Here is a 144179-nt window from a genome sequence, read left to right as displayed (position 1 = left end):
GGAGACTAAGGAGTAGCTCTACATCTTCAGGTGCATCTAGTAGCACTACAGGTAAAGACAAAGGAAAGAATAAAGTGTCAGATGGCATTGATGCAGTTCTTGATGGAGACTCCAGTGGCTCAGAGAGCTTGGATGATGAGCTTGGCATTCCTTCAGTGAGGACTCCACGTGTGCAGAGAGCATGCATCAATGCAAAGACTCCATTGAGTGATCCAGTGGTACGCAGGTCTAGTAGGGTCAGATACCCTATTAAAAGATTTATTTTTGAAGGTTATGCAGCTCACCATTATGCTTATATGGTGAAACTAGTTGAGGATGTTGAGCCCACTTGTTTTGAGGATGCTGTTGGTCATACTCATTGGGATGCAGCAATGGATGAGGAGATGACTGCATTAGAGGCCAATAAGACTTGGGATCTAGTATCATTGCCGAAAGGCAAGAAAGATATTGGATGTAAGTGGGTTTATAAGATTAAGCACAATGCAGATGGTTCTATTAGTAGGTATAAAGCTAGGCTGGTTGCAAAAGGCTATGCCCAGACATATGGCATAGATTATGAAGAAATCTTCAGTCCAGTTGCTAGGATGGCAACTGTCAGATGTGTGATTGCTTTGGTAGCAGCCAAAGGTTGGAGGTTGCAGCAAATGGATGTGAAGAATGCCTTCTTGTATGGTGATTTGCAGGAAGAAGTGCATATGGATCAACCAGTAGGTTATGAAGATTTAAAGCATCCCACGTATGTGTGCAGGTTGAAGAAGGCGCTCTATGGGCTCAAGCAAGCACCTAGAGCATGGTCTGACAAGATCAGAGAGTATCTTGTGAATATTGGCTTCTATGTTTCTGATGCTGATCACTCACTTTATGTGAGAAAAGGAGATGTAGGTTTGGTCATCATAGTCATCTATGTGGATGACTTGATTATTACAAGTGATAGTGATAGTGGGATTGCTGAAGTCAAGGATTTTTTGAAGAAGAAGTTTGAGATGAAGGATTTAGGTGAGCTAAGATACTTCCTTGGCATTGAGGTGATCAGATGAAATGATGGTATATGGCTCTCCCAAAGACAGTATGGCTTGGATATGTTGTCCAAGTATGGTATGACAGCATGAAAACCACTTTTAGTCCCATTGGAGCAGAATATAAAGTTGAGTGCTGATGTTGGGGATGAGATAGAAGACCCTACTATGTTCAGGAGGATAGTGGGGAGTTTGATCTACATGACCATTACAAGGCCAGACTTGAGCTATGCTATTGGTCTTGTGAGTCAGTTTATGTAAGTATTTAGAAAGTCACATTTGGATGCAGTCAGACGTATATTGAGATATGTGAAGTCCACATTACATTATGGACTTTTTTATGAGGCAAGTACAGATGTATAGGTGTTTGGATACATACATGCAGATTGGGCTGGTAGTATGTTTGATAGAAGATCTACCAGCGGATACATGTTCTCTCTTGGTAGTGCAACAATTGCTTGGAGCAGCAAAAAGCAATCTACAGTTTCTTTGTCGAGTACAGAGGTTGAGTATAGAGGTGCTGCTGTTGCAGCATGTGAGGTAGTATGGCTGCAAAAGTTATTGGCTAATTTAGATGTGCAGGTGGAAGGTGCAGTTGTCATTTATTGTGACAACATGAGCAGTATACAGTTGGCTAGGAACCCTATGTTCCATGTGAGGACAAAACATATTGAGGTACACTACCACTTTGTGAGAGAGAAGGTACTAGTAGGTGAGATTGACTTCGTGTATGTCAGCACACAGGATCAGATAGCTGACATCTTCACTAAGGCATAGGGTACAGAGAAGCTTCAAAAGTTTCGAAGCTTACTTGGAGTTGTAGAGATGCAGTTGAGCTTGAGGGGGAGTGTTGAGATGACAAGCTCAACACATGCGGACATTGATGATAGACCGCCTCGTTAGATGGGTCCACACATCTACACTTAGCACCTTGGTAGTCATTATGACTCTCACATAGCCACTGACTCATTACTTATTATATTTAGGTTGTTACACCTATTTACAGCTGGCATAGTTATAGCGCCAGTCGACTAGTGTAGTCGGTTATGCATTGTTTGACTTAGTAGGCCACTTTCCTTTATGTTGTATCTTATCTATACTTTGTGTACATTGTAAAGTGTGTGGAAGAAGAAGAAGAAACTAGCAAGAAAACGTTTTGGCCTCCACCTCTCTTCTTGTCTCTTGAGTGAGCTTCTCCTTGTGCATTCTGTGTGTGTTTGGCGCAGCATCTTGAGCAAGTCCCCCCATCACGCGATTCTTGACAACAAGAAGTAAACCAGACCAGTAGAAGGCTGCTGAAAATCCACCACAGCCAGAGCTTGATATGGGAGATGCCCCTCAAGCAAAGAAGACAGAAGGAAAAAGAAAAAGCAAACATCCCAGCTACAAGTTGCAGTCTAACATAGACACCGCAACGGATCTTAAGCGGATCCTAGAAGAAAGGATTCTTGGAAGTAGAATTGAATTGCAAAACGAGTATTTCATGATGTAATAATTGATGTAATTAAATGAAAAAGACAATATGTTGGTGAGGAAACTGAAGAATTGTGCATGCTTTTTTGCAGGCACTTCATGTGTATTTGCAGGATGAAGAGAAGTTGAAAACTCAAGGGATTCGATTGGAGGCAATCAAAGAATTGATTACAGCCATAGAAGCCAAAGATGAAGACATCTATGAAGCAGAAACTAAAGAAGCTATTATGGTGGGGACTTCTCAATCTAAAGTGCAGCCCATGCTTAAGAAAGAATATCTTCTTCACAATATGCAAGAAGAAAGTGATGCTCACTTTATTCCTAGTAGTCACTACTCCCGTACCCATTGGGCAAGGGCGACCACACTGAAACCATTGTTAAGATTGGAGAAAAAGAGACTCCATGCATTGCCCTTATAGACCATGGCTCGGAGATTAATGTCATGTCAAGAAGTCTCTACGAGAATGGCGGATGGCCCATTGATGTGGACCCAGGATAGCACATGAAAGCAGCCAATAACTCCTCTGGTGATCTTTATGTAGCATGCCCTTATGTACAAGTTACTATTGGTAATGTAAAAGATGAATTTCATTTCTTTGTTCAAGATTCCTGCAGCTATCCTATCATTCTTGGACAACCTTTTATTTCTGAGTCTCGTTTAGAGACAAAGGCCCTTGATGATGGTTCATCATATGCTCGGATAAAAAGTAAGGATAATGACAAAGCTGTCCAATTCTTGACTGTATGTGTAAATCATCACCGGATTAGAGATCGATTGAGAGATCATCTTGTTCCTCCTAATTCCCGAGAATTTAAGGGTTTTCGGGTAGCACTGCTATAAGTGGAGGCTATGGCAGTGGATCATGTCATAAAAAATTGCCTCCACATATAAAGGAGGCAAGGCCAAAAGCTGACTTGCAGGTTTTTACGGCCAATAGTGTGGGCTGTTATAAACAGTTTTTAGCCATGAATAAGGCTGAAAGAAAGCATTTATGTCATGTGGAACAAGAACTGAAGCAAATTGATGTTCTGCCTAAAGATGAAGAAATTTCAGGGCTATTTTATGGGCTGATTTATAATGATACAATGGCTGAAATATATGCAGTTGTTCATGCAGAAAATCAAGCTGAAAATCAGTCCATACAGGTATGCACATTGGATATGTATGACATAATTCAAGAATTTGCAAATCATAAAGATTTTGGATAGCCAAACAAGGATGAGGTAAGAGTAGAAACAAAATATAAGATAGTTGATAAAAAGGTCAAGCCGATGGCTACTCCTCTACCACCCGAAAGCGAAGGACTGGCAGAAAGGGTATCCAAACAGCCAAGCCTTCGTGATCCCAAAGATATTGGTCATCACTTCACATCAGAAAGTCTACAAGAGCTGAAAATTGGTGAAGACTCTTTTCTCTTGCCAGCTGAAAAGCAAATCTTCATGCAGATGTTAAAGAATCATGGCAAAGCTTTTTCATTTCAGCCACATGAAATTGGCTGTGTGGATCCAAGCGTTGTGGCACCAATGGTGATTTTTACGGTCCCACACATTCCTTGGAATCTTAAACCAATTCCGGCACCAAGGGCTCATTTGCCTAAGTTATTGGAGCTTCTAAATGAAAAGATAAAAATGTAAATATTGGAGCCATCTTCAGCTCCATATTCCAACCAATGGTTTACCGTGCCTAAGAAGAATGGATCTTTGCGATTCATTCAAGATTTACAGCCTGTCAATAAAGTCACTATTAGAAATGTTGGTTCGGGACCAATTGTTGATGAATTTGCTGAAGCTTTTGCAAGTAGAGCAATTTATTCCATGGGAGATTTATATTTAGGCTATCACCAATTTCAGTTTGCTTTGGAAAACCGAGACATTACCACAATGAAGATGCCTCTTGGCTTAGTCCGCATGTGTACTCTACCTCAAGGGGCTACGAATTCGGTAGCTCACATGATGAATGCCATGCATAAAGTGTTGAGAGATTATATTCCTCAATTAACCCTTCCTTTCCTTGATGATGTACCAATCAAAGGATGTGAAGTTCATGAGAAGAATGAAGAACTCAATGAACTTGGATGTCGCAAGTTTGTTTCTGATCATATTAATGATTGTGCTCAAATCTTGTCTAAATTAGAAGAAGTTCATCTTACTCTTTCAGGTGCTAAATCTATTTTTGGAGTTGAAGAAGTTCTTGTGGTAGGGCATATGTGTGGTCCATATGGCCGAAAGCCTTCTCCATCCAAGATTGATGCTATCAGCAAAATGCAGGAAATATGTACAAATGTTTCGGAGGTGAGAAGATTTTTTGGTGCATGTGTCTTATACCTTATTTGGATCCCACATTTTGCTCATGTTGCTGAAAAATCTTTATCAACTGTTAAGAAAAGCCCAAAGGTTTATATGGGAAAAAGAACATACTCATGCTATTCGAAAACTGAAGAAATTACTGATTTCAGCCCCCACCTTAAAGAGGGCTAATTATTCTAATGGACAGCTTATTATACTCACAGTGGACACAAGTCCTATTGGAATAGGATGGGCAGTCGGTCAAGACGACCTTGAAGGCAACAGATATGCAATTCGCTTTGGAGCAAAGGTTCTTAATGAACGACAAAGAAGGTATGCTCAAATCAAAAGAGAACTTTCGGGAGTAGTAACTGCATTGAAATGTGACCGGGAGTATTTCATGGGCACACATGTAATAGTTGAAACAGATTGCCTTCCACTCTTGGGCATGATTGCCAACTGTTCCACTCCCGACATAGCTATGCTAAGATGGATAGCCTATATTAAATCCTTAAATCCTGATTTCAAACATATTGCAGGAAGAGATAATCCAGTTGTTGACATGCTTTTGCGTGCCAGATATAAGGATAAAGAAGAAATGATGGATGAGGAAGAATCAGAGTCTATATTTGCTAAAAATGATGTTGTAAATGCAGGTTCAGATCTAAAAATAGCAAGTACAGCTGTACCTAATGATGGCTCAGCTATAAAAAATGCAGGTACAATATTAATTATAGCAAGTACAACAGATTCAGCTGCTAGAACAAATTTTACATCAGCAAAGAAGGAAGAAACAACCAAAGAAGGATAGTGGGCAGCTGATAGACAGCATGCTCAATGTTTTGTTATGGTTTGTTCACACTTTAAAGAAGAATATTATGCAGATGATTGGCTAAAAATTGGCCAATTTTTTAGCACTATGACAAAGAAGGAAGATTGGACTAATGAAGAGTTCAAGAGAATCAAGAGAAAAGCTTATGACTTTTTTCTTAAAGATGGATACCTTTAGAGGCATGCGAAAAAGAAAGGAAGGGCACATGTTCGTGTCTTAGGAGACAAAAAGACTCAAAGACAGGTCACACAAGAATTTCATGAAAACCTATTGGCTGGTCATAGAGGCATATGGGGCACTTTTGCCAAAATAAAAGAAAACTTTTGGTGGCAAAACATGTATAAAGACATTGAGCATTTTGTTGAATCTTGTCATGTTTGTCAAATGTACTCTATGGTAAAGCATAGAGATGGGCTTCAGCCTACCTTTCCTTTATCCATTCACTATAGATGGGTTATTGATTTAGTAACCATGCCTACAGGAATTAGGAATATGAGATATCTAGTACTTGCTAGAGAAGATCTCACAAATCAAGTGGAAGGAAAAGCCTTGACAACAAAGTCTACTCAAGCTGTTTGTAGATTTTTACTTGAAGAAGTATTTTGAAGGTATGGCTGTGTTGCCAAAGTAACTGCTGATAGAGGAGAATTGGATGCTGATAAGGCTCGCCATTTCTTTGCTCAATTGGGAATCAAGCTATCTCTTACATCAGCCTACAACCCTGAAGGCAATGGTAAGAGCGAAAGAGGTCATCAACCAATTCTTAAAGCTTTGGCAAAATCTTGCAAAGGAAATATGAGGGAATGGCCTAGAATGCTACCATTCACATTATGGGCCGATAGAACTACCCATAGTGCAATAACAGGTTATATGCTAGCTGAACTAATATATGGACAGCCACCTATTATGCCTATTGAGGAGTCCATTGTCACATGGAGTATCCTACCTTGGGATGAAGGCATGAATATAGAAGATTTGCTGACTTTGCACATAAGCCAACTTGAAATAAGGCCAGAAGATGTCAAGACAGCCATTGAAAGGCTGAAAACAGCAAGATTAAAGAATAAAAAGAGGTTTGATAAGCATCATCGACTCCGTCCAAGAGCTATTCAAGAGAATGATTGGGTGCTTGTCTATGATAGCAGCTTGGACAATCAATATAGTGCTCATAGAAAGTTAGCCAAATGATGGTTTGGACCATATGTAGTAAAAGTAGTACATGATAATGCTACTTACTCTTTGGCTGAAATGGATGGAACCATGGTAAAAGTACCAATAGCCGAGAAACGTATCAAGCTCTTCAAACGAAGAGAATCTTCAACTTATGAGCTTGATGACTTGGATATGAGCCATCTACTTGAAGACAAGCAGGAAGAAAAAGACTTAGAGGATGAGGATGAAGATATATCAGAAGAAGACCCTCCTTAAACCTGTAATGTTATGAAATGGCACATGCCGGAGGATGTGCAGGTTAGGAGGGGGTGAATGTCAAAGAGTTTATTGTTCATAATATAAATCATGGGATTCTTATGAACACAGAAGAACTTTACTAGGATTTATATGAGGAATTTGAATACATAATTCAGTCATTGTTACCCAACAACCAACTTAGTTACATAAGTTCTATTGTAGTTAGTATACAATTTTCAGTTGTAACATGTATATTGATAAAAAAATAAGTCTATGGGAACCTACAACTTGGTCAGTTGGAAGTAATTGACAGTCTGTAGGATAAATCACATTGATTCAAGTGGAAAATATGGTTAGAAATCATGAAAAATGCCAAAAGTCCACTAGGTTCATGGGGGACCTGAAGTAATGAACCAAAGTGACCTGTAAGTGACCTAAGTAGGTCAAAAAGTAAAGTGGAGCTGAGCAGGATGCAGCCCGCATTTTTTGACGCAAAATGCAGGCCTGCACAACCTGCAGCATCTGGAGAAAACTGGGAGCTATGGTGCATGCTTTGGAGCATGTAAATTGAACATAAACTAGAGCTGAAGATGAAGATACAAACAAGGAAGGTGAGAGCTCCTCTTACCCGTCTATTTGGTCTGACGAAAATGCATGGTATGACAGTCTATAAAAGGGAAAAATCTGAGAGAAAAGTATTCAGCCTGCTCTTATGTACGTCTTCTCTCATTTTATTTACCTCATTCATGGTCCAATGAAGCCCGACTTGTACCCACCAAGTACTTGAGTGACTTTGGGGCAAGCAAAGGCGAGGATTTTGAAGGTGTATGGGCTGTTATGGGCTGAAAAAACCAGTCATAAACAAGGCAGCCCACTGTTCTTGTCCATTTTGATGAACAAACAAGTGATTCATGTGATTGAAATAGAAGAAATTGACCTCTTAATATCAGGAATTTACCCATTAATGATTAGAAGAGCTTATTCATGAGTTTATGTACACTTTTTGAGCTTGATTATGGGCTGGAATTTTCTAATTTAAAATAGGGCTGAAGTTAAAATTATGCTCCATCAATGCATTTCATGTACTATTGGTCCATGTCTTGAATGTACTTGAGTCTACCATCAAAATACTAGTTTCTTGGAGTTGTAATCCGTCTATGTACATGAGCTAAAAGCCATTTGAGCTTGCATTTGGTATATGCATTTGGATTAAAAATATGAGAATATCCTTTTATGTAATGGCTTATTTTTCCAAATGCATTTGATGTAATCAAGATAGTGACATTCATTCCATTCATGTATACTAAATACACAGAAAAAGCTTGATATCTTCTTCTTCAACTAAGTCATTTCTAAAACCCGAATCTTGTCAAACTCCATTCTTTTTCCCTTCTCTAAACCTTGAATCCCATACTCTTCTTCTGCTCTGAGCCCTGCTGGTAGACCTTCAACCCCTAACACAACGACAGTGGGAGGATGAATTCGTTGCAATCGACATCAACAAGAAGGTGCCGCCGTTGTATTGCGTTGATTTCAAAGAAGTCAAGGTTTTTTAAATTAAAGTTTAAGTTTTTTAAGCTTACTAAAGCTTAAAGCTTAAAGAGTACTACCTTTAAATTTTCCTCCTAGTGGGGGACGTTTGCACTGAGATCTTCTCCAAACCAAGCCCAAACTTGTTTTCAACCTCCCTGCAAGTCTCTGTTCACACCCGTGCTGTGATAGAGATAATTTTCAGCAAAAGATCGCTATACGCAGTCTACATGGGCAAAGTATTCATTGAAGAAGGATTTCACCAATTTCCATACTCGCAAAAAGGAGAAAGATCACAAAAAAAGTCATTAAAAAAAGAAACAAGCCTTGTAAACCCAACTTTCAGCTACACTCATCCCACTAACAAGATTTCGAGTGTGTGTGGTTGTTTGAGATTCTGCAAGATGACCGATCAAAATATGGAAGATTTTATGGCCGAAGGTGATTTATTGGAACCAACGATGGAGCAAAAACTGGACCTAATTATGATGCAGCTTCAAGACAAATGAAGAGCACGTCAAGCTTTGCAAGCTCAACTGGCCACTCTTCAACGATCTACTGTTGAACAAGATGGACTGCAACCCCAAGATGTTATACGACGTACGATCGATGCGACACTCGAAGCACAATCTATCCGGAAAGAAGCGAAGATAAGTAAAAGAAATTTTAAAATTTGTACTTTTAATGGACTATGTGATGGAAATACTATTCTCGCTTTTATTAGTCAGTTTGATGATTATTTTCATGAAGAACAGTATGCCAAAAAAGACAAACTCAAGTGTGTCACTAATCATTTAGTGGACAGAGCATCACTATGGTAGACTGTTGTCCACAAAAGTATTGATAGTCCTACTACTTGGGAGGCTTTTCAAAAGAATTTTTTGCAGAATTTTCTTCCACCTCAATTCCATGAAAAAGCAATCAAATAGTGGGATGTTCTGCAACAAAGAGATCGTCAGTCTATTTCACAATATACCGAGCATTTTTGGAATGCATTATTGCAACCTTGAATGCTTGAAGATGTACCTGAGGCGATCCATAAGCGCAAGTTTATGTCTGGTTTGCTTGGTCACTTCTATGTGGAGGTGAACATGTTCAAGCCAATGAATCTCAAGGATGCGATTTCTTTGGCCCATGGTGTTGAAGACAAAATTCAAGGACGAGAGAAGAAACCACAACAATTTCCAACTAATGGTAAATTCGGTACAAAGCTATTCAATTTTAACTTTATCAATGTTTGCACGTGTTAAGCTTGCCATCTTAACACTCCCCCTCAAGCTCAACTCTATCTCTGCAACTCCAAGTAAGCTTCGAAACTTTCAAAGCTTCTGTACACCCAATGCCTTTGTGAAAATGTCAGCTACCTGATCATGTGTGCTAACATATACCAAGTCAATCTCTCCTACAAGTACCTTCTCTCTCACAAAGTGGTAGTGCACCTCAATGTGTTTTGTCATAGCATGGAACACTGGATTCCTAGTAGCTAACTGTATGATGCTCATGTTGTCACAATGAATGACAACTAGACCATCTCCCTGCACATCCAAATCACCTAATAACTTTTGTAGCCATAGCACCTCACATGCTGCCATAGCAACACTATACTCAACCTCTGTACTTGATAAAGAAACTATAGGTTGTTTTTTGCTGCTCCATGTAACTACTGCACTACCAAGGGAAAATATGAATCCACTAGTAGATCTTTTGTCTGACATGCTACCAACCCAATTTGCATCTGTGTATCCAAAGACATGTACATCCTTACCTGCTTAATAAAAAAGTCCATAATGTAAGGTGGACTTCACCTACTTCAATATACATCTAACTGCATCCAAATGAGACTTTATAGGCATCTGCATAAACTGACTAACAAGACCAACAACATAGCTTAATTCTGGCCTTGTGATAGTCATGTAAATCAAACTCCCTACTATCCTCCTGAACAGAGAGGGTCTTCTATCTCATCCCCAATGTCGGCACTCAACTTCACATTTTTCTCCAATGGTACTGAAAGAGGCTTACATGTTGTCATACCATATTTGGATAACATATCCAAGCCATACTGCCTTTGGGATAGCCATATACCATCATCATATCTGATCACCTCAATACCAACAAAGTATCTTAGCTCACCCAAATCCTTCATCTCAAACTTCTTCTTCAAGAAGTCCTTAACTTCAACAATCCCATTGTCACTATCACCTGCAATAATCAAGTCATCCACATAGATGACTATGATGACCAAACCTGCATCTCCCTTTCGCACATAAAGTGAGTGATCAGCATCATAAATACAAAATATGATATTGACAATGTCAAGAATCGCGTGGTGGGGGGAGTTTCTCAAGATGATGCGCCGAACACACACAGAATGCACAAGGAGAAGCTCACTCAAGAGACAAGAAGAGAGATGGAGGCCAAAACGTTTTCTTGCTTATTTCTTCTTCTTCTTCCACACACTTTACAATGTACACAAAGTATAGATAAGATACAACATAAAAGGAAAGTGGCCTACTAAGTCAAACAATGCATAACCGATTACACTAGTCGACTGGCGCTATAACTATGCCAACTGTAAATAGGTGTAACAACCTGAATATAATAAGTAATGAGTCAGTGGCCATGTGAGAGTCATAATGACCACCGACATGCTAAGTGTAGACGTGTGGACCCATCTAACCAGGCGGTCCATCATCAATGTCCGCATGTGTTGAGCTTGTCATCTCAACAGACAAGATACTCTCCAATCTTGTTAGACCATGCTATAGGTGCTTGCTTGAGCCCATAGAGCACCTTCTTTAACCTGCACACATATGTGGGATGCTCTAAATCCTCATAACTTGCTGGCTGCTCCATGTACACTTCTTCTTATAATTCACCATGCAAGAAGGCATTCTTAACATCCATTTGCCGTAGACTCCAACCTTTGGCTGATACCAAGGCAATGACACACCCAATAGTTGCCATCCTAGCAACTGGACTGAATGTCTCTTCATAATCTATGCCATATGTTTGAGCATAGCCTTTTGCAACCAACTTAGCCTTATACCTTCTTAACTGAACCATCTGCATTATGCTTGACTTTGTAAACCCACTTACAGCCAATAGCTTTCTTACTCTTAGGTAAGGGTACCAAATCCCAAGTCTTATTGGCTTCTAATGCAACCATCTCCTCATCCATGGCTGCATTCCAATGAGCATGACCAAAAACATCCTCAAAACAAGTGGCCTCAATATCCTCAACTAGGTTCACTATATAAGCATAATGGTGAGCTGCATAACCTTCAAAGCCAAATCTTTTAACAAGGTATTTGACCCTACTAGACATGCGTACCACTAGATCACTCAATGGAGCCTTTACATTACTATGAGCTATCTGTACACCTGGTGTCCTGACTGAAGGAATACCAAGCTCATCATCCAAACTCTTTGAACCACTAGAATCTCCACCAAATCCCAAATTACTGGTAGATGCATCATTACCATTTAGCACTTTCTTCTTTCCTTTGTCCTTCCCTGCAACACTTATAGATCCACCTGAAGATGTGGGACTAGTCCTTAGTCTCCTAGACCAAGGGCTCACTGTAGGTATAGTACCAGATGATGTTTCTGATCCACTAAGACTTCGCGATTCTTGTTTTTCTTTTTGCACATAGCTACTCTAATCATTATCATCATCTAATACATCACGAGCAGGTGTATACCAGCTGCCTATCTCATCAAAGATAACATCCCTACTCACTCTGAACTCACATGTGACAGGGTTATAACAACGATACCATTTCTGCTCTAAAGAGTATCCAATAAGCATATATTTTTCTGCCTTTGGATCAAGCTTCTTCTGTAGCTCATCTAGCATATGAACATATGCAACACATCCAAATACCTTCAAGTGCAACACATCGGGCTTTTTACCAGTAAAGCATTCTTTAGGAGTCATCCCATGAACTACAGCTGTGGGAGTTTTGTTCATAATATAGACAACAGTATGGACAGCCTCAGACCAAAAATGTTTAGGTATATTCTTTTCAGCCATTAATGCTCGTGCAACTTCTATAATATGCCTATTTTTTCTTTCTGCAACCCCATTTTGCTGTGGGGTATACCTACAACAAGTAAATTGCCTCTTTATCCCATGACTCCTCAAGAAGCCACTAAACTCATTAGAGAGGTACTCTCCCCCTCCATCTGATCTCAAGCACTTTACTTTTAAGCTGCTTATGTTTCAATAGCTCCCTTAAAAGATTTGAAGTGCTCAAACACATCACTATTTTCCTTCATGAAGTATACCCATAATTTCCTTGAACAGCCATCAATAAATGTGACAAAGTATTTGTTGCCACCAAGAGATACATTCTGTGTAGGCCCCCAAACATCTCTATGCACTACATCAAGTATTTTTCTACTCACTTCTCTGTCATGCGAGAAGGGTTGTCTTGCCTACTTACCAAACTGGCATGCTTCACAAACTTTATGTAATTCTGCAACTCTAAAAGAAGGCAACCTTGTAACCAATCCTCTGGACTGCATTAATTTCAACCTTTGCACATTTGCATGTCCAATACATTTATGCCATATTTCAATATCTGCAACTACTCCTTTTCCTTTAGCATACATAGCAACATCCATTGCAGGAATTCCAACATCTAAAGTGAACATGCGGCCAACTCTACTTCCTTTTGCGACCAACTTGCACCTATCATTAAAGTCTTCTACAAAACAACCTTTTGCATTGAATCGGACCTGCAACCCCTATTCTACCATTTGGCCAAAAAACACTAGATTCTTTGTGATTGATGGCACATGTAATACATCTGTCAGACTCTTTGTCTGGCCATCATACAAGGACAAGGGAACCTTTCTAACGTGTAAAATTGGGTGGCATGAATCATCACCCGTGAATCATCACCCATCTGCACATAAGCTAGATTTTGTAAGTCCTGCATCTCTCCAAACCATTCAACATGACTGGTCATATGATTAGATACACGTGAATTGACATACCATATATCATCATGTGTCCCCTTTCCTGTAACTGCATTCATCATATGCTGCATAACAAACAAGCGCTCTTTTTTGTCTTCATTCTGTTGTGAAGACGATGTATAGTTTCCATGCAGCAATTTACCACTACGAATATGATCCTTCTTAGCATAACAATTGGTTGCAATATGACCTGTTTTGCCACAATAATGGCAAACAATAGTAGAATTTCCAGAACCTCTATTCTGCCATCCACCTCTTCCTCTAAAGCTCCTCCTACCTCTAAAGTTACCTCTTTGCATCTAGAAACCTACATTTCACCAAACTGTTGATTGAACCTGTTTTGCTGGTTATCACCAGCATGTCCCAAACCATGGCCTATTGAAGAGAATCTACCACGCCCACTTCCTAAACTTGAGTAAAATGCTTGAACCTATTCACCATTTTTTTCAGATGAGTCACCCTACATATTGATCTCTTCGGTAATCATGAGAGAGATCAGCTCATCAAAATCTGGAAATGGCTTCCGTACGTATAATGAAGTAACAAATGATTTCCATGGCTTCTCATTGTTAAGGCCACTCAAAGTGGATGAAACCAAATCGTCATCATCAGGCATTCCATCAATCGCTGCTAAAGCATTTGCAATGCTCCTCACCTTCAACACATACTCATTGACAGAAATTTTCCATTTCTTCAAGGCATTCAACTCTTGCTTGAGTTGAATTTTTTTTGCCTTTGTATTTACTGAAAACATGTTCTCAAAAATTGTCCAAGCTGCATGTGAAGTTTCTACATTCCTGATATGTCTCAACATTGTATCATCAATGACTGCAAACAACTAGTACATTACCTTTTTGTCTTTCGCATTCCATTCTTTCCATGCTTTTAATTCATTTTTAGACAGAGGGATACCCAGCACTGGTTCCTTTTCTTCACCTGAAACAAACTCATAAAGGCCCTTTCCAATGAGAAAGTTTGTCACACGGAACTTCCATGAAGGGTAGTTGTTCTTGTCGAGCTTCTCAATAATGGGATTTCCATTGTTCTCTACCATTTTTACAAAAAATGATACAACACAGCAAGCTAATCTTCTACAGCCTTTCACAACTAGTGCACAACAATACACCAAGCAATCTTTTTCACTGATTGCTCAATAGTACATGTAATCTGCAACTTGTTTATAGATGAACCTTATGCTTGCTTTCTGGAAAACACCTCAAAAATTACAGATTCAAAATATGTAACATGTGCATCCACTTTTGATCAATACAACTGAAATCACAATGTACCCTGAAACTATTATCTGCAACCTTGCAGCTCCAAAACGGGGCTGAAATGGCCTCAAATGCCCAAAATAACTACAGGAAATTTTGAAAGGGCCTATCTATAGAATATACTATGCTTTGCTCGCACACCAAATCTCACAACAATCTGAGATTTTCACTCTACCTTGCTTTCGGTGCCTCCACAAGCACTATCCAAGAGAGAGAGTGGAAGAATGGGAGAGCTTCTTACCCGTTGCTTGCTTGCTCAAACCTTGCTTCTTCTCCTTCACTTCAGCCTTCAAAATTAGCCTCTCTCAGTGGTGTGGCTTTGATACCATGTCAAGAATTGAGTGGTGAGGGGACTTGCTTGAGCTGCTGTGCCAAACATACACTGTATACATAAGAGGAAGCTCACTTAAGAACACAATAAGAGAGATGGAGGCCAAAAAGTTTTCTTGTTGATTTTTTCTTCTTCTTTCACACACTATACAATGTACACAAACTATAGATAAGATACAACATAAAGGAAAGTGGCCTTCTAAGTCAAACAATGCATAACCGACTCCACTAATCAACTGGTGTTATATCTTTGCCAGCTGTAGGTAGGTGTAACAAAATAAATATAATAAGTGATAAGTCAGTGGCCATGTGAGTATCATAATGACCACCAACATGCTAAGTGTAGATATGTGGACTCATCTAGCTAGGCGGTCCATCATCAATGTCTGCACGTATTGAGCTTGCCATCTCAACAGGATTCCGTGAGGTTTTGCAGTGGATTCCTTAAAAAAATATTTATTTGTCATGGCTCATACACAATGTGGATTCCTTGTGCGAGAAGTTAATGGGGACGCCTGTCCTTTTTGGACATTATATTAATGTAATGTGCACCTGGGTGACTCCACAGTAGGTGATTCTACAAAACACATATTTAAATTAATGGACATTTATGAGTTTAGATTGCACTCGTATTAAATTAAGATTAGAATGGAGTTCCAACCTATTTATTTATTTTGTAGCTGAAGACTACTAGGCATTCAATTTTGTCGATTTAATTTTATTATTTTCTAACAATTGTGAATGCTTCAATTGATGTCTAGAGCAGGCCGCAGTGGCATTGGGAAGCACTCGGTGATAGCATGTATTAAAATTACCTAGAAGAAATCATCATTTTTTATGGGCACATGTCTTATCATTAAAGGCGTGGCATGAATATTTATTTAGACGCGCTTATTTATTGAAGCGCTTGAAAAATATTTATTATTTTGTATGCGCATGGGCACACTGTTTAGATATTTCATTATTGGACATTGTGTTTGTGCACAACCCGACTCTTGGACCACCTAACCGCTTTATTCTTTATTTGGGCAAAAGCAAACACAAAAGCTAAATCATGCTTATTTGTAAAATTGGGCTATTTTTGAGCTTTGAGATGAATAAATTTATAAATACATGCCTTGTGGAGCGCTCACACAAGGCATGGGGGGAGATTGTACCCAATTGGTCTTTTTGCCTCATGTCGTGCAAGTCTATTCTCTTGATTTTTGAGCTTAAAGTAGAGTTCTTTTTTCTTGGGGACCTTTCGGTGCTTGCTACGTATGCATCCAACATCCGATTTGTGCACCAGGTTTAGGGTTGACTTTGCTTGTACTAGGGTCATTTTTCTGAGCATATTTCAATTTTTGACCCCTAGTTACTACCCTAACATTGCTAGGAGGCAAACTCTCACTGATTTGACAGAGTTTCAACCAAACTTACCCCAATGGGCATTTCCTTCAGTGCGGCTTTACCCCTTTGTAAAATTTTCTTAGGGCCCTCTCCTTTAGTATTCTCGTTATTCACATGATGGTTCATGAGCCCAAGTTGTTGACTACCTTGCTAAAGAAAACTAACCCTACTCCAATAGGTAGTGGCTAAGTGACTAGACTTTTCGCATATATCACATTCGACATTAGGACAAGAGGGAAATGTTGCCTACTATACCACTTACAACAGAATAGTGATGGGCCCCCCTCACCGAGCTTTCTAGTACCCATCAAGTTTTGTTGATACTTTAAGAAATTAACATTTACGACGATTTGGCAATATTGCTCAATGATCATATCCATTTAATGTTTCATCATATATTTTACTTCCTCTACAATGTTTGATGTAGAGGACTCATAACTGGTGGCTTCAGGAGCCACCCTTTCACTAAGTTGCATAACTTGTAAAGGGGTTGCTACTTGTATGGACCCTTGGTTTACAAAAGGAGCTCTTTGGTTAACTACTGGCTTAATGACATTTGGGGGAGCTAGCAACAAAGGCACATTTTGTATCATTCTTCCTCCACCATTCGGGTTGGTTATAGGGTGTAATAAACCCCCCCCTTTGCGTGTTCCATAGAAACCCCCTTATTTTCCATTAAAATTAAGGAAAAAAAAATCTCCTTCCCCCTGTCAATGCCAAACAGGTGGCAGTGGGGAAGACGAGAAGATAACAATGATGATGATGATGAGGGGGGAGGCCATGTGGCCTACTACCCCACGTGGCCACCTCGCCCAATCTGGGCCACCTGGGGGGTTGAGAACCCCCACCGCCATGCATCTGTGAGTGGTGGGTGGAGTGAGGGACCACCATCACTCCATACTACATCCCCTCCCGCATTATAAAATCCCCCCCATGGCAAGAGAGGAGAAAGCTTCGGCACACTACTAAGAGAGAGAGAGAGAGAGAGAGAGAGAAGAGGTTCTAGAAAGTTCTTTTTTCCCCCTCCTTAGAGGGAGTCCACACACCTCTCCTTTTCCTCTTTCTCGTGAGCTTATTTCTCCCATTTGCCCCTTTATTTGAGCAAGAGGCTGCTGAAGTTCCTACAGGGGTTGCCCCTAAAAGAAAAGAAGATCGAGAATGGCCCCCACAAGCGAAGAATGTCACGTGTGGGTGGCAATCCCACAACCCATAATGAAACTTCAGGCAAGGGTATCATCGATGATACGACTACGGTACCAGATATAAGAAATGCATTTCCTAATTGTCAGATGCTTGCTTTGATTTCTGCATGAGATACATTAGGTTCCGTACTACGTCACATGAGAATAGGTCATTGAAAGGGATAATTTCCATCTTTATAATTATAGGATGCACACTCATGTGCAAGAGTTAAATTTATGAAAAAGAAAATCATACTCATCCATGTATGATGAACACATTGTTGAGAATCAGCAATCACACTCAAACAGCCTCTTTGTATGGAGTCTCAGGGTCAAGGACATGCAGGCTAACTTATCCCATATGCACAATGGTGCCTACTGCAGTTTCCTACTTTCCTTTAAAGCATTGTACTTGCTTCCTTTCTTAATGCAATGATAGTACTCTTTTCATTTCAGTAAAGTGTCAATGTCATTTACAAAGAAGTCCATCAAACATCCTTCATAAAACGAATGAAATGAGTGCTTACGCATAGAAACTCGGTTTTGGAGACGCGTATTTAATGGTTGGGAGGCCGATGATGCTCATTTATGGCCGTTGATGCTCTCTCAAACTCTGATCTACAATCTACTCCGCTCTGGTACCATTATTCCATTAGCCTCTCGCATCCAACTCCTTCCCTTTCTTCCATAAATTCATGCGTATCTCAAGAGGAGAGAGAAGGGAGGAGAGAGAAATATTAGATTTTAATCTTCCTCATCAGGTAGCCATTTCTTGCTTTGAAGCCGGCAATAAGGAGCAAGAAAATTGAGAAGAGCATTGCCAATCTATGGTTAGTGGCTTCTTTGTAGCCCTCCATTGCCCCCTCCAAAAATTGTCGCTGATGCTAGGAGGAATATTCCACGGCAGATTCCGTGCCATGGTGGATTCCGTAAGGTTTTATTACCGGGGCTCATACACAAAGTGGATTCTTTGTGTGAGAAGTCAATGGGGACGCCTATCCTTTTCGGGTGTTTTGTTAATTTTATGTGTACATGGGTGATTCCATAACTGGTGATTCCGCAAAATACATATTTTAATTAATAAACGTTTATGAGTTTAGAGTGCGCACTCATGATAAATTAAGGTTAGGATTGATTTTTAACCAATTTATTTATGTAGTTGAAGACTGCTAGGTATTCACTTTTTTCGGTTTAATTGCATTATTTTACTAATGATTGTGAATGCTTTAGTTGATGTGTAGAGATAGCAGCGGTGGCAGTGGAAATCATTGGAGGATAGTGTGTATTCAAATTTATCGTCAATATTTTGATGGGCGCATACCTTAGGCATGGCACCTATATTTGTTCACGCTTATTTATCAAGGCGCTTGATATTTATTTATTATTTTTGTATGCGCATGGGCACACGATTTAGATATTTGTATTGGACATTGTATTTGGGTACCGCCTGACTTCTTGGACGCCCATTAGCTTTAATTCTCTATTTGGCACAAAAGCAAACTTAAAATCCAAAAGCGTGCTATTTTGTAATTTGGGCTATTTTTTGAGCTTGAAGATGATTAATATATAAAATACATGCTTTGTGGAGTGCTCACACAAGGCATGGGGGGAGATTGCACCCAATTGGTCTCTTGTTCATGTCGTGCAAGCTTTCTACATTGATTTGTATGCAAAAAGTAGAGTTCTTTTGTTCTTGGGGACCTTCTCATGCTCACTACGCGCGCTTACGACATCCGATCTGTGCACCAGTGGTATCAGAGCGAAGCTGAGATCGAGAGCTTCCAATCGCTTACCATCTTGCACGAAGATGGAGCTCCTCGAACGATCGAGCTCTACAGTCAGTTTCATCGCGAACGGTCGATACGAGTGTTTTCCTGGCGGTCAAGAACCCCCTTCTGCACTCTCTGATCGTGAAGGACCAGCCTGAGGAGGCGGAGGACCACGTAGACATCTCCTTCTACAAGTTGTTTACACATAGACTGATAGATAAGACTCCATAGCTTAAAAGCTTAAAAGCTTCATTTCAAAAGCTTAAAAGCTTAATAGTAAGCTTTAAGAAAGCTTAAGCCCCAGAATTTGACGATTTGTGGCCGCGGCATCTTGACGTCAGAAACGACGGCGAAAAATGCCCCCCTCCTAAAATCGAATTCGTTGACAGTCAGATTTCTTAAGCTTAATCACACAAGCTTTAAAATTCCTAACTCTACCAAGTCCTCCAAGATTACTTACTTCTCCAAGTTCTACAAGTCACAGAAGTCACTACAGACTTACTCCCATAAAGGTTGTTCACACGCAGAAGCACAGAAAGCGTTTATTGCTCTCTGGAAGACCCTATTCCTATTTGCAGACTTGCTGAACCAGTTTCAGCAAATGTAGAAGGTTATACACAGGTCATACGAAGATTATACGCCATTTTTACGAAGATAATGAATACCGCAACCACAAAAGACAAAGATTACAAAAGCCAAACAAAAATATATAAGCCTTGTATACTCGACTTTGAGCTATGCTCATTCCGCTAATCAGATTTCGAGAGTGTGAGGTCTTTTGGATTTTACAGGATGACGGAACAAAACATGGACGATTTAATGGCTAAAGGTGATTTACCCGAACCAACGATGGAACAAAAATTGGATTTGATTATGATGCAGCGTTTTTGGAATGCCCTACTGCAATTACGCATGCTCGAAGATGTACCTGAAGCGACTCACAAATGCAAGTTTATGTCCAGCTTACTTGGACATTACTATGCTGAAGTCAATATGTTCAAGCCAACAACCCTTGAAGATGCAATTTCCTTGGCTCATGACACTAAAGACAAGATTTGCGGAAGAGACAAGCGACCACAACAATTGCAAAATAATGGTAACTATGGTTCCAAACAATTCAATTCAAATTTTTGAAGATTCAATCAAAGTCATTTTCTTCCATCTTCATTCCGTAAGTCTTGGACACCACCTGCTTTGCCATCAAACACCAATCCAAACCCTAAGCCATCCTCATAGCCAAATTCCAATATTCTTAAACTTCCTGCCATTACCAACAATGTATCTAAAGCCAAACCTATAGTTTGTTACAAATGCCAACAACCTGGACATCTAGCAGCCAATTGTCAATCGAAAAAGCCACTTGTCCATATCAATTATCTTGGAGCAATGGAAGAAGAAGAACGTGAGGAAATGCCTAACTTTACGGAAGATGATGACGACATTGGTACTACTTCGAATACTTTGCCAGGTATGCCAACTCCACATTCTTTGTTGACAATGAAATGTTTTATGCATGGTAAAGAAAAGATTATTTTACATGATGATGGTAGCATACATGACTTTATTTCTGCAAAGTTAGTGAAAGAATTGAATTTACAAACTATTTCTACACATTATCGCATTAAAGCTGCATTCCTAGGAGGGACAAGATATAATGGAACACAAGAAGTGCATAATTTAGAAATTAAAATTGGTGAATATACTGAACGAAGAAATTTCCTAGTTGTACCTTTGCAGTCTAGTGACATTATCTTAGGTATGCCTTGGCGTCATCAGTATAATCCCGACATAGATTATTCTACGCATTCAATTAAAATTTATTTTCAAGGAAAACCAATCACATTGCATGGTATGCACGCTTCTAATAATTTCCCACTGCTTACTCATACTCAAGCTAAACGTGCATGATGTAAAAGTAGCAAATCTTATTTAATATGGGTGAATGAACTTCAAGCTAAAGAAAAACAAATGCATCCTAGGCATACACAATTTCTTGCTTAATTTAAAGATTTTTTTGCTGATGATTTACCACCTGGACTACCACCTTCACGACCTGAAGATCACAAAATAGATTTAATTCCTGGTACAAAACCACTATGTAAAGCACCATATAGACATAACCAAATTGAACAATAAGAAATTTAAAATCAAATAGAAGAATTGCTAAACAGAGGATTAATTAGACCTAGTAGTTCTCCATTTGGGCCCTCATTGATATATCCGTGTTAGTGGATGCAGTAGCACGACTGTGAAGTCATCTTGTCCAAGGACTAATAGTAAATAAACCATCTCCTATTGGGCTACTCATAGACATACTAGCTGAAGGATAATTTTGAGCATAAATAGGGCTCGTTGGTCCATCAGAGACCACTGCATTCAGATTACCATACCATGAGGCCAGCTCATCAAAAACTGCATCCCTGCTAATCAAGGTTTCCCAAGTGGATGGATCATAGCATTTACAAGCCTTTCTCTCTTGTGCATAGCCAAGAAAAACACTTTTGACAGCTTTCGGGTCTAACTTCTTTCTCTTTTCATCAGGCACATGTATGTAGGCAATGCAACCAAATACTTTTAGGTGACTAATGTCTGGCTTGTGCCCATACAATTTCTCATACGGAGTCAAATCATGAGTCCCATCTATAGGTGTTCGATTCAATACATAAACTACAGTAACCACTGCTTCAGCCCAATAAACATTTGGTAAATTCTTTTCATTAGGCATTGCCCTTGGTAGCTTCCATAAACACCCGATTTTATCTATTTTTCACACCATTCTTCTAAGTGTGTAACTGCATGTGAGCTGCCTTTTTATGCCATATTTAGCAAGATACATGTCAAACTCTCTAGATGCATATTCTTCACCTCCATCAGATCTCAAACATGAGATATAACATCCAAGTTCATTTTCAATATGCTTTTTAAACTCCTTAAAGACATCAAGCACCTCATCCTTGTGCTTCAGAATATATGGCCATGTGTACTGAAATCATCAATGAATGATACATAATACCCAGCACCACCAAAAGACGCATTATACATAATGAATGATACATAATACATGATACATCCAAATGTATCAAGTGCAAATGCCGAGAATTGTGTCTGGCATGTTTCATGAATGGAAATCTTGCTTGTTTCCCAAATTGACAAGCAGAGCATACATGTCCAAGATCAGTATACTTGAACTTTGGCAAGCCAAGTACAACCCCTTTCTGCTACATAATTTTCAATTTTTGTACATTAACATGACCGATGCATTTGTGCCGGATTTCTACATTCCGAACTACTCCACTATCATGGGCAAAGATGGTTGCCTTCAATACCGGGATAGATGCATCCAAGGTAAACATTCTACCATCTCTCTTACATTTGGAAATCAATTTACAACCATTGCCATATTCTTTAATAAAACAACCATCCTTGTTGAATTTGATTGGCAGATTCTATTCTGTCATCTGTCCAACTGACAGTAAATTCTTGGTAATAGAAGGTATATGCAGTACATCATGTAGGCTCTTCTTTCTGCCATCAGGCATGAGCAACGGAACCACACCTGTATGTTGAATATCATGCTGTGTATCATCACCAGTACATACAAATCCATGAGACCCTGCTATAACTCATCAAACCATTCACCATGAGGAATCATATGATTGGATGCTCCTCCTGATTCTATGAGCCACTTCTCATCTTTTCCTTGCTTAGGTGTATTCTTATATACATGTTGTATAGCAAACAGTCTATCTCCCTAGTCATCCTGAGTACCACTAGAAGATTCATAATGTCCATGTTGCCTACCTTTTACCTTCATATTAGCTTGCTTTTTATGGCAATCCTTCACAATATGCCTATATCTTCCGCAATAATGACAGTCTTTATCCCTATTAGACTGCTCATGCGACTGCCAAAAACCACCTCTTCCTCTAGGTGATCTCCCCCTGCCTCTAAAGGCTCCAGATCCGATCCTCATTGTCCTTGCATATTTGAGCTATACGAAGCATTTTGTTGATGTTTTCCATATGTGTTTTGAGTGTCTCCTCAACCTCGAAAAGCTCCATGAGATCTAGCACCTCTAGTTCACTGACTAAAGTAAAAGACAGTGTCTTTGCCCTGAGATGTGCTTGAACCCATATTAAAGCCAAGCTTTCTTTCTTCATGTAGCAGTAGTGCAAATAACTCATCCCAATAAGGGGGTTCTATTCTCAAAGAAATAGACGTATCAAATACCTTATACTCCTTAATGTCACTGCAATCATATCATCCTCTAAAACACGAGATCCAATAGTAGCCACTTGGTCAACTATGGTCTTTATTTCAGTTGTGTATGCTTGAATGCTCCTGCCATTCCTAGACATGTTGTTGAATTACTACTTCGGTTGTATCTTCCTTGGATGCATGACATTACCATAATTCTTCCTGAGTGCATCCCAAGCATCCTTCACGGAATAGCAATTGGTAATCTACATAACCATCGCATTAGAAATGCACAAAGAAAACCAATATTGCAGTACTTTACTCGCTCCTTCTGACCACTGTCAGTGAGCTCTCTAATGTTTTTGTGTCGGATTCTGTTCAAGCAATTCAGGTTCAGATTTAGCCCCTCTACATAAATCTTGATAGCCTCTGCCAATCAAGAAATTTTGCATCATAAACTTCCATAAAGCGAAGTTTTTACTATCAAGCTTCTCTCCCACAATTTGAGTGATATTGTCAGCGGCTTGAGCATTTGCCATATTTGCAACTAAGGTATTCAATGCTATATGAAATCTGTAAGTGCTTGAATCCTTACAGTTCAAGAAATGACTTTTTGCAATTCAAAAACAATTTTCCTATAGTTCAAGAATGGTTTTCTTACAGTTCAGGAGCATTTTAGGAACAGTTTTCCCGCAGTTCAAGAACAGTCTTCCTGACAACCTACATGCTGTAAACTGTATTCCAGCAATGAAAAAACACAGTCAACTGAGCATAAACCAAGCTCAAATCAGTTCAAAACATTCTATGGTAGTGGCAAAACATCCCAACAACAAATTATGTCTATACAAGCATCAATGTTTGTACTGTATGCAAGTAGCAGTACCAAATACAGCCAATCTACTACTATAAACAATAGTATTTTCCCTATTAAAACAAGAGTATTCAGACCTCAAAATTTCCCCAAAACATCTCATTCAGTTGCCACTCTATGTAGGAGTTGATACATATCCAACCAGTCAGAATATATTGTATGTATGTCAAGTGAAGATGATAAATATCCTTCCTACAAACAATAACCAGTCAATACCCCAGTATAACTAGTAACAAATCAGTCCAAACTTTGGACTTTTAGCTCTCACAGTATCCCTAAAAGCATCTACCACTCAAGTGGTATGATCCAAGCATTTATCAGTAGTAGCAAATAAGCATCACAGATACTTCAACCCTGTAGGTATATTGTTTCCAAATTCAGAGCAGCAACCAGTTTACTATTTCCAACCTGCAAATAAGCTCCAAAATTGAGCATTTAACACTCCAATATCATGCTCAAATGCATGATAATAAGGGCATATACATTGTTAGGATGAAAGCCACCAGTGCCCTGGAACCACCTATTGTTTATTGTAGTAAATAGCTAGTCTACACAAGTTTATACTAAATATCTCAAAATCTGCGAGGAATTTGAAAAAACTTTCTTCTGCAAAGTTGAAAACCATGTTGATACGGTCAAGAATTGTGAGTCCATTTCTCCAAAATCCATTTTTGTAACAAGATATCACTTCTGCAAAAAAAAGGGCTGTAGGCACATTCTCCTTTGATAACGTTTTCTTCAAATCTAATGTCTTGATATCAAATGGCCACTACCAAGCCTTTAGGCTTCAGGCGTTCAAGCTCTGATACCATGTTCAAGATTCAGAGGGGGAGAGAGACAAAGACATTGTGCTGTAACAGAGAGTAGTGAACTCTCTTTCTCTCTTCTTCTCATTCTTCCATAATTCTTACTAAAGTCTAATCACACATAACTGATAAATACACTAGGTCACTAACTAACCATACTACTAACTATAGTTGAGTTGGCTGACTCAATTATTACAACACATATGTAGAGTGACAGCTAAGATGACATCTATCTAGATAAGTTCGGTCATGTCGGTGATATTGTGTTGAGATGACAAGCGCAACACATGCGGATATTGATGATGGATCACCTGGTTAGATGGGTCCACATGTCTACACTTAGCACGTCGGTGGTCATTATGACTCTCACATGTCCATTGAATCATTACTTATTATATTCAGGTTGTTACACATATTTACAACTGACATAGTTATAGCGCCAGTTGACTAGTGTAGTCGGTTATGCATTGTTTGACTTAGTAGGCCACTTTCCTTTATGTTGTATCTTATCTATACTTTGTGTACATTGTAAAGAGTGTGGAAGAAGAAGAAGAAACCATCAAGAAAACGTTTTGGCCTCCATCTCTCTTCTTGTCTCTTGAGTGAGCTTCTCCTTGTGCATTCTGTGTGTGTTCGGCGCAGCATCTTGAGCAAGTCCCCCCACCACACGATTCTTGACATGGTATCAGAGCCACGCCACTGAGAGAGGCTGATTTCGAAGGCTGAAGTGAAGGAGAAGAAGTAAGGTTCGAGCAAGCAAGCCACGGGTAAGAAGCTCTCCCATCCTTCCACTCTTTCTCTTGGATAGTGCCTGTGGAGGCACCAGAAGCATGACAGAGCAAAAATCTCAGATTGCAGTGAGATTTGGTGTGCGCAAAGAGCATTGTGTATTCTGTAGACTTGCCCTTTAGGGCTTTCCCGTAGTTATTTTGGGCATCTGAGGCTGTTTCAGATTCCGTTTTAGAGCCGCAAGGTTGTGGACAACAGTTTTAGGGTACATTGTGATTTCGGTTGTTTTGACCGAAAGTGGGTGTGCAGGTTACAGATTGTGAATCTATAATTCTTGAGGTGTTTACAGGAAGCAAACATAAGGCTTATCTGCAAACAGGTTGCAGATTGCATGTATTATTGAGCAGACAGTGAAAAAGGTTGTCTGGTGTATTGCTGTGCACTATAGGTCCAGGGTTGCAGAAGATTTGCTTGTTGTTTGGTATTAATTTTGTGATAATGGCAGAGAACAGTGGAAGCCCCATCATTGAGAAGCTCGACAAGAACAACTACCCTTCATGGAAGTTCCGTGTCACAAACTTCCTTATTTGAAAAGGCCTCTACGAGTTTGTTTCAGGTGAAGAAAAGGAGCTGGAGGTGAGTGATCCTCCAAGTGTAGAAGAGACAAAGGCACGGAAAGAATGGAATGCAAAAGACAAGAAGGTCACGTATTGGCTGTCTGCAGTAATTGACAATAATATGCTGGGACATATTAGAAATGCAAAGAATTCATATGCAGCTTGGACCATACTTGAAAATATGTTTTTCGTAAATACAAAGGCACGAAAGATTCAACTCAAGCAAGAGTTGAATACATTGAAAAAAGGAAGATGTCTATCAATGAGTATGCACTGAAGGTAAGGAGCATTGCAAATGCATTGGCAGCAATTAATGCAATGCCGGATGATGATGATTTGGTGTCGTCTACCTTGGGTGGACTTAACAATGAAAAGGCTTGGAAGTCTTTTGTAACTTCCGTATATGTCAGAAAGCCATTTCCAGATTTCGATGAGTTGGTCTCCCTTATGATCACTGAAGAAATCAACATGCAGAGTGAGACATATGAAAGAAGTGGTGAATAGGTCTGAGCTTTCAACTCCAGTTCAGGAAGGGGACGTGGCAGGTTCTCTTCAAGAGGCCGTGGTACAGGACGTGGTAGTGACAACTAGCAAAACAGATTGAATCAACAATTTGACGATATGCAAGTTTCAGGAGGTCATGGTAACTTTAGAGGCAAGGGGAGATTTAGAGGAAGAGGTGATGGCAGAACAGAGGTTCTAACAACTTTGGTATTGTGTGTCACGACTGTGGCAAAACAGGTCATATTGCAGCCCAATGTTATGCTAAGAAAGATGATATTCACAATGGTAAGTTACAGCAAGGAAACTATGCATCGTCTTCACGACAGAATGAAGACAAAAATGAACGTCTATTTGTTATGCAGCATATGCTGAATGCTGTTACAAGAAAGGGAATACATGATGATGTTTGGTATGTTGATTCAGGTGCATCCAATCATATGACCAACCATGCAGAATGGTTTGGAGAAATGCAGGATTTGCAAAATGCAGGTTATGTGCAGACGGGTGATGATTCATGCCACCCAATTTCACACATTGGAAAAGTTCCCTTGTCCTTGCATGATGGTAAGACAAAGAGTCTTTCAGATGTATTACATGTGCCATCTATTACAAAGAACTTGGTGTCAGTCGGTCAAATGGTAGAGCAAGGGTTGCAAGTCAGATTTAATGTAAAGGGTTGCTTTGTAGAAGACTTCAATGACAAGTGTAGGTTGCTAGCAAAGGGAAGTAGAGTTGGACGTATGTTTACTCTAGATACTGGAATTCCTACTATGAATGCTGCTATGTATGCTAAAGGAAAAGGTGTTGTTGCAGATATTGAAATTTGGCACAAACGCATTGGACATGCAAATGTACAAAGGCTGAAATTAATGCAGTCCAAAGGGTTGGTTATAGATTTGCCTACATTTAGAGTTGCAGAATTTCATAAGGTATGCGAAGCATGTCAGTTTGGTAAGCATGCAAGACAACCCTTTTCACATGACAGAGATGTAAGCAGAAATATCCATGATGTTGTGCATACAGACATTTGGGGGCCTTCACAAAATGTATCTCTTGGAGGCAGTTCATACTTTGTCACATTCATTGATGATTGTTCTAGAAAGCTGTGGGTATATTTTATGAAGGAAAAGAGTGAAGCGTTTGAGCACTTTAGAACTTTCAAGCCTGTAGTTGAAAGAGAAACAGGATTGAAAGTAAAGTGCTTGAGGTCAGATGGAGGGGGAGAGTACCTCTCGAATGAGTTCAGTGATTTTTTGAGGTCTCATGGGATAAAGAGATAGTTCATATGCAGATATACCCCACAGCGAAATGGGGTTGCAGAAAGGAAAAACATGCATATTGCAGAAGTTGCACGCGCCTTGATGGCTGAAAAGAATATGCCTAAGCATTTTTGGTCTGAGGCTGTTCATACTGCTGTTTATATTATGAACAGAACTCCCATAGCTGCAGTTGATGGGATGACTCCTGAAGAATGCTTTACTGGCAAGAAGCCTGATGTATCGCACTTGAAGGTATTTGGTTGTGTTGCATGCGTTCATGTGCCAGATGAGCTACGGAAGAAGCTTGATCCAAATGCAGAAAAATGTGTTTTTATTGGATACTCTTTTGAGCAGAAAGGGTATCACTGTTATAACCCTATCACATGTAAGTTCAGAGTGAGCAGGGATGTCATCTTTGATGAAATGAGCAGTTTGTATGCATCTAGTGGTGATGCATTGGATGATGATGATGATCATGACACTCATGTGCAGGCTAAAAATCAAGAATCACGAACTCTTAGTAGACCAAAGACATCATCTACTGGTAGTCCTTGGTCTGGGAGACTAAGGAGTACCTCTACATCTTCAGGTGCATCTAGTAGCACTACAGGTAAAGACAAAGGAAAGAATAAAGTGTCAGATGGCATTGATGTAGTTCTTGATGGTGACTTCAGTGGCTCAGAGAGCTTGGATGATAAGCTTGGTATTCCTTCTGTTAGGACACCAGGTGTACAGAGAGCTCATAGTAATGTAAAGGCTCCATTGAGTGATTCGATGGTACGCAGATCTAGCAGGGTCAGATATCCTGTTAAAAGGTTTGGTTTTGAAGGTTATGCAGCTCACTATTATCCTTATATGGTAAAACTAGATGAGGATGTTGAGCCCACATGTTTTGAGGAGGCTATTGGTCATGCTCATTGGGATGCAGCAATGGATGAGGAGATGGCTGCATTAGAGGCCAATAAGACTTGGGATCTAGTATCATTGCCGAAGGGCACGAAAGCTATTGGATGTATGTGGGTTTATAAGATTAAGCACAATGCAGATGGTTCTATTAGTAGGTACAAAGCTAGGCTGGTTGCAAAAGGCTATGCCCAGACATATGGCATAGATTATGAAGAAACCTTCAGTCCAGTTTCTAGAATGGCAACTGTCAGATATGTGATTGCTTTGGTAGTAGCCAAAGGTTGGAGGTTGCAGCAAATGGATGTGAAGAATGCCTTCTTGCATGGTGATTTGCAGGAAGAAGTGTATATAGATCAACCAGTAGGTTATGAAGATTTAGAGCATCCCACGTATGTGTGCAGGTTGAAGAAGACGCTCTATGGGCTCAAGCAAGCACCTAAAGCATGGTCTAACAAGATCAGAGAGTATCTTGTCAATATTGGCTTTTATGTTTTTGATACTGATCACTCACTTTATGTGAGAAAGGGAGATGCAGGTTTGGTCATCATAGTCATCTATGTGGATGACTTGATTATTACAGGTGATAGCGATAGTGGGATTGCTGAAGTCGAGGATTTTTTGAAGAAGAAGTTTGAGATGAAGGATTTAGGTGAGCTAAGGTACTTCCGTGGCATTGAGGTGATCAGATATGATGATGGTATATGGCTGTCCCAAAGACAATATGGCTTGGATATGTTGTCCAAGTATGGTATGACAGCATGCAAACCACTTTGAGTCCCGTTGGAGCAGAATGTAAAGTTGAGTGTTGATGTTGGGGATGAGATAGAAGACCCTACTATGTTTAGGAGGATAGTGGGGAGTTTGATCTACATGACCATTACAAGGCAAGATTTGAGTTACGTTGTTGGTCTTGTGAGTCAGTTTATGCAAGTACATAGAAAGCCACATTTGGATGCAGTCAGACGCATATTGAGATATGTGAAGTCCACATTACATTATGGACATTTTTTCTATGAGGCAGGTATAGATATACAGGTGTTTGGATACACAGATGCAGATTGGGCTGGTAGTATATCTGATAGAAGATCTACCAGTGGATACATGTTCTCTCTTGGTAGTGTAACAATTGCTTGGAGTAGCAAAAAGCAATCTACAGTTGCTTTGTCGAGTACATAGGCTGAGTATAGAGGTGCTGCTGTTACATCATGTGAGGTAGTATGGCTACAAAAGTTAATGGCTGATTTGGATGTGTAGGTGGAAGGTCCAGTTGTCATTTATTGTGACAACATGAGTAGTATACAGTTGGCTAGGAACCCTGTGTTCCATGCGAGGACAAAAAATATTGAGGTACACTACCACTTTGTGAGAGAGAAGGTACTAGTAGGTGAGATTAACTTGGTGTATGTCAGCACACAGGATCAGATAGCTGACATCTTCACAAAGGCATTGGGTACAGAGAAGCTTCAAAAGTTTCAAAGCTTACTTGGAGTTGCAGAGATGCAGTTGAGCTGGAGTGTTGAGATGACAAGCTCAACACATGCGGACATTGATGATGGACCACCTGGTTAGATGGGTCAACACATATACACTTAGCACGTCAATGGTCATTATGACTCTCACATAGCCACTGACTCATTACTTATTATATTCAGGTTGTTACACCTATTTACAACTGGCATAGTTATAGCGCCAGTCGACTAGTGTAGTCGGTTATGCATTGTTTGACTTAGTAGGCCACTTTCCTTTATGTTGTATCTTATCTATACTTTGTGTACATTGTAAGGAGTGTGGAAGAAGAAGAAACCAGCAAGAAAACGTTTTGGCCTCCATCTCTCTTCTTGTCTGTTGAGTGAGCTTCTCCTTGTCCATTCCGTGTATGTTCGGCGCAGCATCTTGAGCAAGTCCCCCCACCACACAATTCTTGACATACTGATCACGAGCTTGATTCTCAACAACTACCCAAGCTTGCCTATCCTAAGACCTAGCTCCTAGTTTTACTCACATGATTCAATGGTGTTTCCATGGCTTTACACTCCATCATGCCATATTTCAACAACATATCATGAGCATATTGTTTTTGTAATAGCCATATACATTGAGGTGTAGAACCTCAATCTCAAGAAATTACTTCAACTCACCAATATCCTTGACTTTGAATGCCTGTAACATTGCTTTAATTTTAGCAATCCCATGATCATAATCTCTAGTGATGATCAAATCATTGACATTAACCACTAGAAAACCATAACCATGCTCTGTCTTCTTTGTAAATAGGCTGTGATCTGCATGGCCTATTTGAAAACCAAGTTGCTGCAAATAAGTGCTTATGCAAGCATTCCATGCTCTCAATGCTTGTTTCATCCCATACAAGGTCTTTTTCAATTTACACACATATGTCGAATAGTCAAGGTGTACATAACCTTCAGACTACTCCATATACACCTCTTCAAGCAAGTCACCATTCAAGAATGCAATTTTGACATCCATCTACCATAATTTCTAGCCCTTAGAAGCTGCTAATGCAATAATTGTTCTCACCATTGCCATCTTGGAAATTGGGTTGAAAGACTCCTCATAATCTAGGCCATACTACTGTGCATATCCCTTTGCACCTAGCCGGGCTTTATACCTTTCCAATGAACCATCTAACTAGCATTTCACTTTATAAACATTTTTGTAGCCAGTGGGTACTTTTCCTTCAGGAAAATGGACCAATTCCCATGTCTCATTTTCAGCCAATATTGTGTATTCTTCATGCATGGTAGCACACCAATTCTCATCTCTAACTACCTCACTGAACTTTGTAGGCTCTTTGTAGCCTAATAGTTTAGTCATATATGCATAATTTCTGACTGAATACCCACTATATGTTAGCCTATCAACTAGTTTTTTGACCATTTCAGACCTCCTCAATTCCGGTGCACTCTGGGCTTGCCTCTCATGAGGCGGCACATACCTGCTTTGCCTCGCACCATGCACCATAATTGATGGTATGCCCAATTTACTATCAATACTATCACTGCCAGGTGACTCATATCCATTTGTAAGCAGGCCAATCACATCTTCAAACATCTTTTCTTTGGCTTTATCCAATCTCCCCCTCATTGACATATCCGTGTTAGTGGATACAATAGCACGACTGTGGAGTCATCTTGTCCAAGGACTAATAGTAAATAAACCATGTCCTATTGGGCTACTCATAGACATACTAGCTGAAGGATAATTTTGAGCATAAATAGGGCTCGTTGGTCCATCAGAGACCATTGCATTCAGATTACCATACCATGAGGCTAGCTCATCAAAAACTACATCCCTGCTAATCAAGGTTTCCCAAATGGATGTATCATAGCATTTGCAAGCCTTTCTCTCCTGTGCATAGCCAAGAAAAACACTTTCAACAGCTTTCGGGTCTAACTTCTTCCTCTTTTCATCAGGCACATGTACGTAGGCAATGCAACCAAATACTTTTAGGTGACTAATGTCTGGCTTGTGCCCATACAATTTCTCATATGGAGTCAAATCATGAATCCCATCTATAGGTGTTCGATTCAATACATAAACTACAGTAACCACTGCTTTAGCCCAATAAACATTTGGTAAATTCTTTTCATTAAGCATTGCCCTTGGTAGCTTCCATAAGCACCCAATTTTATCTATTTTTCACACCATTCTATAGAGTGTGTAACTGCATGTGAGCTGCCTTTTTATGCCATATTTAGCAAGGTACATATCAAACTCTCTAGATGCATATTCTTCACCTCCATCAGATCTCAAACATGAGATATAACATCCAAGTTCATTTTCAATATGCTTTTTAAACTCCTTAAAGACATCAAGCACCTCATCCTTGTGCTTCAGAATATATAGCCATGTGTACTGAAATCATCAATGAATGATACATAATACCCAGCACCACCAAAAGACGCATTATACATAATGAATGATACATAATACATGATACATCCGAATGTATCAAGTGCAAAGGCCGAGAATTGTGTCTCGCATGTTTCATGAATGGAAATCTTGCTTGTTTCCCAAATTGACAAGCAGATCATACATGTCCAAGATCAGTATACTTGAACTTTGGCAAGCCAAGTACAACCTCTTTCTGCTACATAATTTTCAATTTTTGTACATTAACATGAACAATGCATTTGTGCCACGTTTCTACATCCCGAACTACTCCATTATCATGGGCAAAGATGGTTGCCTTCAATACTGGGATAGATGCATCCAAGGTAAACATTCTGCCATCTCTCTTACCTTTGGCAATCAATTTACAGCCATTGCCATATTCTTTAATAAAACCACCATCCTTGTTGAATCTGACTTGCAAATTCTATTCTGTCATTTGTCCAACTGACAGTAAATTCTTGGTAATAGAAGGTATATGCAGTACATCATGTAGGCTCTTCTTTCTGCCATCAGGCATGAGCAATGAAACCACACCTATATGCTGAATATCATGTTGTGTATCATCACCAGTACATACAAATCCATGAGACCCTGCTACTAACTCATCAAACCATTCACCATGAGGAGTCATATGATTGGATTCTCCTCCTAATTCTATGAGCCACTTCTCATCTTTTCCTTGCTTAAGTGTATTCTTATATACATGTTGTATAGCAAACAGTCTATCTCCCTAGTCATCCTGAGTACCACTAGAAGATTCATAATGTCCATGTTGCCTACCTTTTACCTTCATATTAGCTTGCTTTTTATGGCAATCCTTCACAATATGCCTATATCTTCCGCAATAATGACAGTCTTTATCCCTATTAGACTGCTCATGCGACTGCCAAAAACTACCTCTTCCTCTAGGTGATCTCTCCCTGCCTCTAAAGGCTCCAGATCCGATCCTCATTGTCCTCGCATATTTGAGCTATGCGAAGCATTTTGTTGATGTTGTCCATATGTGTTTTGAGTGTCTCCTCAACCTCGAAAAGCTCCATGAGATCTAGCACCTCTAGTTCACTGACTAAAGTAAATGACAGTGTCTTTGCCCTGAGATGTGCTCGAACCCATATTTAAGCCAAGCTTTATTTCTTCATGTAGCAGTAGTGCAAATAACTCATCCCAATAAGGGGGTTCTTTTCTCATAGAAATAGACGTATCAAATACCTTATACTCCTTAATGTCACTGCAATCATATCATCCTCTAAAACACGAGATCCAATAGTAGCCACTTGGTCAACTATGGTCTTTATTTCAGTTGTGTATGCTTGAATGCTCCTGCCATTCCTAGACATGTTGTTGAACTACTACTTCGGTTGTATCTTCCTTGGATGCATGACATTACCATAATTCTTCCTGAGTGCATCCCAAGCATCCTTCACGGAATAGCAATTGGTAATCTGCATAACCATCACATTAGAAATGCACAAAGAAAACCAATATTGCAGTACTTTACTCGCTCTTTCTGACCACTGTCAGTGAGCTCTCTAATGTTTTTGTGTCGGATTCTGTTCAAGCAATTCAGGTTCAGATTTAGCCCCTCTACATAAATCTTGATAGCCTCTGCCAATCAAGAAATTTTGCATCATAAACTTCCATAAAGCGAAGTTTTTATTATCAAGCTTCTCTCCCACAATTTGAGTGATATTGTCAACGCCTTGAGCATTTGCCATATTTGCAACTAAGGTATTCAATGCTATATGAAATCTGTAAGTGCTTGAATCCTTACAGTTCAAGAAATGACTTTTTGCAATTCAAAAACAATTTTCCTATAGTTCAAGAACGGTTTTCTTACAGTTCAGGAGCAGTTTAGAAACAGTTTTCCCGCAGTTCAAGAACAGTCTTCCTGACAACCTACATGCTGTAAACTGTATTCCAGCAATGAAAAAACATAGTCAATTGAGCATAAACCAAGCTCAAATCAGTTCAAAACATTCTATGGTAGTGGCAAAACATCCCAACAACAAATTATGTCTATACAAGCATCAATGTTTGTACTGTATGCAAGTAGCCGTACCAAATACAGCCAGTCTACTACTATACACAATAGTATTTTCCCTATTAAAACAAGAGTATTCAGACCTCAAAATTTTCCCAAAACATCTCATTCAGTTGCCACTCTATGTAGGAGTTGATACATATCCAACCAATCAGAATATATTGTATGTATGTCAAGTGAAGATGATAAATATCCTTCCTACAAACAATAACCAGTCAATACCCCAGTATAACTAGTAACAAATCAGTCCAAACTTTGGACTTTTAGCTCTCACAGTATCCCCAAAAGCATCTACCACTCAAGTGGTATGATCCAAGCATTTATCAGTAGCAAATAAACATCACAGATACTTCAACCCTGTAGATATATTGTTTCCAAATTCAGAGCAGCAACCAGTTTACTATTTCCAACCTACAAATAAGCTCCAAAACTGAGCATTTAACACTCCAATATCATGCTCAAATGCATGATAATAAGGGCATATACATTGTTAGGATGAAAGCCACTAGTGCCCTGGAACCACCTATTGTTTACTGTAGTAAATAGCTAGTCTGCACAAGTTTGTACTAAATATCTCAAAATCTGGGAGGAATTTGAAAAAGCTTTCTTCTGCAAAGTTGAAAACCATGTTGATACGGTCAAGAATTGTGAGTCCATTTCTCCAAAATCCACTTTTGTAACAAGATAGCACTTCTATAAAAAAAAGGGCTGTAGGCACATTCTCCTTTGATAATGTTTTCTTCAAATCTAATGTATTGATATCAAATGGCCACTACCAAGCCTTTAGACTTCAGGCGTTTAAGCTCTGATACCATGTTCAAGATTCAGAGGGGGAGAGAGACAAAGACATTGTGCTGTAACAGAGAGTAGTGAACTCTCTTGTTTTCTTCTTCTCATTCTTTCATAATTCTTACTAAAGTCTAATCACACATAACTGATAAACACACTAGGTCACTAACTAACCATACTACTAACTATAGTTGAGTTTGACTAACTCAATTATTACAACACATATGTAGAGTGACAGCTAAGATGACATCTATCTAGATAAGTTCGGTCATGTCGGTGATATTGTGTTGAGATGACAAGCGCAACACATGCGGACATTGATGATGGATCACCTGGTTAGATGGGTCTATATGTCTACACTTAGCATGTCGATAGTCATTATGACTCTCACATGGCCATTGACTCATTACTTATTATATTTAGGTTGTTAGACCTATTTACAAACTGGCATAGTTATAGCGCCAGTTGACTAGTGTAGTCGGTTATGCATTGTTTGACTTAGTAGGCCACTTTCCTTTATGTTGTATCTTATCTATACTTTGTGTACATTGTAAAGAGTGTGGAAGAAGAAGAAGAAACCATCAAGAAAACGTTTTGGCCTCCATCTCTCTTCTTGTCTCTTGAGTGAGCTTCTCCTTGTGCATTCTGTGTGTGTTCGGCGCAACATCTTGAGCAAGTCCCCCCACCACACAATTCTTGACATGGTATCAGAGCCACGCCACTGAGAGAGGCTTATTTCGAAGGCTGAAGTGAAGGAGAAGAAGCAAGGTTCGAGCAAGCAAGCCACGGGTAAAAAGCTCTCCCATCCTTCCACTCTTTCTCTTGGATAGTGCCTATGGAGGCACCGGAAGCAGGACAGAGCAAAGATCTCAGATTGCAGTGATATTTGGTGTGTGCGAAGAGCACTGTGTATTCTGTAGACTTTCCCTTTAGGGCTTTCCCGCAGTTAATTTCGGCATTTGAGGCTGTTTCAGGCTCCGTTTTAGAGACACAAGGTTGCGGACAACACTTTCAGGGTACACTGTGATTTCGGCTGTTTTGACCGAAAGTGGGTGCGCAGGTTACAGATTGTAAATCTATCATTCTTGAGGTGTTTACATGAAGCAAACATAAGGTTTATCTACAAATAGGTTGCAGATTGCATGTATTGTTGAGAAGAGAATGAAAAAGGCTGTTTTGCGTATTGTTGTGCACTATAGGTCGAGGGTTGCAGAAGATTTGCTTGCTGTTTGGTATTAGTTTTGTGATAATAGCAGAGAATAGTGGAAGCCCCATCATTGAGAAGCTCGACAAGAACAACTACCCTTCATGGAAGTTCCGTGTCACGAACTTCCTTATTGGAAAAGGCCTCTACGAGTTTGTTTTATGTGAAGAAAATGAGCTGGAGGTGAGTGATCCTCCAACTGTAGAAGAGACAAAGGCACGGAAGGAATGGAACGCAAAAGGCAAGAAGGTCATGTATTGGCTGTCTGCAGTAATTGACAATAATATGCTGGGACATATTAGAAATGCAGAGAATTCATATGCAGCTTGGACCATACTTGAAAGTATGTTTTGTGTAAATACAAAGGCACGAAAGATTCAACTCAAGCAAGAGTTGAATACATTAAAAAAAGGGAAGATGTTTATCAATGAGTATGCACTGAAGGTAAGGAGCATTGCAGATGCATTGGCAGCGATTGATGCAATGCCCGATGATGATGATTTGCTGTCATCTACCTTGGGTGGACTTAACAATGAAAAGGCTTGGAAGTCTTTTGTAACTTCCGTATATGTCAGAAAGCCATTTCCAGATTTCGATGAGCTGGCCTCCCTTATGATCACTGAAGAGATCAACATGCAGAGTGAGACATCTGAAAGAAGTGGTGAATAGGTCTAAGCTTTCAACTCCAGTTCAGGAAGGGGACGTGGCAAGTTCTCTTCAAGAGGCCGTGGTACAGGACGTGGTACTGACAACCAGCAAAACAGATTGAATCAACAATTACACGATATGCAGGTTTCAGGAGGTTGTGGCAACTTTAGAGGCAAGGAGAGCTTTAGAGGAACAGGTGGATAGCAGAATAGAGGTTCTAACAACTCTGGTATTGTGTGTCACTACTGTGGAAAAATAGGTCATATTGCAGCCCGATGTTATGCTAAGAAAGATGATATTCGCAGTGGTAAGTTGCAGCAAGGAAACTATGCATCGTCTTCACGACATAATGAAGACAAAAATGAACGTCTGTTTGTTATGCAGCATATGTTGAATGCTGTTACAAGAAAGGGAACACATGATGATGTTTGGTATGTTGATTCAGGTGCATCCAATCATATGACCAGCCATGCAGAATGGTTTGGAGAGATGCAGGATTTGCAAAATGCAGGTTATGTGTAGACGGGTGATGATTCATGCCACCCAATTTCACACATTGAAAAAGTTTCCTTGTCCTTGCATGATGGTAAGACAAAGAGTCTTTCAGATGTATTACATGTGCCATCTATTACAAAGAACTTGGTGTCAGTCGGTCAAATGGTAGAGCAAGGGCTGCAAGTCAGATTTAATGTAAAGGGTTGCTTTGTAGAAGACTTCAATGACAAGTGTAGGTTGGTAGCAAAGGGAAGTAGAGTTGGACGTATGTTTACTCTGGATGCTGGAATTCCTACTATGAATGCTGCTATGTATGCTAAAGGAAAAGGTGTTGTTGCAGATATTGAAATTTGGGACAAACGCATTGGATATGCAAATGTACAAAGGCTGAAATTAATGCAGTCCAAAGGGTTGGTTATAGGTTTGCCTACATTTAGAGTTGTAGAATTTCATAAGGTATGTGAAGTATGTCAGTTTGGTAAGTAGGAAAGACAACCCTTTTCACATGACAGAGATGTAAGCAGAAATATCCCTGATGTTGTGCATACAGACATTTGGGGGCCTATACAAAATGTATCTCTTGGAGGCAATTCATACTTTGTCACATTCATTGATGATTGTTCTAGAAAGCTGTGGGTATATTTTATGAAGGAAAAGAGTGAAGCGTTTTATCACTTTAGAACTTTCAAGGCTGCAGATGAAAGAGAAACAAGCTTGAAAGTAAAGTGCTTGAGGTCAGATGGAGGGGGAGAGTACCTCTCGAATGAGTTCAGTGATTTTTTGAGGTCTCATGGGATAAAGAGATAGTTCACATGTAGATATACCCCACAGCAAAATGGGGTTGCAGAAAGGAAAAACAGGCATATTGCAGAAGTTGCACGCGCCTTGATGGCTGAAAAGAATATGCCTAAGCATTTTTGGTCTGAGGCTGTTCATACTGCTGTTTATATTATGAACAGAACTCCCACATCTGCAGTTGATGGGATGACTCCTGAAGAATGCTTTACTGGCAAGAAGCCTGATGTATCGCACTTGAAGGTATTTGGCTGTGTTGCATACGTTCATGTGCCAGATGAGCTACGGAAGAAGCTTGATCCAAAGGCAGAAAAATGTGTTTTTATTGGATACTCTTTAGAGCAAAAAGGGTATCACTATTATAACCCTATCACATGTAAGTTCAGAGTGAGCAGGGATGTCATCTTTGATGAAATGAGCAGTTGGTATGCATCTAGTGGCGATGCATTGGATGATGATGATGATCATGACACTCATGTGCAGGCTGAAAAGCAAGAATCACGAACTCTTAGTGGACCAGAGACATCATCTGTTGGTAGTCCTTGGTCTAGGAGACTAAGGAGTACCTCTACATCTTCAGGTGCATCTAGTAGCACTACAGGTAAAGACAAAGGAAAGAATAAAGTGTCAGACGGCATTGATGCAGTTCTTGATGGAGACTCCAGTGGCTCAGAGAGCTTGGATGATAAGCTTGGTGTTCCTTCTGTTAGGACACCAGGTGTACAGAGAGCTCATAGTAATGTAAAGGCTCCATTGAGTGATCCGGTGGTACGCAGATCTAGCAGGGTCAGATACCCTATTAAAAGATTTGGTTTTGAAGGTTATGCAGCTCACCATTATACTTATATGGTAAAACTAGTTGAGGATGTTGAGCCCACATGTTTTGAGGAGGCTGTTGGTCATGCTCATAGGGATGCAGCAATGGATGAGGAGATGGCTACATTAGAGGCCAATAAGACTTGGGATCTAGTATCATTGCCAAAGGGCAAGAAAGCTATTGGATGTATGTGGGTTTATAAGATTAAGCACAATGCAGATGGTTATATTAGTAGGTACAAAGCTAGGCTGGTTGCAAAAGGCTATGCCCAGACATATGGCATAGATTATGAAGAAACCTTCAGTCCAGTTTCTAGAATGGCAATTGTCAGATGTGTGATTGCTTTGGCAGCAACCAAAGGTTGGAGGTTGCAGCAAATGGATGTGAAGAATGCCTTCTTGCATGGTGATTTGCAGGAAGAAGTGTATATAGATCAACCAGCAGGTTATGAAGATTTAGAGCATCCCACGTATGTGTGCAGGTTGAAGAAGGCGCTCTATGGGCTCAAGCAAGTACCTAGAGCATGGTCTGACAAGATCAGAGAGTATCTTGTCAATATTGCCTTTTATATTTCTGATACTAATCACTCACTTTATGTGAGAAAGGGAGATGCAGGTTTGGTCATCATAGTCATCTATGTGGATGACTTAATTATTACAGGTGATAGTGATAATGGGATTGCTGAAGTCGAGGATTTTTTGAAGAAGAAGTTTGAGATGAAGGATTTAGGTGAGCTAAGGTACTTCCTTGGCATTGAGGTGATCTGATATGATGATGGTATATGGCTGTCCCAAAGACAGTATGGCTTGGATATGTTGTCCAAGTATGGTATGACAGCATGCAAACCACTTTCAGTCCCATTGGAGCAGAATGTAAAGTTGAGTGTTGATGTTGGGGATGAGATAGAAGACCCTACTATGTTCAGGAGGATAGTGGGGAGTTTGATTTACATGACCATTACAAGGCAAGGCTTGAGCTATGTTGTTGGTCTTGTGAGTCAGTTTATGCAAGTACCTAGAAAGCCACATTTGGATATGTGAAGTCCACATTACATTATGGACATTTTTTCTATGAGGTAGGTACAGATGTACATGTGTTTGGATACACAGATGTAGATTGGGCTGGTAGTATGTCTAATAGAAGATCTACCACCGGATACATGTTCTCTCTTGGTAGTGCAGCAATTGCTTGGAGTAGCAAAAAGCAATCTACAGTTGCTTTGTCGAGTACAGAGGTTGAGTATAGAGGTGCTGCTGTTGCAGCATGTGAGGTAGTATGGCTACAAAAGTTAATGGCTGATTTGGATGTGTAGGTGGAAGGTCCAGTTGTCATTTATTGTGACAACATGAGCAGTACACACAGTTGGCTAGGAATCCTATGTTCCGTGCCAGGAGAAAAAATATTGAGGTACACTACCACTTTGTGAGAAAGAAGGTATTAGCAGGTGAGATTGACTTGGTTTATGTCAGCACACAGGATCAAATAGCTGACATCTTCACAAAGGCATTGGGTACAGAGAAGCTTCAAAAGTTTCAAAGCTTACTTGGAGTTGCAGAGATGTAGTTGAGCTTGAGAGGGAGTGTTGAGATGACAAGCTCAACACATGCGGACATTGATGATGGACCACCTGGTTAGATGGATCAACACATCTACACTTAGCACGTCAGTGGTGATTATGACTCTCACATGGCCACTGACTCATTACTTATTATATTCAGGTTATTACACCTATTTACAGCTGGCATAGTTATAGCGCCAGTCGACTAGTGTAGTCGGTTATGCATTGTTTGACTTAGTAGGCCACTTTCCTTTATGTTGTATCTTATCTATACTTTGTGTACATTGTAAAGAGTGTGGAAGAAGAAGAAGAAACCAGCAAGAAAACGTTTTGGCCTCCATCTCTCTTCTTATCTCTTGAGTGAGCTTCTCCTTGTGCATTCTGTGTGTGTTCGGTGCAGCATCTTGAGCAAGTCCCCCCACCACGCAATTCTTGACATACTGATCACGAGCTTGATTCTCAAAAACTATCCAAGCTTGCCTATCCTAAGACCTAGCTCCTAGTTTCACTCACATGAGCACAATGCACCATAGGGTATGGTAGACACACCCCCAAGGTAGTGCACTTATTCTCTTTCAGGTAATGACGGATGTTGTAAACCACCAACATCAGAGGCCTCGCCATTCACACAACATATCCTCAGCCTCCAACAACACAATCATTTGCTAAGCTTCTTACCTAGTACCCACCCACTCAAGGCCCATCATCACCTTGGAAACCACCATTCCAAGCACCAAGCCCTCATTAGCAAAGCCTTGCTAGTGCCATGGGACTAGCACTCATCTAGTAGAGGGAGGTAATGTTAACCCCAGTTTGAGATAGAAGAAAAAAAAGTCAATAATGCAGATGTGACAGAATAGGTAGAAAGGAGAATAGCTAAAAGTGCAAGGGCGGCCTCAAAAATCAAGTCAAAAGAGAAAGCACATTTTTAAATGCAAGGCACCCCCAAAACTGTTGTAAAAGAGTGCCACGCTTCCTCTTGTGCAAAATTGTAAGAGGTAGATGAGTATAGGTAAAGAGATAAGGCAAATAGAAGGAAATGAAAAAGAGGACCTTGCCACAATGTTCGGTCATGTTAAAAAGGGATGACCGCCCAAAAAGGATTTAGGGTTATGTATAAAACCAAAAAGTGAATAGAGAAGCTCATTATTTTGGTGTGTGACCAAAGTGAACTCATCTTCTTCTCTTCCTCTCTTCTCCTTGCTTGCTTATGTGTGCTTGAGTGTGCTTGAGGGAGAGAGTGTGAGGGAGTGTGTGTGTGAGGGTGAGGGATCTCGGAGGTAAAGCTCTCCATCTTCTCCTCTCTTCTTCTTCTCTTCTCTTGCCTCACATGTGGCTATGGAGGATGGATCTTGGAGGTAGAGGCTTGAGAATGCTTGAGCTTACATCTCGAATTGTGGAGCTATCGAAGGGCTTGGGGGAGGAGGCTACTCCATTGAGCATCAATGTAAGCTCACTATACTCGTAGGATCGAAGGTGTGTCGACTAGGTGAGAGATAGCCATAGGTTCTTGCTTGAAATACTTGAAGAGATAAGCAGTCTGTGGGTCTTGGTAGTTGAGCGATGAGCTTGTGTCTACAATAGAAAAAATGTGAAAAAAGACAAAGATATGAGAGCTCATTCATCTTTGCTTGGAAGGGTAGAATTTGACATTTCAAGCTTGGAGTAAATAAGAATAGCATAGAAGAGGTACTGGTGTAACATGTGTTTATGCATAGAGAGCTATATTTGGAACCTAAAACTTCAAATCTTCTAATGCATAAACCAAATTATAAGAGTTTGATTCTTAAAGTCTTTCTTTTCTTGAACTTGGCTTAAGGTTTTCCATTATAACATTTGTTTGTCTTGTAGGTGTCTATCATTCTAATCTTGAGGAACAGCAACTGGTTGAGTCTATTGTTGATGTTATTGATATTATGCATGATTCAATTAGAGAAAAAATATACAAATATAGAAAGAAAATAGAGCTTGCAGAGAATGAAATATTCTTTTATGACCATTCTTATATTGTTACCATGCAATAGAACCAATGGGCATCAATACTCCCCTTCCTTTGTTAGATTTTTAAAGCTTTGAGTGGCCTTTGCTAAGTCCAACTACTACTAGTAAATATTTTCTAAGATACAGATAGCATTAAAACCTAGTATCTCAAGTAAGCTAAACAAAGTTACTTTGTTTATGCCTATTAATATATTTTTTTATTTATTTTCTAATGTTGAGATAAGAATGTCAAAGGCCATGCTTTTAGTAAAGAGACTAACATATGATCATGTCATACAATTTGTTGATGAAGGATAGGATACTAGGGCAAAATGAAAATTTGTGTAAGATAGATCAAGACTCTATGGCTTGTAAAAATATGGTAGCAAGATAGATCAAGACTCTATGGCTTGTAAATATATTGTTGCTGCTCAAAATTTCATCTTGAGCTTTTATTATAGTAGATGGCATTATGTTGATGGTAGTTTGGTTGCTTTAGACCAAAATCTTGATAATTTTAGCAAATATCTTGTAGTGGATCTTGATGTTTGGTCCAATTAGGATATTATTACAATCCTAAAGGTTAGATCATCATGTACGCTACATTAAGTGAGGATAGATTTACAGAATGAAGATATTGAACTACCATACTCATTTGTGTTCAAACTTAATAACAAATAAGCAAGTTTTTATATCATATTATATCCACTTAGGTATGTATCTAATTTCATTTTCTAATTAACAAACATTGTAACATATTTTTTGTAAATATCAATGAGGAGAGAGAAGAATATACAATGTAAAGATATTGAAGAAAATATATCTTTACTATCAATATAAAATACATGTACAAATTTTGCGATAAATCTTTGTCAACCATCTCCATGACTTATACACACAAGGGCTTACATGCAATGAAGCATAGCTACTTCTTTTTTTAAGGACTTTTCTTAGGAGAAGGGACATTCTTTCTAGGAGTCCTTTTGCCTTTCTTTGATGCTCTGGTTGCCTTAGGTGTTGAATACATAGCTTTACCTACTATAGTTACATGCACTCCTCTCTTTCATTGTCCAAGCCTCCACTACTATCCATTCTTGGTTTCATACAATTGATCATTATGTACTTCATGACCTTTTCTCTTATATATCAAACATTCTCACTTGTATAGCAATCCCTTGAAAATTGTCATACATTTGTAAGAAAAGATTTTTAATTCATTGTTATTTTAAAAAATGGACTATATTATTATCATCAATGGATGATTTTGCAATGAACCTCTATTAGTATCTTTCACATTACATTTACAATTTTATTATCATTGAGATAAATAGACTTAATCAATCCTCTAACATTTACAATTACTTTCCAGCCACTACAAGAGTGACTATCTTCCTGATGAGAACACTACAACCAACAATATAAAGTAAAACTATGAAACTTTTTTATGGTAGTTTATAGAATAAATTTTGTTATTATGTTTCAACCATATTAATCAAGACCTTACCATAACTTGTCTATATTGCATTGTTGCAAGTAAATCAAAAGGCACGAGAGGCTTTTTCTCTAGCACTTCAATCAATATTTTTATAGCTATATACCAAAAAGACAATATAAATTTAGAGTAATTACAAAAAAAGATCAAAATATTTAGAGTATTTACAAAAAGAAAATATCAAAATATCAAGGAGATCCTAGATTATATAATTTACAACTTAGCATTTCCATGGTTTCCTTTCAAAGAATTGATGAGGAAACATTGCTTCTCTACGCAATCTATTCCAATTACGATCCAATGAGAATTGAAAACAATAATACTTCAATAATTTAGCAAAACAAAATCTCATAAAATCTAATAAAATATCAAATTACTTACTTTTCATTGTATGGAATTACGAGCTTCAAAGTTTCATAGTCAATTGGATTGAATCAATGATCAAATGCACTTGCATCAAGCTCACTCCTCATATAGTATGAGACAGATGGCTCAAGAACCTTGATGTTTTGTCGTATATCGAAGGGGAGCTCATGCACTATACACCTAGCAAAGGAATGGAGATAGTGAGCATAAACATGAAAGCCTATTGCTAGAAAAGTATAGTAAGTAAAAATAAATTTGGGTATATTATACCTCATCCCAATAAGAAAATTAGAGTCATTTACTTCTCTCATTTTATTCTCAAGGATTTGAACATAGTCATAGTAAAAAAATATCATACCAAATTTTTTGTTAATATCATAAGGTAAAAAGCAACAAACATTGAAGCCCTTAGGATCAACCCTCTCAAGAAGGGTAGATAGCTTTTCTCCAAAAGATGGTAGTTGCTTTGCTTCCCTTTCTTTTGCCTTTTTCCTTCTATACTCCCTCCATTTATCTCCTCTCCCTATTTCTTTATCTCTTTCTTCTTCTTCTTCTTCTTCTTCTTCTTCTTCTTCTTCTTCTTCTTTCACTATCAATCTTTTTCTCCTCTCCCTATTTCTTTCTCTCTCTCTTCTTCTTCTTCTCCTACTCCCCTATTCTCTCTCCCTCTCCTTCTCTCTCTCCCTCTCCTTCTCTTCTTCTCCTTTCCTCTACTCTCTCTCTCCTCTTCTTTTCTTTCTCTCTTATTTTACTACTCTCTCCTTCAACTTCTCTCCCTTCTTCCTCTTCTCTCTCTTCTGTCTCTCCTTTCTCTTCTCTCTCTTCCCTCTTCTCCTTCTTCTCTTCCTCCCTCTTTCTCTCCCTCTTCTCTCTCTTCCTCCCTTCTTCTTTTCTTCTCTTCTTCTCTCTCTCCCTCTTCACTTTCTTCCTCCTTTATCTCTTCCCTCTTCTCCTTCTTCTCTTCCTCCCTCTTTCTCTCCCTCTTCTCTCGCTTCCTCCCTTCCTCTTCTTTTCTTCTTTTCTTCTCTTCTTCTCTTTTCTCCTTCTTCCTCTCCCTCCTCTTCTCCTTCTTCTTCTTCTTCTTCTTCTTCTCCTTCTCTTTCTTCTTCTCTCCTCTCTCTTCTCTCTTTTCTCCTTCTTCCTCTCCCTCCTCCTCTTCTTCTTCTTCTTCTTCTTCTTCTTCTTCTTCTTCTTCTTCTTCTTCTTCTTCTTCTTCTTCTTCTCTTTCTTCTTCTGTCCTCTCTCTTCTCTCTTCTCTCTTTTCTCCTTCTTCCTCTCCCTCCTCTTCTCCTTCTTCTCCTTCTTCTTCTCCTCCTCCTCCTCCTTCTTCTTCTTCTTCTTCTTCTTCTTCTTCTTCTTCTTCTTCTTCTTCTTCTTCTTCTTCTTCTTCTTCTTCTTCTTCTTCTTCTTCTTCTTCTTCTTCTTCTTCTTCTTCTTCTTCTTCTTCTTCTTCTTCTTCTTCTTCTCCCTCTCGCTCTCTTCCTCCCTTCTATCCTTCACAGTAGTCATGGCCGGGGGGGAGGGGGGGTTTGTTGCAGTCGATGAAAAAGGGGAGGTGCTGATGTCACAGGAGGCAACTGATAACCCGGTGGGGGGGGGGGGAGAATTCTAATGACGGGGAGGGAGGGGGGAAGCTTGTTGCCTGTGGATGAGAGCATACTGCCGCTGTAGACGCAGAGGGGGAGGTGCAACTGTATAGCAGCATGGGGGGGGACACTTCTGAATGCGAGGAAGGAGGGGGCCGCTCTGTGCTGCCACGGGGGGGGGACGCTGCGTTATATAAGTGGGGGGGAGGTGGCAAGGAGGTGTCACCTGCCACCTAGGGGGATGCATGCCCTCCATCTTCCACACATCACATACACACACACACTCACTCTCTCTCCCCGCCATGCACACGGCAGGGGGGAAAGAGAGGGAGAGATAAAAAAAATTGTCAAAAATTAAAGGGGGGTGAGTTCCTATGGGTGGCCACAGGGGGTCACAGGGGGGGAGGAGAAATGTCACATCCTCTCCCCCCTTAGAGGAATCGAGAGAGAGGGAGAGATTTTAAAAAAATTCAAAAATTAAAGGGGGGCTGAGTCCCGATTAAAGGGGGGGTGAGTCCCGATGGGTGGCCATGGGGGGTCGCGGGGGGGGGGGGGGAGGAGAAATGTCACATCCTCTCCCCCTTAGAGGAATCGAGATGTCCTCATCTCGAAAAGACCTGGGGGAGACAAGCACTACTAGGCCTTAGAGCTTGTGGGTTAGGGCCCATCACGCTTCCGCTACGCTACTCTGATTACTAAAATTATTAAAATAACAACTTGTCACAACTCATAGGGTTCAATAGGATTTATTCCAAGTACAAGACTTATTACCTCAAGAGGATCTTCTTAGGGTATCTAGTCATCCTCAAAGGTTACAACAGGCTCCAAGCCTTCATCATCATGTGGTTCATAATGTGCGCCAAAAGTAGAGTTTAGATGGCTTCGTTCGACTGCACGTTCCTGATTCTCAGGGTTCAACTCAGGACAATTTGTTTGGATGTGTCCTAGTTCGTTGTAGTGGAAACATCGGCAGTTGGGACATCTCTTACGGAATGTGTCCTATCTCACCGCACTTGTGGCACCTCTTGTCTTGATCTTGTGAGTCATCTACATCATAGTTGCCTAATTTAAGCTCTTGGACGATTGGATTTGCTCACAGTAATGCATCTTGCAAGTCCGTTGGGCACATTGATTCCAATCGAGTGTTTATGGGTGGATTCAACCTAGCACAAAACTTTGACACCTGTTGTGTCATATCCATTGGGGGTGCATAATTTAGGAGTGAAACGAACTTTGAATAATATGCTTCAAGGGATAATCCTAACTGCTTCAAGTTGTAGAATTCATTCATCTTTTGTGTGCGGTAGGCAGGTGGCAGATACCTCCCTCGCACAGCTTCCTTAAGCTTGTTCCAAGTGACTGTCCCCTCCGAGATCTCTTGGTCTCTGCACCACTGTTTCCACCAAAGTCTCGCTTCGCTTGTAAGTTTCAGTTTGGCGAGCATGGCTTGGTTAGTAGGTGCAGTTCCTGCTGCCTCAAAGTAGTCCTCCATGGACTCAATCCAGATCTCGGCGTCCGCTTGAACAGTCCTTCCCTTGCCATCAAACTCGGGTGGCCTAATTTTCTTGAGAATGAACTTATTCTCTTGCATGTCAGCATTCGTAGGTGCAGAAGGTGCTTGACAGTCAAGCCATACTACTTAGGTATTTAGGTTATGTCTTCTCATCAATATATGGGAGACTAGCTCAAGAACCTTTGAAAATTGTATCTCAACTTCCTAAGAATTATCATGTCTTTGTCCATAAGTGTGAGCTTATGTGCATGAGTAACATAGATATAGGACTTTTGAAAAAAATCAATCAAAAATCTTATGTAGCCTCCTGGATGTAATTGAGAGTTGTCCTTGTCCATCTAAAACTATTAAGACTATGCTTGTCACAAATTTCTCTAACAAGACTTTGAAAGGGCAGTTTTGGAATTGCATTATCCAAAGCCTTCATTGCATTTCTAATCTCCTTCGTGCATCTAACATGTTGTGAAAACTTTCTCCTTGGGTTTGATTTCCTTGGAAGTTTAGAAGGCTTGGAGGATTGATGGATCTTTGAAGCAAGACCTCTATGATCAACTTTCTAATTTCTTGCAATAGCCTTAGTTCTAGCCATCTAAAATCTCCAAAAAAATCAAGAAAAACTCTAAATTAGGACAACCCCAAGTCAAATAAGAAAAAGGATCACATAGCCAAGTCAAATAAGTAATTTCCACGGAGAGACCTCTCGCAGTGGGTTTGGTCCACATTCCCGGTGTGGATTCATAACCCCCTTGGTTAAGGTTTGGCTGTTCGCGAGGGGTAGCTAGAGCCATCCTTCCTTAATTATCCCTTTAGGAAATCATCCACAGCTGAAGCAACCAGCCTAATAACATTTACTAGGGAAAACATCCCTTTTGTCTCCATGGCAATTTATCCTTACAATTCCCGCCATGAAAATATAGCACTTGGATATTCATCCAAAACCACAACCAATCCTTAAGTATCCTTTTGGAAACAATCAAGTTGAAACAACTATCCTAACATCCTTTAACTAGGAAAACATCCTTTCCTAATCCAGCAAGTAACCACTCTACCTAGCAATCACTTTTTATATCTTTAACAAGATCAACCTTCATTAAAAACATTTCAACAGTTCCAAGAAACATGCTTAGCATAAATCAACTACCATAAAGTTCGCTCTCCCCTTGGGTTAGGGCTTCGCAAGGTCAATTTAACAAATTCCTTCTAGTTCCTTCAAATGATCTAAGTGGTCTTCCCCTTGATCCTGATTTGATCAAGGCTAACATTGTCCTATTGTTTCAACTCCTATGGTTAGCTATGCACAACATTAATGAGTCTACAGATTTTAAGTGTGTTGATATAAACATCTAGAGAGAACAAGAGTTTGAGGAACCTGGACTTGATTCACAGGAGTAGGGGCATAGTTGATGCTTGCCTCTCCATCTATATCTCTTGTGTCTCTGGCTCAACTTATGATCTAGACTCGTCGCAATACTTGGCTTTGGTGCCATCATGGAGAACTCTGCCAAGATCTTCTTCTTCTTCAGCTCCACTTTTTCTCAACCTCCTTCTCCCTTCTCTCTCTCTCTCTCTCTCTCTCTCTCTCTCTCTCTCTCTCCCTCTACCTTTCTCCCTATGATTATCCCTCCTCTCTCTCTCATCCACCTTCCCACTCCCTCTCCCTCTCTCTCCTTCTTCTTCTTCTCTTCTTCTCCTTCTCTCTCTCCCTCTTCACCCTCTTCTTCTTCTTCTCCTTCTCTCTCTCCCTCTTCACCCTCTTCTTCTTCTTCTCCTTCTCTCTCTCCCTCTTCTTCTCCTCCTTTCTCCTCTCTCTCCCTCTTCTTCTCCTCCGTTCTTCTCTCTCTCCCTCTTCTCCTTCTTTCTCTCTCTTCCTCTTCTTCTTCTTCTTCTTCTTCTTCTCCTCTTCTCCTTCTCTCTCTCTCCCTCTTCTTCTTCTTTTCTTCTCTTCTCCTCTTCTCCTTTCTCTCTCTCCCTCTTCTTCTTCTTCTCCTTCTCTCTCCCTCTTTTCTCCTTCTTCTTATCCTTCTTCTTCTCCTTCTCTCTACCTCTTCTTCTCCTTCTTATTCTCTCTCTCTCTCTCTCCCTCTTTTCTCCTTCTTCTTGTCCTTCTCTCTCTCCCTCTTCTTCCCCTTCTTTCTCCTCTCTCTCCCTCTTCTTCTCCTTCTTCTTCTTCTCTCTCTCCCTTTTCTTCCTCTTCTTCTTCTTCTCTTCTTCTCCTCTCTCTCTCCATGTGACGATGATGACCAGGGGGCATGTTGCAAGTTGATGACGCTAGAGGGGGGGCGCTGTGTCCAGACGGAGGGGAGGAGGTCTTGCTGCAGTCGTAGCAGGGGCACGTTGTGCCTCAGCCCCACAAGGGGCTTTATAGAGGGGGGAGGGAGGAGGTGGTATGGGAGGGGGGAGAGAAGGCAGTCTAATGGCCGCCACCCCTCCCACATGGGGGGCTGCATGCCCCCCCTCTTATCTCTCTCTCTCTCTCTCTCTCTCTCTCTCCCTGCCATGCACACGATAGGGGGAGAGAGAGGGAGAGTAAAAAAATTCAAAAAAAAATTGAAGGGGGGATTCTCGTGGGGAGGCACGGGGGTGGGCGGGGGGGGGGGGGGACGGGGGTGGGCGGGGGGGGGGGATATTACAATGACATATATTAATAGTAGGTAAGGGAGGTTTATACAGTTGGGGAGCCTACCCCTTTAGCCACTTAAGGACAAAAATTCATGATAAAATGGCATTTGGCAAGCATCTTATACACATAAACACCATATTGGGGAATATGGAAATTTCCCATAAGTTTGGGACATGTGGTCAAATCTTTGGATTTGTCATAACTTGAACACTATGACTCCAAATCGAGCATTCTATAGCTCAATATATTCCATTTTTCAAGCGCTTTCCAATGATAGGTCACATCATATGGTTTTGAGAAACTTATGGGCATGTTATCCGAGTGCCACCTTTTTAGTATTCAAAAAATGGGAATTGGGAGATTCCCAAACTCGCTAATATTGTGTTCATAGGGCCTATTCTATTTGTATGAGGTGTGGTGAATTTGGGTGATTAGACGACTAGGGCCGTGCCGGTGGTGAGCTCTTGTTAGGCTGGGCAAGAAAGATATTGGTTGGGACCCGAATGGTGCAGTCCCTGGCAGCAGCTGTTTCAAGAATGCTTTTGAACAATTCATCAAATTTTCTCTTGTCTCTAGGTGCCTTCTCCTCTTTCGAGCACCTGGTGCCCGAGTGTCTGGTGGGGGCCTACACGGCCGGTGTTGCCACACCCCGGGTGCTCCCTTGAGCCTTTGTCCTCTTGGCTTGGGGAGTTTTCAGCCTACATCATGGGCAATGTCTCTTGGGTCCTCTTTTCGGTGCATACCTCTTTAGAGTAGGCACATAGCGTTCTGGTGGGGGCTCTAGTGCTTTATGCTCCCTTCTACGGAGGAGAGCTTCCTTGCATGCCAACTGCATTATGTGCTCCATGATGGCTATTGTGGAAAAATCTGCAAAATGTGAACCAAGGTTAGGCTCTAAGGCAGGATAGAATTATTTGCATGAAAGGGATTAAACAGTGGATTATCAAGCACATATGAGGAGGAGTGTAGTGAGGTGAGGCATGTAGTGTTTGTTGGAGAGCGAGGATCCCCGTGATGATATTCATCTTGCTTTGACTGCGGAGCATATTCCAGATATAGCATATCTTAGATTATGCTAAGTTGCGTGGATTGGTTGTCATGGAGTGGAGCAGGGCTCGTCCTCGGAAGGATAGACCGAAAAGGGGAAAGGTGTATAGAAGGGGATGGCACCCCATCTACGCCATCAAAGATGTTGGTCAAGGCTTCCTATGGCGGTAATGAGGGTTGCATGACCTCCCCCTGGAGGCAAAAATGGTCACGACTTCTAGACGTGTGGTGAGAGGAGGACCTGAGGAGCTTAGCCTGTCAAACCCAACTCTTCTCCCTGCACTTGATTACCATTGCTTGTGTGTGTTGATATTATCTGTACAGGGTCACAAAACTCATTGTTTATTTATGTACATATTTACGAATCCATGTCACTTCATGAGGATAAAAACCAATTGTAGAACTCAAGATTGTACTAGAGTGTGGCACACGCATCCACCAGTACTCGTCGCAACTTACTCAATAACAATAGATATTTTGCAACATCGAGTAGCATGGTACCTTGTCTGAGTCTATTGGCAACATGTAACTCCTCCTCAATGAGAACCTTATCAGCCAAAGAGTTCTCTTGGCTAGTTTTGGCTAAGTCCATACCCCAAATGGCAGTCAGTACTCAAAAGGAAGTCGGCACGATATAGGTTGGGTCTCTTTGAGAACGCCATTTAGCCAATCGCTCCTCTAAGATTGTCATTATCTAGGCTCCTAGTTCGGCCATTGCAACGCGGTTTTCAAACCAATGTTTTTCAAATTGACTTCGAACCTCTGATTGTTGCTTTAGTTGCTCTATCTCTAAGAGATTTGGTTTGGCAGAGCACGTCATTGAATGTTACAGTTAAGCGTAGTTCATCGGCTTTCTCGTTAGAGGTGAGTCACATGCGTTCATGCAGGAGCTTGTCATAGTGCTCGTCAAGATATTCTTGCTCTTCCCAAGATAGGGGAAATGGCAAGTATTCCCCAAGCTGCTTCTTGGGGAATGCACCCATGTTTGCAAGGACGTAGACACATCTGAATACTTTGAGTTTAGCATTCTGCGACACTTCTATGTTCAACAAGGGCTTGCTCGGTTGCTATCTCATGCAAGGTTCTAGGGGTTTCCCTAGGCTTTAGCATAGCTGGGGCCTCATGCCTAATGCTAGGATTACTTATGCTCTCAGGGTTTCCATGTTTCTCTTGAGGCCTTGCTACTATTGTGTCATGGTTCTCCTTGGATGTGACCTGTATAGTCTTGTCACCTTGTTGTGAAGTGTTGTATCCACTCTTGATTGGTCAATGCAAGTTCTATTGTCAGTGGATTGAGTGTTGCAAGCAACCGTTGATGGTAATGGTTGCTTTGATTTTTAAGAGCACATGGATTTGTCTGAGATTTCACTGCTGTTAGGAGATATGGCAGTGGGTTCATTAATGGGTGGACTCAATGCTTTATTCCTTAGCTCATGGGCACTCTTGATCTCAATCTTCTTGGGGTCTACAACTGCTTGCAACTGCCATTGTTTTTTTTGTTGTTTTCTCTTCTCTTTCTTAGGCAATTGAGGTGTATCCCTAGAAGACTTGGGACCTTGAACTAGGTCAGTCATTGATGTTCTTGGTTGGGCCTCAGCATTCTCTTTCTCTAGTGTGTCCTCATGGGACATAGATGCGGCCTGCTGAATAGCCTCGCTAGGTTGTGAGGGTACAACTGCCTCTCTTTTTGGAGCGCCTAGGTCTTCAGCTAATTCCCCTCTATTTACCTCCTCAAGCCTAGGCTTTAGGTGCTTTGGAAGTGCTGGAGTTGTCAAGGATGTTGTTTGCAACACCTCCTCTACAGGTGAATAGCTAAGGACTCGTCCCACAAGGGGCATTGTCATAGCCAAGGGCTGTGACTATTGTGATCCTTGATTGGAAGTAGTAGCAGCTAGTTCAGTGGACTGGGTACTATTCAAGTCCTTAGGCGGATCGGAAGTGGTCATGTCTTTTGTTTCCCTTTGAGCATTCACTTGTGTAGATCGAGCATCAATTGTTCTAGTCACATTAGGTTGCACAGGCATATCCTTGGGCCGAGAGCTATGGGTGGTGTCATGTCCCACCTCTTGGACGTCTAGAAGCTTAAATAGAGATAGAGATTGGGATTGAGTAGTTGCACTTGATGATTGCTTTTGTGCTTCCTGTGTCAGTTTAGGGAAAGAGAGTCTAGGAGATCTGGGACTCTTAGGTGGACTTGGCATTGGCTGAAAGATTTGCTCGTGGCTGTTAGATGATTTTGCAATTTGCTTTGTTGAGCAATCAACCTTTTTATGAGCAGCATTGTGCTTATGGTGCTCATGATCCTCTTGGGAAGTCAAAAGCTCCTTGAAAACTAGTGGTCTTTGTGCATGCTCAATGGTTACATTTGGCATCTGCTTGTTAATCATGCTAGGCTGAGGCTCTTCCTTTCTAATGCTCATGTTTGGTTTCTTGCCCCGAGACCTGGATTTTCTCTTAGATTTTCTCATGTGCTTCTTTTCTTTTGATGCAATCGGGCCTTCAGTTGATAGAGGTGGTTTAGCAGGGGGTTTAGGTACCTAAATCCATCGGTTACTTGTGTAATAGCCTTGAGCATGTAGCGACACTTTGGATATCCATCGTGGTGTTGTGCTAGCTCTCCATCGGCGCCTTCGTCTATAAGGCTTGGGCTTCTTTCGTGGTCTTCTACGATGTTTGTAAGTCCAAAGCCTATCCTTGGCATTCTCTCCTGACCTTCTTGTTTCAAGCATGGCCTCACTCACTGGTTCTCGTTGTTCAACCTGTGCTTGTATCAACTCTTTCAACAGGTCCTTGCTCTCATTACTAGACTTGCCTGTTATTCCATCACCCGATAGTGCTTTGTCTAATATTTTGCTTTCTCAAGTCACTTCAATGATATTTGTGATTTATGGTATGATGGCTTGGTCATATAGTGGAAGCAGTGGCAATGGAGGCCAGCAACTACAAGAGAGAGCAGGTCCCACTGTTCAGCCTGAAAACTATTTCTATCTGCGTGACTCAGGTTTGCTCAGTTTTATTGCTATTGCTACCTTCTTTTTTTATATTCAAAAATCTCCCTTTTTCGAAAAGAATCTCAACAAAGAATTGCAATTCCTTAATGGTAATCAATGAAGACTTGGATTCCAACAGGTTGTTACTCTCTATTGAGCAATCTTCTACAAAACATTGATAGACTTTGGGGGTGCTTATTCCAATTAAAGCAAGTGTGGCATCTCTAGACTGTGTTAAAGAAATTGTGGCATCTTCAGAATGAACTCATTTTTCATGATCCAAAGTAGAGACTTTGCTAGCTATGATTGGAATCATGGCTACTCAGCATCTCCCACCCAGCATTTGACATGGCTCACTGCTTAAGGTGTTTGATCCCATGGAGCAATTATGATGGAATTTATTTGATGGAAGTTCAAGTGTAGTTTTGAATTCTCTGATTTCATCAAAATCTGTTGTCCTCTGACATTACTAGCCTTCTCAAAAGTTGCATTCAACAAAAAGTCAAGCAGTTCTGTAATTATGCTAGTACAACAATTGCACGTAATGCATCCTTAGTCAATGCAATGTGATTGCAAACAAATGCACGAGTTGTAATTATGCCGACACAAGAATTGCCTATAATGCATCCTTTGGCACTACTAGTAGCTGAAGAACTGTTAGCAGCTGCCAAACTAGATACATCCCCCTTTGTTCCCATAACTGTGCATGTTTTACTTTGACACCTATGGATCCTATACCAGATCTTCCCATTGTGCATTAGTGGTCAAAGTTGCAGAATGAAAATCCAAAGGAGAGGGTAGAACAACACCCAAACACTTCACTCGACACCCCCTTTAGCAACATTGTTGGGGTTTCTGCAGACTTGTCGTTAGTGACCAATTTCAGGTCACATAAAGAACTCCAAGATGCATCTCAATTGAGGAGAATGTCTAAGGATGTGATGAATTCTGCAGCAGCAGGAGGTCCAATTAACTTCCTTTGTTGTCAACCTATCTGTGTCTCTGGAATTTACAGCAGTTTCCCAATCTCCTGGACTAAGCATACTTTGCATATTTTGTTCCAAACTAGCATACTCTGCATATTTTGTTCCAAACTCTACATACTCTATTCCAATTTTTGCATATTTAGTTCCTTTGTTTGTTTTGTGTAAAAGTCCTTCAACTTTTCCTCAAGCTCTAAGGCTCTTCCTTTTTTTCATCTCTATACTCTTGTTCAAGTTAAGCCAATCTATCCTTTGTTTGGAAATGTTCACTTTCAATCTTGGCAATTTGTAGCTATGCTTCCTCAAGCATGCTCTATTTTTTGGCTCCTGTAGATACCTGTTCTTTCATTTCATCAATTAAGTTCCAACACCCTGTAGAGTGTTTCCCTCCACAAGATTGCCAAGTACATGAACACTTCTAGTACATGGAAGAGTTGCATGTATTACATACGTAGTTGCAAAATGAGATTCTCCTTTTACACTTTCTTGAGTCACACCTGTGTACATTAACAATAAATTGGCTCCAACATCATTAATTGATAGCAAGTACTCCAAATCTTCTACACTGGGGATTACAACTGGGTTGCAATTCTCGTATCTTCTTAGTCAACTTACAATACCCTTGCTAGGAGTCCCACCACACCATTTGGTACCTGGCAATACAAGAAAACACCATATTGGGAAATACGGGAATTTCCCTTAAGTTTGGGACACGTGGTTAAATCTTTGGATTTGTCATAACTTGTACAATATAACTCCAAATTGAGCACTCTATAGCTCAATAAATTCCATTTTTAAAGCACTTTCCAATGATAGGTCACATCATATGGTTTTGAGAAACTTATGGGCATGTTATCTGGGTGCCACCTTTTTAGTATTCAAAAAATGGGAATTGAGAGATTCCCAAACTCACTAATATTGTGTTGGAAATAAAACAATTGAAATAGGAGGATTTTCTGTTGATCCAAGAATGGGAGTGCACTCAACCTTTAGGCATTGGCCAACATCATCATGCTTTGGCCAATAGACCGCTTTTGCGGCACCTTCAATGGGGGTAAAGTTTGTTGGAGTTTTCCCTCCAATAATCCACTGATATTTCAAAGCTATGTGCTCTTCCTCATGCTTGTTTACACTGTCTGTGCCTTGATACAAATCTTGACTACTTAGCAATGTATCTTCTTGACCTTTTGCTGGTTCATTGGCTATAGAGTTTGATTTCTGAGGACCACCAAATAGTTTCTACCAACAGCCTTATAATCAGATGAGCAATTGTGCTTTTCTAAATACCTATGTAAGGAACAAATACATCACCACAATGACATTTGAATCCCATGAGAACAACACACATGTAGCATGCAAAGCATTTGTTGGTTGTTTTCTCTGCCAGCTCTATGGTGAATAATATTGCTAATAAGTTCAACACAGGTGTACCTACCTATTTACGAGGAGGAGCACTACTGGTTGTTTTGTCATACCTCGACTTCTTCTTCACTGGCATGCAGAGAGTTGTTGTTTCAACTCTGCGAACTTAACAATGCAACGAGCAACAACAAGTGGCCAATCAAGAAAACATATGAGGAAGATGATTCTCCACATATTGTAAGCAACTCCTTCATTCGACCTTCCTTGATAGCACTCTCATGTGATTTTTGCAGTCACAGTATGGATTTTGAAGGCATTGACATCTCTGATAGTAAAGAAAACAAAGATACATATTCCAAAGGAAGTCATATCAGAGGTTCATCCTCAGATTATGTCGATGACCTCGACACCTCTGATGACAGCAAGGAAAATGAACACAAAGCAAACCCAAAGAGAGATTCTACCTTCGTAACTCGAGCTTCTGGTGCATCAAATAGGCTTGATGGAGACGATGATAAAGCTCTTTGTTTTCACCTACGTCATCATCACCAACAAGATTGCAGGCTGGATCGTGGGCAACAAGGGCTACAAGGAGTACAGGTTAGGTGATTACTCCACATGGTTGTGGAGGCAAGTCAGCAAGACTTCGTACTGGAAGAAGATCCACACTTTCCTCTCCGAGTCCAAGTTCTGCAATGGCTTCCTATGACCGGTACCTCCCAAAGGCCGAGCACAACAATGCAACCTTAACTCCTGTCCAGCCTAGATGTTGCAAGCCCCCGTTGGGATATGGTTGCAAGTTTGTGAATGCAATAGATTGGGAAGCCTGTGCACTCCAACTTACAGCTCTATGACTATAAAACTTTGGGAAGAATGGACCGATATCCTCCATGGAAGCTTGGCAAAAGCTTGAAAAGAAAGAGAGAGAAATACTCTCCCTGAAAAGTAACAACTCCTGTTACCATTGTTTTAAGAGAAATACCTTCAGAAAATGGCTTGAACAACCCCCAACAAGTTGCTAACTTTAGACTTCCTACCATCAAACTTGGTCCAAAACTCCATTAATGCTTCGGACCTGCAGTCCTTGTGGTCCAAAAATCCTTGGTAGCTGCACTGCTGCTCCATGTCATGTCTGTACCTATGTACCTGTGGCTCTTAAATCTGTGTGACTAAAAAAAAGATAATTGAATGGAATGTTGGCCAACTAGATCAAGAACCTATGGCTCTGATACCACTTGTCAAGGATAGGATTGGGGAGAGAGGAAAATGAGAGAGAAGATTGCATAAGAGAGAGAAAGAGAGTGACAAGGAGAGAGAAATACTAGAAATGGAGAGAGAAAGACAGAAAAGGAAGGAAGTCATGAAAATTGGAGAGAGGGAGAAAATATGAAGGAGACTTATTATTATAATCTGATGGTACAAATGTCAAGTCCCGTACATATTATATACCAGCTAGTGTAGCAAGCATTTTCCTCCATTATTTTATTCCCATATCCCCCCTCGTATTCCCCATCTCTTACACTTGGCAACGAATAGTCGATAATACCTTTGGTGATATTTCCCCAAAGGAGTTAAAAGTCTTTATTGACGATCTTGAAGATTCATCAATGCACTAGTGGAAAGAGCATTGCCCTTGATAAACCTCCTATCTTTTAATTGTCTGTTTGAGTGGAATAAAGCCTATCAAGTATCCTCTGAGGATGTGAAGCAAGAATTAGCAAAAGCACCAATCCTAAAAGCACCTAGAAGAGGTGAAATTTCTTATATGTTTTCAACAGCCACAGTGCATAGTATCAATTGTTGTTTAGCTCAAATATGGGAGGAGAAATGGTATCATCCAATTGTCTTTGCTAGTAGGAAATTGGGGATATTTGAAGTTAACTATACGTACATGGAGATGTTGTGCATTGGAATGATCTTTGCAAAGACAAAGAAATTTAGGCATTATATTCTCAATGAGAAGGTAGTGTTCTTTACGAAGGCAGAAGGACTCAAATTGTTGCTGAACAAGTTACAGTTGCCTAACTAGTTTGCAAAGTGATTAGTCACTTTGCAGGAGTTCAACTATGAGATTAGGAGCAAGCCACCAAAGCTACAGGGTATTCTAGGATGTCTTGTGAATTTCAGGGAGCCAAAGGAAATTCTAGCTTAGGGAAGTGATATTGAATGTCTATTTAAAATCGATACAAATTCCATTCCTTCCTAGTATGCGGCTATAATGCATTATTTATCTACAAGAGGATTTAGGGCTATTTTTTCAAAGGCTGAAAAGAGAAAGATCAAGCAACAAGCATTACACTTTTTGATTATAGCGGGTGTATTTTATTAGAGAGGAGTAGATGATATCTATCATCATTGTGTAGTACCTAATGAGGTACCATTTATTCTTGAGCAGTGCCATGATTCAATGTATGGGAGACATTTTGCTGACAGGCTTACTGCCCAAAAAGCTCTCCGTGCTTGATATTGGTGGCCATCAATTTTCTAAGATGCGTTTAATTATGTTAAGCATTATGATGTCTGTCAAAGACACAATGTGAGGGAAAATCGTAGGTGACAAATTAAAACCCAGTTTGATTACATTACCTTTTTAAAAATGGGGTATTGATTTTGTGGGACCAATATACTCTTCATTAACTATGCAAAAGTAGTATATTATTGTAGCAATGGACTACTTTACAAAGTGGTCTAAAGCTTGAGCAATGGTGAAGGACAATGCTACGGAGATGGCCAATTTCATTAGGGAGCAAATTGTTTGCCATTTTGGTCCACTGAAGGAGATTGTGTCTGATCGAGGGACACACTTCTTGAACAAGGTTATAGTGGCCCTGACTGAAGCTTTGAAGATTAAGCATAACAAGAATACCCTGTATAACCCTCAAGTGAACGGTCAGGTTGAGAGTACAAATAAAAAATTGGTGGGAATCATGTCTAAGATTGTATCAGAAAGAAAGCACGGTTGTGATAAGAAATTATATGTGGCAGTGTGGGCTTACAACACGATATTCAAGAAAGCCATAGGACACAACCTGTTCAAGCTTATGTATGGGGAGGAGTGCGTTTTTCCATTATAAATAGAGCTCCCCATTATGCATTTTTCCCCCAATAATTTGTTGAGAGAGGAAAAAGTGTTACATGAATGGTATTCTTCTCTGGCATGTCTTGATGAGATTCAATTGTAGGCTTTATTACATCAAGAAGTAGGAAAGAGGAGAATGAAAACCCTTCATGATCTTCGGGCTAAGAAGTATAAATTTGTGAAAGGTCAGTTAGTGATGTATTATATTGCTCGTTGTTTTGGGAGCTCTTTCCAAGAAAATTAGAACCAAATGGGATGGACCGTACAAGATTGTACATTTAGGAAAGAATGGCTCTATGGCCCTTCTAGAAAATTTATAGGAGGTAGAGTTTAAGGCTAAAGTTAACTTTAATGGGTTGAAGCCTTACTATGTGTAAGGGATGATGTTGGGCTTGGTGCTTGTGTAGGTCCTTTAGGATTCAACTTTAATGTGTAGTAGGTACCAAGACAAGCGAATGGAACACATAATTCCCTATTTGGAGCATCCTTATCTTGAGCAACGTTACCATAAAAGGTTAAGTGATCTGGTGGAGCAAAGGGTATTAGGTTACTAAGTGGCACGATGGATCCTTTACATGGAAAATTAAGGTCTACTGCCACCATTGTCAACAAATTTTGACTAGCATTTCTATTGAGTTCAACAAGGAAGGAGGGATTGTACATGTTGTACATCCTCTCTCTTGGATTGATTTTGATTATCATAAGTATGAGTGAGTTGATTATTATGGCATAGCCTATCAATGAAGCATGGGTTTATACTCTATATTTTGATGGAGATTCTAGAGGGTCCGCTAAACATACAAGTGTTGGTGTGTTCATTAAAGATCCCCAATGTAGTGTTTTCATGAAAATGGGAGTCTATTTAGGACCCTCTTTTACTAATAATATAGTAGAATACAAGCCCTTGATCATGGGGATAAATGTAGCCCGATGTGGTGGTATCCACTGATTATTGGGTAAAGGTGATTTGCAGTTAGTAATCAATAAGTCAAATGGGACCTATAGTGTGCGGGATCCCATCTTATGGATGTACCAGCGTGTAGCCTTGGATATGCTGCATATCTTTGATATGGTGACTTGTTAGTTAGTTTCTAGACAATGGAATCACTTTGTGGATTCCCTAGCTAACTATGTTTTTGTGGAAGATGTCTTTTTCAATTGTGGTCCAGGAGGGGAGCCCTTACAATTACCTCCTAACATTAGCCCTGGACTACTTTGGGGTCTTCTTTACTGACACGTCATATTTCGGCTGCCGATGGTTAGTTTGGGTTATGAGTCATGTAGCAAGTGAGCACCTTCCTACTCTGTCATGGATATATAGGATTTTGTATCATCATATTCGCCAAACACCCCTTGCTATTTATGCAAGGGGTTAGCTAATAACCTGATGCACTTAGTGTAGGGCCTAAGAGGCCTTATCTTGGGTTGGTTTTGTGCTTTCATAGAGTAACGTTAGGAGTTCAAGGGATTGTTTTAGCAAACGATATGTTAAATGGTATTAAAATGTTTTATTTCATAAGGCCAAGAGGGTCGTTTTTGTTGAGTTCTAATGTTTTATTTCATAAGGCCAAGAGGGCCAGTTCTGTTGGTTGTGAAATGTTATATTTCTTTAGGCCAAGAGGGCCATATGTCTGTTTGGGATAGGTATGTTTAATGGTTTTCTGTGTTAGTGATTGCATCACACAAATTGGCTGAAGTGCCTAGAGGGAGCCTTTGTTACATGGGAGCTTCTTATGGCTATTCCAGGTGGTACCATCACCTTTCCAAGTGAGAGCGGAGTTTTGAGCTCAGGATGTGCCTAAAATTTGCCAAAAAATCCAAAATTTAGGGGAAAAATATTCAACATCGAAGGCGGCAGCTCCAGCTAGGACGATTTTAAGCACCAAGTGAAATACAACTCTTAAAAGGTGCCCGAGCGACACTTTTTGATTTTTGATAATTTTTCAGACTGCCATGCAAGTTGTCAGGAGTTTCCAGCCAATGTGCGATGTCAAGCCGGACGCCCTGAAATTTACAGCACTCAAATCGGAGCCCGGACGGGGAAATGGCCAAGGAACCGGTCAAGATACGAAAATGTGGACTTATTTTTGGCCAAAGTGGGCATGACCTTTGGGGCCTTGGGTAGCATTTGATGTAGCATGAAATCGTGGGCAAGTTGGGGATGAAAAAAACGTGGAGCGAGAAGGCGCTAGGATGCGCCGAAAAATGCGCTCAAATCTTGGGAGATGGAGGATGGAGGCTGCACACAACCCACCCAAGTGATCATGGGCCTTGATTCCCCTCTGCCTGCTAATCATTTCGCCGCCCTTCGCCCGAGCAATGATGGCCTGGATGGAGAATTCTGATTCTAGTCTTTCTCTCTCCTCCCTCTCTCTCCCCTAAGGGGCTGTTCTTGTGTGCAAGAGAAAAATGAAGAATGGTGGACGAAAGCTTGTCCGGTTGGAACCGGATTGCTTCCGGATCAATGTAGACATGAAGATTGCTGATCTTGAAGATGTTGTACATTGAATGAGGACTGACACGCAGTCTCGTACCAAAACCAAGATCCCGAGACACAAAGCCTAAGCGGTAATTCAATTTTTATGAAGAAAAAACGAGTTTTTATGCTATTTGGTTGATGAAATATTGTTCCCATGGGCTGATTATGCATCATAATATTTTTTGCTATGATTTTGATCAGTTTATGCTCAGAAAATCAGAAAATCATAAGTTATATGACTGAAATTAGTGTTATAAAACCCGTAAAACACATGTTTAAGGGGTAAAATGGGAGTTTTTTTGCAAAATAAAGGGGAAATATGAGATATAACATCAACAAAACCTGAAATTTTGCTGTCAAGAAACCTAAGGGCCATAGCCCACAATCAATCTTAATTTCTAGTCATTTTTTATTGAAGAAAATAGAGAAAAAATACCAAAAAATGGTGAAAACTGGTTTTAAATGGGAGAAAATTAGGAAACGATAAAAGAAAAATTCCAAAAAATTACATAAGTATTTGTGCAATGTATAATGAAGGTAGAGCATGAGGTTGGCCTTGGTTTACTCTCGTTTCTATGTTTTTGTTCGTATTTATCGCTTTCTCTATAAAGAAATACACATAAAATGACTCTTACACCTATCAACGAATGCAAAACATTAAACGGTAGGGTGAGAGGGGAGTTTGAGCATCAAAATACAATCTTAAATCTGATTTATGTGTTGCATCATGCCTTTAGGCCGTTGTTCTAAAATAAAGGAGAAGGCAGCATGAGCGTAAGGCTCGGTGTCTCTCCTCGTTTCATTACATAAACGTTAGTATGAAAATCATGAAAAGATTGGTTTCGCACAATGCACAATGCTGATTTTCTGTTGTTTGTCCACTAAACCATTCACATTATGCACTATGCATGGTTCATGGTATCAAAGAAAAAGCTCTTGGACTACATAGCAATTGTTTTCTTAGGACTTTGAACCACGATTGAGAGTGTGAGGTTATCCCTTGCCATAGGATAGAGGGTCAGTTTTCTAAGGGAGTGTTAAGTGAGGACACATGGTATATATCCTAGAAATACGAAAAATATAAAAGAGAGGAGTTTGTGTTCGTTTGTGTTATATGTTTAGTAGTGCATCGAAGGGCCAATCCCTGCGATGTAGGAGAGCTGCAATGGGGCCGCGGTGTTTCTACCGTGAGTTTGCCTCCATATGTGTGTGATTGTGGCATTGCCAATGTGTATGGGTTCTCCCTCTAAGGAGTTTAAGGGAACGTTGGACTATAAACTATAAACGCATAGATTAAGCTTTAGGGAAGTTTGTCCTTTAGCATTAGATTGACGCTCTTGGTCCGCGAGGCCATGAGGGTGTTTGTGTGTTATGAGCATGAGGTCCAGCTGTGCCATAGCCAGTGCCGGCCCATTTCAGGTCCCATCAATGGTGCATCTGTCGGGATCTGCCTATAAGTGGTGGTTCTTGAATCTAGGGTTTCTAGGGACCAAAAGAAAGTTGTTTTATGTCCTCTGACAAGGACTATCAAGCCGAAATACAAAAAGCAGAACGTGTTGAGAGGGCTAGACGGCGGTTAGAGATCATAAGTCGTTATTCTCCTCAAAGGAGTAGCCCGGTACGTATAAGAGGCAGTGATTTTAATGACCCAACTGCTCCACATAGTCCGTTAGGTGCAGGAGGAAGAGTACCCACTTCAAGTGGGGGTGTGATTCCATCAGTTCAAACTCCCATTGCTAATCCGATTATCGCCATGGCACAACCCATTGCAATTCCTGCAGGGACGCCGGATTTACCAGCTTTAGGAGTTCCCTTGCCCATTTTTAATGGGTTAGCTGAAGAGGATGCGGAATTTCACATTTGTGAGTTCCAAAGATTGATGTTCAATTATCGCATCCAAGATGAGGGACATCTCATGATGTTCTTTAATACGACGTTAAAAGGAAGGGATGCGGTATGGTATCACAGCATAGAGTTTGGAACCACAAAAACAATTGATCAATTCTATGCAGCTTTCCGAGGAGAATATGCCCCTGAAAGAGGTGGCCAATATTGGTTGCGTGTCTTGAATGTAACACGTCAAGACCCTCATGAGAATGTGAAAGCTTATGCCAAGAAGATTAAGGAAGTGTTTCGTAAGTTACAAACTTACATTCCTATTCTATCGGTTGCCCAATTGCAATACTTCTTACATGGATTGGATTTTAATATTCAAGTGCAATTGAGCAGTGTGGCTTTGGCAGATATAGACACCGCTATTATGCGGGAAGAGGGAGTAGAAGCACGATTACAAATGGCCTACTCCTCTCGAATAAATGTTAATGCGGGTTTAGTACCTAGAGGCAATCTATCATTGACGAATGGAAGTCAAGGGATGCCTATGACTAACCCTAATGGGAGAGGAAGCATGGTTCAAAATGTACCTTTGCTGCCAGCTCCTCCCAGTGTGACTATGCCTATGGCAAGTCAGTTGGCTCCACCAAATGTTGGAGGCCAAGTTTCGAATTCTAATGTTGTTCCTGTGGGTCAAAAACCAATGCCAAATCAGATTGTTAGGCCAATGGAACGACGGGTCGATGATCGAGGCTATGAGTCGAGTACATCTAATGTCCTTGGCGAAGTTAAGGATATGATGAAGCATTATACTGACATGATTTCTGAAAAATATTGACAAATAGTTGTCGACGTTAATTTCTTGAAGAAGCAGTAGAATCTGATAGGGAGTCGATGCCCTGAAGAGGGTGGACCCTCAAGATTCAGTTGTAAGTGGTGTAGTGGACATCATTTCCCTAGAAATTGTCCAAATGTTAAATGCGATATTTGTGGGAAGTCGGGCCATTTAGCTGCTACCTGTTGGAGTAAGATTAGTTCCCTCCAACAAGGGAGTAAACAGTTGGGCCCAGTGAATCATAGAGCGCAAGGAAATAACTTGCAAGCAGAATGATGCACCAAGGCAAATATTACAGAGGGGGAAGACCACTATAGAAGAGTTGCCACAAGGCAATGGAGTTAGCCTTATTGAGGCTGTGCGAGTCAATGATGCTGAAACCTCTAACTTAAGAGTCATGATAAGAGGCCAAAAGGCTAAAGAGGTTGACAAAAATAATGCAAAAACGGTTGAGGGAAACCCTAAGCAAGGGGATAAGGGACACAAGTCCAGAGTCCTAGCATGAAAGGTTGACCTCTAAGGCCCGCTGACAAGAAAGTCGACCCTAAAAAGGATGAGGAAGTACCAAGAAAGAAGGCAAGAGCCAAGAAAGAAGCACCAAAACTAGTCCAAAGACCAAAAGAGAGGATGGTTTGGCGAGAAAAGAGAGCTTTGGCTACCTATCATGACTTTGATTTAGCAAGTTCTCTTTGCGAAGTCAAACCAGACGTAAACCTTCTACAGTTGATCAAATTATCTCTAGGAGTACGCAAGGAATTTAAGAAGATCCTGCGTATCGGGTATATCGTAGAACCGTTGGGCATAGCACGAGTAGGGGAAGATTGGTTTGATCATGCTGAAAAGAATTGCCCTAGGGTTCCAGCTTATATGGATGGAATACTGGTGGAGCGTGCTATTGTAGATACTCGATCCTCCGTCAATATCATGAGTTCAGAGTTGATGGAGAGGCTGGGTCTAGGCATCCAAAAAGACAGCTCCACCCTTCTTAGAATGGCTGATGATAGTCTAAGACAACCAGAAGGTTGCGTTACTAAGGTCCATGTTATAGTGGCAAGTGTAGAATGCTTCTTGGACTTTAGGGTAATCAGATTTGCAGGACGTCCTAGCTATTGAGTTTTGCTAGGTAGGCCTTGGATCTTACGAATAGATTGTCAAGTTGATATACCCACCGGTTGTGTGGTTCTAGGTAGAGGTGCTAATCAAGTGATAGTCAATGCTTACCCTAAGTCTCTGAAAAGTGAGAGAGTTCCTTTATCTTCTATTGAATTAGAGACAGCAGACGATCCATCTGGTAGTGAGACATCATCCAGTGATGAATCTAGAGAGGGGTCCACTACAGAGGATATTTATCAGATAATTCTAAATGAGCCGATAGAGCCGCAAGATAGGATAAGAGATGCGGATGTGATTGAGTTAGACCTTGGCATGCCGAATGATTCGCGGCCAATTAAATTAGGTTCCATGCTCAGTTCAGCAGAAAGGGAGGACTATGTGTCCTTGATTCAGGAATTCTGCGACATCTTTGCCTGGAGTTATGATGAGCTGAGAGGCATTCCTCCCAGCCTGGCTATTCATACTATTCCCGTAAAAGAAGGTAGTTGTCCTGTGCATCAGAAAGTAAGGCGTATGCCTTTTGAATTAAGGGATGGGCTGTTTGAGGAGTTACAAAAGTTACGGAAAGCTAGGTTAATCTTCCCTGTACAACACACAAAATGGTGTTCACCAGTTGTTATCAAGAAGAAGAAAAACAACCAGATCCGACTATGTGTGGATTTTAGAGAGCTAAATAAGCAGACGATTAAGGATTACTACCCGTTGCCATTCTTTGACCAGATTTTGGATCAATTAGCGGGTAGGGAAATATACTCATTTATGGATTGCTTTGTGCGATACAACCAAATGGCAATTGCAGAAGAGGATAAGTTGAAAACGACCTTTATTACTGTCTTTGGTACTTTTGTGTACCATGTGATGGCCTTTGGGTTATGCAATGCACCTGGATCATGGCAACGAACAGCAGACAAGACCTTTTGTGACATCTCCCCAGATGAGTTGAAAGTGTTTATCGATGACCTGGGGGCAGCCACTGTAAGGGAAAGGATGTTGATTATTTTAAGAAAGTGCTTTGAGCATTGCAGACAATTTTGTATTGCTCTTAACCCACGGAAGTGTGTTTTTGGAGTGCCTTATGGGCTATTACTAGGCCATGTGGTCAGTTCAGTAGGCATAGCCACTGACCCTAAAAAGATCAAGGTCATAGTCGCTATAAGTCCACCGCGCACTCCAAAAGAGGTTCATAGCTTTCTGTCATTGATAGGGTACTATCGGAGGTTTATAAATGCCTTGGCAGAAAGAACGTTGCCATTAACGAACTTATTATCCTTTAGTTGTCTATTTGAATGGAGTGACCCTTGTAAGGTAGCTTTCGAGGATGTGAAACAGGAGCTAGTAAAAGCATCCGTTTTAAAAGCACCTAAAAGAGGCGAGATGTTTTACATATTTTTATCAGCCACCATGCATAGTATAAGCTGCTGTTTAGCCCAAATCTGGGAGGAAAAGTGGTATCATCCAATAGCTTTTACTAGTCAAAAATTGGGCATTTCAGAGATCAATTATACCTACATGGAGAAGTTGTGTCTTGCAATGGTCATTGGGACTAAGAAATTTAGGCACTACATACTCTATGAAAAGGTAGTGTTCTATACGAAGGCGAAAGGGCTTAGATTGCTTATCAACAAGCTACAGCCTCTTGATCGTTTGGCAAAGTGGTTAATCACTTTGCAGGAGTTTGATTATGAGATTAAGAGTAAGCCACCAAGGTTTCAGGGTATTGTGGAATGCCTTGTGGATTTCGGGGAGCTGAAAGATACTTTGGCTGAAGGAAGTGACATTGTAGAAATGTTTAAAATTAATACAACTTCTATCCCATCTTGGTATGCTGCTATTACGCATTATCTATCAACAGGAGAGACTAGAGCTTGTTTATCAAAGTCAAAAAAGAGGAAGATCAAACAATAGGCTTTGAAGTTTTCCTTGATCGTGGGAACACTATATCGGCAGGGTGTTGATGACATCTATCGTCGATGTATGATGCCTGACGAGGTTCCTTTCATCTTGGAAGAGTGCCATGACTCTGCATGTGGAGGGCACTTTGCTGGACGGTTGATGGCGCAGAAAGCGTTAAGAGCTGGATATTGGTGGCCATCCATCTTCCAAGATTCCTTTGAGTATGTTAAGAGATGTGATACCTATCAAAGACATGACAACAGAGAGAATAGGAAACGTCCACTTACGCCTATCATGGCTATCCTTCCATTTGAGAAGTGGGGCATTGATTTTGTGGGTCCTATCACCCCGTCATCTACTACCCAGAAGAGATACATTATAGTAGTAATTGATTATTTTACAAAATGGTCAGAAGCGTGGGCAAGGAGGCAGGACAATGCAAAAGAGACTGCAAGTTTCCTTTTAGAGCAGATTATCTGCCATTTTGGTCCACCGAAAGAATTAGTGTCGGACCGTGGAACCCATTTTTTGAACAAATTGATTAAAAGCTTGACTGAAGCTTGGCAAATCAAGCACAATAAAACAACCCCTTATAATCCGCAAGTGAATGGAAAAGTTGAAAGTACTAATAAGCAGCTTGTGGGTATCTTGTCTAAAATAGTCTTTGAGAAGAAACAAGACTGGGACAGGAAGTTGTATGTGGCAGTATGGGCGTACAATACCACGTTCAAGTGAGCTATCGGCCATACTCCATTTAAATTGGTTTATGGGGAAGAGTGTGTGTTACCCCTCGAAATTGAATTGCCAACCATATGGTTTGCAATTAACCACTCTTTGGGAGATGAGGATTCCCTTTTTGAACGTTTCACGACCATAGCCCACTTGGATGAACTGAAATTGCAGAGCTTATTACACCAGGAAGTAGCCAAACGTCGGATGAAGCAGTTGCACGATCATAGAGCAAAGAAGTATACCTTTAAAAAAGGGCAATTAGTTCTATATTACGATGCGCGTAGGGAGCTGTTTCCAGGGAAGCTGGAACCTAAATGGGATGGCCCCTACAAGATTGTTAGGATAGGGAAAAATAGGTCTATGGCTCTATTAGCTGATCTACAGGGAGTAGAGTTTAAAAATAAGGTTAATCTTAATAAGATTAAACCTTATTACTTCTAAGTATGCTAATATAGAGAAATGCATTACAGGTCCATACTGGGGATGATTTGAGACCTGCAAAAGAGCTGAAAGCCGGTTGATGGGGTGGTTAATTTCTTATTTGGAGCACCCATATCTAGAGCAGAGATACCATCAGGGGAAACTCATCTGGTGGAGCAAAGGATATAATGTGATTGAGCAAGAAGACGGAACCTTTGTGTGGGAGATCAAAGTCTTCTACCATCACTGCTTACGACTGTTGACGAGTATCCCTGTTGAGTTCAATGAAGAAGGTGGGATGGAGCCGTTAGTTTATCCTCTCAACATGTTGAATTTTGATGATCATAATTACGAATAGAGGAGTTCGTGATGGCGGGTTGTGTAAACCCATTGTGGATGTACACATTATATTTGACAGAGCATCCAGGGGCCCTAATAAAAAAGGGAGTGTTGGAGTGGTAATCCGAGATCCCTGATGTAGAGTTACGATGAAGCTAGCTGCTTATCTCGGGGTAGGATTCACTAACAATATGGCGAAGTATAAAGCCTTGATTATGGGACTGCATATTGCCAAGCAAGGTGGTATTCAACGATTGTTAGTAAAAGGGGATTCCCAGTTGATCCTGAATCAGCTAGATGGGACATACACAGTGCGGAATCCCATTCTTTGTATGTATCATCGAACTGCCATGACCCTACTTGAGGAGTTTGAGAGAGTGTCTTTTCAGCTGATTCCATGTTACTGGAATCAGTTTGCGGATTCACTGGCAAATCTTGCTTATGAAGAAGGCCTTTTCTTTAATTGTGGTCCTAGTTTGGATATTGTGATCAATGATAAAACAGAACCCGGTCGCTTGTGGGATATGTTATTAGAGCATGCAATATATGGCAGACGATGGTTGATATGGGCGATGCAAAGAGTAGCCGAGACCAATCTACTGTTATTATCCTGGACCCATAGGCTGATTAGACAACATGTTATGTGTACGCCTCTTGCTATATATGTAGGAGGGATGGGTCATAACCTTATGCATTTAGTTTAGGGCTGGGAGCCCTGTGGTTTTCCTCCTTGGAAAGGGGCATGTTATTGTATATCTGTACTATTTCAGGGAGGGATGTGTAGGTGCTATTTTTTTTAATCTCGTTAGGCCAAGAGGGCCCGTTTTGCAAGGTTTTGAATGTGTTATTTCATTAGGCCAAGAGGGGTTGTTGTCTGTTTAGTGCAGGTACGGTTAATGGTTTCTTGTTTTAGTCTTGTGCTAGATAGGTTTGGAAGAAGAGCTTGGAAGGAGCCTTTTTGTTGCGCGGAAGCTTCTCGTGGCCCTATCCAGGTGATATTTCTCCTTTATGAGTACCGTGTTTTATGCTATATGTGTCTGTGTACTTGTTAGGGGATTTTTGTTTCTTTATTGGGGACCGACGACCAAGGCATGAAGTCCTAGGTTTAGGCTAAGTATGTTTGAGGGAGGTCTGAGTAGTTGTTGCCTCCTATAAAGACATTGTCAGGCATTGAAAAACTTGTTTTAGAAGGGAGTCCTAGTGACCATGTTCTGCTAGCCTACTAGGCAGCCGTTCTAGGAGTTCTTGTTAGTTGTGAGGCAGTTAGAGAAACCTGCTAAAAGAAGAAAATAATGATGCTAGAGAATAAGAAACCCTGAATATCTTAAAGAAAATAAATATATACAAAGGTGTGTAAAAAGGGGTTCTAACCCCCTATAAAAATAGAAAAGAAAAGAAATGAAAATTTATAAGCAGTTGATCATCGCCTTGCGAAGGCCTGGTAGGTTCCTGGGGATGAGTCAGATCCGGGGCCGATGCCTTGTCTTCCTAGGGGTGGCGTCTTGCTGGAAAAGAAGAAAGTCAGGAAGGTTGGAGTGAAAATAAAAGTGAGCGTCAGAAAAGGATTAAGAGTCGCCTTGCGAGGGCTTGGTAGGTTCTTGGGTATCGAGACAGGACTTGAGGCCGATGCCCTGTTCTCCTTGGGTCACTACGCTCAGCTTTCTCATTTTTACATGCCCGAGTATGGAAACGATAAAACCCCAAAAAAGAAGAAATGTGCTAAAAGAAAATACTTCTTGATCCGGCTATAGGAGTCCTCGCCTAGTAGGAACTCCTAGGTGTGTTGTCCTTAGTTAGGTAGGTAGTTCAGACCACCACTTAGGGCATCCTCTTTGATAGTTCTTTTTAGTTTGGCCGTGTTGGAGCAGTCGGTTAGTGACTAGCTTCAGACCTTCTATCAGATTCTACTAGGCCTACTCCTTGTGGATGTCATGCCTTGGTTTTGTCAGGGGGTGGAGTGAGCACTGTGTTGTGTTTTGGTATGTCTATTTTGTATCAGCTTGATGCTTCTTTTGGTTGTTTTGTGCAGATCTACTGTGGGATTCGATGGGCTGAGTCGCCCTATCCTGTAGTCCCCAATGAGAGCGGAGTTTTGAGCTCGGGATGTGCCTAAAATTTTCCAAAAAATCCAAAATTTAGGGGAAAAATATTCAACATCGAAGGCGGCAGCTCCAGCTAGGACGATTTTAAGCACCAAGTGAAATACGACTCTTAAAAGGCGCCCGAGCGATAGTTTTTGATTTTTGATCATTTTTCAGACTACCATGTAGGTTGTAAGGAGTTGCCAGCCAATGTGGGATGTCAAGCCAAACACCCAGAAATTTATAGCACTCAAATCGGAGCCCGGACGGGGAAATGGCCAAGGAACCGGTCAAGATACGAAAAGGTGGAATTATTTTTGGCCAAAGTGGGCATGACTTTGGGGCCTTGGGTAGCATTTGATGTAGCATGAAATCATGGGCAAGTTGGGGATGAAAAAAACATGGAGGGAAAATGCGTCAGGATGCACCGAAAAATGCACTCAAATCTTGGGAGATGGAGGATGGAGGCTGCACACAACCCACCCAAGTGATCATGGGCCTTGATTCTCCTTTGCCTGCTGATCATTTCGCCGCCCTTTGCCTGAGCAATGATGGCCTAGATGGAGAATTCTGATTCTAGTCTTTCTCTCTCCTCCCTCTCTCTCCCCTAAGGGGCTATTTTTGTGTGCAAGAGGAAAATGAAGAATGGTGGAGGAAAGCTTGTCCAGTTGGAACTGGATTGCTTCTGGATCAATGTAGACATGAAGATTGCTGATCTTGAAGATGTTGTACATTGAATGAGGGCTGACACGCAGTCCCATACCAAAACCGAAATCCCGAGATACAAAGCCTAAGCGGTAATTTAATTTTTATGAAGAAAAAATGAGTTTTTATGCTATTTGGTTGATGAAATATTGTTCCCATGGATTGATTATGCATCATAATGTTATTTGCTATGAGTTTGATCAGTTTATGCTCAGAAAATCGGAAAATCATAAGTGATATGGCTGAAATTAGTGTTATAAAATCCATTAAACACGCGTTTAAGGGGTAAAATGGGGGTTTTTTTGCAAAATAAAGAGAAAATATGAGATACAACATCAACAAAACCTGAAAATTTGCTGTCAAGAAACCTAAGGGCCACAGTCCACAATGAATCTTAATTTCTAGTCATTTTTTATTGAAGAAAATAGAGAAAAAATACCAAAAAATGGTGAAAATGGGTTTTAAATGGGAGAAAATTAGGAAACGATAAAAGAAAAATTCCAAAAAATTACATAAGTGTTTGTGCAATGTATAATGAAGGTGGAGCATGAGGTTGGCCTCGGTTTACCCTCGTTTCTATGTTTTTGTTTGTATTTATCGCTTTCTCTATAAAGAAATACACATAAAATGACTCTTACACCTATCAACGAATGCAAAACATTAAACCGTAGTGTGAGAGGGGAGTTTGAGCATCAAAATATAATCTTAAATTTGATTTATGTGTTGTATCATGCCTTTAGGCAGTTGTTTTAAAATAAAGGAGAAGACAGCATGAGAGTAAGGCTTGGTGTCTCTCCTCGTTTCATTACATAAACGCTAGTATGGAAATCATGAAAAGATTGGTTTCGCACGATGCACAATATTGATTTTCTGTTGTTTGTGCACTAAACCATTCACATTATGCACTATGCATGGCTCATGGTATCAAAGGAAAAGCTCCTGGACTGCATAGCAATTGTTTTCTTAGGACTTTGAACCACGATTGAGAGTGTGAGGTTATCCCTTGCCGTAAGATAGAGGGTCGGTTTCCTAAGGGAGTGTTAAGTGAGGACACATGGTATATCTCCTGGAAATACGAGAAATATAAAAGAGAGGAGTTTGTGTTCATTTGTGTTATATGTTTAGCAGCGCATAGAAGGGCCAATCCCTGCGATGTAGGAGAGCTTCAGTGGAGGCGCGGTGTTTCTACCGTGAGGTTGCCTCCATATGTGTGTGATCTTGGCATTGCCAATGTGTATGGGTTCTCCCTCTAAGGAGTTTAAGGGAATGTTGGACTATAAACTATAAACGCATAGATTATGCTTTAGGGAAGTTTGTCCTTTAGCATTAGATTGAAGCTCCTGGTCCGCGAGGCCGTGAGGGTGTTTGTGTGTTATGAGCATGAGGTCCAGCTAGTGCCAAAGCTAGTGCCGGCCCATTTCAGGTCCCATCAGTGGTGCGTCTGCCGGAAGATGCCTATAAGTGGTGGTTCTCAAATCTAGGGTTTCTAGGGACCAAAAGAAAGTTGGTTTATGTCCTCTGACAAGGACTGTCAAGCCGAAATACAAAAAGCAGAACGTGCTGAGAGGGCTAGACGATGCTTAGAGATCCTAATTCGTTATTCTCCTCAAAGGAGTAGCCCGGTACGTATAAGAGGCAGTGGTTTTAATGACCCAACTGCTCCACATAGTCTGTTAGGTGCAGGAGGAAGCGTAAGTTCTTTCTCTCTTCCACCAAGTATACCCACTTCAAATGGGGGTGTGATTCTGTGAGTTCAAACTCCCATTGCTAATCCGATTATCCCCATGGCACAACCCATTGCAATTCTTGCAGGGACGCCGGATTAATCAGCTTTAGGAGTTCCCTTGCCCATTTTTAATGGGTTAGCTGAAGAGGATGCGGAATTTCACATTTGTGAGTTCCAAAGATTGATGTTCAATTATCGCATCCAAGATGAGGGACATCTCATGATGTTCTTTAATATGATGGTAAAAGGAAGGGCTGCGGTATGGTATCACAGCATAGAGTTTGGAACCATAACCATAATTGATCAATTCTATGCAGCTTTCCGAGGAGAATATGCCCTTGAAAGAGGTGGCCAATATTGGTTGCGTGTCTTGAATGTAATACGTCAAGACCCTCATGAGAATGTGAAAGGTTATGCCAAGAAGATTAAGGAAGTGTTTCGTAAGTTACAAACTTACATTCCTATTCTGTCAGATGCCCAATTGCAATACTTCTTGCATGGATTGGATTTTAATTCAAGTGCAATTGAGCAGTGTGGCTTTGGCAGATATAGACACCGCTATTATGTGGACAGAGGGAGTAGAAGCACGATTACAAATGGCCTACTCCTCTCGAATGAATGTTAATGCCGGTTTAGTACCTAGAGGCAATCTATCATTAACGAATGGAAGTCAAGGGATGCCTATGACTAACCCTAATGGGAGAGGAAGCATGGTTCAAAATGTACATTTGTTGCTAGCTCCTCCCAGTGTGACTATGCCTATGGCAAGTTAGTTGGCTCCACCAAATGTTGGAGGCCAAGTTTCAAATTCTAATGTTGTTCCTGTGGGTCAACAACCAATGCAAATCAGATTGTTAGGCCAATGGAGCGACGGGTTGACGATCGAGGCTATGAGTCGAGTGCATCTAATGTCCTTGGCGAAGTTAAGGATATGATGAAGCATTATACCGACATGATTTTCGAACAATATCGACAAATAGTTGTCGACGTTAATTTCTTGAAGAAGCAGTAGAATCTGATAGGGAGTCGACGCCCTGAAGAGGGTGGACCCTCAAGATTCAGTTGTAAGTGGTGTGGTGGACAACATTTCCCTAGAAACTGTCCAAATGTTAAATGCGATATTTGTGGAAAGTGGGGCCATTTAGCTGCTACCTATTGGAGTAAGATTAGTTCCCTCCAACAAGGGAGTAAACAGTCGGGCCCAGTGAATCATAGAGCGCAAGGAAATTACTTGCAGCAAAATTATGCACCAAGGCAAATATTGCAGAGGGGGAAGACCACTATAGAAGAGTTGCCACAAGGCAATGGAGTCAGCCTTATTGATGCTGTGCGAGTCAATGATGCTGAAACCTCTAACTTAAGAGCCGTAACAAGATGCCAAAAGGCTAAAGAGGTTGACAAAAATAATGCAAAACCGGTTGAGGGAAATCCTAAGCAAGGGGATAAGGGGACGCAAGTCCAGAGTCCTAGCATGGAAGGTGGACCTCTAAGGCCCGTTGACAAGAAAGTCGATCCTAAAAGGGATGAGGAAGTGCCAAGAAAGAAGGCAAGAGCCAAGAAAGAAGCACCAAAACTAGTCCAAAGACCAAAAGAGAGGATGGTTTGGCGAGAAAAGAGAGCTTTGGCTACCTATCATGACTTTGATTTAGCAAATTCTCTTTGCGAAGTCAAACCAGATGTAAACCTTCTACAATTGATCAAATTATCTCTAGGAGTACGCAAGGAATTCAAGAAGATCCTGTGTATCGGGTATTTTCTTTTGTTATATGTGCATGTGGGGGTTATTTTCTTTTGTTTTTGGGGGCTAGCAATCAAGGCATGAAGTCCTAGGGTTTGGTTAGGTATATCTAGGGGAGATTTGAGTAGTTGTCTACCTCCTGTAGGGCAAACATTAAAGACCTGTGATAGAGGATAGTCCTTGTGACCATGTCCTTTCTGCTTGCTAGGCAGATGTCCTAGGAGTCTGTGCTAATGTGAGGCAATTAAAAAAGCCCACCAAAATATCAAAGAAGAGCAAGTTCTAAATATATCTAAAGATACAATTATAGAGGTATGTAAAACCAAGTTCTAACCCCTCGATCAAAAAGTGGAAAAGGAAAAAAAAAAGAAAATTCCTATAAGGAGTTGATTATCACCTTGCAGAGTCCTGGTAGACTCTTGGGGATTAGCAGACCCGAGGCCGATGCCTTGTCTTCCTAGGGGTAGCAGCTAGCCGGAAAAGAAATAATAAGGAATATTGGAGTGAAAATAAAAGTGAGCATTAAAAAAGGATTAAGTGTCACCTCACGAGAGCTTGGTAGGTTCTTGGGTACCCATTCAGGACCTGAGGCTGATGCGTTATTCTCCTTTGGTCACTCTATGCTTAGCTGCCTCCTTTTTACATGCTCGAGTATGGAAATTTTGGAAAGAAAATGGGTTACATAAAAGAAAACATATGATGACCAGGCTATAGGAGTCCTCACCTAGTAGGAGGTTCTGGTCCAGTTATCCTAAGTTGGGTAGGTAGTTCACACTACCACTAGGATGACCTCTTTGATTTAGGCTTTTTAGCCAGTCCGTGTTAGAGCAGTTGATTAGCGACTCACTCTAGATTTCTGTCAAATTATGTTGGGCCTATCCCTTGTGGATTTTCATGCCTTGATTCTGTCTCAGGGGGTAGGGTGAGAGATGTTCTTGTGCTTTGTTGAGTATATTTTTTGTGGCAGCTTGATGCTTTCCTTGGTTATTGTTTATACAGTTCAGCTCATGGGATTTTACGAGCTGAGTCGCCCTATCCTATGGTCGCCAATAAGAGAAGATTTTAAAGACCGTAAATGAGAGCGGAGTTTTGAGCCCAAGATGTGCTTAAAATTTGCCAAAAAAATTGAAATTTAGGGGAAAAATATTTAATATTGAAGGCGGGGGTTGCAGTTAGGACGATTTTAAGCACCAAGTGAAAGACGGCTTTTAAAAGGTGCTCGAGCGACACTTGCAGATTTTTGATAATTTTTTAGACTGCCGTGCAGGTTGTTAGGAGTCACTAGTTAATGCGGGATGTAAAGCCGGATGCCCAGGATTTTTTTGGAGCTCGAATCGGAGCCAAGACGGGGAAATGGCCACAAAATGGTCAAGATTCGAAGAGGTGGACAAGTTTGTGACCAAAATTGGATGTGCCCTTTGGGAGCCTTGACCCCCCCCCCCCAAAAATTTATGCACCAAGATGAAAAAAACATGAGGATGAAGAAGGCGGCATGATGCAGAGATGAGCCGAAATTTACACTTGATTCCATCATGATTATGATTGTAGGTTGTAAACAACCTATCCAACTGACAATGGGGGGCAACTTCTCTTTCCTTGCTGATGTTATCGCCACCCTTCACTTGTGGAATGATGGACTGAATGAAGAGAACCAGATCTAGTATTTCTCTCTCCTCCCTCTCTCTCTTCCCTATGGGTTGTTCATGTGTGCCTTCTTGAAGAAGGAATCCGGGTGGAAGAATGAAGAAAGTGATGATGAAGATTGATGAAGATGCTGAAGAATGAAGAGCAACATTGGATTGAGAGCTATGGAGGCTCCGTCTACTGGTTATGCATGCATTCAAAGCCTCTCGGGTTTTAAAAAAACACGGTATGAGCATTTTTATGAAGGAAAATGAAGGATTTTTGATAGTTCATGATGATAAGTATGTTCTTATTGGATGAAAATTTGTTTGTGTGCTGTTTGTATTATGAATAATTGTTGTTTATAAAAAAATATTGGTTTTGCAATGATTTACATGCTTTATTTAATTTGCGTAAACCCGAAAAGTGGATTTTAAGTGGTAAAATGCTAGTTTTTTCCGTTTCGGGTGGGGGAAAATATGTTCCCATGGGGGAAATATGAAAGATAAATTGATTGTTAACATGTTGAAGTGAGTGGGATAAGAAAAACCAGAAAATGGCCTATTTTATTAATAAATAAATCGAAAAATGGGAAAAATGAGTGAAAAAATAGAAATACGACTTGGAAAAATATAATAATTGGTTGTGAATGTATGGTAATGGCAAAGCATAAGGTTTGGCCTCAGTTTGCCCTATCTCTTTGTTAAATTTGGTGATTTATCGCTTTCTATACATCAAAAAATCATAAAATGAACCTTTACACCTATGTACCGAAGCAATACCTAAACGTAGGGGGTTGGGAGGTTTGAATGGTGTGATTTGCGTGTTGATTGTTGTTGTTTTTCTGATGTATATCATGTCATAGAGTTTCGTGTTATTTGAATTAAGAGGATAGTAGCACGAGTTGTCTCGGTACTATCCTTTCATCACTGCAACGGGTTAGTGAATAATGCATTATACAGCCTGTTTATGCACAAGCACGTTGCTGATTTTAAAATGAGGTTTGAGCACTTTAAAAATTATTCACTTTGCATGTGCATGATGATCATGGTATCAGAATGGAAAAACCTTGATGCATAGCACTTGTTTTCAATGATCATGACCCTCGTTGAGTGTGGTAAGGCAGCGGTAGGATAGACATTGGTTCTTGTGGAATTATTTGGTGAGGAAGCATGGGATATCTCTTGGATTTGAAATGAAAGAGTGGAGTGTGTTCGTTTTTTCTACATGTTGAGCAGCGCATCAAGGGGCCAATCCCTGCGATGTAGGAGAGCTGCAGTGGGGCCGCGGTGTTTCTACCAAGAGGTTGCCTCCCATGTATGTGATTATCGTGGTATTTATTGCCAATGTGTAAGGGTTCTCCCTCTGTGGAGTTGGACTATAAAACTATAAAAACTATAAATGCATAGATTAGGCTTTAGGGCAGGTTGTCCTTTAGCAGCAGATTGATGCTCTTGGTCCGCGAGGCCGTGAGGGTGTGTTTGTCTGTTATGAGCATGAGGTCCTACTAGTGCCATAGCCAATGCCGGCCCATTTCAGGTCCCATCAGTGGTGCGTTTGCCGGGAGCTGGCTACAAGTGGCAGTTTTCGAATCTAGGGTTTAAAGGGACCTTAAATTACCCATAAAATGGGGTTTGTTCAAGGATGGAAAAACTTGGCTTTCCCGATACAAAACTTACTAATGGACTTAGTTAGTTATGTAGAGCATGAGTCCTCTGCAGAAGATAATTTATGTGATGAAAAGACTAGCCAATTAGTGGTTACCCCATCCTCTAATACGATGTCATGGGCTGAGGTTCGCCTTGGTGTGGTCTCTACCCAAGAGAAATCATGTTTAACCATCCATCAACCTAGAGGGCATGAAACAAGCATGTTGAAAACTAGGGTAGTTATGGCATCAACAGGTCATCATGCTAAAGCCATAATGCCATGGGAAAGTGCTGATATACGATGGAATATGCTTGTGGTCGAAACATCCCGTGTAATGGGCCACCATGACGACATAGTAGGCATCACAAGGATGTTAGAAGCCCTAGCTATCAAGGAAAAACCGTTGCTTAAAAGGCACGGTTCCCAAGTTTTAAGAAGTGGTAATGATAAATCTGCTTTAGATAAGGACCGAAAGCTCTTATATAAACCCGTTATGGACTTTCCTTTTAAAGGGAAAGGTATGGAAGATCCTCTAAGAGGGGATCAACATGATATGTTGAAATTTATAGGACTCCCTAGACCACTCAGTGAGTTAGCAGAAAGGGATGTCAATGAGGGTATTAACCTCCCTACACTGAAAAGGGTGGGGATGGAAGAGGTTAAAGATCCTAAGAGGCTGGACCCAGATCATGATGAATATGAAGATTTTAATGATCTGGTGTTGATCCCAAAGGGGAGGACTAAATGTCATCCTCTTTATAGGGATCTCCTAGTGTTTTATGGGTTTCCAAATGAGGATCTGATGCTTCATTTAAGAGAATATGGCCTAACTTGCATTGCAAGTGGGTTCGATGATATACATTGGATGCTCGTATTCCCAAGTACCCTAAAGGGAGAGGCAAGGAAATGGTACTGGAGCCTCCCAAGAGGGTTGATCAAATCATTTGAGGATTCTTGTGATAGATTTCTAGATGAGTATAAAAAGAAGCTCCCTATGATTTAGATCTTAGGGCAGCTTATGCAGTTTAGAGACAGGAGTCTTATCTTTCTGTTAAAGAGTATGCTAGAGCCTTTGATAGTACTCTTAGGCTTTGGCCAAGAAGAGCCAATACACTACCAGATGATGTGCTATGTGAGCTCTTTCTGAATGGCTCAGAGATTAATACGCAAATCCAAGTGGGACTGCAGAATCCTAAGTCATTAAGGGAAGCAAAAATGCATGCCATTGATTATGAGGGTCATATTCAGAGATGTTGGGAAAGTTGCTCAGTACGCATCCTAGCTTCCAACCATTTTTGCAAGAAGACAGCTCACTTGTTGATACCAAGGCAGCCTATGAGGGGAACCTTGGTGGCCAAAATCTCAAAGTAGAAAATTGGCCATCCTATGAGTAGTAATGACATGCCTCTTAGTGAAAAGGTTCCAAGCCATGTAAGTCCCATTAGGGCTTGCAACACTTCCACGAGAGGTAGTTGTAATGGCAGAACCAATAGGCCTATGAGTGTTGATAAGAATTCTGTGTGTGGTTCTAATTTTGTTGCTAGTAAGGCTCTTGAGAGACCTTTGGTGTTGGAATCATGCTTCCGGGAGGATGTTGTTCCCTTCAGTGAAAGCATGGTTCTTATGGAAAAAAATTTGCAGTATGGACGTAAACAAGTAAATACATCTTTTGTAAAGAGGATGCAAAATGCTAAAAGTCCACCTGTGCTTCACAAAGGTCATAAGGATGTAAGGCTATTTGGCCATAGGGATAAGTTTGCATTGAGTTCATTAGACCAGTGTAGCAAATTGAGGGAACGCAAGAATATTAAGGGAAACGTGGGATGGGTTTGGAGACCCAAAATCTCCAAAAGTATGGCAGGAGTGTCGGATGCAAGGCCAAGGATCCCATCTGGATATATTTTGTCGAACCCCCAAGAGGATAAGACTGGATATACATCTGACAATATACACTGCCTTGGGATACACCCATGTGATGTGCTTAGGCTTGAAGCTCTACCTAGTTTGGGTCACAGCACTGATTTATGTGAAAACCCAAGTAGGGGAGGTTCGAATGAGTACAAAGCTATGATTCTTTCTCCCAAAGGAGCCACTCAACCGCTTGAATGACCAGTTTATTCGGATGACAATAAATGTGGGACATGCGAGCCCACTGAGGCCGTTCATTCAGCTCATAGTGCCGAAGAAGGGATCGGCCTTATTGATGAGTTATTTGTGGAAAGGCTTGGACTTGTAGCTCTACAAAAAACCTAAGATTAAAAAAATACAAGATCAAGATTTTAGCTAACTTGCATGAGTAGCATGGGGCTAGTCGACCTATGATATGCTATCCTTGGCACCCTGGGTAGTCTGATAGGGTGTGATGTATATGCCAAGGACATCAGTATTACGTGGACTGAAATAACCTATCTAGTTTTAAGCTAGGAAGGCTAGCTGCTTTGGATATTACGTCCAGATTTTGTTAGGCCAAGAGGGCCAATCGTCTGTTTAGTACAGGTGCAGTTAATGGTTTCTTGTTTTAGTTCTGTGCTAGACAGGTTCAAAGAAGAGCTTGGAAGGAGCTTTGTTGCGCGGAAGCTTCTCGTGGCCCTATCCAGGTGATATCTCTCCTTTACGAGTAACGTGTTTTTATGCTATATGTGTTTGTGTACTTGTAGGGGATTTTCTTTTCTTGTTGGGGACCAGCATCCAAAGCATGAAGTCCCACGGTTAGGTTAAGTATGTCTGAGGGAGGTTTGAGTAGTCGTTGCCTCCTGTAAAGACATTGCCAGGCATCGAGAGGCCTATTTTAGAAAGTAGTCCTAGTTACCCTATTTTGCTAGCTTGCTAGGGAACCATTCTAGGAGTTCTTGTTAGTTATGAGGTAGTTAGAGAAGCCTGCCAAAGGAAAAATGATGATGATAGAGAGGAAAAAAAACCCTGAATATCTAAAAGACAATAAATATATACAAAGGTATGTAAAAAGGGTTCTAACCCCTATAAAAATAGAAAAGAAAAGAAAGGAAAATTTATAAGCAGTTGATCATCGCCTTGCGATGGCGTGGTAGGTTCCTAGGGATGAGTCAGACCCGGGGCCGATGCCTTGTCTTCCTAGGGGTGGCGTCTTGCTGGAAAAGAAGAAAGTAAGGAAGGTTGGAGCGAAAATAAAAGTGAGCATCAAAAAAGGATTAAGTGTTGCCTTGTGAGGGCTTGGTAGGTTCTTGGGTACCGAGACAGGACCTGAGGCCGATGCCCTGTTCTCCTTGGGTCACTCCGCTCATCTCCCTCCTTTTTATTGCCCGAGTATGGAGAAATAAAAAATCTAAAAGAAGAAATGTGCTAAAGAAAACACTTCTTGACCAGGCTATAGGAGTCCTCACCTAGTAGGAGCTCCTGGTTGTGTTGTCCTTAGTTAGGTAGGTAGTTCAGACCACCACTTAGGGCGACCTCTTTGATAGTTCTTTTTAGTTTGGCCGTGTTGGAGCAGTCGATTAGTGACTAGCTTCAGACCTTCTATCAGATTATGCTAGGCCTACTCCTCGTGGATTTCATGCCTTGGTTTTGTCAGGGGGTAGGGTGAGCATTGTACTATGTTTTAATATGTATCTATTTTGTATCAGCTTGATGCTTCCTTTGGTTGTTTTGTGCAGATCTGTTGTGGGATTCGACAGGCTGAGTCGCCCTATCTTGTGGTCGCCAATGAGAGCGGAGTTTTGAGCCCGCGATATGTCTAAAATTTGCCAAAAAATCTGGAATTTAGGGAAAAAATATTTAATATCGAAGGCGGGGGTTGCAGTTAGGACGATTTTAAGCACCAAGTGAAAGACGACTTTTAAAAGGTGCCCGAGCGTTGCAGGTTGTAAACAACCTATCCAACTGACAATGGGGGGAAACTTCTCCTTCCTTGCTGATGTTATTGCCGCCTTCGCTCGTGGAATGATGGACTAAATGAAGAGAACCAGATCTAGTATTTCTCTCTCCTCCCTCTCTTTCTTCCCTATGGGTTGTTCATGTGTGCCATCTTGAAGAAGGAATCCGGGTGGAAGAATGAAGAAAGTGATAATGAAGATTGATGAAGATGCTGAAGAATGAAGAGCAACATTGGATTGAGAGCTATGGAGGCTCCGACTACTGGTTATGCATGCATTCAAAGCCTCTCGGGTTTAAAAAAAACACGGTATGAGCATTTTTATGAAGGAAAATGAAGGATTTTTGATAGTTTATGATGATAATTATGTTCTTATTGGATGAAAATTTGTTTGTGTGCTGTTTGCATTATGAATAATTGTTGTTTATCAGAAAATTTTAGTTTTGCAATGATTTACATGCTTTATTTAATTCCCGTTAACACGAAAAGCGGGTTTTAAGTGGTAAAATGCTAATTTTTTTCATTTTGGGTGGGGGAAATATGTTCCCATGGGGGGAATATGAAAGATAAATTGATTGTTAACATGCTGAAGTGAGTGGGATAAGAAAAAGCAAAAAAAATAGCCTATTTTATTAATAAATAAATCAAGAAAATGGAAAAAATGAGTGGAAAAATAGAAATACGACTTGGAAAAATAAGTAAAAATATAATAATTGGTTGTGAATGTATGGTAGTGGCAAAGCATGAGGTTTGGTCTCATTTTGCTCTATCTCTTTGTTAAAGTTGGTGATTTATCGCTTTCTATACATCATAAAATCATAAAATGAACCTTTATATCTATGTAGCGAAGCAATACCTAAACGTAGGGGGTTAGGAGGTTTGAATGGTGTGATTTACGTGTTGATTGTTGTTGTTTTTCTGATGTACATCATGTCATAGAGTTTCATGTTATTTGAATTAAGAGGATAGTAGCACGAGTTGTCTCGGTGCTATCCTTTCATCGCTGCAACGGGTTACTAGTGAATGATGCATTATACAGCCTGTTTGTGCACAAGAACATTGCTGATTTTAAAATGATACTTGAGCACTTTAAAAATTATTCACTTTGCATGTGCATGATGATCATGGTATCAGAACGGAAAAACCTTGATGGATAGCACTTGTTTTCAATGACCATGTTGAGTGTGGTAAGGCATCCTAAGCGGTAGGATAGACGTTGGTTCTTGTGGAATTATTTGGTGAGGAAGTGTGGGATATCTCTTGGATTCGAAATGAAAGAGTGGAGTGTGTTTGTTTGTTTTACATGTTGAGCACCGCATCAAGGGGCCAATCCTTGCGATGTAGGAGAGCTGCAGTGGGGCCGCGGTGTTTCTACCGAGAGGTTGCCTCCCATGTATGTGATTATCATGGTATTTATTGCCAATGTGTAAGGGTTCTCCCTCTGTGGAGTTTATAGAAAGGGAAATGTTGGACTACAAAACGATAAAAACTATAAATGCATAGATTAGGCTTTAGGGCAGGTTGTCCTTTAGCAGCAGATTGATGCTCTTGGTCCGCGAGGCCATGAGGGTGTGTTTGTCTGTTATGAGCATGAGGTCCGGCTAGTGCCATAGCCAGTGCCGGCCCATTTCAGGTCCCATAAGTAAAGTGCAGAAAAGAAGTGGATTCGTGCAAATGTTAGATGGGAATTTAAAGCCGACAAAAGTGGGACCTAAAGATTCGACAATTTTAGAGACCAAGGAATATAGAAATGCAAAACTTCGGCCGTTGCGATGGTTGCATATTTTTAGTAATTTTTTCTACCACCGGATTGAAGATAGAGAGCTTCCCAATCATTCCGGATGTCGAGTCGGTCATGCACGAATTTTCAGATCCAAAAACGGGTATTGGAACACGGACAGCGACAAAGTCAAAATGGCCAAAGATTTTAAAGTTTTGGGTATGGCCCTTTTGGGGGGGGGGGCAATTGGCCCCTAAAAAATTCGTGATTGGGAGGGCATTTTTGAAACGGTGGACTATAGAAAAACGACGCCTCCCCATAAGGTGACTGGTGCACAGATCGGATACCGTAAGCATGCGTAGTGAGCATCAGAAGGTCCCCAAGAACAAAAGAACTCTACTTTTTGCACACAAATCAATGTAGAAAGCTTGCATGACATGAACAAGAGACCAATTGGGTGCAATCTCCCCCCCATGCCTTGTGTGAGCGCTCCACAAAGCATGCATTTTATATATTAATCATCTTCAAGCTAAAAAAATAGCCCAAATTACAAAATAGCACGCTTTTGGCTTTTAAGTTTGCTTTTGTGCCAAATAGAGAATTAAAGCTAATGGGCGCCCAAGAAGTCAGGTGGTACCCAAAGACAATGTCCAATACAAATATCTAAATCGTGCGCCCATGCGCATACAAAAATAATAAATAAATATCAAGTGCCTTGATAAATAAGCGTGACAAAATATAGGCACCATGCCTAAGGTATGCGCCCATAAAAATATTAACGATAAATTTGAATACACGGTATCCTCCAATGATTTCCACTGCCACTGCTGCTATCTCTACACATCAACTGAATCATTCACAATCGTTAGTAAAATAATACAATTAAACCGACAAAAGTGAATACCTAGCAGTCTTCAGCTACATAAATAAATTGGTTAGAAATCAATCCTAACCTTAATTTATCACGAGTGCACACCCTAAACTCATAAAAATTTATTAATTAAAATATGTATTTTGCGGAATCACCCGCTATGGAATCACCCATGTACACATAAAATTAACAAAACGCCCGAAAAGGATAGGCGTCCCCATCAACTTCTCGCACAAAGAATCCACTTTGTGTATGAGCCCTGGTAATAAAATCTTACAGAATCCACCGTAAAACCTCACGAAATCCACTGTGGCACAGAATCCATCGTGGAATATGCCTCCTGGCATCATACCCCTAGGGTGGGATAGCAATTGTCCTCAATTGCTATTAGCTCAATGTGGAGCTAACAGAGTGGGGAAAGCATTTAAGTCTCTAGCGTGCATCCATTGGGCCTCTTCAACATGATGGTTTTTAAACTTGACCAAATATCTAGAATATCTACGGCCAGTTCTAGTGGTCATAAAGTCAGTATCTATAATAGCTTCAAGATCAAGGATTTCACTATCTTCATCTAACAAAGGTGGATTTTCATAGACAGGGTGTACAGGTAATTGGCCTCTAAAGGGTTGTAATAAACTAATATGGAAGGTGTTGTGAATTTTCCAATGTTGTGGTAGTTCTAGTTTAAATGCATTGTCATTGATTTTGTGAATAATCTTGAATGGTCCATAGAATCTAGGTGCTAATTTCACTACTGGGTGTTTATCTACACTTTGTAATCTACGTTTTTCTATGCGTAACCAAACATAATCATCAACTTTGAAATTCATAGCTTGTCTTTTCTTATTTGCTTGTTTTGTATATGATTGCTGGCCTTTGGCAATCATGTCTTTAACTTCATCAAAAATTGTAGCATGCATGTTAGCAATATCATCAGTAGTCTAAATTTTATTTGATAATGATGCAATAGGTGTAGGCAATCTATATCCATAAATAACTTCAAATGGTGCTTTCTTTGTAGCTATGTGTGGTGTATTGTTATATGCAAACTGAAGTAAATGTAGATATGTATCCCATGTGTGTGGTTTTGAAATAGTGTAAGCACGCAAAAGATCTAAAATAGTACTGTTAGTAGCTTCTGTTGACCATTTGTTTCAGGATGAAATGCAGATGAAAAATCAATCTTTGTTCCTAAGTTAGCAAACAAAGTAATCCAAAAATTATTACAAAATCTAGAATCACGATCAAAAATAATAACTTTTGGTAAACCATGATTAGTAAACACAGTTTTCAAAAACAATTGAGCTGCTTGAGATGCAGTTAAAGTTTTCTTGCATGGAATGAAATATGCTTGTTTGCTAAACCTGTCTACAACAGTCCAAATCATATCATGGTTAGCTTTAGTGTTAGGTAAACCAATAATAAAGTCCATTGAAATTTGTTCCCATGGTCGTGATGGAATAGATAATGGCATCAGTAAACCATACTGTTTTCCATGGTGTCTTTTAACTCGTTGACAAACTAAACATTCAAATACAAAGTTAGATACATCAGTGTCCATATGTGGCCAATAAAAATCTTCAGTCACATCAATGTACGCAAAGTAGATATAATACCTCTATGACCTTGATATGGAGGATTATGAATCTCATGCAAAACAAATGATCTAAATGGAACTGTCACACATAATCTCTTTTCATAAAACATGAATCCATTATTGTAAGACAATGAATCAATAGGAATCCAATTATTTGCAACTAATTTATTCCAATCAGCATGAAAAGTAATATCCCGATGATAAGTATCTTTCATAGGGATAAGGAAATCAAATGATATCATAGAAATATTATGAATTGTCGGTCTTCTACTTAAAGCGTCAGCTACAACATTCTCTTTTCCTAGTTGATATTGTATAAGGGGATGAAAACTTTGAATGAAAGCTGCCCATTTAACGTGTCGGTCAGATATTTGGGGTTGACTAAGAAGATGTCTAATGCTTTGTTGGTGGTCAGTTTTAATCATAAACTCAGAACCCATTAAATAATGTTTCCATTGACGTAAGGCTTGTACTACAACTAGCAATTCTTTATCATAGGTAGAGTATTTAAGTTCGGATGGTTTCAGTTTACAGCTAGAGTAGGCTATGGGATGGTTATCTTGCATAAGGACGGCTCCTATTCCAGATCCACTAGCATCGGTAACTACTAAAAAGAATGGTCTATTGAAATCAGGTAGTTGTAATATAGGAGTATGGGTTAATGCATGTTTCAATAAGTCAAAATATTTTTGTTGATTATCAGTCCAGTTATACACTACCCTTCTTTAAAAGTTTAGTCAAAGGTAAAGCAAGTAATGAAAAATTTCGCACAAACTTTCTGTAAAAACTAGCAAGACCTAGAAAAGAACGTAACTCATGCACATTTTTGGGTATAGGCCAATTTAAAATTGCTTCTATCTTTTTAGGGTCAACTTTAATACCTTCTAATGAAACAATATGTCCTAGATATTCAATTTCTGTTTGGAAGAATTCACTCTTTTTTGGGTTAGCATACAATTGATTATCTTTTAACAACTTGAAAACTAAAGACAGATGTTCATAATGCTCATTCTCATTTTTACTGAATACCAATATATCATCAAAGAATACTATAACACAATGCTGATATTTCAGAAATATGCGATTCATCATGCGACTAAATGTAGCAGGTGCATTAGTTAGACCGAAAGGCATCACTAGAAACTCATAGTGTCCAAATTGTGTTCTAAATGCACTTTTGAATATATCAAATTTATCCAATCTCACTTGATGATAACCAGATTTAAGATCTATCTTACTAAATATGGCAGATCCTTGTAGTTTATCCATAAGATCATCTACCCTAGGAATTGGATATCTATTCTTAATAGTAATTTTATTCAGGGCACGATAATCAATGCACATGTGATAAGTATTATTATTTTTCTTTACTAATAATATAGGATAAATCCAAAGAAAAGATTTTTGAAGATGTGATTGGCCTGCTTACAAATGGATATGAGTCACCTGGCAGTGATAGTCTTGATAGTAAATTGGGCATACCATCAATTATGGTACATGGTGTGAGGCAAAGCAGGTATGTGCCGCCTCATGAGAGGCAAGCCCAGAGTGCACCGGAATTGAGGAGGTCTAAAAGGGTCAAAAAACTAGTTGATAGGCTGACATATAGTGGGCAGTTACAGATGAGAATTGGTGTGCTACCATGGATGAAGAATACACAGCATTGGCTAAAAATGAGACATGGGAATTGGTCCATTTTCCTGAAGGCAAAGTACCCACTGGCTGCAAAAATGTTTATAAAGTGAAATGCTAGTTAGATGGTTCATTGGAAAGGTATAAAGCCCGGCTAGGTGCAAAGGGATATGCACAGTAGTATGGTCTAGATTATGAGGAGACTTTCAACCCAATCACCAAGATGGCAATGGTGAGAATAATTATTGCATTAGTAGCTTCTAAGGGCTAGAAATTATGGTAGATGGATGTCAAAATTGCATTCTTGAATGGAGTAGTCTGAAGGTTATATACACCTTGACTATTCGACATATGTGTGTAAATTGAAAAAGGCCTTGTATGGGCTGAAACAAGCATCGAGAGCATGGAATGCTCACATAAGCACTTATTTGCAGCAACTTGGTTTTCAAATAGGCCATGCAGATCACAGCCTATTTACAAAGAAAATAGAGCATGGTTATGTTTTTCTAGTGGTTAATGTCGATGATTTGATCATCACTAGAGATTATGATCATAGGATTGCTAAAATTAAAGCAATGTTACAGGCATTCAAAGTCAAGGATATTGGTGAGTTGAAGTAATTTCTTGAGATTGAGGTTGTGTCTACACCTCAATGTATATGGCTATTACAAAAACAATATGCTCATGATATCTTGTTGAAATATGGCATGATGGAGTGTAAAGCCATGGAAACACCATTGGATCAGAATGTCAAACTTGCAGTTGATGTTGAGACTGAGATCAATAATGTCACTATGTAGCTTGATTTACCTTACTATTACCCATCCTGACTTGAGTTATGCAGACGGGCTAATTGGCCACTTTATGCAGAAATTTTGTAAGCCACACTTAGATGCAGTCAAGAGGATTATGCAGTACATGAAGGGTACTGTTGATTATGGCCTATTTTATGAGCATGGAAAATCATTCGACTTGACATGTTATACAGATGTTGATTGGGTTGGTTGTCTCTATGATAGGAGGTCAACTAGTGGTTATGCTTTCTGTATGGGTAGTAGTATGATTAGTTGGAATAGTAAGAAGGAATCGACCGTTGCTTTATCTAGTACAGAGGCAGAATATAGGGGTGTAGGCTTAGCGGCATGCGAATCAGTACATGACTTGGATATATAGTTGGACAGCAAAGTTACATTGCATTGTGACAATCTCAGTAGTGTGATGTTGGCTAGCAATCCCGTCTATCATGCTAGATACAAACACATAGAAGTTCATTACCATTTTATCAGGGAGATGGTACTTACTGGAAAGATTGATCTACTCCATGTGTGACATTTCTCCTTCCCCCCCCGGTGGCCCCACATAGGAACTCACCCCCCTTTAATTTTTGACAAAAAAAATTTCTCTCTCCCTCTCTCTCCTCGCTGCTAAGTGCATGGCGGGGAGAGAGAGAGAGAGAGAGAGAGAGAGAGAGTGTGTGTGTGTGTGTGTGTGATGTGTGGAAGGTGGAGGGGCATGCATCCCCCAGGTGGCGGGTGGCACCTCCTTGCCACCTCCCCCCCCTCCACTTATATAACGTAGCATTCCCCCCCGTGGCAGCACAAAGCAGCCCCCTCCTTCCTCGCATTCACAAGCGTACCCCCCCCGGTGCTGGTATGCACTCCCACCTCCCCCTCTGCATCTATGGTAGTAGTAGGCTCTCATCCGAAGGCAACAAGCTTCCCTCCCCCCCCCCCCCCCGGTTGTCAGAATCCCCCCCCACCGGGTTATCAGCAGGTGCCACCCTCGACCCCCCGTGACGTCAGCATCCCCCCATTTTTTCGTGGGCTGCACCAATCCCCCCCTCCACCGTGACCAGTGTGAAGGATAGAAGGGAGGAAGAGAGGGAGAGGGAAAAGAAGGAGGAGGAGGAGGAGGAGGAGGAGGAGGAGGAAGAAGGAGAAAAGAGAGAAGAGAGAGGAGAGAAGAAGAAGAAGAAGAAGAAGAAGAAGAAGAAGAAGAAGAAGAAGAAGAAGAAGAAGAAGAAGAAGAAGAAGAAGAAGAAGAAGAAGGAGGAGGAGGAGGAGGAGGAGGAGGAGGAGGAGGAGGAGGAGGAGGAGGAGGAGAAGAAGAGGAGGGAGAGGAAGAAGGAGAAAAGAGAAAAGAGAGAGGAGAAAAGAAGAAAGAGAAGGAGAAGAAGAAGAAGAAGAAGAAGAAGAAGAAGAAGGAGGAGGAGGAGGAGGAGGAGGAGGAGGAGGAGGAGGAGGAGGAGGAGGAGGAGGAGGAGGAGGAGGAGGAGGAGGAGGAGGAGGAGGAGGAGGAGGAGGAGGAGGAGGAGAGGAGGGAGAGGAAGAAGGAGAAAAGAGAAGAAGAGAAGAAGAGAAGAAAAGAAGAGGAAGGGAGGAAGAGAGAGAAAAGGGAGAGAAAGAGGGAGGAAGAGAAGAAGGAGAAGAGGGAAGAGAGAAAGGAGGAAGACAGTGAAGAGGGAGAGAGAGAAGAAGAGAAGAAGAAGGGAGGAAGAGAGAGAAGAGGGAGAGAAAGAGGGAGGAAGAGAAGAAGGACAAGAGGGAGAACAGAGAAGAGGAAGGAGAGAGAGAAGAGAGAGAATAGGAAGAAGGGAGAGAAGTTGAAGGAGAGAGAGTAGTAAAATAAGAGAGGAGAGAGAATAAGGGAGTAGGAGAAGAAGAAGAAGAGAGTAGGAGGGAAACAAAAGAAGAGAGAGAGAAAGAAATAAGGAGAGGAGAAAAAGAAGAAGAAGAGAGAGTAACCACCACAAGTCACCCAATGAACCCCATCCACAGCGGTCTTTCCCAACCAAGCATATCTACCCAAAACCCGTCAGCCCAATCTCCACGAGGCGAATGGCTCCCAAGAAGAAAGTCGCAGGAAGCATAGGCGTCCAAGCCACCGGTAATCCTCGAGGGACGAGTGGAACGACCAACGCAGTGCACACAAATCAAGCCCAGGTTTCCACACATAAAATGATAGGTTTTTTCCAATATTTCACATAAAATAATAGGCTTCCACTCAAACTAACTCATGAACAATTATCTAGGGTTCATGGGTCGCGCCCGTGATTACAATAAACACATGAAATGATAGCTCCCATTCGTAGCATGCAAATGCACAAATGCACGGAAATTTAGGCTTCATGTACTTAAGCCACACAAATATGTGCATATTAAGATTAAAAAAATTCATCGACTAAATGTGAAGGGAGTTAAGGATCGTAGATTGTGTCAGTTTATTAAACGACCCTTGTACGCGGAAGATGAGTTTGATGGCAAAATTCTGCATAGCATCGCACTAAGAGAGGATGGAAAGAATGTATGACAAGTCTTGCAATATATTTAATGTGTTTTAAAGATTACCAAGTATGTTAAAAGACGTGCAAGGAATCAAGAATTCACAACTTGGAACCCTAGGGTAAAACCCAAGGGGAAGAGGGATTCAAAAGAATTTGAGTAATTAAACACATGTGCTTATGAGTTGTTTTTAAGGATCTTGTCTTAGATTATTGGAAATGGATATCCTCTAGGTTTAAGCTAGGCTAGTAAGCTGACTCTAAATGGAATAATAATCAAGGCTTATGCTTGGTTGTTTTGAAAAGGATATTTCTAAGTGAATTGACTGGTTGCCTTAGTAAGAGGAGATCCTAGTAAGGACAAGTGGTTTATAAGAAAAGTGATTGCTTGATGTAGAAAATGATATTTTCTTGATTGGAAATGAAAGGGATGTTTCCTTAGTAATTGTTTGTAGGCTGGGTGCTTCAGGTGTGATTCATTCCCTAAAGAAATAATTAAGGAAAGATGGTACTAGCTACCCCCCGCGAACCACCAAACCCTAACCAAGGGGGTTGTGATTCCGTGTCGGGAATGTGGACCGAACCCACCGCGAGAGGTCTCTTCGTGGAAATTACTTGGCGTAGGAGGACGCTTGGGTGCAAGTGGGGGCTCTGGTTGTAAATCCCAATGCCTCCGGGCCCTACACAAGTGTTCTACCTGACTCGAGATGGGATCTCGAGGTCTTGATACTAGTTACAAGGCGGAATCTTGGGAGGATAAACGTTCGGGTTTTATTGCCGGGAGACGAAAGGATTTTTCTGCGGAGGCAGAAAGGAACAATTAATTCTCCTGTATGGGCAGGAGACAAACATTAATCTTCAGATAAGTTAAGGAAGTGGTTGATCTTGTTTTATCTTGTTTTCATGTCAGTGTCCTAAATTAGGTAAAGGAACGTGTGACTAACGGGTTAATTAAGGAAGTTGCTTTGTCAAACATAACGCGGTAGGTAATTAGATAACTAAAACAACCCCCAAGGGAAGCGTGGTGGATGTGACCAATGGGTCTATCCTACAGAAGGGTGGTCTCGGTTAGCTGAGAGCTTTCTTCAAAAGGAAATGTTAACAAGGAATGTTAGGGAAGGACAGACGATGACCTTAGACAATGTTGGTTAGAATCTTGATTCATACCGTTTTAGGGAACCGGAATGGGACTATGCCCTATGGGCAGAGAGGTCGAGCAATGCATCCCTCTTGTTTCCCATTCTCTTTGAACCAAGTGCGGTATGAGTCTGCTTGGGTCCAGTTGTATCTACGCAAAGTGGAGCATAAAAAAAAGTCATCGACTAAATGTGAAAGGAGTTAAGGATCGTAGATTGTGTCAGTTTATTAAATGACCCTTTTGCACGGAAGATGAGTTTGATGGCAAAATTCTGCATAGCATCGCACTAAGAGAGGATGGAAAGAATGTATGACAAGTCTTGCAATATATTTAATGTGTTTTAAAGATTACCAAGTATGTTAAAAGACGTGCAAGGAATCGAGAATTCACAACTTGGAACCCTAGGGTAAAACCCAAGGGGAAGAGCGATTCAAAAGAAGTTGAGTGATTAAACACACGTGCTTGTGAGTTGTTTTTAAGGATCTTGTCTTAGATTATTGGAAGTAGATATCCTCTAGGTTTAAGCTAGGCTAGTAAGCTGACTCTAAACGGAATGTTGATCAAGGCTCATGCTTGGTTGTTTTGAAAATGATATTTATAAGTGAATTGAGTGGTTGCCTTGGTAAGAGGAGATCCTACTAAGGACAAGTGGTTTATAAGCAAAGTGATTGCTTGATGTAGAAAATGATATTTTCTGTAAAAAAAATTACACGGCGCAGCGAACAGAATCTGAGATAGAGATAGAGAGTACACAACAGATAAGAGGAGAATCAGTAAATTCTTTAGCTCCAAACAATTGATACAAAGATGGCTCTGTCCACCCATGTGCTTCCACTATGTGAAGCTTAGATGGCGATCTAGAGAGAAGATATGTGAAGAGCTTAAGGCTAGCTGGAACAACAACTCTAACTGGGTGAAAAATGAAATGATAGATGGCTGTGAAGGGGTTTAGCTTTTATAGCCAACGAAGGCTATTAGGTCGGACTGACCGACCTATCATATGAGCCTCCACTAGTCGGCCAGGGAATATACCAAGGAATATTCCCTTTACCATCAGGCCGGGGGCGCTGCCCCCGGAGGACGCTTGGGTACCAGTGGGGGCTCTGGCCGTAAATGCCAATGCCTCCAGGCCCTACACAAGTGTTCTACGTGACTTGAGATGGGATCTTGAAGCCTTGATACTGTTGATAATCAGAGTTTCCAGCAGTAGAATGTGTGCACAGGAGGGAGAAGAGAGCTCAAAGTACAAGAATGAAATCTTGCTTACTAAGTTGCTTAGAGTACAACTTGGGTACACTCTCTCACACTTGATAGTGACCCATAGGCTGTTTATATAGCCCTTTGCCAACTAGGGTTAGGGTTTCCCCTGTGCCCCTAGGGCTATTCACACTCATCTGCCATAATCAGAGTTTGTAGCAGTAGAATGGGTGCACAGGAGGGAGAAGAGAGCTCAAAGTACAAGAATGAAATCTTGCTTACTAAGTTGCTTAGAGTACAACTTGGGTACACTCTCTCACACTTGATAGTGACCCATAGGCTGTTTATATAGCCCTTTGCCAGCTAGGGTTAGGGTTTCCCCTGCCCCTAGGGCTATTCACACTCATCTACCCTTATACTCCCTTGCTTATAGTGGGTTTCTATGTCCATCTTCTAACACCCCCCTCAATGCCTGGGTGGCATTGGATTACAAGACATGTAAGAGATTCCCCCCCTTTTTGAGATGCCTTTATAAATCAGGCTTACAAGGTTGTTTTAGGTAGATGATTTAAATAGTCAAAATAGTCGATCTTTAGATGAATTGGAGACATAGTTGGCCACCAATTCTTTGGGTATTTCAGGAGTGTTGGGGCATTTACTAGTGATATGCCCTTCCTTCTTGCATTTGTTACATTTCATCTTCTCGGGATACTTCTTCCAGCAGTTGTTTACAAGATGTCCTTTTTTCTTACAGAAAGAACATTTAGTGAGAACTGTATGAACCAATACTTGTTCACAGGAATTTGAAGTTGCCTGACTGTTGCTGCTTTCTTTGTGGTTCCTCTTTTCTTCATCCAAACAGGATTGAATGGTACTTGCCAAAGTAGGATCTGGAATGTTGGTGAGAGTGGTTACAAGAGTAGAAAACACCTGTTTTACAGCTTTTAAGAGAATAGCAATAGCATCTTCTTCATGTATTGGAGCTTGTACAGAAGCAAGCTGTGCCATAAGTCCCTTCATATGAGAAATGAATTTTCCCAAATCTTCTCCTGAACAATATTCCAAGCTAAAGAATTCAATTTTAAGGAAGATTTTAGTATTTTTGCCAGTGGCTCCATAGAGCTTTTCAAGCTCATCCCATTTTTCTTTAGCAATGTTTAGTTGATCAACATGATGAATCAGGGATTCATCTAAGTGTAGCATTATGATTGCTTGAGCATGTTGGTCATCCTCTATATCAATCATATTTGCAGAGTTTACAACTCTACTGCCTTGAATGAGAGGCCAATACCCTCTCTCCATCATTTTGTATTTTATAAGTACCTGCCATGGGTGAAAATCCTTACCATCAAACTTTCGAATTTGAGGACGGACATCAGCATATGTTGTGGTCATTGGGAAGGTCTTACCACTTGTTAGGACAAGGGCAGTGTCTAGTCTCTTACAAACTTTTCACTGAATGCGGAAGCAAATTAGACAATGTGAAGTCAAAGTTGCAATGAAGAGAAAGGCTGAAAATCATATAAGTGTAATATTTCAAAGTATGACTTTGGTGGTCCTTTCTTATGTGCAAGCTTCTTCCGAGGTTTAATAGTCTTTTTAGGTTTTAATGAAGTAAACCTAGACTGGACTTCAGGCTCCTCCTTGTGGTACGGCTTTGTGGATGAAGCTTGTGTTGGACACGGTTTGTCTATGATCTCAATGCTTGTTTGCTGATGATTCTGAGGAGAGTATGATGACACTCATGCTATTGATTTCACTGACCAATGTACTTGAGACAAAGTTACTCACGGTATTGCAATACACTTCTTGTGCATGATGGTCTATGTGTTAATTTTACACATAACCTTACAACAATATATGAAGAGGAATAAAAAACTCACTGGGTTTTAATAAATGCCCAGCAAGCAATTAACCTGATGATTTATGATTAGTGTTAAAAAAACACTATTGTCAAGCTTAGTGAAGTGCTTGAATGGAACTCGGTTGGAAGTCGGCTTCCCGATGCTTGGTGATGTCCATTGAGCATGCCCAAGAGATTTAGACTCTGGAATAGGCTTTAGAGCCTCTGCTTCAGTGATTAGAATCACTGTTAATGAAGCTCAGAGTGTAAAAATGACAAAATGTCAAGCTTGGAGCTTGTTGGCTATGGCTGCCACAAAATACACAGTTAGGGTTTGGCTTGTAGCAGCCAACAGAGGTTGAATTTCTCAGAGCCCTCTTACCTGAGGATAGCCCACTTGGGGGGCTATTAGATCCCTAAGATAGCCGCACAGATTGCGCCGCCTACTGCATGTACAGTAGCCCAAATTTTGCGCTATTAGAAAATTGCACCGTTTCTGGGATTTTCGCAATGCTGGCCTCACACGTAGACAATGTCGGGGTGAGAACTGACGAGGAGCTGCGCCCTTATGTGGAGAAAAGATCTCCAGAAGAAAGCACAGGCTAATATGGCCTCCTTTGTCCTCCTCAAGTCCTCCAATGGAGGTAGGTTGCAGGCAACTATGGAGGAAAGAAGGATAAGATGAAGAAAATGATGGCTCATGTGCACTTAGTGATAACTGATGCTGAGGGAAGCTGAGGAGATCAAAGATGGCTCTGATACCATGTTGATAATCAGAGTTTTCAACAGTAGAATGTGTGCACAAGAGGGAGAAGAGAGCTCAAAGTACAAGAATGAAATCTTGCTTACTAAGTTGCTTAGAGTACAACGTGGGTACACTCTCTCACACTTCATAGTGACCCATAGGCTGTCTATATAGCCCTTTGCCAGCTAGGGTTAGGGTTTCCCCTACCCCTAGGGCTATTCACACTCATCTGCCCTTATACTCCCTTGCTTATAGTGGGTTTCTATGCCCGTCTTCTAACAGATACTAGTTACAAGGTGGAATCTTGGGAGGATAAACATTCGGGTTTTATTGCCGGGAGACGGAAGGATTTTTCTGCGGAGGCAGAAAGGAACAGTTAATTCTCCTGTATGGGCACGAGGCAAACATTAATCTTGAGATAAGTTAAGGAAGTGTTTGATCTTGTTTTATCTTGTCTTTGTGTCAGTGTCCTAAATTACGTAAAGAAAGATGTGACTAATGGGTTACTTAAGGAAGCTGCTTTTATGTGTCAAACATAATGTGGTAGGTAATTAGATAACTAAAACAATCCGCGAGGGAAGCGTGGTGGATGTGACCAATGGGTCTATCCTACGGAAGAGTGGTCTTGGTTAGCCGAGAGCTTTCCTCAAAAGGGAATGTTAACGAGAAATGTTAGGGAAGGAGGATGATGACCTTAGACAATGTTGGTTAGAATCCTGATTCATACCGTTTTAGGGGACCGGAATGGGACTATGCCCTATGGGCAGAGAGGTCGAGCAATGCATCCCTCTCATTTCCCATTCCCTTTGAACCAAGTGTGGTATGAGTCTGCTTGGTTCCAGTTGTATCTACGCAAAGTGGAGTGGCTTTAGACCCGACCCTAAAAGGCTATTAGGAAGACTCGACTGCTAGGAACCCAGACTTCAAGTCGATCCTAGTGGAAACAACCGGATAAGTTTCGTTGCGGGGTAGACTTGAGAGACCCTAGTTGGCAAACCCTGACCCTAAAAGGCTGTTAGGAAGACTCGACTGCTAGGAACCCAGACTTCAGGTCGATCCTAGTGGAAACGACCGAATAAGTTCCGTTGCAGGGCAGACTTGAGAGACCCTAGTTGGCAAATCCCGTGTCATTCCTTGGGAGTGTCGGGCGGCGTCTTCTAGATTGATCTCTCAATGGGCTGCTAAGACGTGTCCCACTATTTGAGGGGCGGGCGGGCACGTTACAGTTGGTATCATAGCAAAACTTCTTAATGATGCATGATTGATTAATGTTTAGATCATAAACATAACCTAAATAACCTAAGTTGTATGGCTTGACTGTCAGGCACCTTCTGCACCTACGAATGCTGACATACAAGAGAAGAAGTTCCTTCTCAAGAAAATTAGGCCACCCGAGTTTGATGGCAAGGGAAGGACTGTTCAAGTGGACGCCGAGATCTAGATTGAGTCCATGGAGGACTACTTTGAGGTAGCAGGAACTGCACCTGCTAACCAAGCCATGCTTGCCAAACTTAAACTTACAAGTGAAGCGAGACTTTGGTCGAAACAGTGGTGCAGAGACCAAGCAATCTCGGAGGGGACAGTCACTTGGAACAAGCTTAAGGAAGCTGTGCGAGGGAGGTATCTGCCACCTACCTACTGCACACAAAAGATGAATGAATTCTACGACTTGAAGCAGTTAGGATTATCCCTTGAAGTATATTATTCGAAGTTCATTTCACTCCTAAAGTATGCACCCCCAAATGGATATGACACAACAGGTGTCAAAGTTCTGTGCTAGGTTGAATCCACCTGTAAACACTCAATTGAAATCAATGCGCCCAATGGACTTGCAAGATGCATTACTCTGAGCAAATCCAATCATCCAAGAGCTTAAATCAAACAACTATGATGTAGATGACTCACGGGATCAAGACAAGAGGTGCCACAAGTGTAGTGAGATAGGACACATTCCGTAAGAGATGTCCCAACTGCCGATGTTTCCATTGCAACGAACTAGGACACATCCAAACAGATTGTCCTAAGTTGAACCCTGAGAATAAGGAACGTGCAGTCAAACGAAGCCGTCTAAACTCTGCTTTTGGCGCACATTATGAACCACGTGATGATGAAGGCTTGGAGCCTGTTGTAACCTTTGAGGATGACTAGATATCCTAAGAAGATCCTCTTGAGGTAATAAGTCTTGTACTTGGAATAAATCCTATTGAACCCTATGAGTTGTGACAAGTTGTTATTTTAATAATTTTAGTAATCAGAGTAGTGTAGCGGAAGTGTGATGGGCCCTAACCCACAAGCTCTAAGGCCCAGTAGTGCTTGTCTCCCCCAGGTCTTTTCGAGATGAGGACATCTCGATTCCTCTAAGGGGGAGAGGATGTGACATTTCTCCTCCCCCCCGTGACCCCCCGTGGCCCCCCATCGAGACTCACCCCCCCTTTAATTTTTGAAATTTTTTTTTATCTCTCCCTCTCTCTCAATTCCTCTAAGGGGGAGAGGATGTGACATTTCTCCTCCCCCCCCCCCCCCCCCCCCCCCCCGTGACCCCCCGTGGCCCCCCATAGGAACTCACTGCCCCTTTAATTTTTGACAATTTTTTTTATCTCTCCCTCTCTCTCCCCCCTGCCGTGTGCATGGTGGGGAGAGAGAGAGAGTGTGTGTGTGTATGTGATGTGTGGAAGATGGGGGCATGCAACCCCCTAGGTGGCGGGTGGCACCTCCTTGCCACCTCCCCCCCTACTTATATAACGCAGCGTCCCCTCCCCCCCCCCCCCCCCCCCGTAGTAGCACAGAGCGGCCCCCTCCTTCCTCGCATTCACAAGCATCCCCCCCATGCTGCTATGCAGTCGCACCTCCCCCTCTGCATCTACGGTGGCAGCACGCTCTCATCCACAGGAAACAAGCTTCCCCCCTCCCCCCCCCGTTGTTAGAATCCCCCCCCACCGGGTTATCAGCAAGTGCCACCCCTGCCCCCCATGACGTCAGCACCCCCCCTTTTTTCATCGACTGCAACAAACCCCCCCCCCCGCCATGACCACTGTGAAGGATAGAAGGGAGGAAGAGAGCGAGAGGGAGAAGAAGAAGAAGAAGAAGGAGAAAGAGAAGAAGGAGAAGAAGGAGAAGAGGAGGGAGAGGAAGAAGGAGAAAAGAGAGAAGAGAGAGGACAGAAGAAGAAAGAGGAGGAGAAGAAGAAGAAGAAGAAGAAGAAGAAGGAGAAGAAGAGGAGGGAGAGGAAGAAGGAGAAAAGAGAGAAGAGAGAGGAGACAAGAAGAAAGAGAAGGAGAAGAAGAAGAAGAAGAAGGAGAAGAGGAGGGAGAGGAAGAAGGAGAAAAGAGAAGAAGAGAAGAAAAGAAGTGGAAGGGAGGAAGAGAGAGAAGAGGGAGAGAAAGAAGGAGGAAGAGAAGAAGCAAAAGAGGGAAGAGAGAAAGGTGTAAGAGAGTGAAGAGGGAGAGAGTGAAGAAGAGAAGAAAAGAAGAAGAAGGGAGGAAGAGAGCGAAGAGGGAGAGAAAGAGGGAGGAAGAGAAGAAGGAGAAGAGGGAAGAGAGAGAAGAGAGAGAAGAGGAAGAAGGGAGAGAAGTTGAAGGAGAGAGAGTGGTAAAATAAGAGAGAAATAAAAGAAGAGAAGGAGAGAGAGAGAGTAGAGGAAAGGAGAAGAGAAGGAGAGGGAGAGAGAATAGGGGGTAGGAGAAGAAGAAGAAGAGAGTAGGAGGGAAGAAGAAAAAGAGAGAGAGAAAGAAATAGGGAGAGGAGAAAAAGAAGAAGAAGAGAGAGAAAGAGAGTAACGGCCACAAGTCACCCAACAAACCCCGTCCACAACGGTCTTTCCCAACCAAGCATATCTACTCGAAACCCGTCAAGGACCGGGGACTGCCCAATCTCCACGAGGCGAATGGCTCCCAAGAAGAAAGTCGCGGGAAGCGTAGGCATCCAAGCCACCGGTAATGCTGGAGGGACGAGTGGAACGGCCAACGCAGCACACATGAATCAAGCCCAAGTTTACACACATAAAATGATAGGTTTTTTCCAATATTTAACATAAAATAATAGGCTTCCACCCAAACTAATACATGAATAGTTATCTAGGGTTCATGGTTCGCGCCCGTGATTACAATAAACACGTGAAATGATAGCTCCCATTCATAGCATGCAAATGCACAAATGCACGGAAATTTAGGCTTCATGTACTTAAGCCACACAAATACATGCATATTAAGATTTAAAAAAAGTCATCGACTAAATGTGAAGGGAGTTAAGGATCGTAGATTGTGTCAGTTTATTAAACGACCCTTGTGCGCGAAAGATGAGTTTGATGGCAAAATTCTGCATAGCATCGCACTAAGAGAGGATGGAAAGAATGCATGACAAGTCTTGCAATATATTTAATGTGTTTTAAAGATTACCAAGTATGTTAAAAGACGTGCAAGGAATCGAGAATTCACAACTTGGAACCCTAGGGTAAAACCCAAGGGAAGAGGGATTCAAAAGAATTTGAGTGATTAAACACACATGCTTATGAGTTGTTTTTAAGGATCTTGTCTTAGATTATTAGAGTGGATATCCTCCAGGTTTAAGCTAGGCTAGTAAGCTGACTATAAATGGAATGTTGATCAAGGCTTATGCTTGGTTGTTTTGAAAATGATATTTCTAAGTGAATTGAATGGTTGCCTTGGTAAGAGGAGATCCTACTAAAGACAAGTGGTTTATAAGCAAAGTGATTGCTTGATGTAGAAAATGATATTTTCTTGATTGGAAATGAAAGGAATGTTTCCTTAGTAATTGTTTGTAAGCTGGGTGCTTCAGCTGTGATTGATTCCCTAAAGGAATAATTAAGGAAAGATGGCGCTAGCTACCCCCCGCAAACCACCAAACCCTAACCAAGGGGGTTGTGATTTTGTGCTGGGAATGTGGACCAAACCCGCTACTACGAGAGGTCTCTCCGTGGAAATTACTTGGCGTAGGAGGACGCTTGGGTGCCAGTGGGGGCTCTGGTTGTAAATCCCAATGCCTCCAGGCCCTACACAAGTGTTCTACGTGACTCGAGATAGGATCTCGAGGCCTTGATACTAGTTATAAGGAGGAATCTTGGGAGGATAAACCTTCGGGTTTTATTACCGGGAGACGGAAGGATTTTCTGCGGAGGTAGAAAGGAACAGTTAATTCTCCTGTATGGGGAGGAGGCAAACATTAATCTTAACATAAGTTAAGGAAGTGTTTGATCTTGTTTTATCTTGTCGTTGTGTCAATGTCCCAAATTACGTAAAGGAACATGTGACTAACGGGTTAATTAAGGAAGCTGCTTTTATGTGTCAGACATAACGCGGTAGGTAATTAGATAACTAAAACAACCCCCGAGGGAAGCGTGGTGGATGTGACCAATGGGTTTATCCTATGGAAGGGCGGTCTCGGTTAGCCGAGAGCTTTCTTCAAAAGGAAATGTTAAGGAGGAATGTTAGGGAAGGACGGACGATGACCTTAGAAAATGTTGGTTAGAATCCTGATTCATACCATTTTAGGGGATCGGAATGGGACTATGCCCTATGGGCAGAGAGGTTGAGCAATGCATCCATCTCATTTCCCATTCTCTTTGAACCAAGTGTGGTATGAGTCTGCTTGGGTCCAGTCATATCTACGTCGACCCTAAAAGGCTGTTAGGAAGACTCGACTGCTAGGAACCCAAACTTCAAGTCGATCCTAGTGGGAACAGCTGGATAAGTTCCCTTGTGGGGCAGACTCGAGAGACCCTAGTTGGCAAATCCCGTGTCATTCCTTGGGAGTGTTGGGCGGCATCTTCTAGATTGATCTCTCGATGGGATGCTAAGATGTGTCCCGTGATTTGAGGGGCGGGCACGTTACACCAGTTGGTATCATAGTAAAACTTCTTAATGATGCATGATTGATTAATGTTCAGATCATAAACATAACCTAAATAACCTAAGTGGTATGGCTTGACTGTCAGGCACCTTCTGCATCTACGAATGCTGACATGCAAGAGAAGAAGTTCCTTCTCAAGAAAATTAGGCCACCCGAGTTTGATGGCAAGGGAAGGACTGTTCAAGCGGACGCCGAGATCTAGATTGAGTCCATGGAGGACTACTTTGAGGTAGCAGGAAATGCACCTGCTAACCAAGCCATGCTCGCCAAACTTAAACTTACAAGCGAAGCAAGACTTTGGTGGGAACAGTGGTGTAGATGTGGGAGCTTTCACTCAACCGCCAAGACCCACGGACTGCTTATTGTTTCAAGCATTCCAATCCGAGCACTAATGGCTACCTCTCACATAGCCAACACGCCATCCATATCCACGGGTGTAGTGAGCTTACCTCCATGCCGTTCGAGTTACCTCCTCTCCTGCGCACTCCGGTAGCTCCACGATCCAAGTGCAAGCTTCAAGAAAGCTCCATCCTCAAGCTCCATGCTCCAAGCTCCATCACCACGAGCAAGAGAAGAGAAGAGAGGAGAAGAGAAGAGAAGAGAAGAGAAGAAGAAAGGAGAAGATGGAGAGCTTCTCCACCCCACGGTCCCTCACTCTCACACTCTCACTCCCTCACACTCTCACACTCCCTCTCTCAAGCACAAGCTCAAGCAAGCAAGAACAAGAAGAAGAAGAAGAAGAAGAGGAGAGCTACTTTTGGCCACACACAAGAATGAGCTTCTCATTCACTTTTCAACTTTTTATACAAAACCCTAAATCCCTTTTGGGCGGTCATCCCCTTTTCCCCTTTTTTACATGGCCGGCTGTAGCCTAGGTCCTTTTTTCCATTGTCCTTCTCTCTCCCTAGCTTCGTTTCCACCACCCGTCTACATTTACAAATTGCACAGGTGAGAGCTGGGTGAGAGCCCGCCGACGCTCCTTGAATTAAACCATGATGCGCTTGTGCTATTTTACGATAGTTTTGACTTGCCTTTTCCTTGTGCACCTTTGTTTTCCGTTTCTCTTTGCCTTGGCCTTTGTCTTTGTCTTTTGTTTTAGCTTTTCGAATTTTCCACCGCCTGGCACTCTTTTACAAGATTCAGGGTGCGCCTTTGTATTTTAAAATGCACCTTTCCCCTTTTGCATTTTCCTTGGACTTTTTAAGGTTGCCCTTGCGCTTTTGACCTTTTCTCCTCTTCTTTCTTTAGTCAAGCTACCTTTTTTCCGCCTTTGCCCTGCGTCTTTTTTATTTCCTTTTGCTTTCTTCATGTTGGGGTTAACATTACCCCCTCCTAGATGAGTGCCAATCCCATGGTACTCATCTTCATAGGTAGCAGGCGTTAGCATGCACCGAAGACGTGGGTGGCAAGGATGTCGATTCTTGCCATGGTGGAGTGTTGATAGTGGTGGGGAGGAAGGTTGTTGGGGGCATGTTGGTGGGTTAAGTAGCGGGAGGTGGTAGGGTAACGGGAGTTGGTGGTAGGGCTGTTCTTTGGAGGGGTTGTACTGATGGAGTACAAGTGGCGGTTTGGTGAGGATTCTGTACATGATGATTCATGGCAGGCTACCGGGTAATAAGGATAGGAATTCAGAGTTGAGTGTGGATGAAGAGCGAACGACACCTTCGTTGGATCTTCAATACCTGCAATTGAAAAACCTCTCATGTGGTCTCTCCCTAAGGGGTAGTGCTAGTCTTCTTTATCGTGCACAATACATATTTTGATTAGTTTGGGAGACAGGCCAAACTCTAAGCAAGCTTGGAGTATTGTCCTGCACTTGAGGACCCAAACTGTGTGTATACTTTGGTGCAGAGATTAGGTGAGTGCCCGTGGATACTTAGATATTACGTAGGTAGAAGATCACGGGTGGGTTTCGCCGAATGACGCATGGAGTAAGCAAGTCATTTCGAATGGAAAGAAGTACACGTGGAGACGTATGCGACATTCTGTACATTGTGATTGCACGATTACAATTGATTGTACTGAAATTAAGGCAGAGTGCCAAGGGGGATTGTGGGAGTGGGTCAGAGTGACAGGTCTAACCATAGGCGAGACAGGCTCCCTAGGTATATCCTACCCTTGAGGTGCCCTGAACGATTGTGGGTGATGCTAGGGGGTTAGAGGACGAGGGACGGAGCCAGCCGACCAAGGGCACTGGACGTACCTCACTTAAGGACCCCTAGGTGCAGTGCTGTGGGTGCTTCTTATTTCTTCGTTCTTTTTTTTCTTGCCAAAGTACAACCACTGCAATATGCTGGGGCTATGATCCTTTTTGGCTGGGAAATGTCAAGCCTGGAAGACTCAGGAAATGGATATGACAATGATGATTGTGCCCGAGCCTCGTTGTTAGGGGAGTAATTGTTGCAATATTGGTGCAATTGCGAGGACACACGTCGTAAGCTCACTGTACTGCTTGGTGTCAAGAATTGTGTGGTGGGGGACTTGCTCAAGATGATGCGCCGAACATACACAGAATGCACACGGAGAAGCTCACTCAAGAGACAAGAAGAGAGATGGAGGCCAAAACGTTTTCTTGCTGGTTTCTTCTTCTTCTTCCACACACTTTTACAATGTACACAAAGTATAGATAAGATACAACATAAAGGAAAGTGGCCTACTAAGTCAAACAATGCATAACCGACTACATTAGTCGACTGGCGCTATAACTATGCCAGTTGTAAATAGGTGTAACAACCTGAATATAATAAGAAATGAGTCAGTGGCCTTCTGAGAGTCATAATGACCACCGACATGTTGTGTAGACGTGTGGACCCATTTAACGAGGCAGTCCATCATCAATGTCCGCATGTGTTGAGCTTGTCATCTCTGCAACTCCAAGTAAGCTTCGAAACTTTTGAAGCTTCTGTGTACCCAATGCCTTCATGAAGATGTCAGCTATCTGATCCTGTGTGTTGACATACGCCAAGTCAATCTCACCTGATAGTACCTTCTCTCTCACAAAGTGGTAGTGTACCTCAATATGTTTTGTCCTAGCATGGAACACAGGGTTCCTAGCCAATTGTATACTGCTCATGTTGTCACAATAAATGGCAACTGGACCTTCCACCTACACATCCAAATCAGCCATTAACTTTTGTAGCCATACTACCTCACATGTTCCAACAACAACACCTCTATACTCAGCCTCCGTACTCGACAAAGCAACTGTAGATTGCTTTTTGTTGCTCCAAGCAACTGCTACACTACCAAGAGAGAACATGTATCCGCTGGTAGATCTTCTATCAGACATACTACTAGCCCAATAGATGTACAGGTGTATCCAAACACTTGTACATCTGTACCTGCCTCATAGAAAAGTCCATAATGCAATGTGGACTTCACATATCTCAATATGTGTCTGACTGCATCCAAATGTGGCTTTCTAGGTACTTGCATAAACTGACTCACAAGACCAATAGCATAGCTCAAGTCTGGTCTTGTAATGGTCATGTAGATCAAACTCCCCACTATCTTCCTGAACATAGTAGGGTCTTCTATCTCATCCCCAACATCAGCACACTCAACTTTACATTCTCTTCCAAGGGGACTGAAAATGGTTTGCATGCTGTCATACCATACTTGGACAACATATCCAAGCCATACTTTCTTTGGGACAGCCATATACCATCATCACATTTGATCACCTCAATGCCAAGGAAGTACGTTAGCTCACCTAAATCCTTCATCTCAAACTTTTTCTTCAAGAAGTCATTGACTTCAACAATCCCACTATCACTATCACCTGTAATAATCAAGTCATCCACATAGATGACTATGATGACCGAACCTGCATCTCCCTTTCTCACATAAAGTGAGTGGTCAGCACCAGAAACATAAAAGCCAATATTGACAAGATACTCTCTGATCTTGTCAGACCATGCTCTAGGTGCTTGCTTGAGCCCATAGAGCGCCTTCTTCGACCTGCACACATACGTGGGATGCTCTAAATCTTCATAACCTGCTGGCTGATCCATATACACTTATTCCTGCAAATCACCATGCAAGAAGGCATTCTTCACATCCATTTGCTGCAACCTCCAACCTTTGGCTGCTGCCAAAGCAATCACACATCTAACAGTTGCCATCCTAGCAACTGGACTGAAGGTTTCATCATAATCTATGCCATATGTCTAGGCATAGACTTATGCAACCAGCCTAGCTTTGTACCTGCTAATAGAACCATATGCATTGTGCTTAATCTTATAAACCCACTTACATCCAATAGCTTTCTTTCCCTTTGGCAATGATACTAGATCCCAAGTCTTATTGGCCTCTAATGCAGCCATCTCCTCATCCATTGCTGCATCCCAATGAGCATGACCAATAGCCTCCTCAAAACATGTGGGCTCAACATCCTCAACTAGCTTCACCATATAAGCATAATGGTGAGCTGCATAACCTTCAAAACCAAATCTTTTAACAAGGTATCTGACCCTGCTAGATCTGCGTACCACCGGATCACTCAATGGATCCTTTGTATTACTATGAGCTCTCTGTACATCTGGTGTCTTGACAGAAGGAATACCAAGCTCATCATCCAAGCTCTCTGAGCCACTAGAGTCTCCATCAAGAACTGCATCAATGCCTTTTGACACTTTATTCTTTCCTTTGTCTTTACCTGTAGTGCTACTAGATGCACCTGAAGATGTAGAGGTACTCCTTAGTCTCCCAGACCAAGGACTACCAGATGATGTCTCTGGTCCACTAAGAGTCAGTGCTTCTTGCTTTTCAGCCTACACATGAGTGTCATGATCATCATCATCATCCAATGCATCACCACTAGATGCATACCAACTGCTCATCTCATCACAGATGACATCCCTGCTCACTCTAAACTTACATGTGACAGGGTTATAACAGCGATACCCTTTCTGCTTTAAAGAGTATCCAATAAAGACACACTTTTTAGCCTTTGGATCCAGTTTCTTCCGCAACTCATCTGGCACATGAACATACTCAATGCAACCAAATACTTTCAAATGTGAGACATCAGGCTTCTTATGTGTAAAACATTCTTGGGGAGTCATCCCATGGACTGCAGCTGTGGGAGTTCTGTTCATAATATAAATAGTAGTATGAAAAGCCTCAGACCAAAAATGCTTAGGCATATTCTTTTCAGCCCCATCAAGGCGCGTCAACTTTTGCAATATGCCTGTTTTTCCTTTCTGCAACCCCATTTTGCTGTGGGGTATACCTGCATGTGAACTGTCTCTTTATCCCATGAGCCCTCAGAAAATCACTGAACTCATTTGAGAGCTACTCTCCCCCTCCATCTGACCTCAAGCACTTTACTTTCAAGCCTGTTTCTCTTTCAACTGTAGCCTTGAAAGTTCTAAAGTGCTCAAAAGCTTCACTCTTTTCCTTCATAAAATATACCCACAGCTTTCTAGAACAATCATCAATGAATGTGACAAAGTATGAACTGCCTCCAAGAGATACATTTTGTGTAGGCCCCCAAATGTTTGTATGCACAACATCAAGGATATTTCTATTTACATCTCTGTCATGTGAAAAGGGTTGTCTTGCATGCTTACCAAACTAACATGCTTCGCATACCTTATGAAATTCTGCAACTCTAAATGTAGGCAAACCTATAACCATCCCTTTGGACTGCATTAATTTCAGTCTTTGTACATTTGCATGTCCAATGCGTTTGTGCCAAATTTCAATATCTGCAACAACACCTTTTCCTTTAGCATACATAGCAGTATTTATAGTAGGAATTCTAGCATCCAGAGTAAACATACATCCAACTCTACTTCCTTTTGCTACCAACCTGCACTTGTCATTGAAGTCTTCTACAAAGCAGCCATTTGCATTAAATCTGACTTGTAGCCCTTGCTCTACCATTTGACCGACTGACACCAAGTTCTTTGTAATAGACGGCACATGTAATACATCTGAAAGACTCTTTGTCTTACCATCATGCAAGGACAAGGGAACTTTTCCAATGTGTGAAATTGGGTGGCATGAATCATCACCCGTCTGTACATAACCTGCATTTTGCAAATCCTGTATCTCTCCAAACCATTCTGCATGGCTGGTCATATGATTGGATGCACCTGAATCAACATACCAAACATCATCATGTGTTCCCTTTCCTGTAATAGCATTCAACATATGGTGCATAACAAACAGACGTTCATTTTTGTCTTCATTCTGTCGCGAAGACGATGCATAGTTTACTTGCTGCAACTTACCACTATAAATATCATCTTTCTTAGCATAACATTGGGCTACAATATGACCTGTTTTGCCACAGTAGTGACACACAATACCAGAGTTGTTAGAGCCTCTATTTTGCCATCCACCTCTTCCTCTAAAGCTCCCCCTGCCTCTAAAGTTACCACGACCTCCTGAAACCTGCATATCGCCAAATTGCTGATTCAATCTGTTTTGTTAGTTGTCACTACCACGTCCTGTACCATGGCCCCTTGAAGAGAAACTGCCACGTCCCCATCCTGAACTAGAGTAGAAAGCTTGGACCTATTCACCACTTCTTTCAGATGTCTCACTCTACATGTTGATCTCTTCAGTGATCATAAGGGAGACCAACTCATCAAAATCTGGAAATGGCTTTCTGACATATACGGAAGTTACAAAAGACTTCCAAGCCTTTTCATTATTAAGTCCACCCAAGGTAGACGACACCAAATCATCATCATCAGGCATTGCATCAATTGCTATCAAGGCATCTGCAATGCTCCTTACCTTTAGTGCATACTCATTGATAGACATCTTCCCTTTCTTCAATGTATTCAACTCTTTCTTGAGTTGAATCTTTCGTGCCTTTGTATTTACGGAAAACATACTTTCAAGTATGGTCCAAGCTGCATATGAATTCTTTGCATTTCTAATGTATCCCAGCATATTATTGTCAATTATTACAGACAACCAATACATGACATTTTTATCTTTTGCCTTCCATTCCTTCCGTGCCTTTGTCTCTTCTGCAATTGGAGGATCACTCACCTCTGGCTTCTTTTCTTCACCTGAAACGAACTCGTAGAGGCCTTTTTGAATAAGGAAGTTCATGACACGGAACTTCCATGAAGGATAGTTGTTCTTGTCGATCTTCTCAATGATGGGGCTTCCACTGTTCTCTGCCATTATCACAAAATTAATACCAACAGCAAGCAAATCTTCTGCAACCCTCGACCTGTAGTGCACATCAATACACCAGATAGCTTTTTTCACTGCCTGCTCAACAATACATGCAATCTTCAACCAGTTTGCAGATAAACCTTGTGTTTACTCGCTGATAAACACCTTTGAACTTACAATTCTGAAATCTGTAACCTGTGCATCCACTTTCGGTCGATACATTCGAAGTCACAGTGTACCCTGAAACTGCTATCCGCAACATTGTGGCTCTAAAACGGGGCCTGAAACGGCCTCAGATGCCCAAAATAATAGCGGAAAAGGCCTAAAGGACTTATCTACAGAATATACAACGCTCTTCGCGCACACCAAATCTCACTGCAATCTGAGATTTTTGCTCGACCCTGCTTCCGGTGCCTCCACAAGCACTATTAGTGGAAGAATGGGAGAGCTTCTTACCCATGGCTTGCTTGCTCGAACCTTGCTTCTTCTCCTTCGCTTCAGCCTTCAAAATCAGCCTCTCTCAGTGGCGCGGCTCTGATACCATGTCAAGAATCGCATGGTGGGGGGACTTGCTCGAGATGATGCGCCGAACACACACAGAATGCACACGGAGAAGCGCACTCAAGAGGCAAGAAGAGAGATGGAGGCCAAAACGTTTTCTTGCTAGTTTCTTCTTATTCTTCCACACACTTTTACAATGTACACAAAGTATAGATAAGATACATCATAAAGGAAAGTGGCCTACTAAGTCAAACAATGCATAACCGACTACACTAGTCGATTGGCGCTATAACTATGCCAGCTATAAATAGGTGTAACAACCTGAATATAATAAGTAATGAGTCAGTGGCCATGTGAGAGTCATAATGACCAACGACGTGCTAAGTGTAGACGTGTGGACCCATCTAACCAGGCGGTCCATCATCAATGTCCGCATGTGTTGAGCTTGTCATCTCAACACTTGGCCCAAGAAGAGAGTGTAGCCCATGACTAGCTCTCAAAACATCCTTGGTCTTCCTTACTCCAGGTGTAACAATAGAAGGAATACCCAACTCATCATCAATGCTCTGTTCTGAGCCACTGGATTCACCATCCACATAAGAGTGACCTACATTCACATCAAACATGGGCTGATCTACCTTCTCTTTTCCTTTTTGTGAAACCTGCATACCACTATCTGCATTCTTTTGAGGAGATTCTCCTAATCTCAATCTTCCTGTCCATGGCGAAGAATGTGAACCACTGCTAGAGGACACTCCAGGTCCACTAATATTTTGTGACTGTTGTTGTGAATTCTGTGCAGCATTACCATTTTGTGCATCTACATCATCAATCACATTTACTGGTTTATACCAACTACTCATCTCATCAAAAACAACATCTCTGCTCATTGTAAACTTACGAGTAGAAGGGTTATATCATCTATACCCTTTCTGCTATAGAGAGTAACCAATAAAGATTCACTTCTCAGCTTTTGGATCCAACTTGGATCTCAACTCATCTGGCACATGAACATAGGCAATGCAACAAAAAATCTTCAAATGAAAAATATCTGGTTTCCTACCAGTATACCTCTCCTCTGGAGTCATCCCATGCATTGCTGCTTTGGGAGTCCCGTTCATTATGTAGACTACTGTAGCAACTGCTTCAACCCAGTAAAAATCTAGCAAGTCTTTTTCGTTGAGCATGGCATGAGATACCTCTCCAATATGCATGTTTTTCCTTTCTGCAATTCCATTTTGTTGTGGGGTATGACTGCATGAATATTGCTGCTTTATGCCATGCTCCTACAGGAACCTTGCAAACTCATTTGAGAGGTACTCTCCCCCTCCATTTGACCTTAGGCATTTTATTTGCAGGCCTGTTTCTTTTTCAACCATAGCTTTAAGAGTTTTGAAATGCCCAAACACTTCACTTTTCTTTTTCATAAAATACACCCAAACTTTTCTGCTATAGTCATCAATAAAAGTGACAAAATAATGACAGCCTCCAATAGATACAACTTTAGTAGTCCACACATCAGAGTGGATTAATTCCAATGGCTTCTTACTCTCTTGAACATGTCTAGGAAATGGTTTCCTTGCCTGTTTTCCAAATTGATAGGCTTCACATACCTTATGCATTTCTGCAACCTTGAATTTAGGCAATCCTACAACAATATTTTGGGCTTGCATTGATTTAAGTCGATGTACATTAACATGACCAATGCGTCTATGCTAGATATCAATATCTACAACTACACCGGTCCCACGTGCAAACGTTGCTGCACTCAATTCAGGCATGTCTGCTTCCAACGTAAACATTCTGCCTTTCTTCTTTCCTTTTGCTATCAAGCGACCTTTATTTTTCATATCCTTAACAAAGCATCCATGAGAATTAAATCTGACCTGCAAGCCCTGCTCAACCATTTGACCAACAGAAACTAGGTTCTTGGTGATATTCGGGACATGAAATACATTCGACAGGTATTTCTTTTTCCCATCCTGCATAGACAAAGGAATTTTTCCAATCTACACAATAGGATGTGCAGTATCATCATCAGTCTCCACAAATCCTGGTTTTTCCATTTTCCTTGCATCTTGCATCCATTCTGCATGACCTATCATGTGGTTTGATGCACCTAAGTCAACATACCACACATCGTTGCTTTCTTCTGCACTTGTCATAGAATTGGTCATGTGCTGCACCATAAACAAATGCTCATTTCTGTCATCACCCTGTCTACTAGAAGATGCATAATTTCCTTATTGCAATTTTCCATTCATGATGTCATTCTGCTTTTTATAGCAGTCTTTAGACATATGACCCATTTTACCACAATAGTAGCATTCAACATTGTTGTTTGCATTTTGGCCTCTTTGCCATCCACCACGGCCTCTTTGGCTCCCCCTGCCTCTAGAGTTACCATGTCCTCCTCCATAGGACTGGTTTTCTTGAGTTTGCTGCATATCCTTATTTCTACCACGGCCTCCAGATCGGCCTCCTCTACCTCTGCCTCTACCTCTTCCAGTATTATTGTAGAAGACAGCTTCTTTTGAAGTTTCTCCTGAAGAAGATGCACCACCATTTCTATGCTCCTCAGAAATTAGAAGAGCAATCAACTCCTCAAAATCAGGAAATCTTTCACGGACGGAATTGGATGTTCGAACTGTGCATAATCCTTTCCTAGACCATTCAAGGTCACAGAAACTAAATCATCATCTTCCACTGGCGACCCAATGGAAGCAAGTGCATCTGCAATCTTCTTCACCTTCATGTGGTAGTCATTGATGCTCATACTTTCTCTTTGCACATTGTGCAACTCTTGCTTGAGCTGCATTTTCCTGGCTTGCGTATTTGTACTATACATTTTTGACAGAGTATCCAATGCCTCCTTTGGCGTACTTGCATCCTGAATATATACAATCATAGAGTCAAAATGAGAGAATTTAGAAATACCCTGACTGAGTGCATCGGCAACTACATTCTCTTTTCCAGGCCTATATTTGATTTCAAAATCATATTCTTCCAGCATTTCGATCCATCGACGATGTCTCATATTGAGCTCATTCTAAGTGAAAATCCATTTAAGACTCTTGTGGTCTGTTATAAGGAAAATTTGTTACCGAGCAAGTAATGTCTCCAAAGTTTGAGAGCATGGATGACAGCCAACAGCTCAAGGTCATGGGTGGCATAATTCCTTTCATGACTCTTCAATTTTCTTGAAGAATATGCTATGGGATGACCTTCTTGCATAAGTACACATCCTAAAGCAAGTGTACTAGCATCAGTTACCACTTCAAACTCCTTACTAAGATCAAGAAGTTTCAGGATGGGTGCTGATACTAAGCTTTGCTTTAATTTGTCAAAACTGGTCTATTCAGCAGGTGACCATACAATTGCTACTTGCTTCTTTAGTAGATCAGTCTCAGAGATGCTGCAACCAAAGCATAATCTTTGATGAAAGTTTTGTACCACCCTGTCAACCCAAGAAAACTACGTATTTCTTTGACATAAGTTGGTGTTGGCCATTCCAGAACGTCTCTGACCTTAGCTGGATCTACTGAAATTCCTTCTACTGATACAATGAGTCCCAAATATTCAATCTGTCGCTTGAAAAATGTGCACTTCTTCTTCTTGGCATAAAGCTTGTGTGCTCTCATTGTTTCAAGAACAATGCGAAGCTAGGGTTCATGGTCCTCTCCCTGTTCTGAGTAGACTAGGGTATCATCAAAACAGATGAGTACAAAGTGTTGAGATATCGAGCTCAACTTGTAATATGCCAGGGTGACCATTGTGCATTTATGTCACCGACTTGTTAGTTGCAGATGCGGTTGGTACACCGCCCATGAATAATAGCTAGATGACAGCTATCCTTATCTACTCTAGTTCGTGGCTCACTTAGTATGCCACCTTAGTTAGTTGAGTGTGGTTTGAGACCCATATATAGGGTTCTTCTATTTCTCTATACTTGAGTTCTTTTGACTCACACAACTAAGAAGAGGAAAACTGTTTTCAGCCTCCACCTGTGTGTATATTCCCCCATTGTGCAAGTAAGAAAGCTACAAGTGAGACTCCTTCCTTCTCTCCCACAATCGTGACATAGTATCAGAGCCTGGTTCGTGGTAAGGAGCTCAAGAAAGCAAACCAAGTTTGCGGTGTTCTGGTAAGAGGACCAGTGTTGCTTTCATTTTTCGAGTTTGGGAGTAAGTCTCTACAGGTAGCACAGCCAGAAAGTGCAAGAGTGCAATGTCTCAGATTGAGACGCCCTTCGCGGTGTAGCAACAGGGCAGTATATGCTACGGGCGAGGGCTTTAGCCCTCGATTGCCCTGTTTTTTTTATTCGAGGCTATTTCAGGGCCCGTTTTGGAGGCGGAAGTTTTCTGCATGCACTCAGGAAAAGGCCGTGTTTTTTGCTGTGCGACCACTGTTCTACAGGTCGGTGTCCGTAGAGATTGCATCGTATGCCTATGCGCAGAGACATTGGGAGTTACAGAATCATCCTTGTTTCCTGTTGATGCAAAATCGTCACTAGGAAGTGACTGTATGGTCAAATACCACTTTCATCAGTTTTGCAGATTTGCCCTTGTGAGGTTGAAGCTGTGTTTTTTGCAGTGACAGAATTCTTTGCAGTGTTCTGTAATGGCGTCTGATTCTCTTTCATAGATTGTCACTGAAAAGATTGATAAGAACAACTTCCAAGCATGGAGTTTAGAATGACGAATTTCCTTATGGGAAAAAGGATATTGGGAATTCGTTGCAGGAAATGAAGAAGAACCAATTCTTCCTGATGTTCCCAATCAACAGCAAATGCAGGCATTTAAAGGATGGCATGAGAGAGCCAGAAAAGTTATGTACTGGCTGTCTATCAGTATTTCAGACTCTATGATTGTGCATATTCATGATGCAAGTACGCCAAAGGAGGCATTGGATACTCTGTCAAAAATGTATAGCACAAATACGCAAGCCAGGAAAATGCAGCTCAAGCGAGAGTTGCACAATATGCAAAGAGAACGTATGAGCATAATTGACTACCACATGAAGGTGAAGAAGATTGCAGATGCACTTTCTTCCATTGGGTCACCAGTGGAAGATGATGATTTAGTTTTTGTGACCTTGAATGGTCTAGGAAAGGATTATGCACAGTTTCGAACATCCATTTTCATCCGTGAAAGATTTCTTGATTTTGAGGAGTTGATTGCTCTTCTAATTCTGAGGAGCTGAGAAATGGTGGTGCATCTTCTTCAGGAGGAACTTCAAAAGAAGCTGTCTTCTACTCAAATGCTGGAAGAGGTAGACACAGAGGTAGAGGAGGCCGATTTGGAGGCCGTGGTAAAAATCAAAATATGCAGCAAACTCAAGAAGACCAGTCCTATGGAGGAGGGCATGGTAACTCTAGAGGCAGGGGGAGCCAAAGAGGTCGTGGTGGATGGCAAAGAGACCAAAATGCAAACAGCAATGTTCAATGCTACTACTATGGTAAAATGGGTCATATGGCTAAAGACTGCTATAAAAAGTAGAATGACATCATGAATGGAAAATTGCAACAAGGGAATTATGCATCTTCTAGTAGACATGGTGATGACAGAAATGAGCATTTGTTTATGGTGCAGCACATGACCAATTCTGTGACAAGTGCAGAAGAAAGCAATGATGTATAGTATGCTGACTCAGGTGCATCAAACCACATGATAGGCCATGCAGAATGGATGCAGGATGCAAGGAAAATGGAAAAACCAGGATTTGTGGAGACTGATGATGATACTGCACATCCTATTGTGCAAATTGGAAAAATTTCTTTGTCTATGCAGGATGGGAAAAAGAAATACATGTCGGATGTATTTCATGTTCCGAATATCACCAAGAACCTGGTTTCTGTTGGTCAAATGGTTGAGCAGGGCTTGCATGTCAGATTTAATTCTCATGGATGCTTTGTTGAGGATATGAAAAATAAAGGTCGCTTGATAGCAAAAGGAAAGAAGAAATGCAGAATGTTTACGTTGGAAGCAGACATGCCTGAATTGAGTGCAGCAATGTTTGCACATGGGACCGGTGTAGTTGCAGATATTGATATCTGGCATAAACGCATTGGTCATGTTAATGTACATCAACTTAAATCAATGCAAGCCCAAAATATTGTTGCAAGATTGCCTAAATTCAAGGTTGCAGAAATGCATAAGGTATGTGAAGCCTATCAATTTGGAAAACAGGCAAGGAAACCATTTCCTAGACATGTTCAAGAGAGTAAGAAGCCATTGGAATTAATCCACTCTGATGTGTGGACTACTAAAGGTGCATCTATTGGAGGCTGTCATTATTTTATCACTTTTATTGATGACTATAGCAGAAAAGTTTGGGTGTATTTTATGAAAAAGAAAAGTGAAGTGTTTGGGCATTTCAAAACTCTTAAAGCTATGGTTGAAAAAGAAACAGGCCTGCAAATAAAATGCCTAAGGTCAGATGGAGGGGAAGAGTACCTCTCAAATGAGTTTGCAAGGTTCCTACAGGAGCATGGCATAAAGCAGCAATATTCATACAGTCATATCCCACAACAAAATGGAATTGCAGAAAGGAAAAACATGCATATTGGAGAGGTATCTCATGCCATGCTCAACGAAAAAGACTTGCTAGATTTTTATTGGGCTGAAGCAATTGCTACAGCAGTCTACATAATGAACAGGACTCCCACTGCAGCAATACATGGGATGACTCCAGAGGAGAGGTATACTGGTAGGAAACCAGATATTTCTCATTTGAAAATTTTTTGTTGCATTGCCTATGTCCATGTGCCTGATGAGTTGAGATCCAAGTTGGATCCAAAAGCTGAGAAGTGCATCTTTATTGGTTACTCTCTATAGCAGAAAGGGTATAGATGCTATAACTCTTATACTTGTAAGTTTACAGTGAGTAGAGATGTTGTTTTTGATGAGATGAGTAGCTGGAATAAACCAGTAAATGTGATTGATGATGTAGATGCACAAAATAGTAATGCTACACAGAATTCACAGCAGCAGTCACAAAATATTAGTGGATTTGAAGTGTCCTCTAGCAGTGGTTCACATTCTTCGCCATGGACAGGCAGATTGAGATCAAGAGAATCTCCTCAAAACAATGCAGATAGTGGTATGCAGGTTTCACGAAAAGGAAAAGAGAAGGTAGATCAGTCCATGTTTGATGTGAATGCATGTCACTCTTATGTGGATGGTGAATCCAGTGGCTCAGAACAGAGCATTGATGATGAGTTGGGTATTCCTTCTATTGTTACACCAGGAGTAAGGAAGACCAGGGATGTTTTGAGAGCATCTAGGAGTGAACCTACTTTGCGCAGGTCTACCAGAGCTAGGTATCCTGTGGATAGGCTGAAATATGATGGATTTACAACCATTCACTATGCCTATATGGTCAAAGTGATACAGGAACTAGAACCCACTTCTTTTGAGCAAGCCATGGGAAAAGAAAAATGGGAGAAAGCCATGGATGAAGAAATGGATGCCTTGGAAGCAAATGCTACATGGAAATTGGTACCTTTGCCTAAAGATAAGAATGCAATTGGTTGTAAGTGGGTTTATAAGGTGAAGCACAATGCATATGGTTCTGTGAACAAATACAAGGCAAAATTAGTAGTCAAGGGGTATGCACAAACATATGGCATTGATTATGAAGAAACATTCAGTCCAATTGCAAGGATGGCAACCGTAAGAGCAGTCATTGCTATAGCTGCATCAAAGGGATGGTCTTTACATCAGATGGATGTAAAGAATGCCTTCTTGCATGATGATTTGCAAGAAGAGGTCTATATGGAGCAGCCACCAGGTTATGTACATGCTTTTCATCCTGAGTTTGTTTGCAGGTTGAAGAAAGCCTTGTATGGCTTGAAGCAAGCACCTAGAGCATGGTCTGACAAGATAGGACAGTATCTTGTCACTATTGGCTTTCAGATTTCCAAGGCAGATTTCTCACTTTATGTGAGAAAAACAGAGAAAGGTATTATGTTGCTTGTCATTTATGTTGATGATTTGATTATCACAGGTGATAGTGATGAAGATATCCTTCATGTGAAAATGCTATTGAAGCATAAGTTTGAGATGAAGGATTTGGGAGAGCTGCGTTATTTCTTGGGCATTGAGGTGATTATATCACCAAGTGGGATACGGCTCTTGTAGAGGCAGTATGGATTGGACATGCTGTCCAAATATGGGACGACAGGCTGTAAGCCTATTTTAGTTCCTTTGGAGCAGAATGTGAAGCTGGGCGCAGATGCAGGTGAGCTTCTGGAAGACCCTAATATGTACAGATGTATAGTAGGAAGTTTGATTTATATGACTATTACCAGGCCAGATTTGAGCTATGTTGTTAGATTGGTAAGTCAATTTATGCAGGCTCCAAGGAAACCACATTTGGATGCGGCTAGATGCATACTCAAGTATGTGAAGTCCACATTGCAGTATGGACTATTTTATGAGACTGGGGTTCAGATACAGTTGCATGGATACACTGATGCTGATTGGGCTGGTAGTATTTTTGGTAGATGATCTACCAGTGGATATGTGTTCTCCTTTGGGAGTGCTGCAGTCACTTGGAGCAGCAAGAAATAGCCTACAGTTGCCTTTTCGAGCACGGAGGCTGAGTACAGGGGTGCAGCAATGGTTGCATGTGAGGTAGCTTGGTTGCATAAGCTACTTTATGATATGCATCAGCCTACAGATGGGCCAGTTGTCATTTATTGTGACAACATAAGCAGTATACACTTGGAAAATAACCCAGTCTATCATGCTAGAACAAAGCACATTGAGGTGCATTATCACTATGTGCGGGAGAGGGTTTTACTAGGTCTTATTGATCTAGTTTATGTTATCACAGAGGATTAGGTAGCTGACATATTCACGAAGGCATTGGGCACAGAGAAGCTGCGCAAGTTCAGAGACCTGCTTGGTGTGCAGGAATTGGGATTGAGCTCGAGGGGGAGTATTGAGATATCGAGCTCCACTCGTGATATGCCAGGGTGACCGTTGTGCATTTATGTCACCGACTTGTTAGCTGCTGCAGATGCAGTTGGTACACTGCCCATGAATAATAGCTAGATGATAGCTATCCTTATCTACTCTAGTTCGTGGCTCAGTTAGTATGCCACCTTAGTTAGTTGAGTTTGGTTTGAGACCCATATATAGGGTTCTTCTATTTCTCTGTACTTGAGTTCTTTTGGCTGACGCAACTAAGAAGAGGCAAACTGTTTTCAGCCTCCACTTGTGTGTGTATTTCCCCATTTTGCAAGTAAGAAAGCTACAAGTGAGATTCCTTTCTTCTCTCCCACAATCGTGACACAAAGTCATCAAGATAGGGCCTAAAGATATCTTGCATTAACCTATTGAAGGTAGTAGGAGCATTCGTCAGCCCAAATGACATCACTAGGAATTCGAAGTGTCCATACCTTGTACTGAATCCAGTCTTCGGAATATCTTCTTCTTTGATCCTTATCTAATCATATCCAGATCCGAGATCTATCTTTGAGAATATCTTTGCCCCTTGAAGACGGTCAAGTAATTCATCTATTCTTGGAATGGGGTATTTATTTTTTATGGTTGCTTGGTTCAACCCTCTATAGTCAATGCATAGGCAAAGCATTCCATCTTTCTTCTTTTGGAACAGCACTGGAGCTCCCCATGGAGAACTGCTAGGACAGATGTAGCCTTGATCTAACAGTTGCTTGAGTTGCTATTTCAGTTCGATAGCTTCTGGGATGGACATCTTATATGGCCTCTTTGCGATCGGTGCAGCTCCTGGCACAAGTTTGATTTCATGTTTGACTTCCCTTTGGGAAGGAAGTTCCGTCAAATCTTTAGGGAATACGTCTGCGTATTCCTTTAACCATGAAGGTTCTTCTCGGGATTCCTGATTCTGATCTAGCTTATTTAGTTTAATCAGATAGATAGGTAGACCCTTTTGAACACCTTTTAATATCCGTGTTGCTTTTACCAACTGTATTTTTGGCTTACCAGCCTCACCTTGAGTCGTGACTAGTTCCCCTTCAGAATTACGGAAGGAGACTTGGCCCTTCCCATAGTGGATGTGAGCATCATTGGGTATTAGCCAATCCATTCCAAGTAAACATTCGTGGACACCTAGGTTCATTACCCTGAATCTCACAGAAGTTGGCTTCCCACCTAGTAGGAATTTCACCTTAGTGATTTGCCTAGTACAAGTGACCTCATGACCATTTGCTAATTCTGCAAGTAAAGTAGGTGCATCTATTGTGGCTATCACCAATCTCTTTGCGCAAATTTGTGAGATGAAGGAATGTGTACTACCACAGTCAATCAAGGTTTTGAAGCTTTTATCTTGATATTTTGATGGAGTTTGAATCACCGAGAATTGGCGATTTGGACCCTTCTTGTGAAGAGTGATGTGAACTATTGCCCTCTCAATGTCAGCATCCATGGATGGATCTTCTTCATTGTCCAGCTCCTTGTTGGAAACACTGGAGGTTCTCCCTTTGGCCATAACGGTGGTTCCTTGGCCATGAGCGGCTCTATTTTGACCTTGGAATTTCCCCTGGTGATGCCCTGTGCCAAGATTGGGACACTCCCTCTTGAAGTGTCTGGGCTCGTTGCAATGGAAGCAACGTGGGTTGCGATCACTGCTTTGTGTTGGAACAAAGTTGTTGACAGCATTGGCCCTAGCTTTCTTTCTTTGGCCCTGATTCTGACCTTGTGCTCTCTTAGTCTGAGCCTTAGACATGCCTTATTGTGATCTTTGTAAGGCCAAATCCTGTTGTTCCTTGGTTTGGTCTGTACCTCCTGTATTATTGGAGCAGCTTGAATGAGTGCATTTTGTAGGTCCGTTAGGTGCATTGATTCCAATCAAGTGTTTATGGGTGGATTCAACCCAGTACAGAATTTTGACACCTGCAATGTCATATCCATTGGGGGTGCATACTTTAGGAGTGAAATGAACTTCAAATAATATACTTCAAGGGATAATCCTGGCTGCTTCAAGTCATAGAATTCATTCATCTTTTGTGTGTGATAGGCAGACGGCAGATACCTCCCTCGCACAGCTTCCTTAAGCTTATCCCAAGTGACTGTCCCCTCCGAGATCACTTGGTCTTTGCACCACTATTTCCACCAAAGTCTTACTTTGCCTGTTAGCTTAAGTTTGGTGAGCATGGCTTGGTTAGCAGGTGCACTTCTTGTTGCCTCAAAATAGTCCTCCATGGACTCAATCCAGATCTTGGCGTCGGCTTGAACAATCCTTCCCTTGCCATCAAACTCGGGTGGCTTAATTTGTTTGAGAAGGAATTTCTTATCTTGAGCCACAGCTGGACTTAGTGCAGGATTTGGATTTGGAACCTGCGCTTGGGGTTGCGTCTGAACAATAAGATTCTTTATGTTAACATCTTATCATACGTTCTCATATTACGTTAATATGAATAGCATAGCTTTTTAGCTAAGTGATTTAATCACTTAACACCTTAGTTAACATTTATGATCAAGATAGACAATTGTAAAAAGTCTTATTTATTCATGAGGGCATAACCCTTTGAGTACATTTATTTGGATAAGTAGGACAGGCTGATTGATACATCAGTTTGGGGAAAATAGGATTGTGTTGCAATCGGCTACATGGATGGAATAATAATATGGAGTGCGGTCATGGATTTTAAGGAAATGGTAAGTCATAGGAAGCTTGGGGTATCCCTTCCTTTGATACCCATTCTTCTCATAGCGCCCTAACACTTTGATTCTGTCACCATCAGAGATCACCCGGGTCACTTCTTCATAGATATACTTGTTCTACTTGACTTGCCGACTGCTAACGTATAAAGTTTCATTTACGTTCAAGTGTGATACATCGGGCTTCTTACCAGTAAAGCATTCTTCAGGAGTCATCCCATGACCTCCAAATGTGGGAATTATGTTCATAATGTAGACATCAGTATGGACAGCCTCAAACCAAAAATGTTTGGGTATATTCTTTTCAGCCATTAATGGCTGTGCGACTTCTACAATATGCCTATTTTTTCTTTCTGCAATCCCATTTTGCTATGGGGTATACCTGCAAGTAAATTGCCTATTTATCTAATGAGTCCTCAATAAGCCACTAAACTCATTAGAGAGGTACTCTCCCCCTCCATATGATCTCAAGCACTTCACTTTTAAGCCTGTTTCTATTTCAACAGCTGCCTTAAAATATTTGAAGTGCTCAAACGCATCACTCTTTTCCTTCATGAAATATACCCATAACTTCCTTGAACAGTCATCAATAAATGTGACAAATTATTTGCTACCACCAAGAGATACATTCTATGTAAGCCCCCAACCATTTGTATGCACTACATCAAGTATTTTTCTACTCACTTCTCTATCATGCGAGAAGGGTTGTCTTGCCTGCTTACCAAACTGGCATGCTTCATAGACTTTATGCAATTCTACAACTCTTAAAAAAGGCAACCATGTAACCAATCCTCTGGACTGCATTAATTTCAGTCTTTGCACATTTGCATGTCCAATACGTTTATGCCATATTTCAATATCTGCAACTACTCCTTTTCCTTTAGCATACATAGCAGCATCCATTGCAAGAATTCCAACATCTAAAGTGAACATGCAGCCAACTCTACTTCCTTTTGCGACCAACCTGCACTTATCATTAAAGTCTTCTACAAAAAACCCCTTTGCATTGAATCGGACTCACAACCCTTTCTCTGCCATTTGGCCAATAGACACTAGATTCTTTGTGATTAATGGCACATGTAATACATCTGTCAAACTCTTTGTTTGGCCATCATACAAGGACAAGGGAACCTTTCCAATTTGTGAAATTGGGTGGCATGAATCATCACCCGTCTGCACATAACATGGATTTTGTAAGTCATGTATCTCTCCAAACCATTCAACATGACTGGTCATATGATTAGATGCACCTGAATCGACATACCATATATCATCATGTGTCCCCTTTCCTATAAGTACATTCATCATATGATGCATAACAAACAGATGCTCATTTTTGTCTTCATTCTGTCGTGAAGAGGATGCATAGTTTCCATGCTGCAATTTACCATTGCGAATATCATCCTTCTTAGCATAACAATGGACTGCAATATGGCCTATTTTGCCACAATAATGGTAAACAATAGTAGAATTTCCAGAACCTCTATTCTGCCATCCACCTCTTTCTCTAGAGCTCCCCCTGCCTCGAAATTTTCCTTGACCTCCTGAAACCTACATTTTACCAAATTGTTGATTGAACCTGTTTTGCTAGTTATCGCCAATACGTCCCATACCACAGCCTCTCGAAGAGGATCTACCACGTCCCCTTTCTAAACTTGAGTAAAATGCTTGAACCTGTTCACCATTTTTTTCAGATGAGTCACCCTACATATTGATCTCTTCAGTAATCATGAGAGAGATTAGCTCATCAAAATCTAGAAATGGCTTCTGTACGTATACTGAAGTAACAAATGATTTCCATGCCTTCTCATTATTAAGGCCACTCAAAGTGGATGAAACCAAATCATCATCATCCGGCATTGCATCAATCATTGCTAAAGGATCTGCAATGCTCCTCACCTTCAACACATACTCATTGATAGACATTTTTCCTTTCTTCAAGGCATTCAACTCTTGCTTGAGTTGAATCTTTCGTGCCTTTGTCTTTACTGAAAACATGTCCTCAAAAATTGTCCATGCTACATGTGAAGTTTCTGCATTCGTGATATGTCCCAACATCGTATTATCAATGACTGCAAATAACCAATACATCACCTTTTTGTCTTTCGCATTCCATTCTTTCCATGCTTTTAATTTATTTGCAGTTGGAGGGATACCCAGCTCTGGCTCCTTTTCTTCACCTGAAATAAACTCATAAAGGCCCTTTCCTGTTGGAAGAGAGAGGGAGAGAGACAATGTAATGGAGCAGCAACCTGACTGTTCATAAGATCTACTCTCCCTGCAAGAACCATCTCTCTGATAAAATGGTAGTGTACCTCTATGTGTTTTGTCCTGGCATGGTATACTGGATTTGTTGCCAAGAGTACACTACTGAGATTGTCACATAATAAGGTCACTGGAGCATCCACCTGAATATCCAATTCAGCCATAAGCTTGAGCAGCCATGAAAACTCACATGCTGCCAATGCAGCACCCCTGTACTCTGCCTTAGTGCTAGACAATGCAACAGTTGGTTGCTTCTTGCTGCTCCAACTGATCATGCCACTTACAAGGCCAAAAGCATAACCACTCGTAGATCTGCGATCATATGAGTATCCTGCCCAATCCGCATCTGTGTATCCAACTAGTTTCAAGGGCTTATCTCTCATATAGAACAACCCATAATCTACAGTGGACTTAACATATCTCATAATCTGCCTAACAGCATCCAAATGTGGCTTCTTGGGCTTCTGCATAAATTTACTTATGAGCCCAACTACATAACTCAAATCTGTCCTAGTGATAGTCAAGTAGATCAGACTTCCAACCATCTGCCTGTACATAGTCTCATCCTGAATTTCAGCTCCAGTGCTAATGTCCAGCTTGACATTCTGATTAAGGGGTGTATCCAATGGTTTGCATTCAGCCATGCCATACTTCTTCAGCATTTCCATGGCATAATGTTTCTGCATCAGCCATAAACCATTTTCAGCCTTGATTACCTCAATACCCAAAAAGTATTTCAATTCACCCAGATCTTTCATATCAAATTCAGATTTCGGCATCTTCATTACATGCTGTATGCCCAAGTCATCATCACCAGTGATTATCAAATCATCAACATATATGACCAGCACTACCAAGCCACTATCGGTCTTCTTTGTAAATAGGCTGTGATCAGCCCTACCAATAGTAAAGCCCAACCTCTGTAAGTTACTGATCCTAGCATGCCAAGCTCTCGAAGCCGGCTTGAGCCCATACAGTGCATTTTTCAGCTTGCATACATAATGCTAAAAATCAGGGTGAACATACCCTTCTGGCTGAACCATATAGACATCCTCTGCTAAGTCACCGTTAAGAAATGCATTCTTAACGTCCATTTGCTCTAATTTCCATCCTCTAGCAGCAACCAAAGCAATCACTGTGCGTATGGTTGCCATTTTGGCAACAGGGCTAAATGTTTCCTCATAATCAAGTCCATACTATTGGGCATACCCCTTAGCAACTAGCCTGGCTTTGTACCTTTCCACACTGCCATCTGACTTGCATTTGATTTTGTAGACCCATTTGCAGCCAATGGTCTTTTTTCCTTCAGGTAGTGGCACAAGATCCCATATCTTATTTTTAGCCAAGGCATTCATTTCTTCATCCATAGCTGCACACCAGTTCTCATTTTCCACTGCTTCAGCATATGTACCTCATTCTTTGATCTCCATCACTTTTGTCATGTAAGCATAATACTTTGCATTGTAGCCACTATATGTCAACCTGTCAACAGGGTATCTAACCCTCTATTGAGCATCTAAGCTGTGGTGCACTACTCGATTCCCCTCTCTCATGAGGAAGAATGTACTTGCTTTGCCTTGCGCCAGGCGTATAGACAGTCGAAATACCAAGTTCACTGTCTAAAGTATCAGTAGACTCATATCTAGAAGTCATCCTACCAGGTGTCATCATCCCAAATACATCCTCAGTAACTTTCTCTTTTCCTTTGTCTGCGACATCATATCTCCCCCTCACTGACATACTGGTGTCAATGGACGGTGAGCTCCTCAATCTCCCTGTCCATGGAGATACTGTCTAACTACTAGGTCCTATCATAGCAGTGCTCTGCTGCATATCAACTGTAGATACATGAGTGGAAGGCATATCCGATGGCACTGTTGCCGGTGATCCATACCAAGAACCCATCTCATCAAAAATAACATCCCTACTCACCAAGGTCTCCTTGGTAGAGGGATCATAGCATTTATATGCCTTCTTCTCTTGCGAATATTCAATGAAGACACACTTATGCGCTTTTGGATCCAACTTCTTCCTTTTTCATCTGGAATATGCACATAAGCAAGACAGCCAAAAACTTTCATGTGACTTACATCCGGCTTATAGCCATACAGCTTCTCAAATGGTGTCATCTCATGAATACCTGCAGTGGGAGTTCGATTCAAGATATACATGGCTGTCATAACAGCCTCAGCCCAATAATAGAGTGGCATATTCTTCTCATTCATCATGGCATGAGTAGCTTCCATCAAGACCCTGTTCTTCCTTTCAGCTACCCCATTTTGCTGAGGAGTGTAGCTGCAGGTAAGCTGCCTACATATGCCATTTTCAGCAAAGTTGTCAAACTCATTTGACACATACTCCCCACCACTATCTGACCTCAAGCAAGAGATATAACAGTCAAATTCCTTTTCAACCTGCTTTTTAAACTGCTGAAAAATAGCAAACACCTCATCCTTTGTCTTCAGAATGTAAACCCAAGTATAGCGACTGTAATCATCAATGAATGTAACATAATACTTCGAGCCTCCCATGGATGCATTATGGGCTGGCCCCCAAACATCAGAGTGCACTAATTGTAATGGACGTGTACTCTGTCTTACATGCCTGACAAATGGCAACCTTGACTGATTACCAAACTGGCAAGCATCACATACATGACCAATATCTGAATATTGGAACTTGGGTAAACCTGTAACAAGCTGTTTTTTCTGCATAATTTGCAACCTTTGCAAATTTACATGCCCCTCTCTTGTGCCAAATTTCCAAGTCTCTGATAGTACCAGATCCATGGGCAAACATGGCTGAATTCAGCTCTGGCAAGGTAGCATCAAGAGTAAACATTCTGCCATTCCTGTGACCACGAGTTTGCCACCAAGACTTCAGGTCATAAGCATACCAACCAATACATATATCTGCATAAGCATATCTATGCTCAAATCTCATGTCGGAGATACATACATGATGTGTATTCCCTGCTTGTAACAGATCTGGACTGTATTTCAGATCTGAAGCTCACTGTTCCAGCTCATACATCAGCTCCAGACCAAGCAATGGCTTATCAAGGCATCAAAGGACCTTCCAAGAAGCAATTTCAAGCTAGATATCAACTAGGTAGTGATTGATATCTTCATTAGCAGCAGAAAATGACCATTCAAGATCAAGCGCAAACACGCCAGCAGCCCTGGGGGTTTCAACAGTAGGTATACTCCACAAGGATAGTTGATACTTGCTCTTGAGTGCTCAATGAAGCCTCTACAATGCTTCAAACAGGCCAAGACAACCCTCTTGTATAATGACAACCCAAAATGACAAAATGCATACCTTCACATATACAATGACAGCCTGCTTCTCTTCAACCACTGCCCTGAGTCTTCAGATTGCAGGTCTTTCTCACAGCTTCATGCCTTCAAGAGCCCATCCATGATGGCTCTGATACCATGTTGGAAGAGAGAGGGAGAGAGACAATGTAATGGAGCAGCAAGCTAACCTTCAGGTCGTTCATCATCTTCCATTATTTCAAAGACTACTAACATAACATAAGTGTATACAATAGTACTAAGGTCCGTAGGACCATTCACACTGGGTCTAAGACCACCGACTTATTTAATGTCCCACACTTGCTGATATAGCTGGACACAGCTAATGTTGGTCATACATACTAACAGGAGAGTAATGGGAGCTTGATATTCTAACATTTCCAATGAGGAAGTTCGTCACACGGAACTTCCATGAAGGGTATTTGTTCTTTTCGAGCTTCTCAATAATGGGATTTCCACTATTCTCTACCATTATAACAAACAAGGATACAACACAACAAGCTAGTCTTCTGCATTCTTTCACAACACGTGCACAGCACAATAGTACATGTAATCTGCAACTTGTTTGTAGATAAACCTTATGTTTTCTTCCTGCAAACATCTCAAAAATTACATATTCGAAATCTGTAACCTATACACCCACTTTCGATCAATACTGTTGAAATCACAGTGTACCTTGAAACTGTTGTCCGCAACCTTGTAGCTCTGAAACGGGGTCTGAAATGGCCTCAGACACCCAAAATAACTGTGGAATAGCCCTAAAGGGTTTATTTGCAGAATATACAGTGCTCTGCTTGCACACCAAATATCATAACAATCTGAGATTTTCACTCTACCCTGCTTCTAGTGCCTCCACAAGCACTATCCAAGAGAGAGAGTGGAAGAATGGGAGAGCTTCTTACCCATTGTTTAGTTGCTCAAACCTTGCTTCTTCTCCTTCACTTCAACCTTCAAAATCAGCCTCTCTAAGTGGTGCGGCTCTGATACCATGTCAAGAATTACGTGGTGGGGAGACTTGCTTAAGCTGCTGCGCCAAACACACACTATATACACAAGAGGAAGCTCACTCAAGAACACAAGAGAAGAGATGGAGGCCAAAAAAATTTTCTTGTTGATTTCTTCTTTTTTTCCACACATTATACAATGTAGACAAAGTATAGATAAGATACAACATAAAGGAAAGTGGCCTTCTAAGTCAAACAGTGCATAATCGACTACACTAATCGACTAGCATTATATCTTTGCCAATTGTAGGTCGGTGTAATAGGCCGTCCATCATCAATGTCCGCATGTGCTGAGCTTGCCATCTCAACACCCAAGGTACCGAAATAGGCTTTAAATTCCATAGCACATGAGGTACTATAAAGATCACATAGGTGCAACTATGGATAAATCAACACATCCAATTTCATCTGGCTGAGATGCAAAGGCTTTCCCATGCCTTGCCAAAATCTACAAGAAACAATCTCTTTTGCAGCCCATAACATTCATGCTCAACAAACTCTTGTATAACTTCATACATCTCTAAAGTGTCAACATAAATAACCTCCTTTTCTACCCTATTTTCAGTATTAATTGTTGCAGGAATTTTAGCCACTATATCAACATCAACCATCCCTGAAAACAACCCTAAAATACCTTCATTTTCAGCCATCAAACCGTATGTCTTCAATTCTTTTTCAACCCATCCTACATATTTCTTTTCAGCCATGCATGGCTGAAATATTCTTGAAACTACCAAGACTACATGATTTCCATTCCTATAATCTAGACACAAACACAGTTTTCCCCTTTATTGGAGGCATAATTATCTTCCTATAGCATTGCTATCTAGAAACCATTAAACTCTTGTGCATTAAATGGCATGGGATTATCCCGCAGCCTATCCCGATTGCAGGGATGATTCACACAAACAATGAGAAACTGTACCACTTTTGTATTGTCTTTACTCCAAACCCAAGCATACGAAGAACCATCATCCAAGGATTTTCTTTCTAGCCTTGATTTTGAAATATAGGACTGCCACAAAATTGTCAAATAACTACATGAATCTTGCATAAATAAATGATATTCATCCCTAACATCTCCAATAGTCACGGGTACATTCAAACAAGCCATATAAAGATCCCTTGATGAATTGTTTGTTGCCCACATATGCTATCCCGGTTCTACATCAATTGGTCAACCTCCATTCTCATATAAGCTGCATGCCATAACATTGATTTCAGAACCATAATCCAAGAGAGCTATGCAAGGCATCTCTCTTTCCCCCACTTTAACAATTATCTCTGTTGTAGTACGAGCCCCATGCGTTCCTAAATAATGACTGCTTGGAGTAAAATGAGCATCTTCTTTTTCATGTACTTGTTGATGGAAATCCCTATTATACATAGTCTTCTCTCTATGCTCACCGTTGTCCATAATACAATTTTTAACCATAAGCTTGCTGTCTACTCTTCCATTTAGCCCAATTTCAATATCAACCTATTCCAAAGCAGCATTACATGCATCATCATATTCCCTCTAAAGTTGTTTCTCTATGTATTTGTCAACCTACATCAATGCTTGCAAAACTTCACCATCAAACTGTCTTTTTCATTTTAGCATATCAATGACTACGTCATGAAATTCACACTTCATGATTCCAAGAACTTTGCCAAGTGTGAATTCCAGTCTACTACCAAGTATGCGATCTTCCAAGACCTTTTTAAGTTTTGTGGCAGTGTCAAGATCCGATTGTAACCTATAACTAGGTTGCTTGCCCCTTTTCTTCCCTTTTTATTTCTTCTCTTGAGATGCATCCTCCATAACATGCTCAGGTATGACTTTTTCAGCCTCTTTCTACTGCTCCATTTTACTTCATATTATGCATTTAGATGGGCCTAAAGAGGAAGGACTAGTAGTGTCCTCATCTCTTCTTATCTTTTCTTCCACAAGGGCTTCTTGATTATGAACCTCATCCAAATAAGCATAGGATGAAAATGAATCCACTGGTGCACTCCATCCTATCCTCCCTCATATACTCTAACTTGCATCAACCAATTTAGACTTTGCTATTTTGCCATTTTCCATGCAATCTAATGCTTGCATCCAAACATGAGATTTTGCTTCAGTCATGCCTCCTTTAAAATATTCATTAGCCCTTTCAATTCTCAAGCCATATGTGGTTGCATCTATGGTAACAAATGTTGTCCTTGCAATCATATCTTCCAACCTCTTCTGTTGCCACCATTTCCAAAATTTGGCTCTATTGGAAGACCAGTTTCTGTTGCATGTATTTTTCCATCTTTCCAAAACACTAACCTTTTCACTTCCACTTCACAGTAGACTGTACAGTCTTTTCACGTTGTAAATTGTTATACCAAATGCATCTCCTCTTGTATCCTTCTTTGTATGGTCTTCAAGTTGTTACCAAAGCCTTCTCTTCTACCTTAACATCCAACCTTTCCACCTTTGCAGAGATTTTTGTCAAATTCATCTTCAAATTACGTATGCCTTTGATTAATTCATCCATAGCATCACCTTTAAGAGTTATACCAACAAGTATAGCCAGTTGTTATGCCATAGCCACAGGCAACTTGGCTGCAATTTTAGCCCCATTCTGAGCTCTGGCAGGTGTGGTGCATGTACGCCATCTTAATTTCATTTGCTCTCTCTTTACCAACATATGCACTGCCTCAATTATATTAGCCCAATTTGGTTTCAATCCTATTTCAAAAGAGGCATCTTCTAAATGATTAGTTAGCTTCTCTTGCAAGACAGGATCTGCAACCTTCAAAAACAAATCAATATTCTAACTCTCCAATGATTACTGCTCATTGGCATCCAACTACGCATTAGTTACCAATCCTGCACCTTCTAAGAAAAACTCTTCTCTCAAAGCTTTCTTAAAAGCTGCCCAATCAGCATCTCTTCTATGTAACTCATCAATCCAATCATGCAATGATTGCATGGCCAAAGGGAAGAAATACTAACTCCATGCATACTATGGTACCCCATGAAATAACATCTTTTCTTCATACAACTAGATGAAGGTTGAATCATGTTGACCCTTAAACTACTTCAATTCCTATCCCACTTCCTGCACTGCATTCATAGCTAAGGAATCATATCTTTCTACTTCCTGCCGAGTTTATATCTGTTATTGTGAACAACAGATGTTGCTATTGTTGTTATTTCCTGCAACAAAGCAATCATCTATTGTAAAGTATCACCACCACTTGAACATGCAGAATCCCCCATCTTAACACACCTGTTGCTACCGACTTTCACATCGGGTTCACCCATCAGAGCATTTGGGGTCGAAAGTCTACCACGGGGGTAAGAGGCAATAGGGTGAAGGGAGATTCATGGAGATCAATAGACAAAAGAGAAGGGGTTTAAAGAAATAAAGATGTAGAAGAATACTCATAGAGGTGATGCCAGGCAATTTATTTCTAGATCCTGAGAAGATAAATCCCTTGTAGACCAAAAACGTACATAAAACAATAGCTTCCTCTGTCAAGATTGTGGGAGAGAAGGAAGGAGTCTCACTTGTAGCTTTCTTGCTTGCACAATGGGGGAATACACACAACGGTGGAGGCTGAAAATAGTTTTTCCTCTTCTTAGTTGTGTAAGCCAAAAGAACTCTAGTACAAAGAAATAGAAGAACCCTATATATGGGTCTCAAACCAAACTCAACTAACTAAGGTGGCATACAAACTGAACCACGAACTAGAGTAGATAAGGATAGCTGTCATGTAGCTATTATTCATGGGTGGTGTACCAACCGCATCTGCATGATACGTCGGTGACATAAATGCACAATGATCACCTTGGCATATCACGAGTGGAGCTCGATATCTCAACACTCCCCCTCGAGCTCAATCCCAATTCCTGCACACCAAGCAGGTCTCTGAACTTGCGCAGCTTCTCTGCGCCCAATGCCTTTGTGAATATGTCAGCTACCTGATCCTCTGTGCTGACATAAACTAGATCAATAAGACCTAGTAAAACCCTCTCCCACACATAGTGATAATGCACCTCAATGTGCTTTGTTCTAGCATGATAGACTGGGTTATTTGCCAAGTGTATACTACTCATGTTGTCACAATAAATGACAACTGGCCCATTTGTAGGCTGATGCATATCATAAAGTAGCTTATGCAACCAAGCTACCTCACATGCAGCCATTGCTGTGCCCCTGTACTCAGCCTCTGTGCTCGACAAGGCAACTGTAGGCTGTTTCTTGCTGCTCCAAGTGACTGCAGCACTCCCAAAAGAGAACACATATCCACTGGTAGATCGTCTATCAGAAATACTACCAGCCCAATCAGCATCAGTGTATCCATGCAAATGTATCTGAACCCCAGTATCATAAAGTAGTCCATACTGCAATGTGGACTTCACATACCTGAGTGAGTATGCGTCTAGCCGCATCCAAATGCGGTTTCCTTGGAGCCTGCATAAACTGACTTACCAGTCCAACAACATAGCTCAAATCTGGCCTGGTAATAGTCATATAAATCAAGCTTCCTACTATGCGTCTGTACATAGTAGGGTCTTCCAGAAGCTCACTTGCATCTGCGCTCAGCTTCACATTCTGCTCCAAAGGAACTGAAATAGGCTTACAGCCTGTCATCCCATATTTGGACAACATGTCCAATCCATACTGCCTCTGTAAGAGCTGTATCCCACTTGGTGATCTAATCACCTCAATGCCCAACAAATAGCGCAACTCTCCCAAATCCTTCATCTCAAACTTCTGCTTCAATAGCATTTTCACATGAAGGATATCTTCATCACTGTCCCCTGTCATAATCAAATCATCAATATAAATGACAAGTAGCATAATACTTTTCTCTGTTTTTCTCACATAAAGTGAGAAATCTGCCTTGAAAATCTGAAAGCCAATAGTGACAAGATACTGTCCTATCTTGTCAGACCATGCTCTAGGTGCTTATTTCAAGCCATACAAGGCTTTCTTCAACCTGCAAACAAACTCAGGATGAACAGCATGCACATAACCTGGTGACTGCTCCATATAGACCTCTTCTTGCAAATCACCATGCAGGAAGGCATTCTTTACATCCATCTGATGTAAAGACCATCCCTTTGATGCAGCCATACCAATGACTGCTCTTACGGTTGCCATCCTTGCAACCAAACTAAATGTTTCTTCATAGTTAATGCCATATGTTTGTGCATACCCCTTGACTACTAATCTTGCCTTGTATCTGTTCACAGAACCATCTGCATTGTGCTTCACCTTATAAACCCACTTACAGCCAATTGCATTTCTACCTTTAGGCAAAGATACCAACTGCCATGTAGCATTTGCTTCCAAGGCATCCATTTCTTCATCCATGGCTTTCTCCCATTTTTCTTTTCCCATGGCTTTCTCAAAAGAAGTGGGTTCTGGTTCCTCTATCACTTTGACCATATATGCATAGTGAATGGCTGTAAATCCATCATATTTCAGCCTATCCACAGGATACCTAGCTCTGGTAGACCTGCGCAAAGTAGGTTCACTCCCAGGTGCTCTCAAAACATCCTTGGTCTTCCTTACTCTAGGTGTAACAATAGAAGGAATACCCAACTCATCATCAATGCTCTGTTCTGAGCCACTGGATTCACCATCCACATAAGAGTGACCTGCATTCACATCAAACATGGGCTGATCTACCTTCTCTTTTCCTTTTCGTGATACCTGTATACCACTATCTGCATTGGTTTGAGAAGATTCTCCTGATCTCAATCTGGCTATCCATGGCAAAGAATGTGAACCACTACTAGAGGACGCTCCAGGTCCACTAATATCTTGTGACTGTTGCTGTGAATTCTGTGCAGCATTACCATTTTGTGCATTTACATTATCAATCACATTTACTGGTTTATACCAGCTACTCATCTCATCAAAAACAACATCTCTGCTCACTGTAAACTTACGAGTAGAAGGGTTCTAGCATCTATACCCTTTTTGCTGCAGAGAATAACCAATAAAGATGCACTTCTCAGCTTTTGGATCCAACTTGGATTTCAACTCATCTGGCATATGAACATAGGCAATGCAACCAAAAATTTTCAAATGAGAAATATCTGGTTTCCTACCAGTATACCTCTCCTCTAGAGTCATGCCATGTATTGCTGCAGTGGGAGTCCTGTTCATTATGTAGACTGCTGTAGCAACTGCTTCAGCCCAGTAAAAATCTGGCAAGTCTTTTTCATTGAGCATGGCACAAGATACCTCTCCAATATGCCTGTTTTTCTTTTCTACAATTCCATTTTGTTGTGGGGTATGACTACATGAATATTGTTGCTTTATGCCATGCTCCTGCAGGAACCTTGGAAACTCATTTGAGAAGTACTCTCCCCCTCCATCTGACCTTAGGCATTTTATTTGCAGGCCTGTTTCTTTTTCAACCATAGCTTTAAGAGTTTTGAAATGCCCAAAAACTTCACTTTTATTTTTCATAAAATACACCCAAACTTTTCTGCTATAATCATCAATAAAAGTGACAAAATAATGACAGCCTCCAAGAGATGTAGCTTTAGTAGTCCAGACATCAGAGTGGATTAATTCCAATGGCTTCTTACTCTCTTGAACATGTCTAGGAAATGGTTTCCTTGCCTGTTTTCCAAATTGACAGGCTTCACATACCTTATGCATTTCTGCAACCTTGAATTTAGGCAATCCTGCAACAATATTTTGGGTCTGCATTGATTTAAGTCACTGTACATTAACATGACCAATGCGTTTATGCCAGATATCAATATCTGCAACTACACCGGTCCCATGTGCAAACATTGCTGCACTCAATTCAGACATGTCTGCATCCAACGTAAACATTATGCCCTTCTTCTTTCCTTTTGCTATCAAGCGACCTTTATTTTTCATATCCTCAACAAAGAATCCATGAGGATTAAATCTGACCTGCAAGCCCTACTCAACCATTTGACCAGCAGAAACTAGATTCTTGGTGATATTCGGGACATGAAATACATCGGACAGGTATTTCTTTTTCCCATCTTGCATAGACAAAGGAATTTTTCCAATCTACACAATAGGATGTGTAGTATCATCACCAGTCTCCACAAATCCTGGTTTTTCCATTTTCCTTGAATCCTCCATCCATTCTGCATGACCTGTCATGTAGTTTGATGCACCTGAGTCAACATACCATACATCATTGCTTTCTTCTGCACTTGACACAGAGTTATTCATGTGCTGCACCATAAACAAATGCTCATTTCTGTCATCACCCTGTCTACTAGAAGATGCATAATTCCCTTGTTACAGTTTTCCATTCATGATGTCATTCTGCTTTTTATAGCAGTCTTTAGCCATATGACCCATTTTACCACAGAAGTAGCATTCAACATTACTGTTTGCATTTTGGCCTCTTTGCCATCCACCACGACCTCTTTGGCTCCCCCTGCCTCTAGAGTTACCACATCCTCCTCCATAGGACTGGTTTTCTTGAGTTTGCTGCATATTCTGATTTCTACCACGGCCTCCAAATCGGCCTCCTCTACCTCTACCTCTACCTCTTCCGGCATTTGAGTAGAAGACAGTTTCTTTTGAAGTTCCTCCTGAAGAAGATGCACCACCATTTCTCTGCTCCTCAGAAATTAGAAGAGCAATCAACTCCTCAAAATCAGGAAATCTTTCACGAACTGAAATGGATGTCCGAAACTATGTATAATCCTTTCCTAGACCATTCAAGGTCACAGAAACTAAATCATCATCTTCCACTGGCGACCCAATGGAAGCAAGTGCATCTGCAATCTTCTTCACCTTCATGTGGTAGTCATTGATGCTCATACTTTCTCTTTGCACATTATGCAACTCTTGCTTGAGCTGCATTTTCCTGGCTTGCGTATTTGTGCTATACATTTTTGACAAGGTATCCCATGCCTCCTTTGGAGTACTTGCATCCTGAATATGCACAATCATAGAGTCTGAAATACTGATAGACAGCCAATACATAACTTTCCTGGCTCTCTCATGCCATGCTTTAAATGCTTGCATTTGCTGTTGATTAGGAACATCAGGAAGAATTGGTTCTTCTTCATTTCCTGCAACAAATTCCCAATATCCTTTTCCCATAAGGAAATTCATCATTCTAAACTTCCATGATTGGAAGTTGTTCTTGTCAAGCTTTTCAGTTACAATCTGTGAAAGAGAATCAGACACCATTACAGAACACTGCAAAAAATTCTGTCACTGCAAAAAACACAGCTTCACCCTCACAAGGGCAAATCTGCAAAATTGGCAAAAGTGATATTTGACCACACAGTCACTTCCTAGTAACGATTTTGCATAAACAGGAACCAAGGATGATTCTGTAACTCCCAATGTCTCTGCACACAAGCATACGATGCAATTTCTATGGTAACTTTTCACCGACCTGTAGAACAGTGGTCGCACAGCATAAAACAGGGCCTTTTTCTGAGTGTGTGCAGAAAACTTCCGCCTTCAAAACAGGCCCCGAAACGGCCTCAAATAAAAAAAACAGGGTCGCCAAGGGCTAAAGCCCTTTCCCGCAGCATATACTGCCCTCTTGCTTCACCGCAAAGGGTGTCTCAACCTGAGACAATGCACTCCTGCACTTTCCGGCTGTGCTGCCTGCAGAGACTTGCTCCCAAAACAGAAAATGAAAGCAACACTGCTCCTCTTACCAGAACACTGCGAGCTTGGCTTGCTTTCTTGAGCTCCTTACCACGAACAAGGCTCTAATACCATGTCAAGATTGTGGGAGAGAAGGAAGGAGTCTCACTTGTAGCTTTCTTGCTTGCACAATGGGGGAATACACACAAGGGTGGAGGCTGAAAACAGTTTTTCCTCTTCTTAGTTGTAAGCCAAAAGAACTCTAGTACAAAGAAATAGAAGAATCCTATATATGGGTCTCAAACCAAACTCAACTAACTAAGGTGGCATACAAACTGAACCACGAACTAGAGTAGATAAGGATAGCTGTCATGTAGCTATTATTCATGGGCGGTGTACCAACCGCATCTGCAACTGATACGTCGGTGACATAAATGCACAACGGTCACCCTGGCATATCACGAGTGGAGCTCGATATCTCAACATCCTCTCTGCTACTCAGACCGCCAATCTGATGCTTCCGTTGGCTCCGAAAGGGGGGTAAAATACCAAGACACCTCGTAAGAATACTCCCACATCACTCCTTCTTCTTCTTCCAGTTCAAAGTGCAGTTTGCTACCTATAAACTGCGATCACGTATCACGCGATTTCACCAATCCTTCTTTTTGCATAAAATCCCCACAAAATGACTAAAAGCTACCTGCTTTTTTTTACTTATCATCCTATTCTAGAAGTTGTATGTAGCTTTTGGATATTTACAAGAGATAATATCTAAAATATCAAAAAATTGCTAAACTTGTCCAAAAATCTAGTATTTTTGAACCATCCACACTACAGATACTAACACTAATGACTAATATGGAATTGGCTCTCTAGATCGATAAGAAAGTTGAATGACGATGAACTCTAGAGTTTTTCACACTGTGTCCATGTAGTAGCAGGACACCACATTCCATAAGAAGGGTCCAAATCATCAATATTCAATAATACAGACACCAACTAGTCATCAAGGTAAATCATTTAAATTTTTGATTGACTGTGGAAGTGCATACTCATTTATTTCACCCAAGTGTGCTAAGAAGTTAGGAAAAGATATAGTAAATGCATCAAAACTGCTTGTGGAATTTGAAAATGGAAAGAAGGTACTTTACACAACAAACCTTTCAAGTATGAGGTTCAAAGTAATGAGCTTAGAAGCTTATGAGTGTTTACGAGGAATGGATTGGTTGATTCCCAATGATGCTCATATCCATTATGGAAAAGGTCAAGTCACATTTCAGGATTGGAATGGTGAAATAGCAACTACACAAGGTGAACCAAGGAAACCTAAGGTTCAATTAGCAAAAGCTTCTCAAATTGTAAAAGGCTTGAAGAAAGGATTACCTATTTACTAGATCAAGCTTAATAAGGTAAATCAAGATGGTCAGACAGAAGAAAAACCATCCTAGTCAAAAGAATATTCCAACATATTTCTTGAAGAGCTAGCTGAGTTACCTCCATAAAGAGAAGTCGATCATGAGATCAATTCTAGGAACTGCTCCAGTTTGCAAAAAGACCTTACAAAATGTCTATTCCTAAATCCATCGAACTAAAAGAGTAACTCAAAAAATTGCTAGAACAAGGGTATATTCGACCAAGTAGTTTGCCATGGGGAGCCCCAATATTATTCGAAAAGAAAAAAGATGGAACTCTCCATCTTTGTATCAACTACCAAGGGCTAAGCCAAGTAATTGTGAAGAATAAGTACCTGATCCTGAGGATAGACAAGTTTCTTGATCATCTACGAAGCAAGGAACTTTTCTAAGATTGATCTTTGGTCAGGATATTATCATATGAGAATCAAGAATGAAGAAATTGTGAAATACATGGGATCTAGAGCATGGTAGATGTGAAAGCTATGGAGGTTGAAAGAGGAAAAAGAAACTCATGAAGGCATTGAGGATAAATTGTTACACAAGTGAATTAGGTTCCAAGATTGAGACTTAGACTCATAAACACAATCCTATGTATTGACAGTGACATGACACTTTATTGGAAAGAAACGAGTACTATCATTGCATTAGAAAAAGAGTGAAAGTACAATGCTTTATAGGATTTGAGTAGTGGTACTTTCTCCTACTGTGCATATGGGATTCTGGTCCTGATCCCTCACTGCTCCTCACAAAGGGACTGAAGTAGGTGTGATTGCAAATATCTCAACACCCCTCCTCAATCACAACCAAAAGTACAAAGTGTGTAGAGGCTTTAGTGAAAGCAACACCTGTAAAGTGTGGGCACACCATAAACATGGAAAAACACCAGAGGCTGTCGCAGAAAAGGCTAAGTGTGGGTACCACAAACATGATGGACATCTAGAGGCTGTAGCAGGGGCCTCACAAAGTGTACAAAGGCTGTAGTACAAGGATAACTGAGGAGTTTACAAGTTTATGTCTGAGGAATTAGTGCTAGGAAATATACAGCTAAAAAAGTCTGTATGAATAGAAGGACTGATGAGGTTTGTCCTTCTCCTAGTGGTCTTCTTCTTCTTCTTCCTTTTCTCCATTTTCTTCTTCTTCTTTGACTGCAACTAGATAGGCCGTTTGGGACCTCTTTCTGGCATGGCAGAACTTCTTGGTGTGGCCAGTCCTTTTGCAGAAATCACAAAAGAGTTTATCCTTCTTGACTTTGTACATGTTGCCAACATATAATGCATGCTCATCTCTACTTGGTCCTTCCTTAGTTTTTTGCTTCTTTTCCTCCTCTAATAGTGATGCCTGGATATCAACAAGTTCAGGGTTTGGCATATTAATTAGAGTTGTTGATACATTATTATATTCAGGAGGAAAACTCTTAAGTAGAACACCAATGCAAACATGTTCTTCCATTTTAATGTTGATTCCTGCAAGTTGGGTTAGAAGTCCTTCCATGTAATTTAGATGTGTGGCAAGTGATGTGCTAGACTTCATTTCAAGCCTGAAAAACTCAATCAGGAGACCATACTTTGATGATTTAGACTGTGCACCAAACAAAGTATCAAGTCTCTTTCATGTATCATGTGAAGTCTCACAGTTATCCAACATGGTGGATATAGCTGTCGTCTAGCTCCAGTTTGATAATGGCCTGAGCCTTATCATCATTATTTTGCCAAGTGATAGATGAAAGGTGAGAAGGATCGAAGCTTGCACGTGAGAGCTATGGCGAGAGAGCAAGAGCAAGAAAGAGAGAGACAAGAAATGGGAACTCCAACCGTCACAATGTGTGACCGGGCCTTCCTTTATTCAAACTGTCACTAAAATAATAAAGAATAAATTAACGGTGACAGGCACCCACCACCACCTATAGTGTGTAGTGGTGGTGACTGTCAGTGTAGTAATACACGGGCAGCTAGGCGGAGGTGCCTTTACCCCCAACAACCTCCCACTTAAAGACGAATCTGCCCTAGTGAAGAGTGAAAAGAAAAGAAAAGAAAAAGACAGTACAACATGTACACATGTACAACAGGATGAGGAAAGACGTCATCTCATCTCACGCCCATCAACCTCCTGAGGAAGGCAAAGCGCTCTGTAGAGAGGCTTTTCGTGAGCAGATCTGCAGGAAGGTCAACAGACTTGTCCTCAATGACCCCACGTATGAAGTGATACCTCACCTCAATGTGTTTCATCTTCGCATGGAAGACCGGATTCTTGGCTAATTGAATAGCACTCATAGAATCCGAATGCAGTTAGGGATAGCATCAATACCAAGGTCAGCAACCAAACGACCCAACCAAATGGCCTCCTTGCAAGCCTCAGTGGCTGAAACATACTCGGCCTCGTAGTAGAAGGGGCCGTTCATTTCTGCACCCTGGATATCCAAGAAATAGCACCTCCAGCATAGGTGAATACATAGCCGAAAGTGGACTTCCTACTATCTGCATGTCCTGCATAATCAGAGTCAGTGTATTCCACGACTCCTGTATCCTGGCTACCATAGCAAATATGTACCTCATGATACCCTTCATGGTATCCCAATGCTTCTTGCCAGGTGTAGCCATATAGCGTGCCACAACACCAACTGCAAAGGCAATATCTGGACGAGTGGCTATCATGGCATACATAAGACTGCCCACTGCAGATGCATAGGGAATCTTGGCCATCTCGGTCCTCTGCTCATCTGTCTGCGGACAATCTGCCTATGATACCTTCACATAAGAAGGCAATGGACAGCCAATAGGCTTTACGTCCTGCATGCGGAAGCGCTCAAGGACTTTATGAATGTACTCCCTCTGTGACAAGTAGAGGAGTCCCTGATGCCTGTCGCGTCTAATGTGCATACCAAGTATGTGAGAGGCCTATCCCAAATCTTTCATCTCAAAGCTCTTCTTGAGCTGAGCCTTAAGAGCATCTAGCTCATCATGAGCTTTCCCTGCTACTATCAGCATATCATCCACATAGAGTACCAAAATCAATAAAGAACCATCACGGGCTTTCTTCGTGTAAAGACACGGATCCATAGCACTCATGCTGTAGCCCTGTGACTACATAAAGGCATCAAACTTATGATACCACTCCCTAGGTGCCTTCTTCAAACCATAAATACTTTTCTTCAATTTGCACAGTAGGTGCTCCCTACCAAGTTCTGCAAAGCCCTTAGGCTGCTCCATATAAATCCCATCATGCAAGTCCCCATGTAAGAAAGCCATCTTGACATCCATTTGGTATAAATCCAAGTCAAGCTGAGCAATCAAAGCCAAGACTAAGCGCAAGGTGTTCATCTTAACCATAGGAGAAAAGACATCATCAAAGTCCACACCATGGTCCGTCTCTAGCAGACCATCTTACGGCAGGCTCTGATGCCTGCCCAGCTGCCGGTCCAACACCCTGACCATGAGCATCTGCTATAGGTGTAGGCTGTCCAACTAGCTATGCAGGAGCTCTTAGCTCCTCTTGAAATATGACCATGTGGATCTCAACAACTCTCTCAGGCTGCCTATGCATATTGTCTTCATGGAAGACTACATCACGACTACAGATGACTTTTTGCGCCTGCGGATCCCAAAGACTGTAACCCATCTCGCCTGCATCCCCATAACCAAGGAAAATGCATTTGACACTCTTAGGATCCAACTTATTTCTCTTGTCCCTGGGCACATGGAAAAATGCCTCACATCCAAAGACACGAAGATGCGCATAAGAGGGAGGTTTTCCAGTCCATACCTCCTCTACAACCTGGAAATCCAAACCACTAGAAGGTGATCTGTTGATGATATGCACAGCTATACTAACTGCCTTAGCCCAAAACCTTTGTGGTAGGCCTGCATGGCTAAGCATACTGTGTACACACTCCTGGATGGTTCTATTCATTCGGTCAGCCAAACCATTCTGGGGGTGTATGGGGCGGTCAACTGACGCTTAATATCTCTCTCATCACATAACTGCTCAAAATCACGTGAGACATACTCACCCCCTACATCTGTCCTTAGGCATTTTAGCCTATACCCAAACTGGTTCTCAACCAATGCAAGTCATCTCTGAAACATAGCCAAGACATCGGATTTCAGCTTAATGGGATACGCCCAAACTTTTCGTGAAAAATCATCTATGAAAGTAATAAAATACTTTACACCACCCATAGACTGACAAGGCATGGGCCCACAGACATCCGAATGTACCAATGCCAAGGGCTCACTCATGCGTGGCCTACCAGAGACTTCTTATGCGTAGACCTAGTCTGCCTGCCATAAAGACAATGCTCACATGAATCAAAACATGCATAATCAAAGGGGTGGTAAGTACTGCAAACCAGAAAGCATTTTCATTCCCTTCAAAGACATATGGCCCAAATAGGCATGCCAAAGAGATACATGTGGGATAGAACCCACAGACAAAACATGATCAAGGGAAGAAGCGGATACAACCAAGGGATAGAGGTTGCCAGCCTTGGCACCTCTTGCAATCACGTCTGCCACACGTGATCTTCCATGCAGAGTCTCCAAAAGATACATGATAACCTGCGTCATCAAGCTGTCTACCTAACATGAGACTGCGTGTCAAAGCAGGTACATGGTGTACATCCTACATAACAAACCTACTGCCAGAAGGAAACTGCAGCCTAACATCACCAATGCCCACAATATCAAGAGAGATGTCATCACCCAAGCACACAGAACCCGAAACAGTATGGTATGAAAGAAACCACTCTCGGCAAGGTA

The sequence above is a fragment of the Lygodium microphyllum genome, chromosome 2 (genome assembly GCF_053477565.2).
Source record: "Lygodium microphyllum isolate KBCC chromosome 2, Lygodium_microphyllum_v1.1.10, whole genome shotgun sequence".
In the NCBI taxonomy this organism is placed as follows: domain Eukaryota; kingdom Viridiplantae; phylum Streptophyta; class Polypodiopsida; order Schizaeales; family Lygodiaceae; genus Lygodium; species Lygodium microphyllum.
This window is presented reverse-complemented; position numbering follows the sequence as displayed.